A 131,174-nucleotide genomic window follows, 5' to 3' on the forward strand; every position below is an offset into this window, starting at 1 on the left:
TGAGTCTACTCTGTCCTCCCTCTGTTGGATGGTTCCTCAGCTAGAGGTGGAGATAGCAGATGGACAGTGGGTCATACTCTGAAGTGGCTTTGTCAGCCCAGTGCCAGAGTGCTATCCTGTCAGAAGCATGGCAAGGAAGGAGGAGATGGGGTCAGCTGATACATTCCTAGACTTTTAGATATCCAAAGGAAAGACCGCATCATTCCTAGGTATTTGGATGTAAATCTCTTTGGTAAATCCAACTTGTATTTCAAAACTATTCTCCCTTTAAAATGGGGTGGTGAGTTATGTTGTGAAGAGAGTAGTCATTCTTGTGAAGTTATCAGGGGTTACACAGGGGGAACGTGGGTATTAAGTGGGTCTGGCTCACACAATAGGACCCAGAAAGCAAAAACAATTCAGTAATGTTCTTCAACTTTGAAATAAGCTAAACTTCACCTTTCTCCATTGTTTCTAGTTCCCCAAATGGCCTTGTAAGAAAAGTGGGGTTCACAGTGTGGTGGAAAGATAGATGTTCAGAAGCTCAGAGAGATTGTGGGTCCTGGCAGGTCTCTGAAGCTGGCTCCAGAGCCTCCTCAGAAGTGAGTCAGGTGTCCCTCCAGCTTGAAGACAGCCTATCCTCTTGAGGACTCTGATGGAGAGGTTAAGGGACCTCAGGGACTCCAGACGCCAGTGAGGACAGGCAAAAGGAAGATTACTAGGAATACAGCAAGAGATGTCCCTGGAGACATTTTTGGTTTCTTGACCAAAATGAGATTAAGATCTTGAGGGGGTAGAAGCTTTGGTTTGAAACCAATTGTATATTGTGTAGGGCAGGAATGGGGGCACCCTAGAAGACAAGTTCTGGATCTAGGGTATCAGAAACACTTGGAGCTTTTGTAAAACATGAACTCCTGCTCCCATGCCCACTTCCACAGGAAGACAGAATAGACTCTCCAGAGGCAGGGAAAGGCTGCAGGATTTCAAAAGTGGAGGTCAAGACAGAGGACAGCGGTGGAAAAGAGCAGGCCCAGGCCTTAGTCCACAGAGGGAAGGGGTCTGTGTAAAGCTCTTTAAGAGCATAGGTAACTGATAAATCCCATGTCAGCCTGGTCCCAGACTTTAAGTCCTCGCCTATTCTAGGGGTCAGGAAATCCCGGTCCTGATGTCAGTGCTATCATGTAGTGGCTCTGTGACCTTGGTCAAATCACTTCACCTTTCTGAGTCTCAGTTGCTTCTACTGTAAAATCAAGGAATGGTTGCTAAGCTCTCTCTCCAGCTCTGAAATTATAGGTCTGTGGTTCTAAAGATTGTTATGGCTGGTTATTCCATTCAGAAGACCAGAGCCTGGGTGCTATTCCTTTGTTTGTGGACTGTTAGGATTCAGCTGACCTGGGGCCAGCTAGCCTTTCTGCCAGCTTCCAGGCCAGAACCACACCTGATCACTTAAGAGAGCTTCCCCAAAGTGGAACACTGCTTCTGTGTGAATAAAATTAATGAAATTAGAAAATATAAAAATGAGGGTTCCATGGCCCAATGAGTTTGAGTATCTGTGGCTTAAACACATTCAACATTTTCTTTTTTTCACAGAACTTCTCAGAACCTTCACACATCCGTATGCATTTTGAATCTCTCAGAGGGAGAATAAACAGAATTTCACAAAAAAATCGGATCATGGGATCCATTTTTCTAAGGAGCAGCCCATCAGATTAGTGTTTCATAGAACACCCACAAAAAGAAGTTTCCCTATACTGGCTCTCTCTTTCTCTAAAACTAGTAACAATTGCAAGTTAAGTGGCCCTTACTCACTTTTTCCCAAAGTCTTGACTTTCAAGGTGGGTAGGAGTGTTTCCATTCTTCTACTCTGGAATCCTGAAGGCAGATGATCTTTTGTCACAGTCTCCCTAGCGTAGCCTTGCAGGCAGTGCCAATGATTTTTGTTAATTGCTATTGAATTCCCATTGAATTGACACCCCTCACAGTTCCCCATATCAGTCCCCCATGCCTCCCTGCAGCAGATGCTCACAGATTGCCCCTTCACCTTGATAGAGAGGTGGAGAAAGACAAGTCAACATGGGCTTCGGGCTTCTCTGAGCCCAGAGCTTCCTCTCGGGGACCTGGTCTAAGGATCACTGTGGCTGGATTGACAGATAACAGCTGTTGACTCTGGTTTGGGGTTAATTTTCTATAAGATAAAGGAAAAAAGCTGCTGGAATCCCCCACCTAAGGAGTACATACTTCGTGGGATGGAAGGTAAGCTTGGGGATGTGGAATTGGCCATCTTATTTGGGCATTAAAGGCTGGGTTGCACTCCCTTGGACTCTGTTTTTACACCCCATTTTCCACACTCATGTCTTATCACTCTGCCCTCTTTATCCTTCATCCTTCTTTTGGGGTCTTTCCATCTCCTTCCTGCTCTTCTAAGCAGACAGGCTCTCCTTCCTCTTCCCCCATCCCAATCTCCCAGTCCCCTCTTCACACCCCCGCTGCCCTCCCAGCCTGGCAGCCTGCCCTGTAGGAATGTTAATTAGCATTCACGATTTAATTAATTCAGTAGCTAATTAATGATGGGGGGGTGGAGAGCTGGGGTGCAGAGGAGCGGGGGGGGAGGGGGGGGCGGGGCTGGAGGTGGCAAGGAGAAAGAGTGGAGGCTGCAGAAGGCATTGCAGATGGCTGTGTGGTGGCTGGCACCGTGCCCACCGCTATGGATGCAGACACGCGCACGCACACGTACACACACGCCAAAAAAAAGGAAAGGGTGATTGAGGAATAAAATCAAAAGCAGGGAGAGAAGGGCACAAGGGCCCTGGGAACTGGGGGTGGGGAAGGCTCTAGATCTATTTGAATCTGCTCCGGAAGTGGAAGAGGAGGAAAAAAAAGAAACCACTACAGGCAGCAGAGAGAAGAGAGCTCTCCGGATACCCCACTCCACCCCCACCCCACCCCAGCCACCCCTCCTCCTTGGCATGGGATTCATGGGCACCAGCTGAGGACAGGGTCCCCTCCCACTGCTTGCCATAAATATTGGCACTGAGGACCCAGACTTAGAAGGACAGGACATTCCCAAAGAAAATTGTGGGGGTTTTTTAAGTTGCTTTTTAAATATATATATATATATATATATATATATATATATATATATATATATATTTAAAACATTGCACCCATTTTGGTATGAGGGCGAAGGCGAGTGAAAGAAGGTGACCGAGCCAGGAGGAGAGAGCACAGATGGCTTGGTGGTGGTATGGTGTGGTGAGTTGTGGGAAGGAGGAGAGGGGGTCTGGCAGAGGTTGGGGGTGGGCAGAATGAGGACCCTGTTTTCTTTTTGGTTTGCTGTGGATGAAGGAGAGAGAGAGAAAGAGAGGGAAAGGGGGTGGGGAGAGAAGCGAGACAGATGGCAGAGTGGAGAGGCGGCAGCCAGTGCCGGCACTGCCCAGCCTGGGCGGACCCAGCTCCCCCCACCCCCCCCACCCCCGCCTGCCAGCTTTCCAAATGCCACCCTTCCCCCATCCTCCCCTCTCCCCATCCCCCTAGCTTGGCACTGATCTCCGAGAGAGAGGGAGGGAGGCTGGGCAAAGAGCATCTGTTCCTTCCATTCTCCCAGCTCTATCGGCTGCCAACCTAAGGCCATCGTCTGCCTCCATCATCCCTCCACCCGCCTGCCCGCCCGCTACCCACCCAATCCCAAACGGGTGCTGGATCAGGTGCCGAATCTGGCTGCCTCCTCGGGTAGACCCGTCACTATGCATTGCTGTGTGTCTGCCACCGCTGCCTGGCACTCATGGGGCCGTGTGTGTGTGTGTGTGTGTGTGTGTGTGCGTGTACATGTACGCATAAGCGCATGCTGTATGTGAGCCTCCTGGGCATGGGTGGGGGTTGGCACTGCGGTTGCCAATCTAGTGTCCAACCAGAAGGACAGAGGGATAGAGTGGAAGAAGGAGGGGAGAGGTTTGGGGCCTGGGAGGGCAGAACAGGGCGCATGAGTTGCTTCATGCTGCCTGCTTACAGGCATTGGCACTGCAGCTGCCACCCTTGTGCCCGCGGAGATGGGAGGAGGCGATTGGGGAGGGGGGGTGGCAGTAGGAGTCCTAGTGCTCTGACAGGAAGGATTGCTACCCGGGGGCCATTGGCATCACACCCGTCAGGCTGGTGCCCTGAGCTGGGGCAGTGGGAGCAGGGGCCCCAGGAGGCAGAGAGGAGGGACAGGGGTATGTTAATGATGTTCCTTGTCCCTCTGGAGCTTAGCTCTGAGAAACGGTTGGACTATGAGATAGTTAGCCTTCTTCCAGTCTGGGAAAGTAAAGTGGTGGAAAGACTGGCCAGGGAAGTGCCAAGAAATTGTCTAAGAGCCAGGAGAAGGGATTGTGCCACTGCTCCCTGGGGAGAGCTCCTCAGGGCTGTCAGTCTGGCCCTTTGTGAAAAGCAAGGGGTGCCGGTGTGAGGCATGGATGCTGGCACTCCCTAAAGAGCCTGGCACAGGATGTGGCATTGTGTGGAATGGAGGAGGGTGGTAGTGCCTCTTGCCAATCTGGTTGAGAAGATTTCTGTGCCAGGGGTGAGAAGGACAGTAAGGTGTGTGTGTGTGTGTGTGTGTGTGTGTGTGTGTGTGTATGAGAGTGAGTTGTTTGAGAGGATAGACTTTTTCTGCCAGGACCTCCTTCCTGTTCCCTCTTATACTGGAGAGTGGAACAACAGACGGAGAGAGGCGTGAGGACACAAAGGAGGAAGCGCGGCCATTGCCAAGACCCCAAGGAAGAAGGATGGAGAGCGCTGGCAGTCCTGTCTGGCCCCCGGCCAGTTTCCTGCTGAAGATGGCCAAATCCTCTTGCCTGGTCTGTGTATGTCACTGGGCCAGTGTGGTGGGGGTGGGGGTGGGGCTTGCTTGCTAAGCTGGGATCTGGAATGGGAAGGGCACTTTTCTATGGATCCCATTTGGACTTTCCACTCTAACAAGTGAGGTATCTGATTTTCTCCCTGGTGCCTTCCTCTCCTCCCTCCCTCTCCCCTCCACCCCTCTTTCATCTCTCTATCACCATCTGGGTCCTACTGCTTGGCACCCAACCAACTAGATGCTGCCACGCTTGGCAGTGCTGCACTGGCACGTGAACAGTGTCTCAGATCCTGGCACTGCGGCAAACCCAAAGCCGCCAAACATGCTCACGACCGCCACTTGGCGGCAGAGAGAGGGGGGGTGGTGCACATGGGCATGCCCGGCATCAGGCAGAGCTCTGTGCTGGGGAGTGGCATGAGAAGGGACCCCCAACAGCCTGCTGCATCGGTACTCTCCAGCCAACCCCAACTAGACACCCACCTCCCTCCTACCTCACTGTCCCCAAGAAAGGGATTTAGCTGCTACCATACTCAGTGCTTGAGCAGCTATCTCAAGGGAAGCTGGAACACAGAGGGACAAGGGCACAGGCAAGAAGCCAAGTCTGGGGCTCCAGGCCAGTGGTCTATAACACCTCCCTGGACAGTGAGGACAGAAAAAATACCAGCAGGGTGAATGAGAGCTGTAGAGAGGCCAGCCAGCTATGTTGTCACAAAACTGGTGTCAGAAGAGATTGGAAGAGAAATAGGAAGGAGGGACCCTCAGGCCTTGCTTTTGGGTATGGGGTGGTTTGTGCCTGTATGTATTTCATCTGCCTTGTGATTGGCTGAGCTATGGTTGAGATGAATCAGTTCTTTCTCCCTTGTTAAAAGGCCCATATTCAATAATAGTCCTAGAAAAATGAAGAGGTTGCTCTAGGCCTAGAGAGGTAGGCAGATACAAGAAAGATAAAGTCTTGTCCTTCCAGAAATACTATTTGGGGAGATTCAGTGTTTAGAAATTTCTCAGTGGTACCCCAGTTAGGTAGAATTTGGATAAATGTCCATGTCTTTGAAATCCATCCCTGGAAGGGAAACCACAGATCAGCAATGAGCCCTCATAAAGAGGAAGGCTTCTAGCAGGAGCGTCCCCAGCATCTGTGGTGACACAGACAACCCCTGTGACTCCAGAAACAATGCCTCAAAACTGGGCCTTGGGCCTTCATCTGGAAGAACTTCTAGTAGGTTGGGCTTTCCTTGCTTTCTAGGTAGCTAGAAGCTGTGGATTAGTAACTAGGAAGAGATTCAGGTAGATTTGGCTGGGTGATGTTGAGGGAGGCTGGATGGCTCTGATGGAAGATAGGACCTGCCCAGAGGAAAGCCGAGCCATTGCCATGCTGGACTGAGCTGCTTAGGGTTGGGGCAGTTCTGGTTTCAGCCTTTATGGAAGTGGATGCCAGCTTCAGAAGAAGGGAGATGATCCCCACAGCAGAGGAAAAAGCAGGGAGACACTCAGTGAGATGGGTGAGTGGACAATGTTTCTTTTCTTCTGTTCAAGAATAGCCAACTTAAGCAGAAGACACAGTCAGATTTCCCAGATGTTGGAGGTGGGAGTGACAGCAGGATAATCTGAGGTGATGCTAGGCCCTGGTGGTACCCCCTGGTGTAACAGGGTTGAGCCCTGGGTGCTGGAGAGTTAGGGGAAGGTCACAGATGTATAGGGGCTGAGTAGCCCAAATCGGGTTCTTCAACTCCAGAGAGCATGGAATCACTTCAGGAGTTTCTCATTCAGCTAATTGAAAGTGTGGTTCAGAAGTATGCATTTAAAAAAAAAAAGGAAGAAGAAGAAGAAGTGTGCATTTTTAGCCATCACTCAGGTGACTACAATGCAGGTAGACAGAACTTGGAGAAAATGTTCTAAGAGTCAGCTATAGGAGAGTTAACCTAGTCTAGATTTCTCAAGGCCTTTTCTATCTTCTTCCCCAACTACATGCATGTCTTTATGCTGCCATGCCTGTGATATGTGTGTTGTGGGACGTGTGTAAATGTGTTTTGAGTGGGAACAGCAGGAGGAATAGGACAGATTGTGAGGTCAAATCAGGCAGATTTATCTGGTTAGAACCATGCTTCTCATTGGCAGTAGTTATCACAGGAGAGTCCCTTGGGGAACACTTCTAAACTCTGATGGTTCGCTGCCCTATGTTTCTGAAACCACCCCTGAGACCCACTAGGTTAGGAGCATGGCCAGGAGATGGCTCTCTCTGGTCCAGTAAGATGTGTGTAAATTCTATGGCTCAGTACAGGATGAGTCCTAATTCTACTTCTTGGAAACAGGTCTGGGTCCTGGGTAGTAGAAGGAGAGGTCAGCAGAATACAGGGCATAGCCTACTGCAGATACCCAGCAAGATGCAAATGATGCTGCCGTTTGAGCACTTGGTGGGAATGAGCACAGTGTGTGCCGTTCAAATCCAGTTTAAAAGACATGGTACAATGTTGGATGTCGGGCCAGGATTGTCGACGTGGGGCATGGTAAGCTCCTACTAATTACCTGTTTCAGCCATTGTTTGTGTAAAAGCGTGTGTGGTGGTTGGGTAGGATTAAGAGTCAACCTCAGGGGGCTCCTGGCAGGCTCAGTGGTGGAGCATCCAACTTTTGAACTTGGGGTCATGAGTTTGAGCCCACGTTGAGTGTAGAGATTACTTAAAAAAAAAAAATGTCAGTCCCAGGTCACCTTCCCCCATCACCTTCCTTCTGGTTCACTTATAATCAGCCTGCTTCCCTGCTATATTCTAGCCAGACACCTCTCTATGGCTGAGAGCTGCAGGAAGCACCAGGCTCAAACTACTGACAGGAAATCATGGCCTTTACCCCTTGTTTATCCTTTGTATAGAAGGTCGTCTGGGTTGTCTGTATGATGGAGAATAACAGGGTCAGTCCTCACCCAATTTTATGTTCTCTCCATAAAGTGTAGTCTCGCCCTGGCAGCTTTCCCTAGGGATTGCTTCCCATCTCTCCCCAGACTTGGTAAGCCATGGTCTAGATCTTCTATGAATGTTCTCTGTCTGGCTTTTCTTTCCTCTGCCCTTTTCACAGTGTTTCCAAGCTATACTCCTACAGACTGGGTCTGTAGCCCTTCTTGTTGTGGCAAGGGACTTCTTGGCATTCGAGCGTTTCTTCCTTAGTCCTCCAGGACATCCTCAGGGCTTGCAAGTTTCTCACTAGGTGCTTCCAGCTGGTGGTTTGAGCTTCCCATAGCAACCTAGAGAGAAAACAGCTCTTCCTCGGTGCCTACCCATCCTATAACAGAGTCCCAGCCCAGTTTATTTGTGCTTCTTGAAGTTTTCCCTACAGTTTCCTTCTGGTTTTTATTTTTATTTTTTAGATTTTATTTACTCATGCGAGACACACACACACACACAGAGACAGAGAGAGAGAGAGAGAGAGAGAGAGAGGCAGAGACACAGGCAGAGGGAGGAGCAGGCTCCATGCAGGGAGCCCGATGTGGGACTAGATCCCGGGTCTCCAGGATCATGCCCTGTGCCAAAGGCAGGCACTAAACCACTGAGCCACCCAGGGATCCCCTGGTTTCTCTTTTACCTCTCCTGCTGATAGTGTCACAATGCAGAGGAATGTAAGGTCCTTCCCCCATGGATTACAACATTAGGTCACCCTTCCTGACTGTGGTTACATTTCCCCTGTTTATCAGTTCTCCCCTACTATTGTATGTGGAGAAAATGAGGATGTTCTGGAGGCTGGTGGTACTTATGGGAAGTGTAGGTGACGGGACTGGGGGCCTGTCCCTTGTGCTTCTGTGCAGACGGGACCCATCCTTGCTGGCATGTGTGTATCCCTATAGCTCACTCTGGGTGCTTCTGCTGCAGTTTCTGACACTGTGCATGCTTGTTTCATTGGTACAGTTATATTCACAGAACTCTGTGTTTAGGTGTGAGTTTCTGTACAGAGATGAATGATTGGATGAGGAAATGTGCCTTAACACAACCAAGCTGCTGGAGGTTTGGGGAATTGATGATCTGATCTATAAGCCCTATGACTGGCTTAGGGACAGATAGAAGGAATTAAGCAGATGGGTGCTATTGGGCCTGGAATAGTTGGCTTTCTTGGTTCTTGGACATGCTTCTGCAAATTACACTCCCGAGACTAGAGGGTTGAGAGAAAAAGGGTTTCTTTTGCTGGCCCTACTACAGACTCTACCCCATTCGGCTGCTGCAGCTTCAGATTTTCTCATATTCTTCCAGAAGACTGAGTTTTGTTCCTAGTTGAGAATGGGGTACCTGGAGCCATCCCCACACGGATTCTGGTTTGGAGCAAAAACAGCCAAACTCACCTCCACCTCCTGTCCCTTGGTACTGATCCTAGCAGTCAGTAGGCTAGACCAGAATTTGGGTGCCTTAGGGCATGTCAGAAACCCTAGGTCTTTACCCCAGGCTGTGGAAGACCAATCCTAGGGGCCATGGATACAAACTCACTTTAGGGTTGAGGTGGGGCCTGTACTACAAGATTGGTGTTGATGTGCCAGGCATTGAAGTTGGGTCTACTACTCCCCAGGGAAAGCAACACAGTTTATCCAGGGGGACCTGGTGTTCACCTCTAGTTAGCATTCTGCATAGAGGCTGATGACCTGGCCCTCCTTCCCACAGAACGTCCCACTGCACATCTCTGAAGTGGGAGCGTTGCTGCTGGGGACCTCTGGTCTGAAATGGGGTTAAGGAGGAAGACTTCCAGCCACTGGAAACATGGAATGGCAAACCTAACTTCACAATCAGCCAGACTCTTGTCTTTCAAATTACAGGGCTCCTATAATGACAGTGGCTTAGAGGCAGCCTGTCTCCATTACGCAGTGTCTCTAGACCAGGGTGTCCTGCTGTAGGGGAATATGCTGGAGGGCAAGAGGAGGAGGAGGGATTTCTAACTATATTAACTCCAGGTAAAAATGTTCACAGTTCAAACTAAAGCCAACCTGTCCTGGTTGTGAACTCCTAAAAATGCACACCACCACACCTCTAATCATCCCATACCAGGTGTATGCCACGGTTTTCTTTAAAATGTTTCCTCTTTTTCTCCTCTCTTCTTTTCTAATTTTGTTTTCAACTTTTATATACAAAGTCACATTCCCTGAAAGCAGAGTGAAACGCTTCTTTCCCCTGACACATGCTGCTAAGAAAAATAGTTTTATACACAGAATTTCAATAGGAAAAGGATAGGAAAGGAGGGACACAGGAGATGCTGAGAGGCGGGAAGGGGGCAGCCAGAGCAAGACCGTGGTAGGGCCTGCATTTATAACAGGGTCACTGGAATGATTAATCTCACCCCACCTCAGTTTGCTCGAGTTGGGACTTGTAATTTTAGAAATGGATTGGATTGGAAGTGAGAATCACAGGACATGTGGGCACTAGGGACTTGGCCCCCCCTCCCCTCCCAGCTATTCGGCACATAAGCCACTGCTTTGGTATGAACTTGTTCACAGGGCAGAGTGACAGGCCAGGAAGTAGAAATCCCAAGGCTGACTGAACTTGTGTGCGTAAATTAAATGGATGCTGGTAGTGCAAGAAGCCCAAAGGGAGAAAGTTTACAGGGAGAATACCTCGAGGGGAGGTCCTGGGCCAGGGCAGTAGCAGGAACTATCTGGAGGACTGGAAGCTTTTGCAGGCTTTTCTTTGCTGAAATAAAACACCTGCTTTTCCACCGTGTACCACTTTAGCTGGACTCGGGTTAGCAGTTAATGCCTGATGCTGGCAGAAACAATGAGGTTAGAGGTGGGGGGACTCTCTTTTAGCTCATCCTTCTTGTTGGTTTCCCTTGGTGATAGCACCCTGTCAGAGATTCACCTTGTGCTTTGTGCTTCCATCATTGCCTTGCCTGCCCACCCCCTCAGCTGTCCTCAGCTCCAGAGTTCTGTGGGCCTCCTGGAAAGCCTGACTCCTTTTGGCAGTCCCCACAGCAGCTGCTGCTGGCCAGTGGGAAGAAGGGTGAGGGCAGAGGATGAGGAGGAAGAACACAGGTGGGAACAAGGGTCCCGCAAAGGCAAGGATTTCAAGTGACAAAAAAAATGTGAAGGGGCCCCTAGACACAGAAATAGAAGTAGGGGTTTGTGAAAGAAGCAAATGAGAGGACACAGCGGCTAGCTGCACTAAAGGGAAGCATCGCCAAGGTCCAGAAACCACACTGTACTGTCCACCCCTTTCTTCCTGGGACCACCAACATATTGGACAACACTGACTTTTCTAACTAGCGGCTGGGAACAAAGGGGTGTTCTGGTAAGTACTCAACTCAGGGGGCAAAGGGAGGTCTCTCCCCAGTCCCCAGGCTCTTCTCCCCATTACTAGCCTCTGACACTGGGCATGGCCAGGGCCAGACATCATAGCTTTCTGTGTTGAGCATCACTGTACCCTTGCAAGGACTTAAAGCCATTTGGTCTTCCAAAGACTAGTGATTTAAAGAAACCCTTAATGCAGGGGTGGGAGGGGGGGGGACACAAACAGGAAAGCAAAAACAAAAACACTTGTTTGATGGGAGAGTTTGCAGTTTTTTTTTCTGTATTTTCCAAGTTTATGTTTTACTTTAGTTCATTCCTCTGTCTCCATCTCTCTCCCATGCACATGTGCGCACGTACTTTCTCTCTCTCTCTCTCTCTCTCTCTCGCTCGTTTTTTTTCTTCTTTTTCTTTTTCTTTTTTTTTTTTTTTTGGTTGTGTGTGTGTGTTTCAGTTTTTTTTTAAGAACTTTGGATTTGCCGCTGGTGGGCAGCGCCGGTCCCAGAGGCTGGACCCTCCACATGGCAGGGCTGGGACAAGGGGCAGGCCCACGGCTGCTGAGAGGATCTCTGTGTTTAAAGCCTTTGAGAATAAGTTACTGCAGTTCCCAGGGTGCAGGGTGGGGGTTGGCAGAGGGGTTCCTGGCGGCGGCTTCCCCTAGAGTCCAGGCCGCAGGGGCTCATCAGGCGAGGAGAGGGTTAGGAGGGAGGAGTGTGGGGAGAGTGGGCTGTGAGCACTTCTCCCACCTGCCAACCTCCAGTTTGGTTAGTTTTGTGGGCTCCCTGCCCATCCCAGGCTCCAACCTTGGAAGCCAACTGGGTATTTGGAAAGTTTGGGAGCTGTGTGGTGCTCTAGACAAGGGGGTAGGGAGAGAAGGAGGAATAGCAAAGTTTGTTTTCCTTCCCCCTTCTTTGTCTTGGGTTTTCTTTTTCCTTTCTTTGCTTTTCTTTCTTTCTTTCTTTCTTTCTTTCTTTCTTTCTTTCTTTCTTTCTTTCTTTTTCTTTTCTTTCTTTTTTTTTTTTTTTTTTGTGTTTCCTCAGTCAGTGGAACAGCATGGGATAACATATACTTATGTGTTTGCAGGGGTTGACCATGTCGGGGGGTGACTGGGAATCCAGTGGGGATAAGGTTGTAGGAAGATGGACTCGAGGATAGATCTCATGTGTGGTGGGCAGGGCAGAGATGAGTGGACCATCAACATGACAAGATGGGTGTGTGTCTGTAAAGACGTAGGGCAAGGAGCCGCAGAGAATCAGTGTGTGTCTAGGGGCTGGGGTGGCGGGGTAAGGAAGGTGCAGGGAGGAGGCAGGACTCTGCTGGAGGTGGGGTATGTGAAGCCCACTGAGGGTGGGAGTTGAAAGATTCCTGTGAGGTGGGCGGAGCCGAGGTTGGGGTGAGGGATCTGAGCTCCCACCAAACACCCCTTGGGGTAAGGGAGGGAGCCCTGAGGCCCTCCTCTCTCCCCCATCTTGGTTTATCTGTTTATAAAGCTAGAAGTGTAGAGGTAGTAGTAGTTTTTGGGTTGGAGTCCGTGTGAGGTAATCTTGCTTCCTCTTTGGCAAAAGCCACAGCAGCCGTGGCAGCAGTGGTGGCATTGGTGACGGTGATGGGTGGGCCCCCTGGGGGTGGGGCCGCCTTGCGCCTGTGAGCCGAGGAGCGCAGGTGAGAGGCCAGGGCTTCATGCCCACTCAGCAGCACCTCACATGCCAGGCAATGGTAGGTGCAGATGGGCACCCGCAGTGGAGGGGGCACAGAACCTCCAGAGCCCCGCCCAAAGAAGCAAAAGGATCTCTGGTGAGCAGTGGCTGGGGCCTCCCCATCAAATGCCATCTTGCACTGGCGGCACAAATAGCGGTGGGTCACATCCACGGTGGAGATGCCAGTACTGCCTGACAGCAGCTCGTCAGCCTCCCCGGGCTCCCCCTCCCCTGGAGCAGCCAGTTCAGGAGGCTTTGGAGGCGCTGTGGCTGTGGGCTCATGGGGCTGGGGGGGTGGCTGGAGGAGGGCGTTGGGGAGCAGTCCGATGAGGGTCTGAGGTATCACAGGGTTCATGGGAAATAGCCCCTTCTTCATGCCATAGAGCTGCTGGAAGTAGGCCCCCTGCACCTGGGGGCCAAAGACAGCTGGTGGTGTGGCTCCCCCTGCAGGGGGCAATGGGAAGGGCAGGAATTGGCCCCCCAAGAGGGCTGGGACGGTAGCCTTCAGTGCTTTGAGGTTCTTGAGGGCATCAGTGGAGGAGTTGGTGGGGGCTGCAACTGGCTTGCGCTCACCGGAGACCTTGTCCCCAGAGGGCTCAGTAGGGGGACCTGGGGCAGGATCAATGGTGCCTGCTGTGGAGGTGTTAGTTTGCTCGGGCACAGGTCTCTGAGGTAAGGGGCAGCCTGGGCCAGCAGTCTGGACCACTGTAGAAGCAGGCAGAACTGATGTGGTGAGGCCGAGGAGGCCAGAGGAGGCTGCAGGGCCTAGGAAGATGGAAGGAGTGATGAAGGATTAGCTACCTCCTGGCCTGTCATCATTCCTGCTATAGGCCACATCCAGCCACACCCTCACCCACTCCCACCACCTAGATGCCATGCACCCTTCCCTCCCTTCTCTCCCCAGAGACTGGAACTAAGGAAGGCCACAGGAGGCTGGAGGTGGGAAGAGTCAAGGAGGAAAAAGAGGGGCACATCATTAGAGATGCTCTCTGAAGCCCAACCCCTCCCAACTTCCCACTCACCTGAACTGAAAGGAGCTAAGCTGCCCAGCGGGGCCTGGGCCAGAGCTGGGCCAGACAAGAGGACCGGGGCCAGGCGAGGCAGGGCCGGGGCAGCCCCGAGGGGCATAGAGGCAGGTGTGGTGGCAGGTGGGGCCTTGGGAGCCGGGGGTGCCTCAGGTGCTGGGGCCAAGTCATAGCACTTGCTTTCACTCTTCAGCTGTGCTCGGACTGCCTCTTTGAGTTTGGCCAGGTGCTGGCGTGAAAAGAGGTGGCCTCGGCAGGAGACATAGAAATCATACTTGACATCACAGTAGGGACAGTCGGTGCGCTGGGCTCCCAAGGGGCCCTCACTGCCGCCCCCAGCCCCACCAACTGCTGCCCCCTGCAGTTTGGCCTTCTTTTCCTTGGCACGAGCATTCTGGAACCAGACTTGGATGACTCTCTTGGGCAGCCCAATCTCCTCCCCCAGCACCTCACATTCCTGCATCGTCGGGGTACGGTAGGCTTCATAGCAGGCTTTCATGATCTTCAACTGCAGGCTGCTCATCTGGGTCCGATAGCGCCGCTGCCCCATTCCGTCTGGAACCCCGGCCCCACTTCCCATTCCTCCACTGCTTCCTCCAGCCCCAGGGGACTCTGGTTCGGCCAGACTGGAAGCAGATGAATCGCTGAGATCTCCTGCAGATGGACTGCAAGCCTCGCTCTCTGGAGATGCTTTAGATGGTTCTTCTGCACCCTCTTCCTCACTGGGTGGAGGGGGAGGTGGGAGAGGTAGAGGTGGCTCTGGTGTTGGGGCAGTGGCCTCTTTCCCAGGTGGTAGAAAAGGCAGGGGACCAGCAGCAGGGGTGACAGGGGGGTAGGGAAAAGCAGGTGCTTCTCGCTTTGGGGCCTCCCTTCCAGTCCCATCATCTACCTTGCCCAACAAGAGGTTGAACTTGGGGAAGGCTGCAGGGGCAGATGTGATTGGGGGCTTGACTGCTGGATTGGGCACCACTGCCCCAGGGGTGCTTCGAAATTGGCCTTTCCTTTCCCGGGCCCTGGTGTTCTGGAACCAGACCTGCACCACTCGCTTTTTGAGGCCCACCTCCTCAGAGATGCAGTCGAGCATCTTGCGTGTCGGGTTGGAGTCTTGCATGTACCAACGGTACAGGATCTCCAGCTGCTCTGGCAAGATGGTGGTGCGCAAGCGCTTGTCCTTGGGGGGCTCCCCCTCCCCTCCACCCCCTGCTTCACTGCCTGTGGGGGACAGGCTGCCCTCCTCCTGCTTCCGTTTGAGTGGCGGCCCTGGCACTGGCAGAGTGCCTGCCACCAGGGGGCTTCGCTCTCCAAACACCAGCAAGGGCAGATCTAGGAGGTGAGGGGCAGTGCTGGGTTGCACAGATGGCAGGAAGTGTAGCCTCCGGTGACTGGCCAGGAGGTCTTGGTTAGGGAAAGACATGGCACACTGGTCACAAGTGTGGACTGGGGAAGGCGAGGGAGGGGCCCTCCCTTCAGGGTCTTTGCCTCCTGGCTTTGTTGCCTCTGCTTGGCTCAACTCTTCCCTGTCTGGGGGTCCTGGTGATGGACCCTCAGGCCCTGTCGGGGGTTCCAGGCTCTGTTCCTCCTCTGCATCCTCCTCCTCTACCTCTTCCTCCTCTTCCCCTCGCTCTGCCTCTTCCTCCTCCTCTTCAGGGGGCCGGTCATCATAGCATTTCTTGAGGTGCCGTACCAACTCGAAAACACAGGAGAATGTGGCATGGCAGCGCCTGCAGCCAGAGGCTCCCCCGTTGCCACCTGCGGTTGGCACAGGCCCACCCTCAATGGCATTTTTACGTGCTTTCTGGCGGGCATTCTGGAACCATACCACCACCACACGGCTGGCCAGGCCCAAGAGACTTGCGAGCCGCTCCACCTCTCCATCCTTGGGGTAGGCACTGGTCTCAAAGAAAGACTGCAGGGCTTGGGTCTGGAACTCTGTGAACTTGGTTCTGGAGAACCTGCGGCCTGCAGGCACTAGGGGAGGCAGATTCCCTCTGGAACTTTCTTCCTCCTCTGGGGGCCAGCGTCCTGCTCGGCTTCGCTCCTCAGAGGGACGGGTACTCCCGGTCTCAGGCTCTGGGACCAGGAAGGGAGGGCCCAGCTGGGGAGCTGGTGAATCCAGGGACCCATCAGGAGGTTTGGGGGGTTCTGCAGGGGGTGGGTATAGACTATCATAGCTCTTTCGAAACTGAGCAGCATAACGGCTCAGGGCCTCAAAGGGCAGAAATCGGCGGTGGACGTGCTCTTCATGTGTCTTGAGGATAAGCATATTGGAGAAGAGTTTCCCACAGGCCCCACAGGCCAGCTTGTCCCCACCCCCCAGGGCCTCTGGTGGGGGTGGGGTTGGAGGAGGGGGTACAGCCTGCTTTCCTTCGTTGTACTGGATCACCAGTTCAAAGCCAAAGTTTTCTAGAAGGGCTTTGGCAGCAGTGCGGGCTGCTTCGTTGGGCATTGAGTTGGGGGGGGAGGTGGGCCCTGTCTCATTCCCCTCCTCTGCCATGGGGGGCCGCTCCCATTCCTGCTCAGCCAGCTCAGTCTTGGGGGGTGGGGGAGGGGGAGGAGGCGTGGCAGCTGGCAGGGACAGCAGGGGTGCAGGCCCAGCCAGTGCCAGCTTAGGCCCCACCTTGAGGTCATGGAGGTAGAAGGGCAGGAGCAGCTGTTGCTGCTGGAGCTTAAGCAGTGATTCGGGCACCAGAGGGAAGGGGGGCAAGACTGGTGGGGTGAAGAGAGGGGCTGGGAATCGGTGCAGGTCCAAGGGGGGTGGAGGTGGTGACAGGAAGGGCAACCCAGATATGAAGCCACCAGGGTCAGGGCCCTTCTTCTCAGTGCCCACCTCCCCCTCAGTCTCGCCTTCTTTGGGCTCTTCTTGGCCACGCTCTGGCCCCTCGGCCTTGGTGTCAGTCTTGGTCCCCCGAGAGCGAGTCTGGTGCAGAACTGAACGCATGTGGATCTCCAGGGTGGAACTCTGGTTGTAGGACACTCGGCAGACCGTGCACTTAAAGGGCTTGTCTGTGGCAGCGGCGGCAGGAGGTGCAGCACCTGCCTCTCCTCGGGCAGGGCCGGATGGGTCAATGGCAGCCTTCTTCATCTTGTGCAGGTGGGAGACAGAGTTGTAATGGACCAGGAGGATATTCTTCTGCGTGAAGGACTCCTTACACACGGTGCATTTATAGGGCCGGGCAGGGTCAAGAAACTTGTCCAGGGCAAAGTTGGTGGTCTTCCGATAGGTCAGAGGGTGGCGAGAATCAGCTGGGGCTGGCTCCACAGGCCGGGGCTCTCCAACACCCCCCTCTTCCTCCTCAGCCACGGCAGGTGGAGGGGCCATTTCTTCTGCTGAGGCCTCAGGCCGAGGGGCTGGAGATGAGGCTGGAGATGGGGATTGATCAGGGCTTCCCAGGAGCTTATCTGTGGTCTCGGCTGACAGTGGGGGAGGCTCAGGAAGAGGATCAGGACTGGCTTCTGGGGTCAGGTGAGGGCCTTCTGAAGGAGAGACAAGGGTGCCCTGAGAAGGGAACTTTGAAGTCAGACCCCACCCACTCAATATCTAGGGCACTCAATCCTTGCCTCAGGTGTCTTCAGATCCTCCCACTCTGTGGAGCCCAAATGCCCTTTCCTGTCACTTGGCAGGTTTGCTGTCCCTCTTCTTACCTGTTCCCTGTTCTCTGCTGGACACAGGCTCTGGCTCAGGAGCAGGGGGCTCTGGGGCATCCCCCAGTGGGCACAGAGTGGGCCCAGGCAGCACTTTGGTCGTAAAGGTCATCTCTACCGTTGTGGCCTGTAAGGGAAGAAAGTCCTGTGACGTCCCTGCACTGCCCATGCCCAGCCCATTTCCAGGGCTCCAACCTCCTCCTGGACACCCCGTCCCCCAATTCTGCTTTTCTCGAGATGAGAGGGCCCCGGCTGTTGCTGAACAGCTCTTGTTAGGACCTTGTATAAATGCAGGAGATGCTCAGCTCCCTCTCTGGCAAGCAGAGGCAGCCAGGCAAGATCTGCTAAGGCTCCCCCCAACTCTAAAACCCCTTCAAACCTGGGAAGTGTGGTTTCCTCACCACTACCCTCCCTGTTTCCCCGCCCCCCCAAACACATACACACCTGGACACCTTCCCTCTTCTTCCCCTCCTACCTGGCCCAAACGTGCCTCCTGGCTGGGTCCTCAGCCAACCATTACTCACCACAAGCAGCAGCTTCTCCACACACTCAGGCACCACGTTGTGAAGGTGGCTAAGGTGGAAGTGCAGGGCAGGCCGGCCCACCAGCTGCTCCTGGCACAGCGGACACCTGTACTTGGGCTGCACTGCATGCTGGGAGAATGCATGAGCCCTCACCTGGTCGGGCTCTGGGCTCAGGAAGCTGCAGTATGGACAGCAGAACACCTGGGGGTACATGAGTGGTGGAGGAAGTGTCAGGGCGGGGGGGACCCACCATCACCCAGCCCTGTGTTCTTGAACATATCACCACCCCCCACTCCCAATTTAGGGGGAGTGAGCCTCAAATGAAGGCATCAAGGCATCAGCACGGATCTAGCCAAAGGCAAGAAGCTGGCTCCTTCCTCATTTCCCTTAGTTTGGGGGCAAAGACCAGGGCTATACTTCCCTGTGCCTTCCTTCCTTCTGTGTCAGCCCTCTCCCTCCATTCTGGCCTCTGGCTTTCCTGTCTCTGCCTGGCTCACTTCTCCAGCTAACAGTATGGCCCCGTACCTACCTCCCCCCATTGAGTTTTCTTACCCACCCCCACTCTGTGAAATGGCTCCCCCAGCCCTCTGCACATCTGGATCCAGAGGCTCCATCCCTGCCCATTCTGCCTCTCTGATGTCCCTAACCTGAGGGTCTCCTAAAGAGGGGCCCTCCCTACCTGTCTGCTCAGAAGCCAGCTCATTCTCCCAGAGGTTTAGCAGCTTCCACTTTCTTTTCCTTGTCCCCTTCTTAATTTAAACAAACACCACAGCTCCCCCAGCAGCCCAGGAAAATTCTGGCCTGGCTCTGCCCAAGCAATCCTGCCCATACCTCCAGAGACGTGGGGCCAAGGGAAGGCCCTGTCTTCCAGCCTGCAGCTGGGCTCCCTGGCTCCCTTCCTCTCCTGCATCTGGTGCCCCTGGTCCAGGCCCCGTGTATTGGGGAGAGAATGGCCAGAAAGGAAAGGCATCCAGATGCTTACTTTAATGCTCTTACCCCAGGAGCAGACATCTGGACTTGATCTGCAGGAGGGAGCAGGAGTGAAGAGGGCCTGGCCAGCACTACTGTCTGTGGGAATGCAGTAATAGTACACACCAAGGTCCCATTTGGAGAGCTGTGAGAGGCAGCAGGGTGCCTCCAGGCCCAGGCTGGGAGTTTACTCAGAATCAGCATTTTCAGGCCACAGAGCTAAACCATCCAGGAGGTGTCTGGACCAGGCAGAGGCCTGAGGCCGGGAGACTCAGAGAGCTACAGGGTTTGCTATCTGGGACAGTCATCTGGGCTGGGGCCTCTACCCTCAGGAAGGAGGAGCCTGATGCTTCCCTGCAAGAGATGAGAGATCTCCTTCTGTAGATGGCCATCCATGTCTAGTTGTCTTTCTGCTCCTGACAGGAACAGAGAGCTGGGCTAGCAGCTAGTCTTGTGGTTTGGGCTTTGTCTCTTCATTCCTTCATCTGTGTCTTTCCTCCTCCACCTGCTTTCAGCCTTTCCTACCTCCATATATCTTCCGTCTTGCCCTGTCCCTCGTCTGGCCCTCCCCTGTCTTCTCCCTCTGTGCTCCAGCCCTGGAGCCGGCTCCACATCCTGTGTGGTGCTGAACACATAACTGGCCCTAGGTGGCCTTTCTCAATGTGGTGTTCTGAGATAAGTCACAAGCCTGACAAAATTAGGTCTACCTTTAGTCCGAAATCTGTGTGCAAAGCTCTACCGATTAGAACTTTAGGCTTTAGAATGTGAACAGATCTCAGCAACACCAGACCCCACCACCACCCCAGCTTTCCCCAGTTATCCCAGTTCTGACCGTGGTCTGGCTGGCACTGTCTCCTGGCAGGCCAGGCTTGTTCTCTGCCTCTTCAGAAGCTGAAAGGAGAGAAGATTAAAGAGACTCTGACAGCCCTCCCTTGTACTTTGCAGACCCCTAGCCCTTAAGATGACCTGATTTGTAGCAGAGAGCTTCCAGGGTCGGGGTTGGGCTCTGAGGAAAGGGGAAAAGGCGGGAAAGGACAAAGCTGTACTCAGTACAGGGAGAGGAGGCCCAGCAGAGCTGACCCCAGGTTAGCAGGATGGCCAGATGTGAGCCTTCCGTGGCTTCCCCTCCTATCCCTCTGGTGAGCCCTTTCTTGCTGCAGTTTGGCTCCCTGCGCCCAGGAGGCCTTGCTGGCTGTCTGGATTATTGCTGCATCCCATGTGCATCTCAGAATGTATGAGGATGGGGCAGGGACAGGGAGCAAGGATGGAGAGAAAATGGACTAGAAGAGCAACTCACCCAATTGTTCTGTTTTGTTCTGAGCATCTTTTTCAGGGGTGGGCAGTTCAGCTAAGTGGGTGACAGGAACCTTCCCTGTTTAGGATGGAGGGAGAGTCAGCTTAAAAGAGTGAAGCATCAGGAAAGGGAGGACAGAGGGCAGAGGAAGCAGGACAAGAAGCCAGGAGGAGAAGATGGATGGATGAGCCAACAGGCTGGAGAGGACAAAAAGCTGCCAAAAATAAATAGAGGCTGATGGAGAAATGATAGGGCTTGAACTGGGCAGGCCAAAGAGGTCATCTTTGTGAGCCCAGCCCCCCATCATTTCAAGATGAGGAAACAAGTGTGGCTGTAGGGAGCAGAGACGGGGCCAACTCAGCTCCCCCTCTTGACTGGTCCTGGAAGCAGGGAGCCCAGAAACATAAAGGGAGGGGCACTGAAGAAGAAAGGTGAGGTGGAAGGGAAGCAGGTGTGGTGGGCAGGAGGTGGCAGGTCTAGCTGGAAGAGGAGATTACCACTCAAGTAAGAATTGACAGATGTGTAGGAATTTATTTTCGGTGGCAGCCTAATTAAAGTGTTAAAGTTCCTTAACTCCATTCAGCCCTGCGCCAGGATCATTAGCTATTGATCTGGGCCCCTCCGGCACTTAACTCCAGCCAGCATATTGGCAATTCAATTAGCACCAGTCAATGCTGCCTGTTCCTGGTTCCTGCTGCCCGCGCCCTCACCCTTGCCCACCGCCGGCCCCTACTAAGCCCGGATGCCCGTGCCCACCTCTGACAGCCCCTTCCAGGCTCTTCTCCTGCACCCTCTGGATCAATGGCGCCTGGCTGGCTGTTCCCGGTCTCTGCTGGTACGATGGTACAACCTCAGCTGCCTAAGGGGGACCCTAAGCCCAGCCTTTGGGCTGAAGACCTCCTAGGAGACAGGAAGAGGCTGGGGAGCTCGTCAAAGGCTTCCTCTCTTTACTGCCTTTGGGCCAGGCCCACAGCTTCCATCTCCTTCCCACACGCCCTGGCCCAGCAAGAAGTGGATTCCATTCTTCTGTTTTTCTATTTCTTCTCTTTCCTGACCCGCTCCTGCCATCCCTAACACCTAGTGTTGCTGGGACGGTGGTCACCATTCAGAATCACTGGGTGATTCCTCCTCACCTCCCTTCCTGTCCTCTGCTCGCCCCCCAGCAAAGCTCCTGCCCTTCTCTGCCTCCTCCCTCCAAAAGCCTCTTGCTTCCCCTTTCACTGGGCAGCCCTGCTGTTCCCCAAGTCCAGTTTTATCACCCTTCACAGCTGGCTCCTTTCCACTTGCACTCGACTGCCCACAGACCTGTTTCTCCTCACCGGTATCACCTTCTCACCAGCCCCAGCTCCCGCACCTGCTGCCCGCCCCTCGCCCCATCCCCTCTTCCTCACCGGGAGTCCGGAGCTGCCCATGGCTGAAGCTCAGGATGCTCTGCAGAGCCGAGAGCCCTTCCTCGGCTGCGGGGCCACTCTGCAGCAGCTGCAGACGCCGCTGGGCCTGGGCGTCGCGGTGGGCCGGTGCTCGCAGGTGCTGCAGCACAGCCAGGCGGGAGGGCGTCTCCCACGCACACAGCAGGCAGCGGAACAGCCCCAGCTGGGCCCCGGCCGCAGCCCCCTCCATCTCCAGCAGAAACTGGAAGTGTGGGAAGAGGCTGCTCAGGCCAGAAGGGACAGACCCCTCTAGATCTCAGGGGCCCCTTCTGCCCCCCCAAGGGAGCCTGACCAGCAGTACCCCCTCCCTACCCATCTCTTTTCCCTCCTCTGGCCACCTGAGTATTACTTTTTCTCTCCCATCTCCTTCTTTTCCTCCTACCAATTCTGGATTTGTCCCTAGTAGGTGAATGGAATCTGGTTCCATCCTCTTCAACACGTGACAAGGTGGCCTGAGCAGACACCACACTCCCCCGACACCATTCAGTCCCAAACACCAGAAAAGCTGAATAAAGTCCTGGATCCACTCTTGTCTGTCTCCAAAAAGTTGATTATCCTGGTACATATGTGCCATTTTATCCAGTCCTGCCACCCTGGGTCTCCCCATCGCTCTCCCACTCGCTGTCTCGGTCCATGCCCATGCCCTTCTCTTCTCTTTGCCCAGGGACCCTGTGCTGTGCCCCCTCAAGTGCTAGGCTCTCCCTGCCCCACTCTCACCTTATAGATCTGGCTATTTTCTTCGTGGGCTGCACCCCGGGCATGCAGCTGCATCTTCTCCTTGCTGTTGGACTCAAAGTCACAGATGTTGCAGCGCAGGTGCAGTGGGGGGACAGAGCCGTAAGGAGCCCCATCTCCCAGGGGCACCGGGGAGGGAGAGCCCATGGCCCCACCCCCCTCCCTCAGGTGGGCTGCCAGCTGGTACTTTTGAGCATGTTTGTCAGTCTTGAGGTGAAGCTGAAAGTTGGCCTTGAGCTGGGTGCCATAGCAGCAGAGCTTGCAACGATGGGTGTCACCAGCCACCTCCTTCCATTCGGCCTCCGGGAGGCTTCGGCCCATGCTGCAGTGGTAGAGCAGCAGCTCCAGGTTGTCTGTGCTGAAGGCCTGGCACACTAGGCAGCGGAACACCTTCAGGGATGGGCTGTCATCTGGAGGCGGTGAGGTGGGTAGGCTGTCGGACAAGGAGCCCAGGAGCTGACTCTGAGGCAGGTGGGTGTCCGGGGAGAGGCTGCCAGGGGCTGGGGGACAGAGACAGATTAGTGGCCCAAGGGAGGGAAGGGGCAGGGGGGCAAATGAGGATAGTACTGAGGGAGCTGGGGTTACCAAGCTGGCCCTTGGGAAGCAGCAGGGACTCCAGTTTGGCCAGGGGGCAGGGAGGAGGGGAAACAGGTACAGAGCCCAGGCTGCTTACCGGGTGGGGGAAACTTGCGAGCAGGTGCTCCGAGGTGGTGGAAGCCGTTGAGGAGCAGCTGGGCATCCAGGGGCTTGTCTGGCCTTAGCCCGGGGCCAGGCAAGGGAGCCTGAGGCTGCCCTAGGGCCTGCGGCCCAAAGTACTGGAAGAGTTCAGGGGGTGGGGTGGCGGCAGCTCCTGCTTGGGGAGGGGGGCCTGGCCCCACCAGCCCAGGTGGCAGGCCCAGCGGCAGCCCCTGGTGCAGCATGAGGACGTTCTGCATGTGCTTCTCAGAGGTCATGTGGATGCGCAGGTTGCGGGAGATGTTGGTCTCATAGCTGCACACCTTGCACTGCCAGGACGATTTGGTTTTAGGCTCCTTGTCCCCGGCAGAGGGTGGGAGTGGTGCCTCTGGGGGACTACCCTGGCCTCCTGGGCCCGCCTGGAAGCCCTGTAGGTTGGCCAGGTGCTTGTCTGACTGCATGTGGATGCTGAGGTTGCCCTTGGTGGTGGTGGAGTAGTTGCAAACGTCGCAGCGGTAGGGCTTATAACCGCAGTTGTAGCTCTCCCCCCGGGCCAGGCGTGGGTGGGCGCCCCCTGCACTGCAGTAGCTGCAGTGGCTGTTGCTCTCCGGGTGCTTTTCCCGCATGTGCACATCCAGGGTCTGCTGGTACTTGTAGTGCCAGTTGCACTTGGGACACTTGAGTGTCTTGCAGGAGTTGCGAGAGTGTAACAGAGACATGTGGCTGGACAGACTGAGGCTCTGGAAGGCTGCAGGGGCTGGGGTATAGTCTTCAGCTAGGCGGTAGGCCTGCGGTGGGTCGCTGGGGTCTTCCGGGGAGCCAACTGCAGCAGGGAGAGTGCTGCCCTCCTTGGAGGCAGGTGAGCTTTGGTTGAGTGGGGGACAGAGCCCTCCATCCTCTTCTTGCCCCTCGGGGAACCAATCTGGCCCTGCCTCACCTGCTGCCATTGGCGATTCTTTGGCTTCGGTTGGGCTGGGGTCCCAGGTGGTGGGGGTTGTGGGCGGGGAGGGTGGGCTAAGGGCCATGACTTCTTCCGTAGGCAGGACAAGAGTCTGGGCTTCTGACTCCAAGGGCCCATCCTCAGGCTGGGCTACATTTGCCTCTGTGTTCACTGTGTTGCCATTGTTGAGGGGGATTTCTAAAAGGGGCTGAGCAGGTGGTTTTGGTTCCAGAAAGCTTAAGAGGGCCAAGCAGCCCTCATCTCCTGCCTGGAGCACAGCTGGGTTATCGGGCAGGCCCAGGTGTTGAACAGGGGCTAGCTTCACCCCATGAGACTGTGTGTGACCCACAAAAGCCTGGGGCCTGCTGAAACCCAGGCGGCATAGGAGGCAGAGCCAGAAGAGTGCCCCGTGGTCTCCTCCCCTGCTCCCCATAGGGCCATCTTTGGGATCTCCGGGCGGGTTTGGAGCCAGCTGGTAACTCCAGAAGGCTCCATCCCTTCCCTCACAGGTGGCCGGAGATGGCGCTGAGGTATCATGGGACAGAATTTGGTCAGAAGTGCTAAAGCCTTGGATTGGGTCAAAGCCATGTTGGATGTGAAGGGCAGTGAGGAGTGCAGGGGGTGGGTGGGCAAGGACGGGCAAGCCGGGCTCTTCCTTGATTCCCACCTTGCCCCAGGGGAAGCCCTTTGGTAACAGCAGTTCACTGCCACCTGACAGGGACAGCTTGGCCACTAGGTAGGCCTCACCATCAGCTGTGAAGAACAAATGGTTGCTTAGGTCCACGGGAGGGAGCCCTCCTCCTTTTTCCTGCTCCTTGTCCTCTTGTACTCCTAGGTCCTTTGGTGAGAAGCCACCACAGCCAGGCTCTTCTCGGGGCTCCCCAATCTCCTTTGGTGGGACGAGGCCACAGCCTGACTCCAGGGCCTGTCCCCCTGGCTCTGAGGGCCTCATGCTCTCAGAGGTGGAGGGGGCAGCAGGGGGATCTTTGGTGACAGGATCAGCGGGGGTGCTGGGGAAGGTGTCCAGAGGCGGGGAGGGGGCATCGTGCCCAGGGGGAGTGGCAGTGCCAATGGTCGAGGATGAGTTAAGGGAAGCCATGGCAGACGGAGGAGTGCCGGGGGTTCATTTCAGCGTGACAGCCGGTACCCTGTGGGGGAAATGTGGAGAGAGAGGGGCTGTGAGGTTGCAGGAGAGACACCCAGCCAGGCAGTTGACTCTCCAGATACTCCGGCCCCACTCGTTTCTTCCCTGAGCACCAGACTCAGGTACCTGTTTGCCAACTTGAAGCTTCACTTTAGTGCTAACGGTCATCAAAATTAACACGTCCAAAATCAGAACTCTCAATTTCTCCCCTGAACTTGTTCCTCCCCTCTTTCCTATCTCAAAAACTGGTACCGCCATTAGGCTAAAAACCTAAGAGTTTCATCTTGCCCCCACCCATACGCAACTGGACAGCAATCTCTCAGATACCTGTCCTGTCCCTCCATGAGCCAGCATGGTCCAAGCCACTGACCTCCCCAAACCAGTGCGACAACTCTAGGTGACCTCTGCTTCCACCACTGCCCCTATAGCCCAGTCTCCTATTCAGCAGCCAGAATGAGCTTCCATTTAATTCTCAATTATGAGAAATGCCAGACCTATATAAAAGTAGACCAAATACTATAAGGAAACCCCTTTGTACCTATCGCTCAGCTTCAACAGCCACCACCACAGGCTGGCCTTGTTCCATCTATATCTTTACCCACTTCCCCTTTTCCTATATTGTTTTAAAGCACATTTCAGGGAGCACCCAGGTGGCTCAGTAGGTTAAGTGTCTGCCTTTGGTTCAGGTCATGATCCCAGGGTCCTCCTGGGATCCTCCTGCTCAGCCGGGAGCCTGGTCCTCCCTCTCCTGCTCTCTATAGCTATCTGTCTCTCACAAATAAATAAATACAATCTTTTAAAAAATAAACCATATTACAAGTATCATAAAGAAGCATCTTTTAAAATATAAATTGCACTACATTCTGCTTAGAACCCATGCATGGTTTCTCACTGCACTGTGAATAAGATCCAAACTCATCCCTAATCTACAAAAGGATCTAACCCATCTGTCACCTGCCTACTTCTGACACAGCTTAATACCCTCCACCCTGCCTGGCTGGCTCCCTCCAGCCCATGGCTGTCTTTCTGTTCCTCAAACACACCAAGTTCATTCCCACCTTAGGGCCTTGTCTAAGCTGAACAGCTTACTCTATCTAACAGTAAGCCTCTTCCCTAAACCTCTGCATAGTGGCTCCTTCTCATTCAGGTCTCTGCTTAAATATCACCTCTCCCACAGGCCTTCCCTTCCTACTGAGGCTGACTTGCCCTGGGGGTTGTTACTTTCTTCAGAGATTTAGCACTACACGAGGTATTTCCTCATTTACTTATTTCTCCCTTCTAGAGGGTAAGTTCCAGGGGAGCAGGAACTTTGCTTTATTACCCTATCATTAGCACCAAGAAAGATGCCTGCCACATAGTCAATACATTATCTGTTGAATGAACTCTAGGAAAGACCCTCAGATTTTCCACTCGCTGAAGGAGTAATCAAGGTCTTCTAGCCAGAGAGGCAACAGTGAATTTCCACTGGTCTGCAGGCACTGTGCTGCTCTCACAGTGCCCTCCAGATCATCCATCTCTGGTCACAGCATGTGGAATAGGTGGGGGCTTCCCTGGCCAGCTGGAAGACAACAGCTTCTATGTGATTAGTCTCCTTCTCCCCAAAGAGATAAAAAAGAAAAAAAAAAAAGTAATAGTAATAATATTATTAAAAGCTAGTCAGATACATATACCATGGTCCTGGCACAGTGCTAAATGTTTTCATTAATAATCTCATTTAACCTAACAACAACCTTATTTTACAGACGAGGCAGCCAAAGATAGGTTGAGTGAGCTGCTGACAGGTCCAAGGAGGTGAAACTGCAGAAAGATTGGTGGGACATAGGGACCTGGGCTCCTCCATCTACTTGGGTCGTCTTTCAGACCCAGTACAGACCAAATGAGCCACCAAAGGTCTAACAGTAAGGATTCCCCTGCTCCCTCTAGCTGACTAGAAGCACCGGGCCTCCCCCCGCTGCTCCCAACCTTTTTACCTTGATTATTGCACCTCCCCGCCCTGCCCTCACCCAACTCACCAATTTCCCAGACTTCACCATCCCATACTTCTCCCAATGTCCCAAGTGGCCTGCATCCTCCCCAGTTCTTAATATCAGCCAATCTGTCATGTTTAAACCTTCAGCCCTCAGCCCAGTGCTTCCGGGAAGGGATAGGGCCACCTCTAACCCTCACTTTCAGATTCTTCCGTTAGGAATGGGTCTTCAGTCTGGCCCCACCTAGTGCCCACTTCCCCCCCTCCTCCTGGGGGGGCTAGCCAGGCGTGAAGTTGGAGCCATTAAGGAGCTCCTCGAGGGGCTGGATCAGCATGCTAATGAAATGCAAATCAGCACCTGGGCGAGAGGTGGGGGTCTGGGGTGGGGGGCGGTGGGAGAGGTAGTTGGAGAATCAAGAGGGAAGTAAAGGAATTATGATGGAGGGATTATCCTAGATAACCAGAAAGCAGAAGCCGGACACTGTCTGAGGATGGTGTGCCTCCTACGAATCCCTGGGGGTAGGGAACAGGCGCGCTGGCGCACGAGGGTCTGACAGTCCACTGTTATCTCCACGGCGAGGGCCCGCCATCCTTTCACTGCCCTACCTGGTGGGAAGAACTGAGGCTGGGCCAGAGGGGCTTCTCCCGGCCATGTAGGGCTGACCTAGGTGGTGCTCTGTTCCCGAGGCCACTGCGCCCACATCACATCAATCAACTACTTCCTCCTGGCTCCTGACTCACAACTCCAGATCAAACTTAACAGGAGGTGCTAGGAAGACCTAAGCCCCAAATCCTCTCTCGAAAGCTTTTACTTCCCAGGCCTGGAAAAAGCCCCTGCTGATTGCTAGCTGGAAACCAAAGGAGTTCAGCTTTGGGCTAGCTTGTGGGTGAGACCCAGACAGCCGAGGGGAGGTTGGCAGCTGTTTAAAATTGCAAATCTCCTCCCCACCTCCCCCTCCTCCTCTACAGGAAAGAATTTCAATTGCAAATTTGTCTCTGCCTCAGTGCACCCCCTCCCTACTCACTGCCCCCACTCCACGCTTCTCCCCTCCTATTTATTACAAACCTTTAACCACAGCAATTAGTTTTTCACCTCCCCCCCTCATTCTTTTCTTCCTTCCTTCTCTGGGTCGGTGTCCCTCTCCTTGCCCTTCCTATCTGGAACTGTTTGCAGCTCTTGCTGGAGATGATGCAGAACCAGATGACAGACCAAAAAGTCACCCTCCACCTACCATCCCGAGGCTAAGAGTCCTGTTCACCCTGATGCGACTGCCATTCCTCCTGTACGTCCAGGCTTTCCGTAAGGGCGTCTCCTCTCCCTTGGGGCACATCCTAGATGTGGGGAAGGGGACAAGGCGACCCTCAAGGGCCCTGGCATTCCGCCTCTGGGGAAGAGAGGGAGGGGGGGACGAGTGGGGGACAGTCACAGGAAAGGTGGCAGCAAGAGCTGGGGCCCAGGAGGAGAGGGGTTAGGGGAGACAGCAGGCAGTGGCGCTGGTGTGATTAGAGCGGAGATTGATGTGAAGGGGCGCCACAGACGGCAGAGAGAGTCAATAAAACGAGAGGATCACATTAGAGGCGACAGAGAGAGCTTTAAATTACAAGGCTGCTGCCACCGAGGGGGATGGGAGGAGGCAGGCCTGGAGCCAAGGGAGGGTGGAGAGTTCTGAGGGTGTAGTCATCCCCGGAGATGAATTTTCCAGCTCCAAAATGGCCCTCAGTCTCCAGAGCTCCCCTGCTGCCCCTTCATTCCCTTTTCCTCCCTAATGCTTCCTTTCCTCACAGGGGGAGGAGAGGAAGGGGAAGAGAAAGGGGAGAGAAAGCAAAGGATAAATAGAAGAGTTGCTTTTTTTTTTTTTTTTTTTTTTTCCTATTGCCCTCTTCCTCCTTCCAGGGCCGTGTGCCTCGTTACTGCTCAGGATGAGAAGGGAAGGCTGAAGTGCTACTTTCAAAGCTCAGCCAGGGAGGAGTTGCCCCACAAACGTCATCACTGAACGGCAAATATTCTTCCACGGGAGGGGGGCAGAAAGACTCCGTAAATAGCCGGCCAAGAACTCCTTCCGGATGTGCGCTCTCGTTTGGGTGAGGGGAGCAAACACACCGACAGTACTTAGAGCAGGAAGAGGCCAGGGAGCCAGGAGGCTCCAAGACAAGACAGCGGGACCGAGAGCCACCGAGAAAGATGTTCTGGGATGGACCAAAGGGCTTGGATGTGAAGTTATGCACATCGGGAAAGGTGGGCTCTGAGACCCCGCAAGACCGAGAACACAGTGAGACCTGGGACCAGAGAAGTACAGGAGCCAAAGGAGCAAGGGCAAAGAAAGGACCAGAGGAAAGAGGCCCGAGGGAGGAGAGACTCTGCCCCTCACCGGGTAGGAATTAGGGCATGGGTTCAGGTTGGCCTGTGGGAGCCCGGGCAGACCAGGACCACTCTTGGGCAGCGCCCCCTCCCGGCCCCAGCCCGCGGCGAGAGGAGAAACACTACTGCTCCCCAGTGGTCACAGGAGGAACACCATCGAGGAGAAGAAAGGCCGGGCGCGGGTAGGGGTGGGATGACAGGCCGCCTTTCTCTTCCCGGGCTCCCTTCCTCGTACCAAAAAGCAAAACCCCACTCCCTTCTTTTCTCCAAACCTAAGGACGAGGCAAAGACTTTCCCAGGAAAGTCGGCCAGAGGGCATCAGCACAATCGCCTAAAACTTACATGCAATGATTTCCACATCAGAGCCCTCCAAACACTGTTGCCCTAAACTTTTCCAAATGTTGTATCTAACCTCTTTCCCTTATTAAAGTCAAATTTTAGGGTCTTTCCTCTCCCTGAAACTCCTGCTTACAACACTGCTGCTCTCTTCCACACTCTGCCCTGGCCTCTCTCCCCTTTTTGTCTCAATCTGTTGCCTTCAAGAGGCCATGGAAGAGAGGGTCTTGAAGAGGAAAAGGAAAGATAGAGTGAGTGCCCTGCCCTGGCCGTGGGGGGGGGGGGGGGTGGGGGGGAAGGGGGGGCTGTTTGGTATAAACAGCAAATAAACTCTAACTTGATGAACTTGATTTTTTCAGGCAGTGGAAGAACATGGGCTTTGGGTTCATGCAGACCCAGGTTCGGTGCTGGTTCCCCCACTCCCCAGCTGTGCAACCTCAGTAAGTTACCTGCCGGTTTCCTCATCTGGAAAAATGGGGAGAATGATCCCTTCCTTCCTGTGGCCAGGGATGGTCAGCCAGGTTAGTTCTTTCCCTGATCTCTTGGCTAGCTCCACCCAGAACGGAGCAAGGTATTTGCAGAATATGAACCCTTCTTGATCAGGGTTCATCCTAATTTCTGCCTTTTCAAAAATTGAGGGCAGAGTCTTTTGTGGACAGGATTTAAAACTAAGTCTGCCCAGCAGCAGAGTTCATTTCTCACTCAGCCCTCTGGATTGCTAGGCCTAGAGACACCCCACCATCCCAGAGCAGAGAATGGAAGACTTGCCTAGGCCCCCACATGGCCTGGCTACAGAAGCAGCTAATGCTTGGATCAAAACGATATGGCCTCTCCCTGCATTTAAAAGTATCGTTTTCTCGTTCTCTAAGTCTTAACCTTCTTGTTTAAAAAGAAAACAAGGTACATCTGGGTGGCTTAGTGGTTGAGCGTCTACCTTCAGCACAGGGCATGATCCTGGGTCTGGGGATCAAGTCCTGCATCAGGCTCCCTGTGAGGAGCCTGCTTCTCCCTCTGTCTATGTCTCTGCGTCTCTCATGAATAAATTAATAAAATCTTAAAAAAAAATTCTAAAAAAAAAAAGAAAACAAAGTACTCCTATTCCTCCATTTTATTTATTTTCAAATAAATATTTTAAAAATAATAAAAAATATTTTTCATATTTCAAGTTTTTATGTAAATTCTAGGGAGTAACATATAGTGTAATATCAGTTTTAGGAATACCTATTCCTGGGATCCCTGGGTGGCTCAGTGGTTTAGCACCTACCTCTGGCCCAAGGTATGATCCTGCGGTCCCAGAATCAAGTCCCACATCAGGCTCCCTGCATGGAGCCTGCTTCTCCCTCTGCCTCTCTCTCTCTCTTTCTCTGTGTCTCTCATGAATAAATAAATAAAATCTAAAAAAAAAGGGGGGGGGAATACCTATTTCTCTATTTTAATCCTACCTACCTCACCTAGACTTCTCCATCTCTCCCTACCCCAAATCTTTGGGAGTGTTAACTCTGCTGCAATACACATTTTGTCCAAAAGACAGGGAATGGGACACTCGGGCAGGAGAAGGAGTGTCACAGGGGGTGAAGAGACAGCTAAGGCAGAGAGGAGCAGGGAGGAAGAGAGAAGGTAAGGGGGGGAAGAGGTAGGTAGTTGGGGGAAGGGGCTGGATCTTGATCCACACATGTGATTACTGAATCTCACTGAAGCCTCCAGCTTTGACATCAGATTGGGCAGGTGGCTTGTGCCCACTGGGAGGGATGGAGCCACAGGGGACTGTGTCTTACACCCTGCAAGATGCTTAAGGTGGGCATAAGGGAACTGACTGAGGTGTGACAAGAAAGGAGAAGATGGGGGTAGGCTGGGAGCAGACAGGGGTCAAAGGGAAATGGTGGACTAAACCCACAGCTAGCTAGTTGAACACCCATCCACATTTGCATGGCTTGTTGAGTGGACTGCAGGCTGCCTGCTGCTAGAGGGGTGGATGTCCCAGAGAGGAGTGAACCTTCTTGCCCATGCGTCTCCCTTAATGACACCTCAGGTGTTAGAACAGCAGTGTGGAGCTGTGGGATACTGTAGGTATACCTGGGAGACTCAGACTCAGACAAACCCACAAAGCCAGCTCTAAACCCTTCTATATGAGGGGCAGGGAGTGGTGCCCTTCAGTTCAGATACAAGATCCTATCAGATCCTGGCAGGGGGTAACTCTGGAGAAGACTGCTGATCTCCCTGCACTTGGAAGGAATCACAACAATTATTTCCAATTATTTGGAAGAATACCACTGTAAGTGACTGTGTATATAAAAAAAAACCCTTCTGATTCTCTGAATCTACACGAACCCTTGTGATGGTAATGACTTCATTTAAATGGTGTTACAAGAGCTAATAATAATATCTTTAAATGTTTACCATGTGCCAGCACTGCATCACCTAATTCTCCAATCTGATGAAACAGATACAGCCATTCATTCCCATTTGACAAACATGGAAACGGACTTGGATGGGGTAAGGAATTTTTCAGGTCTCAAACTTGGAAAGAAATAGAGTCCAGAGCAGACTCAGCCAGCCTGACCCCAGCACTCCACTTTTGGGTTCTTGGGTTAATTTGTAAGCTTCTGAACTCTGGTTGCGCATTTTGAACGAGGTCTTTGAGTTTTTTGTGTGTTACTCTGCCCTTATGTATGTCTTGCCTTGAGCATTAGATTTGAGCTGTCAGGCTCCTTTCAGCTTGAAGGTATTGGTCAGATGGCTGCTCTCAGTTTTTTTAGTAGAAGATGAGCCAGAACAAGACCACTGCTTTGTACAACTCCAGGGGGCGCTGTTCTCACTGCAGTCAATGAGGGGTCCTGGCCACTGCTTTTGTGTTTGTGTTGGGGGGGTTAGACATATGAAAAAGTTGAGTTGGGGATATCTGTATTCATTTGTGATAATGTCTTTTAAAGCTGGAAGTCTATACATATGCATTCATAATAACATATGAACTTCAAGACAAGCAGTATGGTATTATTTAAGAATGTGGCCTTTAGGGGATCCCTGGGTGGCTCAGCTGTTTAGCCCCTGCCTCCAGCCCAGGTCTTGATCCTGGAGTCCTGGGATCGAGTCCAGCATCAGGCTCCTTGCATGGAGCCTGCTTCTCCCTCTGCCTGTGTCTCTGCCTCTCTCTATGTATCTTATGAATAAATAAAACCTTAAAAAAAAAATGCGGCCTTTAGAGTCAGACAGACTTGGCATCAAATTTTAGTTCTCAGGACACCTGGGTGGCTCAGTGGTTGAGCCTCTGCCTTTGGCTCAGGTAGTGATCCTGGGGTCCTGGGATCAGGTTCCACATCAACCTGCTTCTCCTTCTACCTATGTCTCTGCCTTTCTGTGTATCTCTCATGAATAAATAAAATCTTAAAAAAAATTTTTTTAGTTCGTTCTAGTCTGTATTATGTAAATGACTCTGGGTGAGTTGCTTAAAAACTGTTTCTTCATATACAGAATGAGGAATAGTTCCTCATGGAGTTGTGTTCATTGAGATGATCATTATCCAGACCAGCACTTTTTGTGATCAATAAGTGGAAACGATAATTATTCATTCACGTGCCTTATTTCCTGAGTTGGGGGTGTATCTGACTGTGTGTGTGTGTGTGTGTGTGTGTGAGAGAGAGAGAGAGAGAGAGAGAGAGAGAGAGAGAGGGCCTGGTTTTAGTGCTGCCTGTCCCAGCACCTCTTCGGGGTTAGTGAAGGTGCTGGCTCTCAAGCCTCCGGCTGGGTCTCTAAGACGCCCCGGGTCTGCCCTCGGGGGCCCCGAGTGTCCGGTGCGGGTGTGTTGCCGCGTGCCTGTTTGTGCTCGGCGGCCCGGCTGGCGCGGGCGTGTTTGGGGTGGTGGTAATTACTGGGATGGCCCAGTCCTAATGAGTGTGATCCCGTTACACTCTCGCCGCCTCTAATGGAGCTAACCTCATTTCACAGCCATTAGAGATGGAGATGAGGCCCCGCCCACTGGCCCCGCCAGCTGCAGCTCCAGCAGCCCCGCCACGTTCTCTCCCTGCTGCTCGCCATTTCCGTGCCACCTCTCCTTCTCCCGCCCGGTCTTCTGCTCTTCCTTCCAGGCTTCCCTGCCCTGTTCCCCATTGTTCTTCCCCTTCCGTCTCCCCGCTCCCCTCGCCTCCCCCCTGCTCCTGGCGCGACCCGGTCGCTCGGCCTCCGCATCTTCACTTCCCCGTGCTCTCCTCCGCAACGCCCCCGCCCTTCCCCGCCGCTGGCCCTCCCCTCCCCCACGTTGCCCCGTCTGGCCAAAGGACAAATCTCAAGGGGAAACCAGCAAAGACAAACAAGGAGCAGTGACTTCATTATCGTCGTTAATTTGCCACTTCGGTTCCTCCCACAAGGGTCAAAGCCAGCACGGCTTGAACTCAGGACTGCCGCGGAGGCTGAGCCGGAGCTGCCTTTTCCGCTCGAAGCCTGTCCCCAGCCACCCTCCCTCCCTCCGCCTCCCCCCTCCCTCCCGCCCCCCTCCCCGCAGCCTCCGTTTCCCGGCAGGGGGTCGGGCTCCGGTTCCGCTCCTCCATTTCTCTCCGCGGCCGCACAGCCTACCGCCCTCCTTCCTTTTTCATTTAAATTGTGGCCTTCACTCCGGCTCCAAGTCACATGGTTTCTACCTCGGACTCCCTTTCTCAGTCCTACTCCGCCGGTCGCTTCCCCCATCCACCCTGCCGGTACCCCTTCCTTCCTTGGCCTCCCCCGGTCTTCTCTCCTCCTAGCCTCAAGTGCACTCCTTTCCCCGAAGCACCAGGACTTATCTTCTGGGTTTTGGAAATCGGGTAGCCAGAAGCAGCTGGAGATGAGAGAAGGCATTCAGACCCACATAGGCCAGTGGCCCATAACTTGGAAAGAAAGGGCTGAACAGAAAGAAAGACAGCTGCCATGGGGGCGACAGGCCCATGAGTCAGAGGAAGCAGCAGAATCTAGACTCAGACATCCCAGACCTGAGACACATGGGGGCCCAGACAAACAATCTCCAAGACCAGAGAAAAAGGAGGACAGAGCCAAAGGGCCTCGGGCTTGAGATGGAGGAGGGGGGCTGGTCACCGACAAAGCCAGGACTGAAAGATTTGAGGATGGAAATGGCACGTATCCCCTCAGTTCCTCAGGGAAACACAGTCTAACCCTCCTGTCCCACCCTCTGCCTTCCTTCACTGAGAAGCCAAATGACTGGCAATTGACTCTTAACCTTTCCTCCGATTCCAGCCCCACAGGGAGAGGCCCAGGGTAGCTGGCTGTGACTGGAGGAGGCACTAGGGAAATGTCCACATATGAAGTAAAAATTTCTGGCCCACACCCATCCTGCCCCCGCTGGCTGCACGTCAATGTGCTACACGGACGAGCCACCGCATACATTTACCTCTCAGAAGACAGCTCTTGCTACTAGGTCCTCCTAATTGCACAGGCCCCTGTGCCAGCATCATTCTGGTGGATGGCCCTGCTGCGATTCAGAGGCTCGAACCCTAGCTTTAGTGTAATCCCTATTCCTGCCCAAACCCAGATGCAACTCCTGTTCTCTCACTTAACTTTGAAAGAAAATTTTTGAGGGATACCCAGCTGTCTTGAGAGGAATTAGAAAAAGATGTCTCCCTCCAGGTATATGCAGCCTGCACTTTAGTGGTGTAGCTTTGTGACAGAACACGTGGATCTTAGCCCAGTCACCCCTTAAACTGGGCACCCTGAACTACCATCCAGAGGCTCTGGTCTCTGGACTAGCTCCTACATGGTGGGGAGGGGGTGGCTACTGGGAGCCAATGCCATTACCTCAGGTGCTGGAAGGCCCTCTAAATCTTTCACACACACCCTCCCCCAAGAGCCTGGGGTGGAGGAGGGGTGGGCAGGCAGTCCCCTGGGGCTTTCCCCAGAGAGGCAAGGGGCTCTGGGAAAGTGAGTGGTGGGATGACTGAGAAGCCAGAGAAGAAAGATGGAAAAATCAATGAAATGAGTTTCTAACGGTGAGGTAAAGGACCGCCGTGTCGACAGCCTGTCGCCTGCTGCAAAATATGAGCTGCCCAAGTCCATGGTGGTGGCTAACCGTGCATCCAGCTGCCACTGCCCTCCCTTCAGGGTACCCCCCTCCCTCCCAGCCCCTTCTCTAGTTGCCCTGGCCTTTCTTATAACAGCCAGACTTTCCCTTGGGGCTCCCAGCTTGCTTGCTCCCTCCCAGGTCTTCTCTCCTAGAGTCCTCAACCCATCTAGGGGCTTTCTGACTCTTCACCATAGAAACAGGACAGGTTACAATCCCTGAATAGTGCATTTTTCCCTAAGACCTCTGTGTATCAAGACCTCTCTCTCTGCAGACTTCACTCAGGGTTGTAGGGAGCTCTGCATATCTTGCCCTACCTCCCTACCTCATCCCTTTCTAGATACCTCTGGACTCCTTCAGCAATGGGCAGTCAGGCATCAGGGCCATCCCTCATAGGGTTCCTTACATCCTGCCCTGCTGGCCCACTTGGCTGATACTGACTTCCTTGTTCCTTGTTATTGCCTGGATTACAGGGTGTATAGGATGGGCCTGGTATTGATTTATGAATTCTTTATTTGTGACTTGGGGGGCAGGGCAGGAGTATGGCTGATTCAGTTGTGGTTTCATGATTGGGAAGGGGGTAGGGTGGAGATGCTACTGCTAAATCAAATCTGCCAACTCCGTCTTTGGAAACAACTCCCAACCTTTTCTGGAAACCACCTCCTTTCTCTACCCTCCTCCGCATCTTTCTTTCTCTTGGGCTCCTAAGACTGTTCATTCATGTTTTCTTCCCATTCTCTCTCCAAAGACTCCTCAGATCAGCCCCTAAAGTTAGCCCTCCAAGTGTGGCAGCCCTTCCTTGACTGAAACCAAGTGTGCCCCTAACTGGTCTGTCCTCCCTCCACCACCTCAGTGCTCACTGTGGCTCAGTGAGCTCCCTTCCAGCCCTTTCCTTCAGTTGCTGCCTTCTCAGCCTGACCATTTATGCAGACTTAGGGGTCTGAGGCTTGGGGTGAGAGGAAGGTGGGCAACTCTTTTCCCTAGCTTCTCCCTATTAATTCAACATTCAATCAACAGATATTTATTAAGCATCTTCTATATGGCAGACGCTGGGCGGGGTGCTGGACGGGGTGCCTGCTCCTAGGGCCATCATGACTAACCCTGGTTCTCTCACCTAACAGCTTCCTCCCATGACTCAGTCCTGCAATCTCATCACCCTCGGCAGCCAAATTCCACTGTGCCCTCTGGCATTTCAGAACCCTGCTCTTTTCTCTATTCCTGCATCAGGTTACTCTCGCTCACCCCTGGATCTCCTCTCATGCCCACTTCCAGCTTTGGTCTCCATTCCTAAACCCAGAGCTAGGTTCATCTTACATTTTCAACGACGCTCCTCCCTGCTCACAAAGCCCTTTTCCTTTCACAGTTCCTAACTGCCATTTCCAGTTTTCTTCCTTCTTTGCCTGCCTTTTGGTCTTACCACCCGGTCCTCAATGCCCTATCTCCCAAGGTCTCTTCCTCTGACTCCTGCAGGCTCTAGTGAATGTCAGGCACTCATATACAAGATCTCGCTCTGAGCTAACAGCTCTAGGGAGAGAAGAGCAAGCTACCGACCCAGACCCAGGAATCCTACAGATCAGACCCAGGCCCTGGCCTTGTACAGGTACAGCTCCCAGCAGAGCAGCAAGATGTTCCTCTATGGGTCTCAAGGTAACACCAGCTGCTCTGACATCATAGATGGAGGAACCCTGTCAAGTTGCCATAGCAACCCCTGCAATTTATGACATCAGAGGCTTGAGGTCTTTGGTTCTCAGGGGGCCAAAAAAATTCAAGTTCCTGTCAGCTAAAGTAAATGGGAATTCTACTTTTTCATCTCTTTGCTTGTGTCCCCCTGGCTTGGGAATGAAAAGCAAAGGCCTTTGGTGGGGTTGAGTGAGGGATGCGGCCAACGGAAGGAATGTGTGTGAGGTTCTTTCCCTCTCTCTTCACTAGTATCTCTGTGCGCTCTGCCTCTCCTTCTCTGCCTCTCCTTTGGCATCCCTCTCTTGCGGGCCTTCACCCAGTGGTATTCCTGCTCTGCCTTTTTCTGAATTGCCCCTCCTGCGGCGCTCTCTTTGCACCGGTCACGCTGTGTCCCTCACGCTGTGTCCCTCTCAGCACCAGAGGCATTTGTTTCCTTTGATACCTCATCCTCTCCTTTCTTCCCCCTCCCAAGCTCTGTGCGGCTCTGATCTGCTTCAGCACTCCTCCATTTGCCTTCCATTTACCTTCTTTGTACCATACTCTTTTCCCACCTCATCTTATTCTTCAATTCCTCCCTTCCCCCACTTTACCATTGTATTCACTGCATATTGCCTTTTCTGTTGACCTCCTCTTTAGGAATGAATACTCTATCATTTCTGTCCATAACTCGTGTTTTATTTCATTCTCCCAATTTTCATTAATCACCCCTCGGTTCCTTCCCTGCCCCCATTCCACATGGATTTTCTTCCCTTCCTTTTGCACATTCCTCAAATCCTTTCTGAACACTGTTAACCTCGGAAATCTTCCATCTTATGCCCATATCTATCTCCATCTCCTGCGCTTCCAAGCTCAGAGGGTGGGAAGACAATGATGGGCTTAAAACAAGGTAAACTCTCCAGGCTCTTTAATCCACCTTTCCCATTTTTTAGGCTGAATAACCCTGGCCTCTTGCATAAGATAGCTTCTGTCATATGATGAAAACAGCCTCCTAAAGGATCATGCTGAATTCAAATATGATAATAACAGGGGCCCAGGAAGATGATCTAGAAAGTGAAGAAAAAGCCACTGATATCTAGAATGAACTGAAGGATGAGAGGCAACCAAGCAGGGTGGAGCTCAGAGTCCTAGAGAATGTCCCCTTACAAAATCAAAGTTGACAGTTAATGGACATAATGGCCCTGACTGATGAAGGGGTTATATGCCCCTGGAAGCCCATTAAATTGATTTCTTGGCCTATTTATGTGCCTGCACAAACCATACTCCCCACCTCTCCCAGCGCCCTTGCTCTCTGGTACCTTCTGCTGCAGAGGTTAAAATGCTGGGTGAGAGGATAAAGGGATAAAAGGAAATTAGGGTGACCAAGGAAAAAAGGTAGGCAAAGGGCAGGTTATGGGAACAACGGTAAAGAATAGGCAAGGGAGATCACGGGAGACAAATGCAAAAACGGGGTGAAACAACATGGGGAAATGAAAAAATATACAATGGCAAAATGAGGGAAAGGAGGAAATCAAGTCAGCAAGGAAGGCGTTGGTGGTGGAAAGCTCCTGGAAAGGCAGATGATACACAGGAGACCAGAGGTCCTGATTGGGGAGACAGGCACATGGCAAAGGAGATAGTCAACAATGCTAGAAGTTCCAAATCTTCCCAGGTGGAGATAGAAGAGGATGCTGTCGTAGCTGTGCTGAAAGGGTACCTGAGTCCTTCGGGGAGACACATTTGTCCCATCCCTCAGACTCTTTCCAGGCCCCTGACTGGTGACTACTACAATCATGACTGATAAGCATGAAAAAAGTAGCCTGAAAAGGCCAGAGATATCATAAGGACTCTGAAGGAGAGGGCACGGAGTCCTAGACGGGCAGACCAGTCAGGCAGCCAAGGCGTGACACATAGTGACAGGGACACACAGGGAGAGGATCACTCGGATAGAAAGAGTCACATGCAGAGACAGTGACACACAGACCTAGAGATGGATGGATGGAGAGAATGAAGGAGGGGGAAGAATGGCAAAATCAAGAGGCTGGGACACATGGACAGAGATCAGTGAGGCTACAGGCACCTCGAGGCCACTCATGGTCCAGTGCTCAAAAATGACAGGGCCACTCTGAGAGGGTGCCAGACAAGAGCAGAGCAGATGGAGAGTTGAGGGGCCAGGAGAGACACACTTCACCTTGAGTGGAGCAGTGGCCTCCCCTTACTTACTCGCACCTTTCCAAAAAAAAAAAAAAAAAAAAAAAAAAAAAAAAAGCTCAACTTCAGGCAAAAACGAAGATCGAAGATTGAGTATCCACGTCTCCTCCCACCCACCCGGGACCGCAGCATGCTAGCCCGTACATCAGCCCGCCCGCCTACCGCGGTTTCCGATCCCGCAGCCGGCGGGGGGCAGCCGAGACCCAGGCCCCTCCGGGCTGACAGCTCCGAGCCCGCACTCACCCGGCCTCCCCTTCCCTCCGGGACCCCCGCTCCCCGCACGGCTCGGCGCGGTCAGTCTAGGCTCTCGTTACCCTCCGTCCGTCCGGCTGGCTCTAGGTCCAGCCTCGATGCCTTTCCCTTCGCCGTCTCTCCCTCCACCCCTGCATCTCCCTCTCCCCCAACCATCCCCACTCGCACGCCCCCTCCCCCCCCCCCGCCCCTCCTTCTCCTCAAGCTCTTGGTCTGTCCGTCCGTCCGTCCGTCCGTGTCCCCTCCCCCAACCCCTTCCCGTCCCTCTCCGTGCCCTCCAGCGGCAGTCTCCGAGCGCCTCCTCTCTCCTCCGTCTCCAGCTTCCAAAGAGCAAGGAAAGGAAGAAGAGAGAGAGGGAGAGGAGAAAAAAAAAACCAACCCAGCAGCATCGGAAATCGATGCACTTACACCTCAGCTGGAAGCAGGGACGGGAGTCGAACCGCGGCCGCCGAGCAGCGCGAGGCGGGGAGGGGAGGGGGCGGCTCTTGGAAGGGACTTCTCCGATGTGTTGATTCCTTTTTTTTTCCCCTCCTCCTCCCTCCCTCCAGCGCTCACTCCGGGGCGTCAGGGACGGAGATGGAAAAAATAAATAAATAAATTCACGGCGGTGAGGGAAGTGAAGGAAAATAATCAATGCTATTTGGCTGCGGCTGAAGTGTTTTCCCGGCTTCGTGAGGGGGTTTCCATTGATTCACCCTGGGCACTCGCTCGCTCCCTGCCTCCTCCTCCTCGCCCTCCTCCTCCTCCTCCTCTTCGCCCTCCTCCTCCTCCTCCTCCTCCTCGCCCTCACTCCTCCGCCTCATTCACTGGCTGGAGCGGAGGCGTCCCACACAATGGAATAATCAATACCCAGGCGCCCGGGGCGGCCCCACTGAGCAGGTGCAGCGTCCCGCCCGCCGCGGTGAGTGCCGGGAGTTGTAGTCGGTCGGTCCCTGCTCCCACCCGCCTGCCAGCAAGCGCCGCGTGCGCGCGCGCCGGACCCAAGGCCCCAGGGCTGGCGGCCCAGCGGGCAGGGCCGCCTCGCTCAGTTGCGGTGCCGGGTCCAAGCCAGTGCTTGCAAAGGTGGCAAGCGCCCTTAAACTCTTTCCTGTGTTCTCTTCCTCTCCCTCCTGCCTACGGAAACCGTACATGTATGTGTCTTGTTGTTTTAAGTCGGCTCTAGAATAAGCCTGGGCTTCTACCAGCTTCCTAGAGCTGCCCCAGGCCTATCTTTCCCCCTCACACTCCCTCCTCCTTGCCTTATCAGTCCCCGTCCTTTCCAATTGGGTACTAGAACCTCTTGACAGCAGTTATTTTTAAGTCTCTGGGAGCTTCTGTCTCCTCCACTCAGAGTTGGGCTAGGAAAGGGAGATTTGGGCTCCTGGTCCTCATCTTTAGGTTATAAGCTCTCTTACATTCTAATAATAAGTGTAAAGATTTATTGAGTCCACAGAACAGTTCCAAGCACTTTTATGTACATTAACTTACTTAATCCTCACAACTAGTCCCATTTTACAATTGAGGAAACCAGGCCACAAACAAGTTAAATGGCCCAAGGTCACATGGCTAATAAATGACTAGGCCAGGTCTCAAACCTTGCTGCTCTGACTCCAGAACTCACAAGAGTTGCTACAGCCTACTTCTCTTAAAAAACAAAAAGAAAAGGAATGAAAGAAAGTAGAGAAGGGAAAAGAAAACAAACAAAAACAAACCTTGGAGTTCACAGGAAAGAGAAAGAAGAAAGAAACTACCAAATTGAATTTTTATGATGTGACCATTTATCCTTGAATCCTCACCTGTAACTGTGGCAGTCCACATTTTACCAGGAGATATGAGAGGTTTAGGGAAGTGGAGTTGCCTGCCTAAGACCAAACACCTAGAAATCAAAGCTGGAAGTTAACCCCAGGTCTGTCTGGTTCCTGGGTCTGCTCTTCCTTTCAGTTAAGCTGCTGCCTCTGCCCCACTGCATGGGACCTTATAACTCAGGGAAGAGGACCTTATAATTGAGAGGAAGAGGTCTTTTTCTCCAGTGAAGAAAATTGAAAATTGAAAGATGGATGAAAAGTAAGCCAGTGACTGGAGCTAGGGGCTGGAGGGCCGCCCCTCCCTGATTACTGGTGCCTGTTATGGGGTGGAGGAGGGATGCATCCAAGATATCCCAAGTTAAAGATGCCACATCTGTAAATCAGTGTCCTTCACAGTTCTTCCCACAGATCATGTTTCCAGAAACATACTGAGAAAATGACAGATGTTGAGAACCTGGCACTTCTCACCCATCATAGGAGTTGAAAAGAGCCACTGTTCCTCAGCAACCTACCTCACCCACAGGGGCAGACACACAGTCTCCAGGTAACCACAGTCCTCCAGAGTGAGTAAGGAGAAGGAGCTCCTCTGTTTTGTCTCCCAAAGCAGTCAAAGGGCCACTCTCACATCTTGCTGTATTTTAAGCAAACATGAGTGTTTCTCCTACTCCAGACAAAGCCTGGTCAGGGGCCACTGGCAAATCAGTGACAGATTCCTCAGTTTGGCACAATAAGCCCTTTCCAGCTGGCTCTTCAACTGTTTTCTAGCTTCAGCTCCTCCTTACACACTGGCCAAGTGCTCCTATCCAAAATACCATTCCTCATCTGATAGAAAGTTTTCCACCCTTACCCTAAACACTCAGGCCAGGATGTATTATTCCCTCTAAAACTCCAGAATGGTGGGACGCCTGGTGGCTCAGTGGTTGGGCATCTGCCTTCCACCCAGGTATGATCCTGGGATCCGGGATGGCGCCTGCTTCTCTGTCTGCCTGTGTTTCTCCCCCCATCCCCGTAATGAATAAATAAACAAATCTTTTTTAAAAATTAAGAAAATAAAACCCCAGCATAGTTAAACTGGTCTTAATTATCCCCTTTTTCAGCCCATTGCCACTAGCCTGTATTTTCAGGCCGCCATAATACCAGTCAATAAAAGATCTCTTGGACAGCATCTAAATGAGTGGTTTGGATTTCAGGCTCATTTGCGTAGGGAGTGAGGGGGCTGGAGACGGGACTAGGGCTCAGCTTCTTCCATCTGCACTGCCCCTGCTCAACTTTAGGTGGAATCCCTCGGGCACTAACAGCAGCTTTCCTTGTCACCATAGCGACGGGTGGGTCGAGAAAGCAAAATCTCCCTTCGGAACTACATCTCCCATCATGCACCCGGGCCCCGGGTGCCGGGCTCAGCCGGAGGTCTGAAACCCCAGCCCACCCCCGGGAACCGGGAGGGGTCGGACATGAGGAGCAGAGCGCAGGGGTACTTCTGCGCTCCTGGCCCACCGCGGAGGTCGCAGACCCACTATCATTTAGCAGGCCTCTCGCGCTTGTGCTTAGCACCGCCACATCAGGCCTAATATGGCCGCTCGTGCCGAGGAGCGGCGTGGTGCGCAGAGAGCCGGGCCGAGGTCAGAGGCCAGGGACTGCTCCCGGCATTCCTCGTGGGCGTGGCGTAGGCTCCCCTCGCCCATCTCCACGTCTCGCGAAAAGGAGACCCTCGGGCTTTGAGGTGAGACCCGAGGCTCCGCGGGCCTGGCCCGGTGCTGTGGCGAAGGGCGGTGTCGCTGCCGGAAGTGAGCCACAGGCCACGGGGGTAGCAAGGTACAGAGGGCGAGTATTTTGAAAGGAGGACACCCACTGGTTTTCTGGGGAGGCTTTTGGATTGAGGACATCAAAGTTGTAAGGGATTACCTGGAGATCTGTGACTTGCAGAACGTTAAGGCATCAGAGACCAACGGGGCCATCCATCACAGAGGCAGGTAGAGAGAGCTGTAGCCCCAACACAGAGCTCTGTGACAATGTGTGCCTCATAAATTCTTTGGGGGGGCGGCGGTTTGCTGCACTGTCACCCTGCAAGGCTGAGCACCCGTCGGAGCTCAGCAAATGTTTGTTGATTTACTGATTGTAGGTAGCATGGCCCAGGCCTTGATTGAAGTGGAGCGAAAATTCGTTCCTGGGCCTGACACAGAGGATCGGCTGCAGGAGTTGGGGGGCACCCTGGAGCACCGCGTCACCTTCCGCGACAGCTACTATGACACCCCTGAACTGAGCCTCATGCGGGCTGACTACTGGCTGCGACAGCGCGAGGGTAGTGGATGGGAGCTCAAATGTCCTGGCAGGCCAGGTGTCTCGGGACCCCACACTGAGTATATGGAACTCATAGTTGAGTCTGACATTGTGGCCCAGCTCTGTGAGGTACTAGGCACTGAGGTCCTGGGGGCTGGAGGTGTGGCTGCTGTCCTGGGCCCACTGAAGCTGCAGGAAGTAGCTAGTTTTGTGACTAAGCGTGGTGCTTGGAAGCTGGTGCTATCTGGAGCTGAGGAAGAGGAGCCTCCACTCAGGGTGGACCTGGATACAGCCGACTTTGGCTACACAGTAGGTGAGATAGAGGCCCTGGTGCACAAGGAGGCTGAGATCCCAGCTGCCCTAGAGAAGATCCACAGCCTCAGCAGCATGCTTGGTGAGGGAGACAAACGCTTCTGTGCCTTCTTTCCTTCCGTATCCCTCTTCTGGATGTACCCCCTGAACACCAGTTAGAGGGGAGGGCCTTGGGGTTATTTCTGTAATGGGGATTGTCTGGGCAATGTTTTGGAGGTCCTAGTTTGCTTTTACAGAAGCTGTCTAACCTGTATCAGATCCTTTCTTGTCCCTCATTTCCCCTAGTCCTTGCCTCATTTAGTTCTCACATCTCCAGCCACTCCCAAGTTTGTGTCCATTCTCTGCTTGACTCTCCATCCCCCACACCCTGTCCTCTCATTTTTACAACTACCTAGATCCTCATTTAATGTGTCCTGTTGGCTTTAAATAAAAGGCAAGAACACTGCATTTATGTGACAGACCATAGCACAAGTCATGGCAGATTTTTCTGTAGACAGTTCATCCACAGAAGGATGGGGTTGCACATCCCATGAGGCCTTAAAGTCCTGGAATGTTGCTCTCACTTTCTCAGCAGACATACACTGAGCTGAGTTTTCTGCTATATGCCCAGTGTGCTTCCAGGCTCTAATGATAAGACACTGACTGATCATGGCTCATGTGGTACACATAGAGGCTAGAATTCTGTGTGATTCCCACGCCATGGCTATAGCTGCTTCTTCTTTCTATAGCCTTGTTTCTGTATGCATCTCTGCATGTGCTTCATTACCAACCTTAAGAGCTTTGGCCTGTCTTCATGGCACCTGAACTCTTCACCATTTCTCCTTGCTGGAGCAGAGGCTAATGCTTGGCTTCCCAGCCCAGCCCCTGCCTGAAGTGGCCCTTGTAGGCCCCACTTGCACAGGCCAATCAGGGTGTGCACTGATGGGTTACAGAAACTGGTTGGATGGCATTCAGAATCTCAGTGCTGCCTTGGAAACAACTTTGGGGTCTGGCTATGTGGGCAGGGAGCAGAGTCAAAGCATTTAAGGCTCTATCTGGTTCTCTCCTCATTCTCCTTTTGCCTGCAGGTGTGCCAGTACAGGAGAAAGCACCTGCCAAGCTGATTGTGTACCTACAGCACTTCCGGCCTCAGGACTATCAGCACCTGCTAGAAGTACTCAGCCCCAGCAAGAAGCCACAGGGGACTAAAGCTCCTGACAGCAGCCTGGGCTAGGGTGTCACTTCCTCAGCAGGGAAGAGAACTCTGGGTTTAATAGGGTTCTTTTCTGGGCTCACTGTGCCTCCTTCCCTGGCCTTCTTCCCCAGTGGCTCCTCTCTCTGCAGCTCTGCCTGTTTTCACTTTACTCTCAGTTATCCTTCCTTGAGCCCTCCCTGGCTGCCTCCTCTCCCTCATCCGTCAGACACAATCTGTGGGCCGCCCCTCTCCCCTGGCCGCTAAGCAGCCTCCATTGATTTCCGCTCGTGTTTATAGGATTTCCACTTAGCCGTGATCAGTAGTTAAGCACAGGAAAATCCCTTGCCACCCCACCTCCCTTGGTCGATGCCATTGATTCTGCCAGCAGCTCCTAAACCGCCTTACAGCTGAGTTAGAGATGAGGGGAGGCAGCAGGGATTTCCCTGCCTTGGGGTGTGGGGAGTAGCAGCAGGTTGGGGAAGTGGGTGGGAATCCCTGTTAGAAATCTGTAAGTTCTGGTTTTACTTTGCTACTGTGCCCTACTCTGGTCCAAATGGTAGAGTGCCTCCTTTAGAGGTTTAGAGGCAAATTTGCTCCCCAACCTGGAGAGGGTAGAAATGACCCTCCTTTGTTGAAATAGGATCAAGGGAAAACACAGACTTCCAAGATAAAGAGACTCTTCCCTTGCTATGATTCATAAACATTTTCTATCTCAAATATACCCAAATATGGCTTTCCCCCTCAGGCTTTATTGGGCTTTCATTATTCGTGAGAGGTCCGGGGGGCCACCCCCCATGGATTTTGCAGAGGCAAGTGCAGGACCAGAGCGCCATCTGCTGGCAGCCTTCAGGTACAGGCTCCGAGTGGCTGGGACCTTGGAGAGTTTGGGACACAGGAGGATTTCAGACTGAGTGGAGGCTGAGTTATTGCCATGTTTCTGAGTTATTGCCATGTTTCCATGGGCAAGTTGTTCACCTCAAAGATCTCCTGCACCGACTGGCCAAAGTGGTTGTAGGTAAGGCGCAACTTTAGCCTCAAGGGAGCCTAGGAATATGAGGGGAGACCAGGGTTAGCACCTGTGATTTCTCCTATCCCTGGCCCTTATCACCAGGCGGTGGGGTGTGGGTGGGCGCTCCTAAGCTCACCTTGTTAGGATTGAGGATTCTGAGCAGCTGGGTCACTGGAAGGCCACTGTGAGCTGGAACTGTGTCCCCACTAGGAGCCTGTAGCTGCAGCTGGAAACTCTGAACACAGGAGGTTGGGCAGAACACAGTAAGGCAGCTAGCTGGGCTCAGGCAACCCCTCCACACCCAACAGTTTCAAACCTTCTTCCCATAACTCCCCAAGTGCTTGTCTCATTTTCCCCCCCACCCACTTCCTCTGCTTGGCCTTTTCTCCTGGAGTGCCCAGGCCACTTTGAATCCTGGTCTTCTACAAACCTTGGGCACAGCAGCTTGGCAGATGAAGTGGATGACATCAGCCTCTGAGGTGTTGATAGCAGTGATGGTGATTAAGAGCAAAGCAGGAGTTCCAGGGGGTCGAACAAAAGACAGATTCAGCTGTAGTCCTTCACGTTCAAACACTCTGAGATTTGGGATGGAAGCTGGAGTATGGGAGAGAGAAGCAGGTCAGCGTATGGGCAAAACTAACAAGCTTATTCATTCATTCAATAGAAATTAAGTGAGCATCCACTGGGTGCAGGGCAGTCCTTTAGATGCTAGTGACAAAGTGGACAAGAAGATGAAGTCCCTGTTTGGAGCTGAGAGTCTAGTGGGCAGAGAAAAACAGTAAAACAATAAACAAGAAAACCACAAGAATCACAGATTAATTGGTGCCATGAAGAAAATATACCATGTCAGAATAACTGGGAGTAATAACTTAAACAAGAGTGGCAGGAGCAGGCAATTGACATTTTAGCTGAGGCCTGGAGAATGAGAATGAGCCAGTCATTTAATGTGCTAGGCAAAAACATTCTGTGTAGAAGGAGCACAAATTGCAAAGGGCTTTGGTGAGAGGGCCCGAGGAGCTGAGAAGGGCCAGTGGAGCAGGAAAGCATAAAAGATGGGTTGGGATTAGGCACCTGGGCCCCACAGGACAGGGTAAGAAGTTTAGAACAAAGGGAAGGCACTGAGGGCTATCCAGGAGGGAACTGGCACAAGTTAATGAACCCTCTTACCTATCAAGATGGAGATGTGATGGGGGGTTCACAGCACAGAAGAGGGCATGGGGACCTCGGTCCTTGGTAAAGAAGGAGGAACAGCACATTTCCACCCCTCCTTTTCTTAAGGTGTCTTCATCTGCCCTTTGCTGAGGCTTACCTGGGGGTGGAGATGCAGAGGGCAGGTCACAGGGCAGGTCGAGGAGGTGTACCAGAACATCTCCTGGGGAGGGTTCCAGAGGAGGTGGGGGCTGGGCAGCCCCAGAGGTGCCATCCAGGAGATCTAGCAGATCCAAGAGCTCAGAGGCCTGGGGGAAAGGGCAGAAGGAGCAGGGCTAGGTGTGAAAGCCGAACAAGTCCTCTTCCCCCTGGGGCTTCTGACCTTCTCACCTGTGGCTCTGTGGGAACAAGACTGGCTTCTGAAAGTTGAGCTTCTTTGCTTTCCTTTATCTCCTCATCCTGAGTGCCACCTCGCTCCACAAGAGGCATCTTTTCTAGGATGGCAGCCCTGAGAGGATGGAATACAGGTGTGTCCGTCTGGGCAGACCCTGGGCTTTTCATAAGCAGCATATGGGAGGAAGGGTAAGACCGTGCCCACCCGGGCACATGGTGGGTTGGAGTGCCTTTCTGATTTCCTAAGATGGCACACTGTTGTTGCTGGTTTTCAGATGAGCAAGGAGGGTTGGAAGCCACTTGGCTTCAATGAACTATGGGTGGGAGGCCCTGACTGTAGAGGAGGAAGGACATGGGTGAGGATGAGACCCTTCCCACAAAGGGGCACTGGGGAGAGGTCATCTGGCAAGAGGGCAGCGGTTTGGGTCCTATGTTGCAGCACAGTAATGGTCACACCTCATGTGGTCGTACTTCCGGAAGAGCGTGTTATACTCCACGGCCCGCTGCTGCAGCTCCATGTCCAGGCAACTCCCATAGATGGACACCACCTGGCGGATGCGGCTGAGCCACAGGGTGATGTGTGAGTGGGAATGGCAGCCTGCCCTGCCCTTCCATCCCAGGATGTGGCACGGAAGGGAAAAGCCCCGCAGAGTGGGGGGCTACCTGCAATACTCAAAAGGCTCGGAAGGAAGAACCTAAGGGTTGGGGGAATTGGGGGTGTGTGCATAGACAAGGAGGGGCATCTGTCACTAGAAGCACCAAGACGATGGTCTGTGGAGGGGCTAGGACCATTTCTTACTTGTTGTCCCCACGGAGCCGGGTGCTGAGCTTCATGAGGGCAGTCAGGGCATATCCTCGGGTGGCTGGCAGGGACATATGGGACTGTAGCACCTTTTCCAACAGGTCCAGCACATCCTCTTCCTCCACCTTCGGTGAGGGACACAGGCAATAACCCTGGGGCATCCTGCCTTTCCTGCCAAGTCCCTCCACAGTGTGCATCCAATGTAGGCCTCACCTGAAGGGGCTCAGTCTCCTCACAGCTCCCCTCCAGCAGGAGGTCCCCGTATTCTCCAATGCACCAGGCTGCCACTTGCACCAGTGGTTGCTGTGCGTGGTAAGAAAAGATGCTAGGCGAGGTCCTGGGTCCCCTCCCCACTTCCGAGCCCGGGAACCTCCTTTTATGCAGTGCAGAGATTGTGGGGTTTGGAGAGCTGGGGAAAGGGAAGGGTCTTGCATAGGAAGTTTATAAAGAGTTTGTGTCCTCCCCCCTCCCCTTTCCTGGCTCTTGGATGTCTTCTGCCCTCTGGTGGCCAAGTATCAGAACTACATAGGCTCACCAAAAGGGGCTAAAGGAGAACGAAGCTAGAGGGTCTCTCTTGAGGAAGAGGGGAGGGAGGGGGTATGTGGTTTCTGCCCACCAGACTTAATACAGAAAATGGACTGTAGATAGATAGTGGCTGGCTCTTCTTAATCTACTCAGCACCCAAGGTAATAAAACCTGATACATGCAGAAAGAGCACTATCTCATTTGACCTCAAAAGACAGCTCTGAGAGGTAGGCAGGGTTGAGAGTTGAGTACACTCAGTGCAGAGACTTCAATTAGTCATCTGTGGTTACACAGCCAGTAGGTACTAGAGCCAGGACAGAAGTCCAGGTGTTCTAAATAAAAACAGGGCTAGATAGATAGATAGATAAATAACAGGGCTCTATCCTTGAGTGTCTCTAGTAAGTAGGTAGCTGTGATCCCCAGAGAAAAACAGCTGGGCATCGGGTATAGGGAGTAGGTGGCCCAGGAAGGGCAGGTGGCCCTGGTTCTGGTGGTGGGAACAGTACTTGGGAGATGTCCTCTGCCAGGGCACTGTAGAGGCGGCGCACAGAGTAGGCATGTAGCTCCTGGGCACCCCCAATCAGCTGTGTCAGGTTGGCCACCGCATCATCCCGTACATGGGTGCCTGCCTGGAAGGGGTGAATGTGGCCATGTCAGGGTGGTAAACCCTGTCCACTCCCTCCCAGTTCTCTTAGATCAGTCCCTGCCTCACCGTTGTCAGCACACGCAGGATGGTGTCTATGTGCCACCGCTTGGTTGGGGCAAACCTAGGGGACATATGCCTCTTCAGCCCTGGTGCTGACCCTCCCCAGACTCTATTGTCTTTGCCTCCTGGGCACCTGTCACCTCACCTCTCTGCTGCCAGCAGGATGCCTGAGGCGCAATCGGCCCGTAGATCAGGGGAGCAGGATTCCAGAAAGCTCTGTAGCTCTTGTGTCATGGCTCGCACATTGGAGCTATTCACCAGAGCCAGACTCAGCTCCAGGGCCCTCCTGGCAGGAGAAAGAGGTCTGTCTATCCCGGGTTGCCAGGTCACCCTGAGATATGCCTCAGGCCCTTCCTGTCCCCTTAATCCCTCTCCTTCAGCTGCTCTGAGCTGGCCTAGGTCTTAGCTACCAGATACGCGGCCCTCTGTCCTGCTCACCGGCTAAGGGAGGCATCGACTTCCCGTAGACATTCCACCACAGTGGGCCGGTGCCGCTGCACCGCGCTGTGATCAGACTGCACCATACGCAGCAATGACGTCAGGGCAACATACCTGGCCAGAGTGGGAGAGGACCTAGATCACACCATGGTCTTCTGCCCCCTCCCTGCCCCATCCTGCTCCGAGTACTGGGATAACAGGCAGGTAAATCAGGAGACTCTGGAAGAAGGAGGCTCAAGGGCCAGGGGCTCAGTGGCACAGCCCAGCCAGACCCCTGGACTATTACCTAATGTTCTTGTCACTGTTGAGCAGAAAGCGGCCAAGGATGTTGACAGCCAGAACCTATGGAAGGCAAAGGTTGAGGAAAGTCAGGGAAGGAGCAACCTGTTCTTTAAGGAGTGCTGACGGCAGGGCACAGGATGATGGGTGGGGAGGAAAGACCAGTGAATAGAACCTGTCTGCCTGGCTGGGGTTGGGAGAGACATATGGGATGATACCCGCAAGCCGGTGGCAGAACGGATGTCCATGATGGTCAGCACCGTCTCAAATAGGACTGCATTGCCCGCATTTCGGCTGGTGTCTGTGTTAGTGGCCACCTGAGTGGATGGGAGAGAAAATGCAACTAGAAGGGGCTCTGTCCTTGCCTCAGGTCTCTGGAAGGTATCCACCTCGTCACCCCTTCATCATCTGACAAAGTTCTCCAAGCCCCCATGATGTGCCAGGGGCTGCCACACTTGGTGATCACAGTCTAGAGGGTAGCAGGGAGGTGATTATATGGCCACCATGGGGTGGGTGGTCATGAGAGGGGTACCCAGGGCTGGTAGGATCTCAGAGCAACACACCTAACCAGTGCCACTCTCCAGCGCCCCACCTGAGCCAGCAAGTCATTCATGGTATCACTGCTTTCTTCATGGTTCCGGCCCAGAATCCGAAGCAGACGAAGTATCTGGACCTGAGATGGGTTAAAGATTGACAGGTAGAGGGGTTCAAAGATTGTAAGGAGTAGGGTTGAAGAGAAAAATCCAGGGTTGAAGAAAATATTATGAGGGGTCTGGCTGGTTTCCTCGAGCTTCCCTGCCCCTCTCCCTCTCCTGCACAGGTCCCTTGGGTCCTAGGAGAGCCAAGGCATGTGAGGCCAGGGGATTTAGAGACAGGCTTTTTTGTTGTTGTTACCAAACTGGATTTCTGACCTTTAGGCATCACACCTTCCCGCATCAGTCTTGAGACGATCTGCGTGATCCTGTGCCTGCCACCCTTCTGCCTAAGACACTCACTGATCCCAAGTGTTCTCTGGGAGGTGGTCACTAGCCACGGACTTACTGCTAAGCTCTTTGCTCCAGGGATACAGCAGTAAAGGGTTAGCCCACCTGCAGGAAGGGGTCGCTGACTCCAGATATGCTGTGCTCTGTGGAATATCCTGTTGTCACCAGAGTCCGGAGAATCTGCACCAGCTGGGGCACCACCTGGGGGAGAGGGGCACAGCCTTACCGGGCATACTTCCTCATCCTCTCAACCTTCAGCCCCATTCCAACCCCAGTCCCCTCTTTTCCTGGCCCAGGGCCAGCCCCTTTCACCAGTCCACCTTTTGAAAGTGCTTGAGGGCTGCAGGGCTTCGTTCACAGAGCTCCGTGATCAGCGTGATGGTGCCCAGCAGGATGCCTGGTGTGGGGCCGGGGGTGGGGAAGTGAATGATGGGATAGGGGCACAGGAGAATCTACTGCGTGTGTGTGTTCTGGACATGCTACCCTCCTCTTATGGGCTGCTGTGCCCTTCCCATTTTTCACTTCTGTCCATAGCCAGGTGAGGCAGGGGACAGGCAGCGGACAGGCAGCCCTGTGGCCTTACCATGGTGGCGTTCGTGAAGCAGTTGGGCACAGGGTGGGAGGAAGATGTTGGAGAGCTCGGGGACCTTCCGGATCATGTGCACGGCAGTCAGAACAGCCTGTAGAGACCAGGGGAGGGGGCTCAGAAAGGGGCAGGGGTCTGCAAGGATGGACCTCCCACATTTATTTATTTTTTAAAGATTTTATATATTCATAGAGACACAGAGAGAGAGAGAGAGGGAGAGAGGCAGAGGCACAGGCAGAGGGAGAAGCAGGCTCCATGCAGAGAGCCCAACGTGGGACTCGATCCAGGGTCTCCAGGATCAAGCCCTGGGCTGCAGGCGGCGCTAAACCGCTGCGCCACCGGGGTGCCCGGACCTCCCACCTTTAACACATGGCAAACAGGACAGTTTGCAGTGGGAAAGTGCCTAGAGTCCTGCCATCTCACCTTCTTGCGCACATAGGAGCCAGGCTGCAGGAGCAGTTTTTCCACTTCAGTGGCCAGGTCCCGGCACATCTCAGCAGAGCCCACAGTGCTCAGAGTACACAGGGCCAGGCCTTGCACCACCTGAATCCCCTGGTTGAGGTCACTGCAGAGTTGGGAGGGTGGTCAGGCAGGCTCTGAGAAATCCATCCTTCCCAGTACCTATATCAGGCAGCCCCTGGGATTTCCCAGCTCCCGACTCTCCCACCTCCCTGATTCCAAGTGCTTCCCAGAACCCTCTCACTTCTTGATGCTGTTGGTAATGAGCAGATGGGCATCCTGCCTCTCATCCAGTAGAAGCATGGCCCCCAGGTAGCCCACCCTCTTGTCTGTGAATCTGGGGGAGGCGATCAGTTTCAGGCACTCCATCTACAGGGAACGGGGCAGACCAGGAAGGGCAGGGGTGAAACTGGAGGCACTAACATCCCTTTTCTATCTTTACCACCGGATTAATTTGTAGTAGCACCGTTTCCCATCATCCTCCCTTCAATACAGGAAAGGCTTCGTACATTCAAAGCTAGTGGGTAGTCAGTTTCAAGGAACCAGGAGTCAAGGAAGATGGGAAAGAAAAAGAGGCGGCTTGAATGGGGCTGGCCAGAAAATGGAGGGTTCAGTCAGCTTCTGACCAATAGGGGTTGTATTGGAGAAGGAGGTCGGCGGTGTAGGCTGTGAAGGAGGGCTCAGAAACCTTGTAAGATAAAAAAAATCCGGGCGCAAGTAGGTGAGGGTGCTCAAGATCCTGCCCCATTAGCCTTCCTCCTCACACTCAGAAGGGAGGCGTCCCTGCCCAGTACCTGTCCAAAGTGGGCGGGGTAGCCCAGCATGTGGACGTAGAGCAGTTTGGCCAGCTGGCGGTGCCTGTGCAGAGGGTCCCCATCGCGGAAGGAGGCGCGGATGTGGGCGCACTCCTTTTGAATCACCTCCCGCTCCTGGGCTTGGGTCTTGGCCCCACGGATCTCCTCGATTAGATCTTGAAGCTTCCGCGAAGGCACCACCATCCTGAAGGGGCAGAGCCCGGAAATGGGAGAGGGCTTTAACCCTCTCGGGCCGGGAGTGCCTGGCCTTCCGGCCCTGGCTCGCTCTGTGCCAAGATCCTGAAGGATCGGGTCCCGCAGCTACCCTGAAACAGCCTGCATTTACCTCTTCCCACTTGGGCTTCCGAGTTCCGCCCCCTGCCGCCCGCGGGAGGAGATCCCCACTACGCATGCGTCCCCGCCCTCCCTGCTCCTGCGGAGCCTGCGCCAGAGCCCCGCCCACTCCCCCGCCCCCGGGTCCTTCGGCCGCACCTGGTTCCCATCCCTAGCTCGGCCGTTCCTTTCCTTCCAGGCTCCTGCGCTACCGCTTCCGCGGGATTCCCCCCCAAGGTCACGCCTCAGGCGGCCTCAGCTTCACACCCGGACGCCAGCCCTAACGACAGCCTCACCTGGCCGGTCTCCACTCCGCTCCTCTCCCCCCGGGGCTTCCTGGTGCGCGGCCGCGCGGGGGTTGGTACTTGGTCCGGCCCTTCCCTCTCTCCGCCCCGCCCGCCCGTCACGGGACCCCGCCCCCCTGGGCCGGCCCGCAGAGCGGCCTAGAATCCTCTGACCTCAGTCTTCAGGCTTCGGAGTTGAGGGCAAAGAGCTCTTCTGGCGGCAAGACTGCATAGCAGGCCTGGGGTTCCCCAAGAGGCCTCTTTGTACATTCTCACCACCCAGAGGCCCTCAGAGAGTTTGGATTTGAAGCCATCGCACCCCAAAGGAGATGACAATCCCCCCCCTTTTTTGAACTTTTTTATTAATATATTTTTTTTTGTTAAATTTCTTTGTATTTTTTTTTCCTGCAAGACTTGGTGTTGGCGGCACTGTTGTAGTTTAACTTCAATCCCAAATTCCATGAAATAGAAATCAGAAGTAAAGGTTTAGAGGGAAGGAAGGGAGGCAGGCCAAGGAGTAAACAGAGTTTGACTAGAAAAAAAGAAGAGGGTATATGTGGTGGGCATTCCCAGGCAAGGCCATTCCTTGAGGGAGGGGGTTGGCAGGCAGCTCGCATCTGCCTCATGCAGGGGAGGGAGGAAAGATCCCCTGGGGACCCTACAGAGGGGTCCCCCTCTTCCTAGGGCTTCCTGCCCCCAAGGGAAAGCTATTAACAGGGATCAGCCACAACCTCAAACAGGGCTCTCCACCCACCTCTCACCCTGGTTTGACTCCCACCTCTGCCCTGCCTGGAAAGTGTGTGAGAGATTGGCTTCCTTTGATCCCTCTTTCTGTTGTTTTCCCATTTCACAAGATTCTGATGTGAGGGGGAAGGGATATAACCCACTTAGAAACTACTAAACTCGTCACAGCTTCTGCTGCTCTGTGAGTTCCTGTTATCTAGGCTGGTTGTGTTCCCTGGAAATGCCTCCCCCCCACCCCCACGCCACAACTGCCAGAGCTGGGGAGTGGGGTCCTAGCTCAAGTGCCTTTAACCCTCTGCAGTAGAAATGTCTTCTTCAGGCCCCTTAGAAATCTAATCAAAGGCCACAAGTGAGTCCAGACCAATCAAATAAACTATTAGGGGGACAGAGGAGGGTGGGAGAGGTCAATGGGTAGACGTGACAGCATTGGACATTTTCTTTCCTTTACACATTGCTCTTGACAAGGCATGCCACCCCAGAGGGTCGGACGAGGGGCTGGCCGTTGAGGAAAGGAAGAGGGAGATCCTAGGGAGTCATTCTACTTTTCATCTCCCTTATCTCCTTCAGGGAAGGATGGAGTTAGGCAAGAACCTAGCTCAATGCTTGGAGCTGAGATAGGCTCCTCCAAGGTCAGAGATGGAGGCCGCTCCTCCTCTGCCTCTTTCACTAGGGCCACACAGGGACACCAGGCCCCTTGGGTCAGGGAGCCACAGCAGCTCAGCCAGTGCCTTGCCCAGTATACAGTCATCCCTTCTCTGTTTTCTTCTTCCTTTCTACTCAGCTTCCAGAAGACTCCTCAGGACCCCAAACACCCCACCCTCATCAAAGTTCAGGTCTAAAGAAAAGGCGGGGAAGACATGGGGCAATGGTCTGACTTAGATTTGTGTGTCTCAGAGAAGAGAGCAACTCTGAGCAAGAAAAGCCCTTCATATGTAAACAATCTAGAGAGAGAGGTGGGGGTGGGGTGGGGTGGGAAGGGAGTGAGGAAGACAGAGACAGATCCAGAGTAAATGAGAGAGTCTGAAAGGAGAGCTGGAAAGAAAAAGCAAAAGACAAAATCAAAGGGGGACAAGGAAGAAAGGGAAGGGAGAAGAGAAAGAAAGGAGAAAAAACAACCAGGAGGAGGAAAGGAGAAAAAGGCAGGTCAAAGAAGTGAAGAGGCAGCAACCAAAGCCAGAACTTGGCTGGGCAGGAGCCTCAGGTGAGGAGCTGGGAGAACAGGAACGCCAGGCTGAGGTCCAGGAGGGCCACGGCTCCCACCACCAGCGGGTTGGCAGCTCCCTAGAGAGATAGGGAGAAAGGCGGTCTCAGCCCCTGACAACTATGTCCAGCGACAGATCCCACCTTCTGCCTTGGCAGAAGCGGCAAACTGAGGGTAAGGTCAGAGCCAGGGGCATCTCCAACCTTTGTTCTGGATCGCAAAAACACCTGTCTCCTCCCAGGCAGGGCCCCTCCTTCCCTCTGGCTCACTCAGTCAGGAACAGCCCTTCAACCCCTCCCCCCCCCCCCAACTCCCATCTCACTGGCAAGTCACGTGGCCCAGGCAGAAGGTGCCTGGCCTTAGTAGCAGACGTTGGCAGCAGCCCTCTTACTGCGGTAAAGCAGAGAGGGATGAAGGGGTGAGGATGTGGTTGCTAGGAAACCGGAGGAGACCTGACGTCCAATCAGAGTAGAGGGTTCTGGGAAACTCCACCCCTCCCAGTTTTCTGCCTCCTTTCCCATTTCCCTTCTTCCCAGGAGAGGGAGGGAGAGCCAGGGTAGGGAGGGAACAAGCTTTTCCTTTTTTATTTCTGGGCACCAAAGAGAGAAAGTGTGGAGGTGGGGGTGGGGGTGGAGTAGGAAGCCAGGAGCTGGAAATGATATGGAAAGAGAACAGAGAAAGATGTTTTGGCTCTACCGTTCCTTACTGGTAACCTTGGGCAAATTACTATAAGTGCTCTGGGCCTCAGTTCCCCCATCTGTCAAATGAAGGAGCTGGAGATGGTTTATAAGGCTGCTTGCAGCTCACAAGTTCCCTCTTTTTTTTTTTTTTTTTTTTAAGGTGGGATATAGTCCAAGAACGGGCAGGCAGAAAGGAAGCTGAGTCCAAATCAGAGCCCCTGAAGGAATCAGAGAGAGGTCTGGACAGGATGAGAGGCAAGGCTTTGAGGTGGAAAGGGGCCACAACGCGGGGACGGAGGGCAGCTCACCGGCTGGGCAGGCCTCTCAGTTGCAGCAGGCTCCTCAACCTCTTCCGTCAGGCACCTGGCCTCAGGACCCCTCAGGGATGGGCCCTTCAGGACCGGTGTGGCCATGGGCTCAAGCTCCGAGCCCCCTGGGGCTCTCAGCTGGGGCAAGGGCTCTTCGTCCTCCCCTTCCTCCTCTCGAAGACTTCCAGAGCTGTCGCTGCAGCCTCCGAGGAGTGGGGAACCGTCTCTGGGCCCTGGCCCCTGCATCCCAGCCTCGTCCTCAGCCTCATAGCCAGCTAGTTCCTCTGCCTGTTCACTGGGCCCCCCCCACTCCTCAGGCCAAGCTTTGGGGCTGGAGAAGGGACCCCGGTCCCCTCCAGGAGGCAGTGGGCTCCGGCGGGCAGGGGGTCGCCAGGGTTGGCGGGAGGAGGCAGGACTGCTGGGCAGTTCAGGGGAGCCCTCTGAGGGGGTCAGTCCATTCTCGTATACCCCAGGGCTGTCCTCATCCAAGGGCTCTGTGTCAGAACCTTCTGAGTCCTGCCTGGGTCTGCGGCCTGTGGCAGGGATAGCTAAGAATCAGAGGGGCCTAACTGGCCTGGGGCAGCAAAAACTAGAGCTTTATCCTGTCTGGGCACCTCCCAGGATGTTGCCACCCTAGCCTCTTGGAACCAGACCGCAGACCCCTAGTCCTTATTACCCTGTTTTATAAATTCCCAGTTCCACTCCCCAAACAACTGGGTGTGGCTCCCACCCTCATCCCCTTAGAGCTTCATACCTTGGCTTTTCCCACCCCAGTCCTCTGCAGGGACTTCCTTCCCTTTCCCCACACTTGAGCCCCTCCAGCTCCCCGGGCTGCCCACGCCTCACCTGGGGCCTCTAACATGGGTTGCAGGTCCTGGGCTATCAGTTTGGCCATTCGAGCTGCCTCCACAGCCTTCTCAGCGACACTGCTGGCTGCCACTGCCTTTAGGAGGGCATCTGCCGCCCTGTCGGGTTCCAGGGACAGGGACTTAGCAGGTCTGCTCAGATGCTCCCGCCCCCTGGCCTGTGTCCCCATTACATCATGGTCTCTGGATCTGAGTTCACCTCTGGAGTCCTCAGTCTTGCTCACACACTGCCAGCTGCCCCCCTCCCTGGCCAGCCAGGGCAGCTGGCCTCTGGTTCCCACTCCTAGACCTAGAGTCTGTGCCTGCTCTCATCACACTCTCCTGTTCCTCTCACACCTGCCACCATCATGTCCTATAGTAACACTTCCCTTCTTCCAGCTACACCACCAGCCGCCTTCAACCCTGTTATACCAGTCCCATCCTGCTCCCTTCCCAGGGACATCTGAGACCTTATGCTCTTAGTACACCTCGGATATTGCACCTTTAGTACAACCACAGATGGTTGCACATGCTTAGTTCATCCCAGCAGCTTCCCCCTCCCTGCCCCTTGTTCTGGGCCACCTGCTCCCCATGGCTAGAGCCTTCACCTCCTTTTCCCTTAGCACTGCTAACCCTCCTAACGTAACCCTTCCTCTCACCTGCAGATTTCCTTTTTTTTTTTTTAAGATTTTATTTATTTATTCATGAGAGAGAGAGAGAGAGAGAGGCAGAGACCCAGGCAGAGGAAGAAGCAGGCTCCATGCAGGGAGCCTGACTGACGTAGGGCGTGATCCTGATCCCTGGGACACCAGGATCATGCCCTGGGCCAAAGGCAGGCGCCAAACCACTGAGCCACCCAGGGATCCCCCTCTGCAGATTTCCTAATGTGGCAATTTCACAGGCTGCTTTTCTTTAGCTGCTTCTATTACCATACTGTGCTCATCCCTAGGTCACTGCCCCTGCCTCCCTGATCCATCGTATCCTTTCTGAGCTCTGGAATTGGGGTAAGCATAGGTCCCCACCTTTTGCTCTTCCTACTCCCTCTCCCAGCCACCATGCATTTCTCACCATCGCGATTATACCTTCTGAATAAGCTCTTAGTTATCTTCCCTGCCACGTGTCCCTCCCCTTGTGCCCTGCTTCCTGGGTATGGGCAGCCTTTCCCCATGGTGGTTTCCCAGTTCTCCCTTTGGTGTCAGATGCTTCCTCAGTTTCCCTTCCTTTCCACCCTCTGCTGTTAACTGCAGATGCCCCGTGATCATTCAATGAGTTCTGTAATCCTGACTGAAGGTGGGGTACAAAGGGGCAGAAGTAGAGGTAATCAGACATACTTAAATAGATCAAGCCTCTGCTGCTGGCCCCGGGTTTGTTTTATCTGGCTTGGGAAGGCAGTCTGGGTACCAGGGTAGGAAGAAGGGTGGTGGGGTTCACTGTAGTCTTAAGCCTACCCCCTTTCTATGTCCCTCAGGAGATATGGCCAGCTTCTTCCCCTCAAACCTGCTGGGTCAAGGACTTTTAGAACCTGTTTGGAGGGACCTCAGATAACCCTGTTCTTCTCTCTTTTGGCTGTCAGATTCTATATGACTAACCCTGCCCTGAAACTAAGCTGGTCTCAGGGTTTAGGGCAGGGGAGGATGATCACAGTCTCGGGTTGCATGGAGTTCTGTCGGCAGGCCGAAAAGCTTTAACACTGACAAGGGGCTGTGTTTTTGTTTGGAGGGTGTAGATGAGCAAGTCCTATTCAGTAGATCCAGTCATCAGGCCAGGCACAGGCTACCTGGCAGAGGCACCTGCTGCTGAGGCTCTGCTGTTTCCATGGCAGCTGGCAACCAATCAGATTTGCCAGGCCTGTTGCTGGGGAGACCAACCAGCCTCCTCCCACTGACAGATCTTTCAGCTACAGAGATCAGTTTTTCCTGTCCATGCCTGTTTCTCATCTAGGCTAAAGTGCTCCCTGGTGCCCTGCTCTCCCCCTTCCCTGGCTTAAGGCCCTGGACTCTAACGGCCTAGACATTGAGATGTAGCTACAGATAGACATCTCTGGGTCAGGCATCTACTTTGGGTATGACCTGTTTCTACATACACATCTTGGGCACCCCTTATACACACTCACTGGAGCATATTTGGACATATCTTGGCCTCTGATCCTTTGAAACAGGCTCAAATTTAAACAAATCCTTCAACCATACCCTCCCCTTTAAAGAATATCCAATACATAAAAATTCACACTTCTGAGTTGTATAAATCAGAGGTCTGTGAACCTCATTACAAATGGCTTCCTTTAGGTCTGTGCTATCTAATCCAGTACTTAGAATGTGACTAGTCTGATTTGAAATGATGCGCTATAAACATAAATATATACTAGATTTCAAGACACTTAGTAAAAAAAAAAAAAGGGAATGTAAAGTCCCTCATTAGTAATTTTATGTTGATTATAGGTTGAAATGATCACATTTTGGATATATCGGTTTAAATAAAAATATACTATTTATGGGGCACCTGGCTAGCTCACTCAGTGGAGCATATGACTCTTGATCTCGGGGTTGCTTGAGTTCAAGCCCCATGTTAGGCCTAGAACTTACTTTTAAAAAATGTAATAATATCATTTATCTGTTACTTTTTATTTTTTTCACAGGGCTACTAGAAGATTTAAAAATCAAATATTTGGCTTACATTATCTTCCTACTGCACAGTGCTGCTTTAGATAATAAGATAACGCATGGATCATAAGATAATCATGTAATCTGATTTAGGGAGAGAAAATTTCATTTATAGGCAAGCCTCTTCCCCTCAAATCTTTATCAGTTGGGTAAAGGGAGGCAGAGGAGGCAAAGCTGAGAGGAACTATCTTTCATGTGGCTAGGTCAGCTGTACAAACTAGATCTCCCCAAAGCCCACGGCTGAAATAACATCAGTCTGTGGGCAGGCCGGGATGTGGCTAGGAATGCACATTCCCTGTCCCTCTGCCCAGGGCTGCTGCTTCCAGCTGCAGGAGGAACACTGAGGACATGTCTGAGTTCCAAGAGGTTTCTGAGCATGCATAAGCCAGCACTCCTTGCTACTCCCACACACAACAATGACACACATCCCCACAAAAGACACTAAGACACACTTATAGTCTAACACGGCTTCCCTCAAATACCCAGCCACCCACAGTTACACCCACATCCACCTGTGGCCTCAGATATAAACACTCCAAATACCCAGGGCTACAACTGCTTGGCCCTAGGCCTGCTCTTCCCCCACCTGGCCCTAGGCCTTGGGTCCTGGCCCTCCTTTCAAAGGGCATTACCTCCCCGCCCCCGCCCCCCCCCAACTGTCCCCAGGGTACCTTCTCCACTTAGCCCAGCTCTGGCCTCTGCAGCGGATGCCCACCTGGCAGCGGCGATCTCCTGGCGCTGGCGGGCAGCGCTCACGGCTCGACGGGCGCCTTCGACAGCCCTGTCCACCTTCTCCTTGACTTTGCCCCGGCGAAGGGCCAGAGGCAGGAGGCTGCGCACGCGGCCCCCGTGCACCAGCCGGTTGCGCTTGTACTTGCCCTCCTCGCGGGAGCCGTCCGGGCGGGTGGTGCGTCCGTAGCCGTGCCGCCGGTTGCCCAGCCACTCGCCCTCATAGCGCAGCCCGTTGGAGCGCTGGCTCACGCCGAAGCCGCTGCGCCGGTCGGCGCGCCATTCGCCCGCATACACCTCGGTGGCAGAGCCCTCGATGAGGGCGGGCGGAGCCGGGGCCGGGGGCCCGCTGGCCTCGGAGCCCGGGGGTCCTGTGCTGCCCACCTCGCTGCTCACCTCGCTGCGCAGGGAGCCCCGCTTGCTGCCCAAGGAGCTGCGGCGCCCGCCCGCCCGGAGCCCGCTGAGCAGCAGCGAGCGGCGGAAAAACCCGCCGGCCGCGGGGGTGCGCTTTCGGGAGGACGCGCCGTCGGCGTCCCCCGGCCCGGCCAGCACGAAGCCGCCCCGGGAGCCCGAGGCCGGGCTGCCTCCCTCGTCGCCCGGCAGGGGCAGGGGCGGGGGCGGTGTCGGGGGGTCGCTGTGGCCTGAGTCCAGGGAGGTGCGGCGGGGCGAGCGCAGCAGCGCCGCCTGATGGTAGGGCACACTCTGGCGCACCCCGTAGCCGTGGCGCTTCCCGGCCTGCCACTGGCCCTGGTAGGTGCCTGCGGGCGGGGTAGGACGGGGAGAAAGGGTCAGGAGCCGCTGCTTCCTGCACCCCAGGCCCCCAGCGCCCCTGGAGGCCTACGTGTCGGGAGGGAGAGGTGGGGACAGTCCGCGTGGAGATCGAGGACAAGCACGAGGAGCTGGGACGGGCCAGGCTGGGTCAGAAGGTGTGCAAGAGCAGAGTGAAGACGGACAGCAGGAGATCTTTGGATTTGGGGCGTGCAGGTAGATAAGGGCAAGGGGGAGGGACAGGCAGGCTGGGGGTGTGTGGAGGGCAGATAGTCCAGAGGGTGTGCGGGACAGGCTCGACGGGGTGTTTAAGATAGTCATGTGACAAGCAGACAGGACTGTGAGAGGACAGGCAGACCGGAGGTGTTAGGGACAGGCGGGTGGAGGGAGAGGGCAGGTGCGGGACCGGCAGGTGGGGGTGGGCGAGGGTCAGGCAGACAGGGAGGGGGTGAGGGCAAGCAGACTGCAGCCCCGGGAGAGGGAGAAGCAGGCAAGGGCCAGACAGCTGAGGAAGGCGTGTGCGGAGCGAGGAGAGGGCGTCACGATGCGCGCGGGGGTGGGGGGCGCATATGGCTGGGAGGGCGGGCGGGAGAACGCCGGGGCAGGAGGCAGATGGTGGGGAAGGCGTGCGCGGGACAGGCGGACGGGGAGGCGCACGCGGACGAGCAGACAGACAGTAGTGGGCCGGGCCCCGCACCTCCGTCGGAGTAGGTCTCGGTGCCGTAGCCGTCCTGGAAGCCGTCCTTCCAGAGCCCGGCGTAGCGCAGGCCCGACACGCTCTCCCACACGCCGCTGCGCCCCTTCAGCCCGCCCAGCCACTCGCCGCGGTACGTCCAGCGGCTCTTGCGCTCCACGCCCAGCCCTTCGCGCTTGCCCTGCTGCCAGTGGCCCTGGTAGCTGTGTCCGCCGGGCCCCGTGAAGACGCCCAGTGACTCGAAGCCGTGCGCCCAGCAGCCGCTGTACTCGCCCTGGGCGCCGGGCCCGGTGCACACGCCGTAGCCATGTGCCCGCCCCGCCTCCCAGCCCCCCACGTAGCAGCCCCCGTCGTCAAAGTCGAACTTGCCCCCGGGGGACATGCATGTAGTTGGCGCGGCCTCAGCCCCCCGGCGGCTCAGCGCATCCTGGGGCTGGAGAGCCGGCTGGGGGCCTGCAAGCCGGGCGAGGCCTGGGGGCGGGGGCAGTTAGACCGGGGCCGGGCGGGGGGGCCCCAGCGCGGGCAGGCAGGGCCGGACCCTCATCCTGAGTGGCTGCGGAGAAAGAGGGGGGAAGTGGCGAGCGAGGCCCCTCCTCTTTGCCCGCCGCTCCCTGGCCCAGTGGCTCTGGGGCATCAGCACCGCCCCCCAACCCCCCACCCTTTGACAGCGTCTTCCAGCAGCTCCTAAGCTTTGGAGGCATGGGGGCTCCCCCACCCGTCCCTCCCTGTAGAGGGCCCCTCCCAGGACCTGGGGCCCCAACCCCCAGCGGTAGTCCCCCTTCTCCAGCCTAGAACCCCAAAAAGTCGAGCGCAGATGGCAGTAGCTGGCGAGGTGGGGTGGTGGTGGTGGTGGTCCCTAAGAGGGGGCTGGGCAGAGTCGTAGGCCACCCGCTCCTCTGGCTGCTGTCAGAAGCCTTCTGCCCCTGTTCCGTGGCTTCCCAGGCAAGGGACGGGGGTTGAAAATGTAGGGGAGGTTCGGAGCAAGGTGGGCAGTGGGTTTGGTGGGGGAAAGGATGGCGATGGAGGAGGCTCCGCAGGGAAAAGGCGAGGGTGGGGATGGGCAGACAGGCGGAAGGGAGGGGGCAGGTTACTCACCATGTGGGCTGGGGCTCAGGCTGCCTCCCAGGCACAGCATCCATGGCAGGATACCTCCACTCCCACCTCGTCCCGACAAGCCAAAGCCCCCTCCCCTTCCGGAGAGACTGCTCCTACCCAGAGAGCGAAGGTGGGGGAGCCGCAAGAGAGAGTCCCCTCTCTCCCCAGCTGGAGGAGCAGGCAGTGGGGGTGAGGGGCGAGGTAGTGGGGAGGGAATGAGAATAGTGGAGGGGGAAAAATCTGCCTTGGATGGAGATAGGGAAGAGGAGCTGGGAACTGGATGGGGAGAGGGGGCTATCAAAAGGGGGTGTTTTTTATTATTTTTTTCCTTCTTATGGTTGGGAGAGAAAAAAAAATCAAAATTCCGATTCCATCCCAGCACAAATCAATGTTTGCTCCATCCCAGCATCACGGGGGAGGCTGGGCCAGGCAGATTTAAAGGGGCAGGGAGAAGAGAGAAGAGGAGAGGGTGGGGAGAGGAGGAGAGGAAAAAGACACAGTGGCGATGTTAGCAGTTGGGGGGGGGGTGCCCAGGCTGGAAAAGATGGGTTCCCGCTAAACCTAAGGAGAGGGAGGAGGCAGGTAGAGAGGAGAATGAGAGGCGCAGAGACCCCCAGGGTGGAAAGAAACTCTGGGATGCCAGCAGGGAGTGGGGTGAGACCGAGGGTGGGGGGGGGAGAGGGGAGGGGAGCAGAGCCAGAGGGAGGAGACTGAGCTGAAGATGGGGAGGCTGGGGGAGGCCGAAGCCAGGCGGGGGAGGAGAGATGCAGGCGAGACCGGGAGAGGGCGAGAGGAATACAAAGAAAGAGGTGCAGGGGTGAGAGTTAAGGAGGGGGAGATGCTGCTGGAGGAGGGAGGGGGAAAGACCCATTCTGGGGCTGCTGAGGGTTGGCAAGCTGGAGAGAAGCTGGGGAGGAGGAGGAAGAGGGGGAAAGAAATAGGGAGAGTGAGAATGAATAAGGGTTGTAAGGGAGAGAGAAAGCTAAGCTCTGCACAGAGAAGGGCTGGCATGGGCATAGAAATCCAAGCAGGAAGAGCCAAAGCAGAGGCAGGAGGGCCGGAAGTGGTGTTTGCAGGGTTCCAGGGAGAAGGATGGACCTGCCAGCTGCTTGGATTAAAGCCAGGAAACCTTTGGGCATGGATGCCTGTGTCCACCAAGTCCACTGTCCTCCCTGGGTAACTGCTGCAGAGGGACCAGGAGGTTCCCTTACTTGCACTTTCTGAGGAAGCTTGAAATGGGGATCTGCAGGAAGCCTAGACCTCACTACCTTCCACCGCCCAGCAACTATTTCTCCCTGGGTTGTCCCTCGAAGGGAAAGGGGTGGCAAGAGGGGTGTATTGTTTTTCAAGGGGGAAGGGGGGGGTCATGTTTGGTAGCGACATGAAGACTTTGGGGCTTCGGAGCATTTGCAAACCTAGAAACTAAGACACAGAGACATATTAGGGGGCCTCTATTGTACCAAGGCCCCTCCAGCCCACCACCCTTCCAGCCATTCCCAAGAGGGGCAGCACACCCTGGGCCTCATTGTTTACAGACAGAAGCAGGCACATACTGTCTTCCCTGCCTCTCAGCTTATGGGTGAGATGCTGCATCCATCCCGCTCCTCGGCATTCAGGAGGGAAGACACCGTCCAAGTACACATGCTGCGATCAGTAGTCAGATGTACTCAATTGCTTTCATTTTCCTACAAAGTCTGATTCCCTCCATCATTGTACAAAGAGAACTGAGGCCCAGAGAGGAAAGCCACTCACTAGAGTCACACAGCAGAGATGGCAAAGCTAGGATTAGAACACTAGATGTTAGACCTCTGAGCCCTGTAACTCCTCCCAGGATTCCATACACTTGGGAACCTCCCTCAGACTCTGGAACTCTATTTTGAGTATATTAGCAAAATAAAGAGAGTGAGGTTTGGAATAAACAGCAACGTCCCTTGAAATTTATTTTCCTAAAGGTGGATCAAAATTAGAGAAATGTATGTTAAGTCTCTGGGGCAGGGACCACATCTTCAAAGTGCTTTGCACAGAACAAGGCAGCTGTGGGTCTACTTGGGCTAAGACTGAGGGTGGGGAAGTCCTCCCTCCTTTCGTCCCTCCCTCCCTTTAGCAAACATTTACATACTTTACTGTGTACCAGGCACACTGCAGGCGCTGGAGATACAGTCTCACCCTCATGGAGCTTCCTAGTGAAACAGACATGACTATCAGGCAACTCTAGCGTAGTTAGTCTGAGGGTAGAAATAGGGAGTAGGGATGAAAACTAACTTAGGCTGGCTCCCTAGGGAAAGAGACATTTGAGATGAATCCAGAAGGGATTCTGGAGCAGGCCGAGCTCCATCACATTGCTCCTGCTGAGATATTCAGGCCTGCGTTTTCTGTGGGGGGGTGGGGGGAGTGGTGGGTGGGGGAGTGGGGGAATGGTGTGGGGGGTGGGGGGTGGACAATAAAAGAAAAGCAATCTATAGGCTAGGTGAGACCTGTGCCCTATCTTTAGGGAGAAAGGATGGGAGGGGTAGGTGGAAGGTAGGGATGACTCTGTACTGAATTCTGGGCTGCAAACCCATGCGTAGAGCTGAAGAAATCACTAACAGAACTCCCCTGGAACTTGGGCGCACGGTCCCTGCCACCCCACTGGATGAGGCAGTCTTCCTTCCAGTCCCAATCTGGTCTGTCCCTATAGGTCCTGTCATCCCTTCTTTTAAGGCAGAGACACTTTTTTTTTTTTTTTTTTGAGAGTGCACTGGTTTTGCCACAATTTACCATTATGCTGGGGTCATAGAAAAGGGAATCCAGAAGGAGTAGAGCATCTCTGTGCTTAGAACCAGAAGCTGTGTGTGGCACTGCGCCTGTGTTACTGCCTCAGTGCTCCAATGAAACTAAGCAGCCCAGGCTGGAGGCTGAGAACTGGGCTTTCAGAAATGGACAGACCTATGTCTGAATCCCGACCATACTGCTTATTAGCTAGAGGAACCCCTAACTTTCCTGAGCTGCAGTATGCAGAGCTCTAAGAGGGAAACACGCTAATCAGCTCTAGAGCTTGTTGTGAGGACTGAAATAATCATGTATGAATAGCGTTGGGATTATATATAAAGGAAGACCCACAGGGCATAGTGCCTAATGCATAGTAAATACCCAGTAAGTGGTGGCTTGAAAAATAGGTTGGCATTATAGGTGCCTATAGGTTTTATAGGTGAGGAGTCTGGGACCCAGATGTTAATTTACTCAATGTTGCATAGCTAACATATGGGAGTCCTTGGAGTTGAGTATAGCTCAAACTCCCAAGTTGGTATATACTCCAACAAAGGCAATTTGGGTGCCTGTTTATAAAAGTAAAACGTGCTTATTGTAAAACTAAGAAAATAAAGGACAATATCAAGAATAGAAATCACCCCTAGTCTCAGTGTATAAGAAACATGTTAGTGTATTTTTATATTGTCTTCCTTGTATGCCTTCCTTGTATTAAATACTGCACATGCAATTTTGTTTCCTACTTATTTGCTTTGCATTACAGCCTAAGCATTTTTCCATGGATTAAAGCATCCTGGAATTTTTAATGGCTGCATAATATTCCACTGTTTGGATGCAGTGTGTTCTGTTTAACCATCCCAGGATAGCACTTTTTATGCCATTTGTGCAGGTTTGTGATAAAAAATTAATATCTTTAAAAAAAATTAATATCTTTGATACAAATCTTTGTATCTCTGATGCTTTTTTTTTTAAGATTTTATTTATTCATGAGAGACCCACAGAGAGAGGCAGAGACATAGGCAGAGAGAGAAGCTGGCTCCTTGCAGGGAGCCTGATGTGGGACTCCATCCCAGGAACCTGGGATCACGACCTGAGCCAAAGGTGGACGCTCAACCACTGAGCCACCCAGGTATTCCCCTGATTTTAAAAATGTTTATCATGGGAAATTTCAAATGTATACCAAAGTAGACCAAACACCCCAAAAACCAAAATAAAGGACTCTGATGTACTCATCATTTAGCCTCAGCAATTATCATGCTTGGCTCATCTTGTTTTTTCCTTTCCCATATATTTCAAATTCTGAGTATCATGTTATTTGAGTATTGATTTTTGGAAGTCAGATTCCTAACAGTAGACTCACTGGGCCAGAGAGTAGAAATACTTTGTAAGATTTTGGATTTCTTTTGCTTGAATCACTTGCATAAGGGTTGTACAAATTTGTACTCTCATCAATTGTGCACGAGAGTGCTGGTCTTATTGCACCCTGACCTGCACTGACCTTTAGTTACACACACACACACACACACACACACACAACACACACCTGTTAACACACCTTTTGCCAACATGACAGGTGCTTTCTTTATATACATTTGTTTGATCGGTTGCTGGACTTATACAAAGGAGGCACCTGGGGACTGCAGTGGGCTAAACCCTCCTGAGGGACCCCCAGGAAACATGCTGGTGCTTCCTGGGGACCCTAGCCACAAACTGTGGGGTGCGGGATTCATTTTTCCTGTTATTCTGCAACCAGGCAGGGTGGAGCTGGGGAAGAGTGCCCGCCTCATCCATGGGCAGCCACCAGGGGTCAGGATGGGGCCAGAGATCCTGATGGTGGGAGCTAGGGTACGAATGGCCTGCAGCCAGACCCTGCATTTCCTCTGCTGGCCACTGCTGGCTTCACACACAGCTCCCCTCTGCTCCTCAGATTGTGATTCCAGAATGTTCTGGATGGTTGTCCCCTCCTGCTTCTTGCAACTCCCAGGTTTGGCTTGCTGAAAAGGGAAAGAGATGTTTGAGAACACAGTTCTGCTTCTTTCTCTACACTCTCTGTGGGACCGAGGCCACTATGGAGCAGGGATTTTTAACCTGGGGTCCATGAACCAAGGGACCCCCCCAAAAATGGGCAAGTGGGGCATGGGTATCTGTTCCCTACCCCTCCCTTGGGGAGAGGACAGTATTTTTTTGTGTGTGTGAGATTCTGAAAGGGGGATTCACATGCCTCCAAGTCCAGCATTTTGTAGTACCCTCTCATCCCTCCTCAGCCCATTTCATTTGGTTTCTGTGGGTATTGTGGGGGAGCAGCTTAGTGTGGTAAACATAGATGGTCCTGGGGGTTGTGCTAAGGAGCTGGACCCTCTGTATCATCCCCTGGAGCTGGGAGAAAGAGCTTGAGTTTTCCCTAGAGTGGTCTGGGATCAGGGAGGGAGGCTGGGCAGCCCTCTAACCACCTGAGCAGTCAGCAGGGCTGCACTAGATTTGGATGCACACCGAGATACCCTGCCTCACACTGAGGTCTGCATGTTTGTGTGCTTTAAATGACTGGCATGGGAGCAGAGAATCAGGGGAAGGCAGGCTGGTCCCAGACCAGCAGGCTTGAAACCCATACCTCTGAGCCATGGGTAGTGGCAGGGGGAGGACACACAAGAGCTAGAGGAAACCAATTGTTTTCTGCCAGTGTGCCGCTCTGAGTCTTCCCTCACCACCACTTGCACTAAGCCATAGCCCCTGTGCATGTGCATCTGAGAGGTGAGGATTTTGGGATTTTGAAGCTGGGGGCTTGGAGAGGCGAAGAGTCAAGGCCACAGTCATCAGATAGGAAGGAAATATCAAGAGCATTCCTAAATCCCACATTAGTATTCCCTTTATCTCATGATAATGGTTTCTCCATTTGTACATGAAGATAGGGGTTTGGCAGCCAGGCGAAGGGAAGAAGGCAGCAGGGTTGAACCATAATGTTCCCACTTAGGTCTGCATGGGACGTTCTGCTTCAGGCTTCCTGGTTCCTGGTGTTCGCTCTGGACTCGTTAGTTAACTCATCTTGTTTTTTGGATCAGATTTTCACCCCCTGAAGCTTCAACTGCTTCTTCGCAAAGAACTTCCTTATTAAATGGGAGGTGAGCACCTGGTAAAGGCACATTTGCACCTAGTTGACTCTCTCTGGTGAAAATAGAAAAATCAAAAAAATATTTTAGAAGTGACATCTTTGAAGAAAACTGGGAACGACTGTTCAAAATGCTGTGTGCTGAGAAGCAGCATGGGCGGATTTCCACACCTGTGAAATTCCTTTGCAGGTAAAGTGCTTCCTCCATCTGGCCCATGGAGCCTGCAGGGGCCCCACCCTTTCCTCCCTTGCCCTTGTGCTAGTCCTTCCTGGGCCTGGCAGCCACAGACCCAGTTCTGCTGGTTAGGCTCCAGGGCCTCCTGGGCAAGGCTGCTCTTGGGTGACCATAGAGATCAGAATGTGCTCTGGCACAAGTGTTAGGTGGAAAAACAAGGGCTTTCACACCATGAGGTCACCTCCACCCCACCCTAAAGAATCTCTGCTTATACAAGCACACTTACCTGTCCGGTCTGTTCTTTGCTTCATAGCTTTCCAGTGAGCCTGGAATAGGCAGCAAGCTGCAGCCTGGTCATCATGTGAGACATGGAGAAGGTGAAGTTGACTTCACCCTTTAGCGAGGACTGAGCAGCCCCGTGCAGTGGTGCGGGCCACTCTCCAAGCAGAACATGGGACTCTATGCCTAGGGCAGCTCTGGGGTTTCTTACATTGTGTTATTTGTGGTTCTGCTGCTCCCCCATTCCCCGACCCCTTGGCCTAGAGGGCAGGGATCCCAATTTGGTGCTAAGCAAAGCCTGAGGAACAATAAGAAACCAAAGGTGGTCACCTGACCTCTGGGGCTGCTAGCCCTTCCAAGATTATACTGGGCTACTGGGTTTTCTGGACTCGTTCTGAAACTCAAAGCTCAAGTTATTCCAGCCAAATTGGTGCCCTGGTGAGGAGGAGGCAACCAGGGAGAGGGGAGAGAGGTGTGGGGGCGCAGCAAAACTGTGTCGAATGGGGACTGTTCCTTATGCTAGGCTCCACCGGTGTGGGAATCTGCTGCAGAAAGAAGAGAGAGGGATGCCTGGGTGGCTCAGTAGTTGAGTGTCTGTCTTGGGCTCAGGGCGTGATCTGGATCTGGTGATCGATCTGCGAGGAGCCTGCTTCTCCCTCTGCCTATGTCTCTGCCTCTCTCTGTGTCTGTCATGAATAAATAAATTTTTAAAAATCTTGAAAAAAATACAAAGAAAGAAAGAAAAAAGAGAGAGTATTGGTGGGAGTGAGACAAAGAAAGAAGCCCAGTGCACTAGAGGAGTGAGCTTCTGGTCACTGTGGTAGCTCCAACTGGGCTGGACCCTCCTCTCTTTGGAATGCACTCATGCTAGTAAAACCCATTATCAGTTGGGTTTGGGATCTGGCCAGTTTAGGATGGGAAGGGCAGAAGGCCTGGGGCCCCTGGGGCAGGGGTGTGGGGTGCTGATGATGGTGGGGGTGGGGTATTGTGAAGTCACTTGACATTCAACTATCCAATAACTCTTCATGATAGACACGACTTAGATATTAGGTCTGAGTTTGTCCACAGGCTCCACACAGGTGGTTAGGGCCCTTGAAAAGGCTCCAGGGGGCTCTTCTCAGCAGCACAGGAGTCTGCACTGGCTCTGGAGTCTGTAGTGTGTGTCGTCTTTGGACAAGATATGGGACCAGTCTGAGACCCAGATTTCTTCTTATCTGTTCTGTTGGGCATAGTCATGCCTAACAAGTGTGAAGAGAATTAAGCTGCATAGCCAAGGAAGAGCCTGGCAGAGTGGGTGACACTTGTCTGGTCCAGCAGTCCTTGTTTCTGGCCTCCCCTTCTTCCCTGCCTCTAGCTCCTGCTAGTTAGAGGCCACGCAGCTCTTGGTCACAATTTCTGGGCTAGGGGCTTTGTCCCTAGCCCCTGTGGTCTCTCAGAGTCTTTGGCTGGTTGTGTCTAGCGCACAGGGCTCTGTCTGGAGCTCTAGAGCAGGAGGCTGGACACAGAGCCACAGACCCTTGGGAATCCTCAGGGCTGGGATCTCCAAGCTCTGGAGAAGGGACCTGTTCCTGCCTCTCTGCAGGGTAGAAACTGGCTCAAGTATTCTGGTGCGACTCAGCCACTCAATGTCCCTTGCTTCAAGGTTTCATTCTTTCTGGATCCAGGACTCTTCAGGGACTTCCTTCTCCATTACCTACAAGGAAAGGTGACAAGGACCGGCTGTGAGTCCCTTACACTTTGGCCTTGCTCCAACATGTAGCACCTGAGCCTGAGGTAAGAAGGGAGAAGGTAAAGACTCCTTGGTTCCCTGCACGATTCTGCCCACCCTGGGCCTGAATATCTTCACTTGTGTGCAGATTGAGACTAGGCTGTCGGGCCTGACCCAGATAGAATCCTGTGATTTTCAGCTGCAGGGGAGACCTTTGTCTGGCAGGGCATATGTCCCACGGGTGAGAGAAAAGCCCTCCATGAGAGGATGAACCAGAAGGGGGTAACGAGAGAGATTTGTACCCACAGCAGACACAGTTCTCGAGGTACAATTAATAAAAGATTCAAGCTTCAAGTTCTTATCAGAGACTCTCCCGTGGTGCTCCTCATTACATTTTACACATGGTAGTTGCTGAATGAATGACAGCGTTACAAGCCCAGCCAGGAGAGAGGGGAAAACACTGGGAGAAAGCACCTATGGAAGAAACAGGTCTGGGCTGCCGGGCAGGTGGGAAGCATTCAAACATAAGGCAACTGTGCGGTTCAGGGCCCTGTGTATTCCAGCCATGGCACAGAGTCAGCATCTTAGTCTTTATGGGTCAGATGTCACATATTCCGGGATTACCTGTTTGTTACATGGCATGACTACTAATTTATGTTTAGGGTGTAGCCAACTCTGACGTACAGCTTTTCTTCTATTATTTTTGGCACCCAGCCAGTTGAGCACCAGCCTGTGTTTGTGGGGGTTGCCTTTTTTTTTTTTTTTGAGAGAGAGTGAGAGAGCGAGCAGAGCTAGAGGGCAGGGAGAGTAGGAGAGAATCTTAAGCAGGCTCGATGCCCAACAAGGAGCCCAATGTGGGCCTTAATCAACTGAGTCCCCAGGTGCTCCCTTTTGCTCTCTAATTTTTTATTCCTATTTTAGAAACATTGTTCTAAGAATGGAGGGATCATCCTGACCCCCTACAGTGTCTTCTCCACACTGTGGTCACAGGCAACCTTTTTCAGTGAATATCAGATGCATCACTACTCAGCTCCAAACCTCCACTCAGAGCAACAGCTGAAATCCTCATCATGGACTGGAAGCCTGGCCCTCCTTGACTTAATTTCTATCCTTCTTGTCAGTCTGTTCACTGTAGCTACAGAGTGGCTACTGGTAGCCACTGGTTTCCTTGCTGTTTCCTGAACTACACCAAACACCCTGTCTCCTGACTCTACCTTAATTTTCACTGCTCTCCAGAACATTCTGTACTCTCCACATTTCCTCCAGGCCTCTGCTCACTTTTTGCCTTGTCATCTTTTGCCCCACCTGGCCCAGTATGAAACAAGCACTCCATCCCACATTTCCTGCCTCACTCACCTTGCTGTATTTTTTTTTTTTTTTTTCAGAGCACTTCTCGGGCCCTGCCCTTCGTGTTTCTTTGATTGCCTGTCTCCCTCCACAGGAATGTAAGCTCCTTAAAGGAATAGAGTTTTAGTTTAATTAACTAATTTTTATTAGTTTTTAAAAGTATTATATTTATTTGAAAGAGAGAGAGGGAGAAAGCATGAGCAGGGGAAAGGTGGGGTAGAGAGAGAAGTAGGCTCCCCGATGAGTAGGGAACCCTATGTGGGGTTCTATCCCAGGACTGTGGGATCATGATCTGAGCTGAAGGCAGATGCTTAACTGACTGAGCCACCCAGGCACCCTTAATTTGATTCTTTTAAAATTTTTATTTTTAAGAAATCTCTACACCCAACATGTGGCCTAAACTTACAACCCAAGATCAAGAGTTGTATGCTCTACTGACTGAGCCAGCCAGGTGCCCAAAGGAATAGATATATATTTTTTTTTTACAGATTTTATTTATTTATTCATGGTAGAGAGAGAGAGAGAGAGAGGCAGAGAGAGAAGCAGGCTCCATGCACGGAGCCCGACACGAGACTCGGTCCTGGGACTCCAGGATCACGCCCTGGGCCGAAGGCAGGCGCTTAAACTGATGAGCCACCCAGGCTGCCCGGAACAGGTATCTTTAAACTCACTGCACTCCCTAGCACCTACAGAAGTACCTGGCACATAAGAGGATCTGAATAAACAGTTGCTGGATTTCTAAGTCATGAAGACCTTGAAAACACCCCTAGCCCTGTGCACCTGCTATGACAGCTCTTGCAGGGTGTCCCTGGCTGTCATGCTGTAGTCAGCCCTCTGCAGGGCCTGAGAGGTGGCCAATAGTAATCTGCCCATGCTTGCCTACCCACAAGGGTGTTATTGGACAAGGAGCCATTGCTGGATGCTCAGTAAGCTGAACACTGACAGCGGTTTTGTGGCAGAGAGAAAGTTTTACTGCAGGGCACCAAGCAAGGAGTCAGGAGATAATTTCTCAAATCCACCTTCTTGAGGATAAGGGGAGCTGAGTATTTATGGGATTTTTTCCAAGACAGGGGTGATATGGGGGAGTGGAGCTCTTGAATGGATGTAGGTGATTGGAAGTTGGGAAAAGTGAGGTGCAAGGGAAGGTTATTGCTGATTCTGTGAAGGTGCCACCCAGTGACATAGTTGTACTTCTATCATGTGTATACAAGATGGCGCCAGCATGGCAAACAGGGGAGATCTTAGGGTATCATCACAGTGGTTCCCTTGACCCCTGGTCCCTTCTGTACAACTGCAAGAATTCTTCTCAGTTCCAATCTCAGCTCAGTCAATTTCTGCAAAGCAGGCTCATAAATCAATCAGGTCAACCAGAATTTCCTTAGAGTAGAATGGCCAAACATTTGTTAACTTGATGTGTCTGTTTCAAAGGAAGAGTTCATCAGGAGGCCATCTGCAGAAGCAAGGGACCCTTGGCCAGTTGCCCAGATGTGTTGTTGTCAGGGGAAGGGCTGGGGGCACAGCACGGGGTGGGTTATTGGAGGAGGGCAGGTGGCCACTCCATGGGTCCCATGTGTTTGCAGAGGTAACCAACAGTCCTGACATGGGCATCACTGTCTCTATTTTTATCTCCTGCGTGGGTAAGAGGCCCAGGTACCACATCAACTCCTCTCCTCAATCTTCCTGCCCTTCATACTCTCCCAAGATGGAGCTACCTCACTCCTACCTCTGCCACCCCCAGAAGATGCTTCTGGAAGGTTTGGCAGTTCTTCCTGGTCCTGTATTCATCAGCCTTTTCTCAAGCTTCCTCCTCTCTCAGCGGCTCACCATGCCCATCTTCCCAAACCTCTTTTCCCTTCAGTTTCAAAACATACCTACTTTGCCTCCTGCTTCTCTGGCTCCTTTTTTGGCTTTCTTCTCTTCTTCCCCCCCACCAAAACACAATGATTTCTGTGTCATTCTGGGCCTAGCCAAGAAAATGATTCTATGGAAGGCACTCCAAACAGGGGGTATGTACAGAGAATTGATAGTCCAGTGTTGGAGGATTGGGAGAGCAAACAGGCATTGTGGTGATTAGAGGTGGTAACTGCCAGAAGCATTATTAACCCTGAGCTGGAGGAACAGAGAGAAGAGGTAGTGTTGCCAGAACCTCTGGGCTGAGTGGAGCAGCCTCCTGGCTACTTCTCAGACCACAGAATGAGGATGCACTGTGACAGTTGTGTGGACCCCTGGGGGCAAGCACTCGTGGCTCTGCTAGTGTCTCCAAGGAGGTGTTCTTCAGCTGCTGCTAAAGCCGAAATCAGGAGGCCGCAGCAAGATGAGCTACAGCTCCTAGGCCAAGTCTGGCTGCCACCTATTTCTCTATGACCTAAGAATTTTGTTTTTACACTTTTATTTATTAAAAACATATTTTTAAAGTAAGCTCTACACCCAAAATCGGGCTTGAACTCAAGACCGAGAGATCAAAAGTTGCATGCTTTGCCAAGTGAGCCAGCCAGACGCACTCTGTCATCAATCCCCTCCCCCACCTTTTTTACATTTTTAAATAGTTGAAAAAAGAAAAAAAATAACTCATTGCACATGAACTTTATAAAAAATTGAAACTTCAGTGTCCATAATTAAAGTTTTTATTGGAGGGGTGTCTGGGTGGCTCAGTGGTTAAGCATCTGCCTTTGGCTCAGGTCACGGAGTCCCGGGATCAAGTCCTGCATCAGGCTTCCTGTAGGGAGCCTGCTTCTCCCTCTGCCTGTGTCTCTCTCCTCTCTCTGTGTCTCTCATGAATAAATAAATAAAATCTTAAAAAAGAATAAAGACTCTTTTGGAACACAGTCATGCTTGTTCACTTATGTATTGTCTGTGGCCCAAATCCATAGCTGCCATGCAGGACTCTTCAGCCTTGAATTTCTATCTGCTGAGCAGCTCCAATTACAAGCTTCCCTTTCTCTCAAAACCACCATATCCAAAAGGAAGAATTCATATTTCCTCTCAAATTCCTTCCTTTTCCTCAGCTACCCATTTCTGTTGGTGACATCATCCTTCTCCCAGGGTGGTGTTTACATAGGCTGGAACCCAGGCCCGGCCTCATGCTTAGATCCTCTGTCCCCTGCTTCCCACATCAAAGCAATTAGAAAGACCGAGTCTTTATAAGGCTTTGCAATCATTTTTGCTCCTTTCCCTTCTCAGAACCATCACCTGGGCTTGAGTCACCTCTTGCCTGGACTACAAATATGACCGAATAATGGGCATTACACCACATGAGTCTCATTCCAGTTCATCCCACACATCATCACCAGATTCATTTTTTGAATCATCTTGTTCAAAGGTCCTCCTTGGCCAGGCATTTTAAGCCTTCCATAGTCCAAATGACTAAAATTTGGTTTCCCAACTTTGTTTTCTATTTCTTCTTTTCCTATACCTTGATATACACTCTTTTCCCCTAGGCTCAGTGCACTTTACACTCTCCCCTCTGCTGGAATGGCTTTGGTACTTGTGAGAATTAGGTTCAGCTACAAGTGATCAAAAACCCAGAGTAAGAGGCCTTTTGAGTTGGTATCAGATCCCCTTGGACTTGTTTATCATTTCCCATAGCTTCTGGACATGCAGAGGGCCTGGGGCAGGCTTTAGCTGAACTAGTAAAGAAGGACAAAAGCCCAGTCCGTCATCTCAAATTAGGACAAACTCTGAGGTGTAATTTGTGTATCAGAGCTCCCTTTCAGGATCAGCTTGAGGCTGGCACTTTGCTGAAAGGACACCCTTGTCTTCCTTTCCATCTCTGCTTTGCTTCCCCAAATCCCTTACTTATTCCTCCTGGAGGCATTTAATGGTTTGCTTGGGGGACGCCTGGGTGGCTCAGTGGTTGAGCGTCTGCCTTCGGCTCAGGGCATGATCCTGGGGTCCTGGGATCGAGTCCCGCATTGGGCTCCCTGTGGGGAGCCTGCTTCTGTCTCTGCCTGTGTCTCTGTCTCTCATGAATAAATAAATAAAATCTAAAAAAAAAAAAAATAGTTCACTTGAAGTGAAGCCTGGTCTCAGGATCTGTGGCAGGCAGCCCAACCTAAGACATAAATATAACAGTGGCTTAAACGAGATCACAGTGGGTCTCACATGGTCTTTATTTTTATTTTAATATTATTATTACTATTTTTAATGGAAGAGAAGTTTTTAAAATAAGATTTTATTTATATATTTTGAGAGGGAGAGAGAGCAAGGGGAGGGGTAGAGGTAGAGGGAGAGAGAGAATCTCCAGCAGACTCCTTGCTGAACACAGAACCCATTGATGGGCTTGATCCCACAACCCTGAAATCATGACCTGAGCTGAAATCAAGAGTCAGATGCTTAACGGACTGAGCCATCCAGGCGCCTCTATTTTATTATTATTATTATTATTATTTTTGAAAGAGAGAGAGAGAGAGCGCTTACATGTGTGCCAGTGGTGGGGGCAGGAGAGAAAGAATCTCAAGTAGTCTCCATATTCAGTGCAGAGACCCAGGCAGGGCTCCATCTCATGACCCTGAGATCACAACCTGAGCTGAAATCAAAAGTCAGATGCTTAGCTGACTCAGCTACCCAGGCACCCCTTGTATGATCTTTTTTTTTTTTTTAAGATTTTATTTATTTATTCATGAGAGACAGAGAGAGAGAGAGACAGAGGCAGAGACCCAGGCAGAGGGAGAAGCAGGCTCCATGCAGGGAGCTGGATGCGGGACTCGATCCTGGTCCTTGTGATCACCATGTGAGCTCAACCGCTGAGCCACCCAGGCATCCCACCTCTTGTATGATCTTGATGATCTTCATGGACTCAGACTGTTTCAACATAATAGTGCAATATTCTCATTGTGTAGCGTTCCCTTAGGTCAAAGATAGCTGCTTCAGCTTATATCATTAAGTTCACATTGTAGCCAGCAGGAGGGAGAGAAAGAAAGGGAGGGGGTGCTCCCCGAATTGAAGAATACTTCCTGAAGGTTGAATGCCTCATGTCCGCTATATCCTTTTATCCAGAACTTGGTCAAGAGGCCATGCCTGGCTGAGAGGGAGGCTGGGAAATGTAATCCTTATTCTGAGTGTACAATGGCACAGCTGAAATGTTGGGGGCATGATTACTGAGGGAACAGATATTGGGGGACAGCAAATCATCTTAGTTGTTCTCTCCTTATCTCTGCCTGTTCAGTTTCTTTAAAACCCAGTACAAATGCCACTTTCTCCATGGATCTTTCTGTTAAGAAACAAAATTCATGGGCAGCCCGGGTGGCTCAGCGGTTTATTATTTATTTATTTAAATAAATTTTATTTATTTATACGAGAGAGACAACAGAGAGAGGGGCAGACACACAGGCAGAGGGAGAAACAGGCTCCACGCAGGGAGCCCGACATGGGACTCGATCCCAGGTCTCCAGGATCAGGCCCTGGGCTGAAGGCGGCGCTATACCGCTGAGCCACCAGGGCTGCCTGGCTCAGTGGTTTAGTGCCGCCTTCAGCTCAGGGCCTGATCCTGGAGAACCTGGATCGAGTCTCACGTCGGGCTCCCTGCATGGAGCCTGCTTCTCCCTCTGCTTGGGTCTCTGCCCCGCCCCCCCCCCCCCCCCCCCGTGTGTGTCTCTCATGGATAAATAAATAAAATCTTAAAAAAAAAAAAAAAGAAAAGAAAATTCAACTGACTAAACTTGAAGATCGAATTGGCTTATTGAAGGATTCCTGAATCAGGCAGCATCTCATCTAGCAAGTGGAGGGGAGCTCCACTGAATGAAACAAATGAAGGGGTTTCTCTTTTTTTAATTTTTAAAAAGATTTTTATTTATTTGAGAGAGAGAGAAAGGGCACGCGAACAGAGGTGGAGGGAGTAGAGGGGGAAACAGAGGGACTAGCAGATTCCTTGCTAAGCAGAGAGTCTGACAATGAGGAGCTGGATCCCAGGACTCCCAAGATCATGACCTGAGCCCAAGGCAGACACTTAACCCACTGAACCACCCAGGCGCCCCAGAAACCTTAGTTTCAGTTGTGAACTGCCTATTATACCACATTCTTTAAATTTGCAAGTGTATAAGTACATTTCATAATTTTAGAAGCACATGTCTTTTTAAATTTTCTAATATAGCACCAACACATCTGAATATCTTTTAGTTTCTCTGTAAGAAGAACCCAAAAGTAGATAAATGTATATTCAGCAATTAATGATTTATTATTTCATCTTAGTGGGAGATGTACATATTCAATGAAGTTAATTTACCACCTAACTTTAGGTTTTAGGTTAGCAAAGGTTTTAGTTTCCTAAAAAGATTTGAGGAAACTACTTAAGTAGACATAAATATTGCTGCAAAATTCACTTATAAACTTTTATGTTAGCTTACATCTATTTAATTCAATTGTTTTTAAGAATTGCTTAGACTGGGATGCTTGAGTGGTTCAGTGGTTGAGCATCTGCCATTGGCTCAGGACATGATCCCAGGGTCCTGGGATCGAATCCCACGTCGGGCTCCTCATGGGGAGCCTGCCTCTTCCTCTGCCTGTGTCTCTGCCTGTTTCTGTGTGTCTCTCATGAATAAATTCTTTAAAAAAAGAATTGCTTAGACTACCTACAAAAACTATTAAATATTAGACAAAATCAGTCATCCTAAGCTATTTATTTTTTGTCAGCAGATCTTATAAGAGATAAAATGAACTTACTTGGCTAGTAAACCCAGGTAGAATAAAAGTTTTATATTTAATGTTAACTCTAAAGACATTCCTGTGTCAATTAAACCAATGAACTTAAACTTTCAGTTACCGAAGATTATCCTGGATCATGTGACCTTGAAAAACATTTGGATTTATTTCTATTTTTCTGAGAATTTGAGAACCCTCAAATCTTACAAGTGCTCACCTTCAAACCAACTAGAGCTCTCTTACAAATTAATTTAGTAATGCCATCGGGGATAGAATAAGATCTCATATGTAAAATGTATACATATAAAGACATACACACAAGGTGCCTGGGTGACTCAGTGGTCACCCCGAGCATCTGCCTTTGGCTCAGGTTGTGATCCTGGGGTCCTGTGATTGAGGCCTGCATTGTGCTCCCTGCTTGAAGCCTGCTTCTTCCTCTGCTTGTGTCTCTACCTTTCTCCCTGTATCTCCCATGGACAATTAATCTTAAGGAGGCTGTGCTAGCATTTGGACACTATAGCCCATTTAGAAGTTTCTATTTTGAAAAGTGCTCTTTCCGCCTTTTCTCCTTCAGTCTCTGGTAATTGTGAGCTGTGTTTACATTTCACAGACATAATTAAATGTATAACTTTAATGGACGCAGAAAGAAGAGCTCTTTCAAAAATGACTTTGGTTTCCTAAGACCAAGAATTTCCAAGTCTTTTGCAATAATCGAGAGAATTTTGGGATTTGTAAATAGGTGCATTTTGAATTGCCTCTAGAACTGATTTTTGTTTTACAAAATATTTGTAAGATTAGGATAGTTATTCTCAATTCCTCAAAGATTTGGGTTGTGGGACATCTGGGTGGCTCAGTGGTTGAGCGTCTGCCTTTGGCTTGGGGCGTGATCCCGGGGCCCAAGATCGAGTCCCACATCGGGCTCCTTGCATGGAGCCTGCTTCTCTTGTCTCTGTCTCTCTTTCTGCCTCTCTCTGTGTCTCTCATGAATAAGTAAAGTCTAAAAAAAGAAAAAAAATGGGGTTGTAATTCAAATGCTATCATATGTCGATCCTCTCCTCTCCCCTCCACCAATCCAACTACATTACCTTCAATTTGCTTTCTTTCTCTCTGGGTACATCATTTTCATTCTAAATGTTTCTGGCAATCTTGAATAAACCTGCTTGGATCCTGAAAGAGGGTGCAAAGAATATTAGCCAAAAGAAAGAACCAACAACCTACATATCCCAAGCAGGCAGGAAGCCAAACCCAGTGACGCAAATAGGAAGGCAATAAATTTTGTTGGTAGAGAAAGGATCAATAAATAGTGGATTTGGATTTGCAAAGGATTTCCACTCTGGACTGGGCACTACAGACAGAAATTCTGAAGAGCTGATTCTGGTAAGAATTTTTACCTTTTGCTGGCTTTTGCCAGTTTTCCAGGGACCCCCTCTACAGGCTCTGGTATCTACCAGCATTTCCCCTTGGCTGTTTAAAGGAATAATGTAGCAGTTTACCGGGAAATCCCTCAATTTGGATGACTCTGGAAGGGGCCCATGTGGGAATCTTCCCTTGAAGATAGATATAGGGGTGACTGTAGGGCCATTAACTTGGCAGATCTTTCTTCCTTCCTCCCTCCCTTCCTTCCTTCCTTCCTTCCTCCCTCTTTCTCTTTCTCTCCCTCTTTCTCTTTCTTTCTCTTTCTTTTCTCTTTTTCTTTTCTTTTCTTTCCCTTCCCTTCCCTTCCCTTCCCTTCCCTTCCCTTCCCTTCCCTTCCCTTCCCTTCCCTTCTCTTCTCTTCTCTTCTCTTCTTTCTTTTTTATGGTTGTGCCTGAATGGAAAAACAATTCAGACAAGGATGAGTAGAATGACTCCTCCACTGAGGGACGATGACAACAGTGGGAGTTTTGTCAGTCTTTAGAGTCTTTTGCCTTATGTACCTCTTATATCTTTAATTTTTCTTTAGCCTTGTGCAATGGATCTTTCAATGAAACTATTTTGTTATTTTTGACCTTTTGGAGGCTTCTGCTTACCAATTTCAAGAGGCATTCTCTTTAATTTGGGAACCTTTGCTTTCAAATGCACGTCTTAAATGATGTTGTCTAATTGAAACGGTCCCCATAATGGCCATGATAATTCCACGTTGTTTTAATTCTATTTATTTATTTATTTATTCATTCATTCATTCATTCATTTTTAAAGATTCTATTTATTTATTCATGAGACACACACACACACACACACACACACAGAGGCAGAGACACAGTTCCATCTTGCTCAACATCTGCAACTTCCAGGATGATCATTCTTAGCCATAAAATATGCAGGTGTGCCAGCAAGGACCTTGCCGGGGAGGTTGGTTCTACAGTGTGCCTCACTGCTCTCACGGAAGCTTTGTTGGGATTGGCAGGAGACTTAGTGTCCCTTTAACGTCTTCCATGACCAGCTTATCCTAATAGGAAAGTCTGAGTTAGGTGATGAGTGCTCTAACAGCTCTTAATTACTCAATCCAGGCCCACCACTTTTTGTGGCTTTTAGCCTCCGAGATCCCCACTAGCAGTAGCCTTTATTTGCACAAAGCAAGACAAAAAATATGCAGACAAATCTTAACTCAGCTGCCATAACCAAAGCATGTCATTGAGGACTGGCCAAGAGAAGACTGGGGGCACTACCAGAGCATAGACTCCATTATTGTGACTACAGACTGGAAACGGGGAAAGGGCTAACCCAGCAAACCTCAGTAAGTGAGGGCTCTGGGCTGGAACAGGGACAGGATTCTAAAGTGGAATTATGGACTGGCATTCTGTTGGAGCCTCCTGTCAGTCTACACTGACCTGTTCACCAAGGGCTGGGAAGCCAATGAGAGCAGTAGCTCAAACACAGAGGAGCTGCAACCCAGGGGACTTACCAATGGCCCTCAGGATGAGAAAGACAATGAACTAGAGAGGGTTCCTGGGGTGCCACGCCTGTGTTTCTCATTGTCCTCAAATGCTGTCACAAGTTTGCTTCAGACTCCACTGCTGCCACCAATCTGTTAAAATACAAAATTCACAGCTGAGTAAATTTGAAGACCTAATTCGTCTCATTAAATGGCTCATGAAAAAAATAAAATAAAAAAAAATAAATGGCTCATGAATCAGGTAGTATCCCATCTAGCAAGTAGAAGGGGCTCTTAGGACACAGCGGCAGGTTTTTAGGGAATGAGAGTGGGGCCAGAATGTTATTAATAAATGAAAAAGATTGTTTCAGGCCAGGTAGCTTTCCCTTAGGGGGAAAGGTGATAGGTCTTATCAAGCAGGTTACCTCAATCTGGGGGCGGATGGAGAGAACCCAACCCATGTGGCAGATTCATTGATGCTGATCAGAAAATGCCTGACTGATCAGTTAAGACTATATTTCTGGGGGAGGTTGAAACTACAAGCAGGTCAGGTATTAAGCCCTGGTTTGGGCTTAAGTGATGCCTTTTGGGGGCCTGTGGTTTTCTTTTTAATAGTTCCTTAGATTTTTCTGCCTTGCATCCTAGTTATTTACATATGCATTTACCAGAACACTGTATGTATCTTTAAGGTAGCAGGCAAATCTCAATGAAGTTCTGGTTTGAACCTCATAATCCTCCAATTCCTATATTCTGAAGAGTGTGGATTTGGAGTCAGACCAATCTAGCTCAAAGGCAGGCTTATCTTTAAACTAGTTATGCAGTATTCATTTGTTTCTTCTACAGAGATTTATTGGTGCTCTACCAGGCATTGTTATGGGTGCTGTAGGCATGGCAGAGAATAATACAAATAAGGGCCCCACAGCAGGACATGTTGCACAGCCAGACTGCCTGGGCTTGTATTCCAGCTTCACTGCTTACAAGCTGTGTGACCCTGGCCAGGTTACTACTCTGCCTCTCTGTTCCTGAGTTTCATTCTTTCAAACGTGGAGATGCTCATAGTGCAACTTTTTAGGATTGTGGTGAGGATTCCATGAGTTTATATTCGTAAAGTGCTTAGAACTGTGCCTGACACAAAATAGGAGCTACATGGGTATTAAGTATCATTATTATTAGCTTGCAGAGCTTCTATCCTGTAAGGCAGTGAAAAGTGCTATGAAGGAAATAAAAGATTGGTGAGGATGTGGGGAAAAAGGAATCCTCATGTACTGTTGGTGGAAATGAAAATTGGTGCAACCACTGTGAAAAAGTGTGGAATTTCCTTAAAAAATTAAAGATAGGCCTACCCTATGATCAATAATTGCACTACTGGGTATTTACCCAAAGAAGATAAAAACACTAATTTGAAAAGATACATGAACCCTATGTTTATAGTAGCATTATTTACAATAGTCAGGATATGGAAGCAGCCTAAGTGTCCATTGATAGAATAATGGATAAAGAAGAAGAGGTATGTATATCTGTAATGGAATATTAGCCATCAAAAAGTATGAAATCTTGTCATTTGCAACAACATGGATGGAGCTAGAGAGTATAATGCTAAGTGAAAAAAGCCAGTCAGAAAAAGACAAATATCATATGATTTCACTTATGCGGAATTTAAGAAACAAAACAAGTGAACAACCAAAGGGAAAAAAGAGACAAAGAAAAAACAGACCCTTAAGTACAGAGAACAAACTGGTGGTTGCCAAAGGAGAAGTGGGTGGGAGGTGAAATAGGTAAAGGGGATTAAGATTATACTCACTCATCATGAGGAACACTGGGTGATATATGGAGTTGTTGAGTCATTACATTGTACACCTGAAACTAATATAACATTGTTAATTATACCTCCAAAAAAAAAAAAAAAAAAAGAATGAAAGGAGGAGAAGAGAATGGGTAAAAAACGTGCTTCTGGAGGCTCTACCTTGTACCAGATGCTTTGGGAAAGTCTCTATGAGGAAGTAACAGGGGTCATTAAATGTAGGTGGAAGAGTTTTCAAGGAACAGCTAGTGCAAAAGCTATGAAGATAGGCCTAACTGGCAGGTTTGGGCCGAAAGAAGCCTGTGGGCCAGAGCATGCAGGCCAAGGGGAGAGCATATGAAGTAGTCTGGGAGACACTTGGGAGCCAGATCCTGCAGGGCTTTGCAAGTTGGGGAAATAATTTAAGTTTTGATTCTAAGTGCAATGGGAAGACATTGGAGGGCTTTAAGCAGAGGAGATTTCTTTTTATTTTTTTAAAGATTTTATTTATTTACTTGAGAGAAAGAGAGAAAGCACTAGCAGGGGGAGAGGCAGAGAGACAAACAGAATCCCCACTGAGTGTAGAGCCTGACTAGGGCTCGATCCCAGGACCCTGAGATCATGACTTGAGCTGAAGTCAGAGGCTTAACTGACTGAGCCACCCAGCCACCCCAAGAACATATATTTTTAAGATTTTATTTATTTGAGAGAGAGAAAGAGCATGTGAGCATAAGCAGCGGGGAGGGGCAGAAGGAGAGGGAGAAGCAGATTCCCTGCTGAGCCGCTAGGACTTGATCCCGGATGCAGGGATCAGGACCTGAGCCCAAGCCCCCCAGGTACCTCCTGAGGAGATTTCTTTTTAAAAAGATTATTCTAGCTGCAGGATAGAGGGAAAATGGTTTATGAGGATTTAGGAGTGCAGTGAAGGAGGTCAGTTAGAAGGCTCCAGAGAGGACAGTTGAGATGGAAGGGAGGGGGGGAGACAGTTGGACACATGTTATGGAGGCAAAATCAACAGGATTTGCTGATAGATTGAATATGGGAGGTAAAGTGAAGAGAAAACTCCAGGGTAACTCTCAAAATTTTGGTTGGAACACCTTCCTGGGATGGGGAGATGTGAAAAGACAGGTGTTAGGGTGGACAGGAATCAAGAGTTCTACTTTGGCTATTTTCAATGGAGCAAATCACTTATGCTGTCTGTTCTTTTGTGATCTAGAGTATGAAAAGGATATTGATGTTTTTTTTTTTTTAATTTTTATTTATTTATGATAGTCACACACAGAGAGAGAGAGAGAGAGAGGCAGAGACATACGCAGAGGGAGAAGCAGGCTCCATGCACCGGGAGCCCGATGTGGGATTCGATCCCGGGTCTCCAGGATCGCGCCCTGGGCCAAAGGCAGGCGCCAAACCGCTGCGCCACCCAGGGATCCCAGGATATTGATGTTAAGAGAACAGATACCTGTGTTGAATTCCCAACTTTGCCTGTGTGACCTCGTGTAAATTCCTTTATTTCTCTGTGCTTCAGTTTTATCACCTGTAAAATACGGATAATCATAGCGCTTACCTCAAATGGTAGTTGTATGAGGATTAAAAGAATTATTATTATTAAAGATTTTATTTATTTATTCATGACACACACACACACACGGAGACAGAGAGAGAGAGAGGCAGAGACACAAGCAGAGGGAGAAGCAGGCTCCATGCAGGGAGCCTGACGTGGGACTTGATCCTGGGTCTCCAGGATCATGCCCTGGGCTGAAGGTGGTGCTAAACCGCTGAGCCACCTGGGCTGCCCAGAATTAAAAGAATTAATGTTTACAAAATGATTAGAATAGTTTTTGGCACATAGTAAAAGTAATAACACTGTTATGGAAATATAAAAACAAATAGGGAAGAATTGAGCCTTATATGAGATAAGCGGCTCTCTTCCATAAGATAACCTTTAACCATGTGGAAGGAAGGAAGACAGACAGATGGACCTGATCCTCTGAAGTATGATATATAGATTTGACCAGTTCAACATAATAAAATTTTCATTTTAAATGAGAAACAAGGGAAAACTTCCACAACTCATTTCATGAAGTTAGTACGACCTTGATACTAAAACCAGAAATAAGTATTAAAAAAAGGAAAAAGAAAGTTACAACCCATATCCCTGAATATAGACACAAAAATCTTTAGCCAATGTTACCAAATAGAATTCAACAATATATAAAAATCATTATATATCGTGACCAACCAAGGGTGCAAAGCTCAGGAAATATTAAACAATCAATCCATGTAATTTACCATATTAACAATCTAGGGAGATTCCTCTACATTTTCTTCTAAAATTTTTATAGTTTTATGTTTTATATTTGAATCTGTGCTCCATTTTGAGTTAACTGTTGTGTATACGCAAGGTTTAGGGGGAGGCTGACTTACTAGATGGACCTGGAGCTGAGAACCCAGGAGGGATGGGGAGCTTGGAGGGGGAGCAGAGTCTGGAACAGTCTCTGTATGTTGTATTGTGAAATGAACACCTCATGATTCCTAGAATAATTTATAACTCAGTAACAGTTTGTTGAGTCAATATTGAGGATTAATAAGGAGACTATAGGCTCAGGAAAGAGGAGGATGGGGATAAAGCCTCCTGAAGGCCTTTGGTATGTAGGAGGACACCCTTAATCATCCCATTAATGACCTGTAATCTCCAGGAGCCTGATCCATATTCACCTGGGGAGAGCTTGGGGGTGACTAGGGATTGACAGACCTTCCATTTGGGTAGAGTCTCCTAGAGGAGGAAGTTGGAGCCTCTTGTCTGTAGGGGATGGCAGGAAGGGGATGGCAGGAAGGGGTGGGTTTGTGAGAAGCCTGTTCTCTGAGTTACTTCCCTTGGACAGAGACTATCTGGGGGGGGTCTCTGCGGGGAGCTCTGTCAAGGGGTCTGCTGTCTTGCCAGATTACTGCTCTGCCCTTCAGGTTGCACTGTAGGTTTCTCGGATTTGAGAGTCTGAGGGTAAGAAGGCTGGTTGGGAGTGGCTTCAGGAAGTTTCAGGCACATACAGGCTGGGAAATAGTTAAAACCTGAGTGAAAATAGAAACCTCCCAAAATGGGCCTCAGGGAATCTAGGGTGATGGCACCAGATTCCCATCTCTGATCTTCTGTAGGGCGAGATACTGTATCTTCCTGTCATTACCTCCAGTCCAGCTGGTGAGTCTGGGACTGGGCCTTCTCTGTGCTCCAGCATGGGGTGTCCAGAAGTATTGAGGCAGGGCATATAATGAAGGGGAAAGAAGGGAGAAAGGTGGTTACCACCTGGTCAGTGCCTGGGATGTTCCTTGAGATCAAAACTCAGCCAAAATCAAGTCAGAGGCTTAACTGACAGAGCCACCCAGGAGCCTCAGACTTTTTTTTTAATTCCACATAGAAGTGATACCATTTAGTATTTGTCTTACTGTCTGGCTTATTTCACTTAGTGTAATATCCTGAAGATTCATCCATGTTGTTGCAAATGACATTTCCTTCATTTTTAAGGCTGAAATACTGTGTGCATATTGTACTATTCATTCAGTGAGGGACACTGTGGTTGTTGCCATACCTTCACTATAGTGAATAATATACTGAAAGGGACATAGAAGTATAGGTATCGCTTCAAGGTAATAATTTTATTTCCTTTGGATATTTATCCAGAATCATATGGTAGTTCTATTTTTAACTTCTCGAGGAAACTGCATATTGTTTTTCATTGTGGCTGGGATCAGTTTACATTCCTGTGTAAACATCATTTTAAATGAAAAATAAAATTAGCAAGAAGAGATTTAAAAAAATCTCTTTAATGTCTGGCAATCTCTTGCTTGAGTCTACATTTAATCTGTTACAATATGCTCTTTTGATGGAAGTATATAAAGAATATCTGGCTTTGCAGATACACAGTTGGAAGAGGGAGGATCTTAGCTTTTTCAGATAATCATTAACATCTTTCTTTGGTACCACACCTAAATTTGATAAATGGTATTTCTTAAAGATTAGTTGCACTGTGGAATCTGAAACTATATCAAGGAATTTTTGATACAATGTTACATTAAAATCCCTTTGGTATCTTGCACTTTGGATCTTTTCTTAAAAAGAAAAGACGTGATTTTGTAACATCATGCATTGGTATCTGGAAAATTCTGGTTCACTGAGATATGCAGGTCCTCCAGATGTTGACATATTCTGTGGTACAATATCAAAAATCACATTTATTAACATCAACACTGATCTCATTGGGAAAAAGAGAGTCAGGCAGTTGTCAAACTCGGGATGGCAGATAGAAATTTTCTACAATTCTAACTTTTGCTGGAAAGTTCAAATTTTATCAATGGCAGCAAATGTTGGCAATTATTTCCCTTGAAGTGATAGTCTGCCTTGTTCATTTTTGAGAAAATATCTGCCAAATCCTGGAATCTGAATAATCATAGTTTGGCTGTCAGTCATTCTTTTCAGTAAAAATAGAATTACACGAAAAAGGCAGATGGTTCAGTTCACATCTTGAACGATAGCACAAGGGCTTGTTCTTGAGATAACCATCATTCTTCAGTATGAGGCAGAAACGTTTTCTGTACACTTCTCATTTCTTTCCCAAGAATGTTAAAAAGATGTGTTTTCAAGGATCAAGATCTAAGATGATGATCTTAAGTGCAACTGGCTTTCCTCGGACTTGAAGTATGTGGCAGTAAGGAGCGCAGTGGCTACCTGGACAGCTGGCTGCTGCTGCCTTATTTCGATGAGTGCCAGTACCTGTGTCCATCACTGCTCTGAGTCAGCAGCAGAAATGCCAAAACTGTTCTTTTGGGAGCAACCATGAGATTCAAGAGTTAGTCAGCACTGAACATTTTACCACCACTTGTGTTCGTGGCCAAATATTCACATAAAAGATCTCTTGGGACTAGTCTGTGCCTACATGGGATAAATAACAAGACAACATGTTGGTCCATCCATTTGTCAGGTAAAAGTACCATTCTTCAGGCAAGAGAGGAACTCTGTCTTCAGGTTTGTGACTAAATCTTTGATTTTGGGAGTGAGCAATTGTACTGTTGCAAAGTGAGCGCGCCCAGAATATCTTCCATGGAGCCCTTCCAGCAGACACTCGGTGTGTCAGTGCACACTGCTGGATCATCTCTCAGCTACAGTGTGCCCTTCTCCAGCTAACACAATGTGATAACTTACCCTGCAATATCCTTCAGTGACTTTCATTTCCACTCTGAAAAGCTCTTGGAAATTTTTTTTTTTTTTTTTTTTTTTTTTGCTTTTAAAGAGCTCATCCCATCTACATTTGAAATAGGCAGTGCTGGGGCAGCCCCGGTGGCGCAGCGGTTTGGCGCCGCCTGCTGCCTGGGGTGTGATCCTGGAGACCCAGGATCCAGTCCCGCGTGGGGCTCTCTGCCTAGAGCCTGCTTCTCCCTCTGCCTGTGTCTGTCATGAATAAATAAAATCTTTAAAAAAAAAAAGAAAAAAGGCAATTCCTTTTTCTGTCAACTGAGTGACTGGTCTCAAAATGATGCTGCATCTTACCTAGCCCTATAACACTATTTAAAATAGTGTCCGCTGCATCACATGTCCTAAGATAAACTAATATCCGCAGAGTGGAGGGAAATCTGGAATTTATCATATTCTTGTTGTTTACTTAGTTTTTCACAATTTCTTTGGAGTATGTCCTTTCCTTCCTCTAGTCAGAGAACTCTTGGATAGTCCACTTTCATCCTTTCCAGTATTTTTATTTATTTTTTTAAATTTTCTTTTTTTAAAAATTTTATTTATTTATTCATGAGAAACACACAGAGAAAGAGAGGGAGAGGCAGAGACAGGCAGAGGGAGAAGCAGGTTCCATGAAGGAAGCCCGACGTGAGACTCGAGTGGGGGTCTCCAGGATCAGGCCCTGGGCTGAAGGTGGCAATAAACCGCTGAGCCACCCGGGCTGCCCTTTCCAGTATTTTTAGATGTAGATGATGCAGCTGTGGGTTGACAAAGCAAGTCTTTTAATCTATCTTTCTTAAGCCAATGATGAATCCTTGAAGAGGACAAATATAATGTAAATGAATGATTTTATGTGTTAGAATAAAATACTACTACATTTTAAAATAACAATTTCGGATAAAACTCAAAATTTAGAAAGGTTTTTAAAAAATATTTTATTTATTTATTTGAGAGTAGGAGAGACAGCATGCAGGCGAGAGGGCAGGGGCAGAGGGAGAGAATCTCAAGCCTGACACAAGGTTCAGGCTTATGACCCTGAGATCATGACCTGAGCTGAAGCCAAGAGTTGGATGCTTAACCGATCGAGCCACCCAGGAGCTCCTGAAAAATATCCTGGAAAATATTTTAAAATATTATTTCAAAACAAGGTAAAGTGTACTTGTTCCTTGTGTTTTCACACAAGTACAAGAAAATCCCAGAACTTTAAAATAACAATTTATTGGACAATAACAATGAAATTGTAGAATGTATAACTGGAGACAACTAGGAAGTCTGAAAACAAACTAAGTTCATCTCTTGAAAGTGTACATATTTATACCCTAAATCTACTTCTTTAGAAAATTTTATTTATTTATTTATTTATTTATTTATTTATTTTTAAAGATTTTATTTATTTATTTATTCATGAAAGACACAGAGAAAGAGAGAGAGGCAGAGACACAGGCAGAGGGAGAAGCAGGCTCCATGCAGGGAGCCTGATGTGGGACTTGATCCTCGGACTCCAGGATCACGCTCTGGGCCAAAGGCAGGCACTAAACCACTGAGCCACCCAGGGATTCCCAAGAAAATTTTAGAAAACATAAGAAGTATACACACATTCCATTAGCTGTCAGAGCAATGACATCATCACCCACATGTAGTCTCTGGAAAACTCCCCTGTACTCTTTGTGAGACTGAGGGTGCAAACGGCAAGTAATATCTTATTATTATTATGAAAATAATTTTGACCTCATAGACCCCCTAAAAGGATCCCTCAGGGGCTTTTCTAACCCTACTTTGCGAATTGCTGAACGAGGAGATAATGTTTATCCTGTGGAGTATTGTACAACTTTTAAAAATAAGGAGGTAGATCTATTTGTACTACCATGTAACCAGTTGCAGAACAGTGGAACAGCATTTACAATGTGATACACACTAACACACAAATCTACATATTCTATATGTATGCAAATAGCGGAAAAGTTTTAGAAGAATACACTGTTAATTGTGATTACTTTTGGGAAGTATAGGAATTTGGTGGCTTAATAATGGAGGACTTTTCCTTTATCCATATATTTAAAAAAAATGGATGCATAAGGATGCAAGGATACTGTACTTACGTGTTACAGGCATCATATATATATATATTTATATTTTATAAATAATAGTTGTTCTTCATTTTTCTCCTGGGTGAGGTGTTAAATTTATATTTTGATATTTTTTTCAATTAATAAGCTGACAAAAAGAATAAAGAGTAAAGAAGCTGATGGCTGTCACTATTCTTTGGATAACAGTTACCACCACTGTAAAAGGGCATGGTTGCTAGATAAAACACAGGGTGCCCAGGTAAGTTTGAATTTCAAATAAACCAAGAATAGCTTTTTTAGTATAAGCATGTCCCATGCAATTTTGGGGATGTCCTTATACTACAACATTGCTTTTTGTTTATCTGAAATTCAAATTTAACTGGGCATTCTGGTTTGTTTGTTTTTTATTTGTTAAATCTGTCAATCTCATAAAAGGTACATAAAGGAGAACCCTTCAGTGCCAAGATGTGCAGTAGAACCCCGATCCATCGGCAGCTTGCTGATGCTCATTTGAGTGTGCTGTGTGACACCTCTGTGAGCCAGAGCTCACGGGAGGATAAGCTACGAAGCTCTGAGAGGAGGGTGTTGGCGGCAATCATATTGGCAAGCTGGTTTTCTCCTGACAAATGCTTTTGTAGCTTGTCAAGGTTTTGAGATGCTGTGGTGAAAGGGATGCACAGGGAATGAATTGGAGGGAGGTTATAGTTGCGATGGGAAGTTTTGTTTTTGAACACATATATGTCTTCCTAGAATTGTAGCCTTCGGAGTTTGGTTAGCATAACTCTCCTGCAGCCACCATGGCCCTGCCAGTGGTTCCTGTGCTTCTGAGCTCTAGCCTGCCCCTGTCTTTTTACATTACCCCATGACTACCAAAGGCTATGGATACTAAGGGGTTTCCTTGAGGTCATTGCCAGAACTTTCTTCTCTATCATCTCTTTTCTTCCTCCTCAAGGAAACACACATATAACTACTTTCCCCATTGTTTTCTCCACTTTTGTCTTATGAAATTCCACTGTGGGCAATATTTTCTTCTCCTTTTTTTTTCCTTCCTTCTTGCAGATTTTTGCCCCTAGAGAAATAGCTCTTGCTTTTCCCATCTCCCTAGTCTGTGAATCAACCAATCTTCCAAACAACCAATCAGCCAATTACGAAACCAGCCAACTAACCTGTCTTAGTCTGCTTAGGCCACCATAGTGAAAAATGACAAAGACTGGATGGCTTAAACAACAAATACCTATTTCTCACAGTTCTGGAGGCTGGGATCAAGGCACCGGCAGACTCGGTGTCTGTTGAAGACCTGCTTCTCAGTTCATAAATGTCTTCTTGCCGTGTTTTCACCTGGTGGAGGGAATAAGGGACCTCTCAAGAGTTCCTTTGATAAGGGTACTAATCCCATTTATGAGGGCTCGACCCTCATGTCCCAATCACCTCCCAAAGACCCCACCTCCTAATACTATCACATGGGCTTCTACGTGAATTTTGGAGGGACACAAACATTCAGTCTAATTCCAGCACCATCCTAGAGGCCAAGATTAGAGGATACTTCAAATCAGTGTAGAAAACAAAGCAAAGTAATGCATGCTTTATATAGACCTCAACTCTGTCTCTACAGCATAAAATGCTGTAGGAATTCTGCTTTGAATCATTTATGCCTGGGAGAGGCTGGGGAAGGGTCACTCCCAGAGAAGAAAGGGATTGGAAGCACGTCAGGATTCAAGACTATCAATTTCTGTAGAGAAATTGTGTTTTTATAAAAGATCACACTTACTGGTGTTTGCCCTTTTACTTTTTTTTTTTAAAATCAACCCTATTGAAGTATGCTGCAGAGACAGTGAAATGTACACACCTTAATTGCACAGTTCCTGGAGCTTTGACAAACACATATATCTGTGCATCCACAGATGCACCGTTCCAATCAAGATACAGAAAATTTCCATCACCCTAGAATGTTCCCTCATGCCCCTCTACTCAGACAGCCACAGATTTCTATCACTATATATTAGTTTTAGTCTGGCTAAATATATTAGTATTCTAAAACATTACATAAATTGTACTTTTCTTTTGGCTTTCTTAGGTAGTCTTTTTTCATGCAGAAGTAAAAGAAGTATTGTAGTGTTGTTGTTTTTAAAGATTTATTTATTTATGATAGAGAGAGAGAGAGAGAGAGAGAGGCAGAGACACAGGCAGAGGGAGAAGCAGGGTCCATGCCGGGAGCCTGACGTGGGACTCGATCCTGGGACTCCAGGATCGCGCCCTGGGCCAAAGGCAGGCGCCAAACCGCTGAACCACCCAGGGATCCCCTAGTGTTGTTGTTTTTAAGATTTTATTTACTTATTCATGACACACACACACACACAGGTAGAGACACAGGCAGAGGGAGAAGAAGGCTCCATGCAGGGAGCCAGATGTGGGACTTGATCCTGGGACTCCAGGATCATGCCCTTAACTGAAGGCAGAGGCTTAACCGCTAAACCACCCAGGCATCCCTGTTTTGTTTTGTTTTGAGAGAGAAGGAGGGAGAGAGACAGAGAGAGTGCAAGTGGCAGGCAGAGGGATAGAGAATATCTTAAGCAGGCTCTACACCCAGTGCTGAGCCAGACATGGGGCTCAATCTCAGGACCCTGAGATCACGATCCCAAGATCATTGACCCTGAGATCACGACCCCACCTGAAATCAAGGGTTGGATGCTTAAGTGACTGGGCCACTCAGGCGCCCCAAGAATTATTGCAGTTTTTAATGGTTTCATTTTTTTAAACATTTAAATTTTTGATTCGTCTGAAATTTATTTTGGTGTATGGTTTGAAAGGCACAGATCTAATTTAGTTTCTTTTCCCCCAGAGAGCTAGCCAGTTGTCTCAACATCATTTATTGATAAATCTTTTTTCTCACTGATTCAAAATGCCACCTTTATCACATGTGAAGTTCTCAAGTGTGTTTGTATTTATTTCTTTTGTGTGTGTGTGTGGTTTTTTTTGTGGGTTTTTTTTTTTTTTTTGTATTTATTTCTGAACCTTCCCTTCTGCTCCTTTGGTTTATCTGTTCGTGAATCAATGCAACAGTGTTTTTTTTTTTTAAAGATTTTATTTATTTATGCATGAGACACACAGAGAGAGGCAGAGACATAGGCAGAGGGAGAAACAGGCTCCTTGCAGGGAGCCGGACGTGGGACTCCATCCCTGGACCCAGGATCATGCCCTAAGCTGAAGGCAAAATGCTCAACCACTGAGGCACCCAGGGGTCCCTGCAACACTGTTTTAACTGGGGCTAACTTATTTTTGAAAATCTTATAGTTCAGCATTCTCTGCTCTGACTCTTCAATGAGCTATTTTTCTCCAAGAGTCCTGTACTAGTTATCTATTGCTGCATAACAAATCACCCTAACACTTAAGAGCTTGGAAATGTATTATCTCATAGTTTCCAAGAGTCAGGAATGAGAACAATGCAGTTGGTGGTTCTGGCTCAGGAGGTCTCATGAGGCTGAAGTGAAACTCTCAGCTGGCTCTGTAGTCTTCTCCAGACTTGACTGGGGCCAAGAGGTTTGCTTCTGAGCTTGCTCACATGGTGGTTGGCAGGGCTCAGTTCCTTGCCACATGAGTCAGTCCTACCATAGGAGTGCTCACAACATGGCAGAGGGGAACGATCCAAGGGAGAAGGAGAGAATCAGAGAGAGTCCAAGACAGAACACTCAATTTTATGTATCCTTATCTCAGAAGCCACCTACTGTGACTTTTCTGGTAACCCCACTCTGCTGCAGGAGGGGATCCCACAAGGCTGGGAATGCCAGCCTACAAGGATCATGGGGACCTTCTTAGAGGCCGGTTGCTACTCTTCCAGTTTTGACTTTTCCTCCTCATCACTTTCTCAGGCCTATCTCATCCATTTATGAGGCTGCTTCCACCCAAACCAATAGTTTGCAAAGTTTTCTTCTGATCTCTGGCTTGCCATCCTGAGTGCCAGGATGACTCATCTGACTGCCTCCTCTGAAATATCCACAGGCATCTCTATGTGACTTTTTCTGAGTTCTCCTTGGAGGTCTTCCTAAGCCTCAAATCTGCTTCTATTTTAAAATGTAGCACTCTCAAATTGAAATTTTTAAAAAGATTTTATTTATTTATTCATGAGAGACACAGAGAGGAGAGAAGAGAGAGGCAGAAACACAGTCAGAGGGAGAAGCAGGCTCCATGCAGGGAGCCCGACGTGGGACTCGATCCTGGGACTCCAGGATCATACCCTGAGCCGAAGGCAGGCACCAAACCATTGAGCCACCCGGGCTGCCCCTCAAATTGAATTTAAATTAAAAAAATTACCATCGATGGCACAGAATAATTATTAAAGAAAAAAAAAGAATCAGAGCAAAAAAAAATTTTTTTTAAATGTAGCACTCTGCACTACATTTATTTGATTTCTCCATTAGACTTTAATCTTATTAAGGGTGGGAACTGTGCCTTCCTTATTTTGGTGTTCACAGCACTTAACACAGCACCTGGGAGGAAGGAGGCTCTCATTCAGATATTTGGACCCAGGTGATAGCCTGGGTGGTGGGTAGCCGCGCAGACGCAGAAGGATACCTGGGACTGTCCAGTCATGAGAGCTGTGTAGTGCCAGGGGCCTGATCCCTGGATCCAGCGGGGAGGGCCTGTTTCATTGGCTTTGGGACTGAGGTCTGTAGTCTCTTTTTGGTGCCTGTAGAAATATCTTGGTGGCTTTATACACAGCTCCCCAGCCAGCTAAGCCCATAGGCCCCATAGGGTGCCATCTGGAGCCCACTTTGACCCAGGAGTCTGTTTTTGTTGTGTGAGTTTCTAGGAACAGCTGGTCTGACAGGACGGGGCTCTGGCAAGTGGTACATTCAGCATTCTCTAGACTATTACTCAGACAAGAAGTCCTGTTCTTTCCCCCAGGCGACTCCCATCCCCCAGCTTCCTCCCCAGCTGTGGGGGAGGCCATTTGTCACCACCACCTTTCATAATTCTAGGACTATAAATTCCATGAATCTTTGAGTTTTTCAGATAGAATCACAGGGCCTGAAACCCAGCCTGTTGCCTACCCACATCCTCGCACTCAGCTGCCAGACTCCACAGCGGGAGGGCTCCTGACCTGGGCTCAGGACAAGAGCATAGCCAGGTCAGGCGGAGGCAACGTCAGTGTGGCCTGAGGTAAGGCTGTCCCGGTTGGGGGTTGGGGGTTGGGGTCCGTGACACTGGACCCACCCACTTTTGCTCTTTTGTATTTTTTTATGCTGCTGCTGCTTTCTGCCTGGCTCTATGTGCAGCTGTCTTTATTTCTCCTTCGATTCTCATAACAAAGATCTTGGAAGGGGGTGCTATCAGAACCCTTAGGGCTCCCCAACTCAGCCCCTCATCTTACCAAGGTGCAGTTGGAGCCAGAGTCACACGCCTTCTGTGGATAGCTCCCTAGTCTCTCTCTTCCCTGACTTTAATGTTTCTAACTGTTGCATATTTCTCCCCTAACCTCTGTTTTCTTGACTTTTCCCTTTTCTCTTTGATGAAGGCCATCCACCTCCAAGATGGGACTAGTTTGAGGGCATGTCCACTTGGCTTCCCCACCTCCATTTCTGGGTGTCTGAACTGCTCAGCCTGGTAAGGGGAATCAGAGTGGGCAGTGCCAGGCTCAGAGGCCCCTCTCAGCTCCCGGGACCCCCAGTCGACTCTGGCCTCGCTGGCCCAGCTGACTACTCCAGAGAAAAGCAGAAGTGAGAACAAGGGCTGAGTGAGTGAGAGCCTGGGCCCTTGGAAGCTGCTCAGTCTCAGGCCCTGGGAAAGAGGGGCCTTGAATGGGAAGGGGAAGCAAGGGAGACAGATAAGGCTTGATTAGTCTCTCTGCACTCTACCTGCATTTAGGCCAGAGCTGCTTTTCCCTACAAGTAGGACATATTTCCTGCAAACCATCTTACGGCAAGTTTGGAAAGGAGCAGGGCTTGGTAAGAACTGTTGCAGACCACAGAGGGGACAGCCACAGACTAGCTGAGATGGGAGAGATGCCATAACTTGGTTCTTCCAGCAGGGGGCGGCCCATCCTGTCAAAAGGCGATTCCTCTTTTTCCACTGGCCCTCCCAGCCAAGGAGACAGACCAATTCCCTGACACTGAATGGGGTTAATCTGTGCTCACAACCCGGGGGAGAGAAGTCCCCCAGGGGTCATAAGTGTTTAGAATCTGGTATCCCGTTTAGGAAAGGTGTTATTCGGTTCTTTCAGGAGCCGAAATCCCTCATCCTTTCAAATCCAAAGGCTGTGAATATGACCTTGCAGAAAGGAGAGAGAGCATGAGAGAGAGTGAGCAGAGTGACGGCAGCTAGGACAAAAAGGTGAGGGGGTCTAGGATCTGTAAAGGGTAACTTTGGAAAAATGGTATCAGGAGAGACATAAATTTGAAACCAAGGCTGTCTCTTTTAAAGCGGAGCATTTGGTTACCTTCATCATGACATAGATACAGCCTGATATTTAATCTGAAATTTCTCCATAATTTCTGAGCAGCACCCATTTTCTGATCATTATAGATACCGACCCCTAAGTTGAGGGAACTGGGTTATGTAAGGGTTGGTTGCTAAGGAACAAGGGAGATGCAGTAGGTATGACAAGGGTTGCTTAGTAACAAGGAGTCCCTTGGTGTCGGAGTGGCCAAAGCAGGTCTGGAACTGATGGGGGTCTGCAGACAGTCAGCCCTCACCAGAGCCTCTTGAAAGTGAAGGTCTGCTGGCCCCTCCGTCCAGAGCTACCAGAGCCTGCATCTCTTTCAGCTTTCTGGCACTCTCCTGCTTTAAAAGTGCATCCCAAGTCCCTGGGTGTCCTTGACAACTCCTTGCTCCAACCATTCCTCCTCACCTGCCTCCGCAGGAAAAAGATCAGACTCCTAGATCCAGGACCCTGCAGGGCTCCTGAGTAAGCAAATGGGAATCTCACACTGGGGGAGGCAGGAGTCTCTGGGCTCACAGTGATGTGGAGCTGGGAAATTTGGGGTCTAGGCAAAAGAGGGTCCCCTACACAAGCATCTCTGATGTATTTCCAGTTCAGAGGAAAGTGTCTACATCTCTGAGTCTCTCCACGTCGGGTCCTCACATCGCTTTAACACCTGCGCACACCTACAGCAGCTCCTTCCTTCCAGAGGGTGTTGGGACAGTCTGCACCCTGCAGCCTGGTGTGGGGCTGCATTGGCTGGCTCGGCCTCCTCCCAGCCTCTACTCAGTCAGCTTCACTTCAGCAGCCTGGTGAGGACTGTATGCAGGCATTTAGAACCCGGGACTGCTCTCTCTGATGCGTTCCAAGCTCTCAGTGCTTGCACACGGACTGAATGGGAAAACAATCTTGTCTACTGAATGTTAGGTCTCAAATTCCCATTTGCCAGTTTTATAAATAGAGTTTTCCTAGCATTTTCCTGACCTGAGGCTCACGTGTTTGAAAATCACCCTGCCTGGCTCTGCTCTCTCTGGCTCTCTGCTGCTGGCCTTGGCTGTCTGGAGGAGCTGAGGGTAGATGGCCATCATTACTACGGCATCGGTGACAGGTGAAGTTGGTTTTTTTCCTCCAGGGCCAAGTTCAGCAGGAAGCAGAAAAAGGCACTGGCCAGCATGTTCCAAGCAGTGGCCTATGTCAGCAGGGGCCTGTTTCGTTCCTATGCTGGGCTCTCTGTGCGCATGAACAGCACTGGGATAGACCAAAAGGGGGTCCTGGCCAATCGGGTAGCTGTGGTCACCGGGGCCACTGATGGGTAAGTGCCCTGATTGCCCTATGGGTCTTGACCCCTCCCAAGGACTCTCGCTTCCACAGAGAGACCTTGGGGTTGCAGATCGGGACACAGCCTTGTTGGTTTCCAGGGCTGGGTTGAGCGACAATGGTGGCAGCGGGCTGAGGCTGTCCTGTTCCCTCCATCCCTGCCGCAGGATCGGCTTCGCTATCGCCCGGCGCCTGGCCCGGGACGGGGCGCACGTGGTGGTCAGCAGCCGGAAGCAGCACAACGTGGACCGGGCGGTGGCAGCGCTGCAGGGCGAGGGGCTGAGCGTGACCGGCACCGTGTGCCACGTGGGGAAGGCCGAGGACCGGGAGCGGCTGGTGGCCACGGTGAGGGGCAGGGTGGAAGGACACAGGGAGGAGAATGCACAGAGCCCTTCCCATGCTGCTCAGCCCTAGGTGGGGCCGGGACCGGGGGCTGCGGGAGGCCCTACAACGAGTCTTGAAACCAGAATTGTTCACCATCTACTTGGGCGGACCTCATCGTGCACATGGCTTTCTGGAGAGGGGCTTGTCCATGAGAGGACCCTTGCCCCCTTCCCACACCCTGGAGAACTGTGGTTGAGGACGAATCTAGAGGGATTCCCCATCCCAAGCCCATGGAGGGATTCCTGGAGGAGACAGACCCTCCCCTGATGCCCTCAGTGAGGCAGAACCTGTGCTTGGGCCTGTCGGGGCACCTGCCATCACCACAGCTTGGTTCTCACACCAGCTGGTCCGGACAGGATCTAATTAGCAAGTTTTGCCTCAGTGCCCTGTGCACCAGGCTGTGGTGCTGGAGGGTGAGGCCTTCTCAGGCCTTCTCCACACTTACACCCCTGTGTGTCACCCCTCCCCCCAGGTCCTGGAGCACTATGGGGGACTGGACTTTTTGGTGTGCAATGCAGCCGTCAACCCCCTGGTGAGAAGCACCCTGCAGGCCAGTGAGGAGGTGTGGGACAAGGTGAGAGGCTGCTGAGGAGAGCTGGCTCAGGGGTCTAACATGCTCTCCCACTGAGACTCGACTCTCCTTTCCTGAAGTGACTGTAAAAACAGGCACTGATCACTTGTCCCCTGGAATGTGCCACGATGCCACTTTTCAATTTGTGTGCTTTCAAAGTGGGTTCCTACATTCTTTCTGCTTTTATTTTTCTTCCTATCTGTATTTATTCATTCAGCAAATATTTATTGGGGGTTTGCTATATGCCAGGCTCTGGGGATATAGCTGTGGGAGTAAGTCTCTGCTCTTAGTAAGAGAAAAAAATAGTCAGGTCTCTACTCTTTGTCCACAGTAGATGTATTTTATATCCTTTGGTGATTTTGCTCCTCTTTGGGGATGTGTACCTGCCACTGAGATTCTTCACCCTTCCTGGATGAGAGTTCCTCATTGTCCCTCAGAGGAACCTGCTATACCTGGCAGGCCCAGGCCCAGCCATCAGCTTTCCATGAGCTCAGACATTCCAACCCACTGCATTCCAACTAATGATCCTGCCTCCTGGTCCACAGGGTCCAGAAGAGACTTGATAAAATGTCTTGAGGTCCACCTTGGCCTTCATTATTCTATGACTCCTATTCTACTCACTCCTGTGTTTGGTTCCTGAGTCCTCCTGACAGGATGGCCTGCAGTGAAATCCTCATCTTCCCGCCGTTGTTAGCATTCCCCTCCATCCCAGGCACTGGCCAGAACATTTCCTTCTGCCTTCCTTGGGTCTCTGTGCTCTATAGACATCGTTCTCAGGCCGCTCCCTCCTGTCTGTCTGCCTTGGCTGGATGCCCTTCCCTCCATCCTCACAGATGGCCTGAAACCTGAGCTCCCTGCAGCCACTGCTAGCAGCCTCCCCAAGCTCCTCAGCTTCCTTAATGCCTCCGAAGGATCATTCATGATTAGGTAGCTGGGATTTCATTGCTGACAGTGTCCTAACCCTCCTGAGTCATTTTCCCTTTTAGTGTCTTAGTTCATGGGATCATGAATCTCTTTTTCTCAGAACCCATTTGAAATCTTCCCTCCTGAAGCTGAGTGTGCTAGCCCACAGCCCGGCCTTACTTTCTCTGCTGCCACCCTATTCTCCAAGGCCTTATTGGTCTATGGGCAGTCCACACCACTGGGTAGGAGTCGTCCCCAAACACATCTGTCACCACCTCAGAGGGGAAATGGTCACAAAACCAGTTTGAAATTTACCTGAAGCTCTGCTTTATCTGAATGCAGTTTTTAGGAGGTGTCCTGGGGGGGTTCCTTCTTGCGCACTTTGTCACTGGGCCAGTTTGAGCACCTCCCCTGGGCAGACTCCCATTTTCTCCAGCTGGTTGTGAAGTTTCCCATCTCCTCTTCCACCGTTTCTCCATCCTTCTCCTGCCTGAGGACTCTCCAGCATCCAATCTTCTCAGGCCCACAATCTCTACTCAGGACTTCATGGCACTGGGAGCTACTCTACCTGCTTCTCTAATAGGGCAGTTCTTTTAAGAAGAGGAGAAACTCGCACCTTTTCCTTGGCTCCTGTTTGGCTGCTGAGTCTAGGAGAGGCCTTGTCTGAGCCCATCATCTAGCCTGACACACGTGGAACCTAGAGCAGACATTGGTGGGATGGTGGGGCTTTGTTTTGAGCAGAAAATGGGCAGGAAGTCCTGTAGTCTAACCATCAATTCCTTCTTATTGGGGACCTCATGCTAGGCCCCCCTTTGGGCATCTGAACCACTTCTTACAATCCTCGGGGTCATCCCCAACACTGGCAACCCATCAACACATGGGCCTCAGCAGCTCTCCATTGAAGCCTTTCCCCTGTCCTCATCCAAAGGAATGGTTGGGTGTGGGATGAAGATGTGGGGAAATGCTGTAGATGTGCAGCCTCACTCCCTAGAGACACAGGACACATTGATCTTACACAAGATGCTGCCCCACAGGTGGGATCCTGGTACCACTCTAGCCCCAGCTGGCACTGTGTCCTAGCCCCCGGCTCAGTCTCTACATCTCTCCCAGCCAGTTCCCTCTTACCTTTCCTCTGTCCCAGTCCCACCAGACTGAGTCCCTGGACAGAGGATCAGGGACCCTCATGCCTGAGGCCAGATCCAGGTTTTAGTTGCAGGTGGGCCCAGCGTGGGCACTGAGCTCCCAGAATGGCCCTTCTCTGTTGTGTCTCCCTTTTAATGATGGCCCCAGGAAAGCTTAGAGCCAAGTAGGTGATAAAAATAGGCATGCACATAGGCCTTCACAGCTGGCATTTTTGTGGACGAATAGGAGAGTGATGCTTAGTCCTTACCTCATGCTGTGAACCATGGGCATCAACCTTGCTCTGGCTTTTGCTTATCTTCCTACACTGTTTCTTCACATGTTATACCTATTTGATTTGTTTTATGCTGTTGCCCTGTGAGGATGCCTTCAATTCTACTGGGACAAGACAAGGACACAAATGAGTAAAAACACAGACAGACAAAGACAGCTCTTCCAGAAATCTCCTTTCCCTCTATCTGTTCTACTTTCAATCTTTTTCCAGGGGCCTCTGCTTATGACTTCTCTCTGCACAACCAGCTCATAATCTAGCTTCTTTAAAAGGCCTGAGCATGGGGCACCTGGGTGGCTCAGTGGTTGAGTGTCTGCCTTCGCCTCAGGGCATGATCCTGGGGTCCCGGCATCGAGTCCTGCATCGGGCTCCCTGTATGGAGCCTGCTTCTCCCTCTGCCTGTGTCTCTGCCTCTCTCTGTGTGTCTCTCATGAATAAATAAATAAATAAATAATAAAAAGAAAAAGACAAAAAAAGTCCTGAACACTTCCCTCCTTCATCCTAGTCCTGACCAGTTCACGTTTTCAGGGCTCTGTTCACGGGCCTGCCACTTAGCCTGCCTGCCTGTTAACATTAGCAAGTGGGAAACCACTCTTGTCCTGATCAGAAGGGAAATGAACCTCAGATCTGCACCTTCCTGGGTTTGCCACACAAATGACTGGGCTCCAAGTGTCTTCTGAGAACGGACCCTGGGCCGAGGGCTGACTGTGTCTCTCTGCCCTCCATTCTGGCCTCTGCTCTGATTTCAGATCCTGGATGTGAATGTGAAGTCGCCAGCCCTGCTGCTGAGCCAGCTGCTGCCCCACATGGAGAACAGGGGGTAGGTTGCCCGGTGGCAGGGGGAGTGGGAACTGGTGGGGAATCAGTGCAAAAATGGAGTCTGGAGAACATAGGGGCCCAGCTGGGAAGGGGAACCAAAGAGGTGTCCTTGGAGTCTCCACATCCCTCTCCCTCTGCCCTGCTTCATCTTTTGCACAGCTACAGCTTCTAATTCTAGTGGCTATAGGATGAGGGTGCTGTTCCTGGGGCTCAGGCATGGTGTCATTGGCCTTGACATCACTGGGTTTGGGAAAGGGCTGTGCTTTAGCTCCTTTGCCTCGTAGGCAGGTCATTCCCACCCTCCTCTACTCTGCTTCTCGAACTGCTGGCCAGTGTCTTTTCACCAATTTATGATCTGTGACAGGGTCTGCCCCTTTGCTCCCCGTGGGGAGAAGCCCATCCTGGGCCCCTCCTTGCTCCCTGCTTTTTTTTTTTTTTTAAGATTCTATTTATTTATCCATGAGAGACACATACAGAGAGAGAGAGAGAGAGAGAGAGAGAGTGGGAGAGACACAGGCAGAGGGAGAAGCAGGCTCCATGCAGGGAGCCCGACGTGGGACTCGATCCTGGGTCTCCAGGATCACACCCTGGGCTGAAGGTGGCACCAAACCGCTGAGCCACCCAGGCTGCCCTGCTCCCTGCTTCTCAGACTCCAGAGAGACTGCCTGGATTCCAGATGATGCATGTTCGGCTGCACCCCATACATAGTCTCAGGGGTCTTGTGGCAGGGATGCAGGCTGCTGTCTCCCTTAGGACATAGCTGCTCCTCAGATTCCTCTGTGTAGATGTACCCTTTAGAAGCTGGCCCGGGACTGTGTAGAATAGAAGGAAAAGTTACTGACTCTCATTTCTTGTGTCCTCCTGCCTCATCTGCTTCTCAGAGGTGGTCCATTGATAGGTATTCACTTTTAGCACTGGGGGCCTCCTCACCACGCTCACTCTTCCCCTTCCACAAGCAGCTGGCTTTCTGCTCCTCACTTCCCCAGGGAAAGGCAGAAGAGTATAATGGCTTGGAGCATGGACACTGGGCCAGAGAGGTGAGGTTAGAGTCCTGGCTCTGCCATTTATGGCTCTGCTGCTAAGCCCTGCTGAGCCTTTGTTTGCTCAGCTCTGAAATGGGGATAATAACAGGAACTATATTGCTGTTCCGAGGATGGCATTATTCAATGACTATAATCATTAAAATGGTATTATTCAAATTTTTATGTCTTTTAAAAATCATAATAGCACCTCAATCCATGGTAAGTTATTGGTTTCCTGTCTCCTCTTGTGTCTGTCTCCTCTCAGGATGGGGGCAGTCATCCTGGTCTCCTCCATTGCAGCATATATACCACATGTGGTGAGTGCTTGCTCAGGGTGCACCTGGTTAGATTAGGGGAAGGAGTCCTCAGAATGCCACAGGGATAATGCCTGGGACAGACCCCCACTTCACTCCTGCTGCCGTAAGCTGAGTTGATGCCCATGTGCCTGCTGCACAGGCAGCTTCTGTTCTCAGACTAGGCTGGGGAGGGTTTTCTGAGCTCTGTGCTTGGGCCAGGGGTGGGATCATCTGTAGGTGAGAAATCCAACAGATACTTTCCTCTGCTTCCCTGTGTCTTTTCTTTCTTTCTTTCTTTCTTTCTTTCTTTCTTTCTTTCTTTCTTTCTTTCTTTCTTTCTTTCAGATTTATGTATTTATTTGAGAGACAGTGTATGTGTGGGGAGGGGCAGATGGAAAGGGAAGGATTCCCAAGCAGACTCCCTGCTGAGTGCCAAGCCCAATGGGGGCTCAATGATGAGGCTCAATCTCATGACCCTGAGATGGTGACCTGCCCTGAAATCAAGAGTCAGATGCTTAACTGACTGAGCCACTCAGGCACCCCTTTTTTCTCACATCTTTTTTTTTTTTTTAAGATTTATTTATTTATTTGAGAGATAGACAGAGAGAATGAGCAGATGGAGACAGAGACAAGCAGACTCCCTGCTGAGCAGGGAGCCCAACGTGGGGCTCAATCTCACAACCCTGAGATCATGATGCTTAACCAACTGAGCCACTCAGGCACCCCTACTTCCCCATACTCTAATCATTGTCTTGATTCCCTTCCCAGGAGCTGGGTCCCTACAATGTCAGTAAGACGGCCCTGCTGGGTCTCACCAGGACGCTGTCATTGGAGCTGGCCCCCAAGGGCATCCGGGTGAACTGCCTGGTTCCAGGAATAATCAAGACTAACTTCAGCAAAGTGGTGAGGACCGGGGTGTGTCCCCCATTTCCCAGCTGGGCTCAGTAGAAACCTCTCCACTGACTAAGGGATAAAGGAATGACTGAAGCCTCAGGTTAGTGTCCCTAACGGCTGAGGTCCTCATTGTCCTTTGAAGTCAGCCATGACTCAGCCTATCACCCTCGAGAAAGGCAAATCTGCTAGGGGTGCTGTGCCCTGGGATCACCTGTGGCCCTGCCCATCTCCTTGTTTTAGCAGCACTGATTGTTTCTGTCTTCCCTTTGTCCAGTTACACATGAATGAAGTTTTCTGGAACAACTTCAAGGAGAAGTACCACCTGCAAAGGTTTGGAGCCTTGGTAATCTGAGTACACCTGGAGAGGGGTGGCCCATCTGTCTCACAAGCCGGCCCCTCCCTATTTGTACTGACCATTCCTTTTAATATATATATATATATATATATATATATATATATATATATATTCTTAAAGATTTTATTTATTCATTTACAAGAGACAAAGAAAGAGAGGCAGAGACACAGCTAGAGGGAGGAGAAGCAGGATCCATGCAAGGAGCCCCATGTGGGACTTGATCCTGGGAATCTGGGATCACACCCTGAGCCAAAGGCAGACACTCAACCACTGAACCACCCAGACACCCCCTGGCCATTCCTGTAGCTGAAGTCTGGGTTCCACAGAGCCCTGCGGGGTGCAAGCAGTCCAGCTGAGTCTGCCCTGCTCCTCCTTGGAACCCAATCCCATCAGAGCAGCAGAACCAGAGTCTGAGGTCACTGACATGTGTTCTGTCCTCCTTCTATGCAGGTTAGGGCAGCCTGAGGACTGTGCGGGACTTGTGTCTTTCCTGTGCTCTCCAGATGCCTGCTACATCAACGGAGAAAACATCGTGGTGGCTGGCTTCTCCCCTCAGCTCTGATGGGGCTAAGGGGGCCCTGAGCTGTGGGTCTGGGCTCAGGAGCCTGGGGATGGGTGGGCTGGGAAATCATTAAGGTCAGGTGATTACGTCTGAAGCTCTACCAGATGAGCAATCTGGGGGGCTCATCCATGCCAGCTTTGAGGCAGGACCCCCAGAGTTCTCATTTGCTTGACTACTGCTGTACTTCTGATACAGCTGCTGTGATCTAACCAACATGTGGGTTCTTATTGTGGGGCTGTGGAGCCGAAGGAATTCATGGGGCTGACACTTTGGAGCACTTTGGAACATAAGGGGAAGGAGCAGACACTCAGGATGTTACCTCTTTCTCTCTGCCACTTGGACTTTGAACATTCCTTTCCTAAAATCAACTCTAATTTCTCCTCAAGCCTGGAACTCCTGGGAAGGGTAGAGCTAAGGGGAATGAGGCTGAACACGGGCCTCTCTTGTCTTCTGCCCTCTGCTGCCCTGAGCCCACTCACAGAGCCCAGGTAGTGACCAATGAGTGTTCATAGCAGGCTCTGCCCCGTTTTCTGAGCTGGCTGGGGGAGGCTGAGCAAGTGGGGCGTGGAGGGAGGATTCTGGGATTCCCCCTGGGGTCCTGTAGGCTAGTGATTCTCACTGTTTTCTGGGCCACACAGGCCTTTGAGAACCTAAAGAAAGAAGTCTCACCAAATCTTGCATACCATTCCAGGTTGCGACCTTATAATTTATACAAAAGAGAGAAGTCAGTGTGAACCTTCTTAAGACTGTCTCCCCTTGGTAAAGTCCCTTTCTATTCCTGAGGGATGCTCGTGGCACCCTCCTTCTGTGTGTGCCCGTCCAAGGCGCAACAGACTCAGGGAGGAGTAGTGGCGTGAGAACACCTGTCTTCCTCTCATGCCATCCGTAAGTCTTGTCCTGAATTGGTCCCAAGGGAAAACCTGAGACAAGGCTTCCAACTGAATGCTGGCTTTCACCTCACTGAAGTCCCTCACTGGTGTCCCCTCTCTGGACCTCTTGAGCATGGGTCTTTCTCTTGAAACTAATTCAATTATGAAAACATTTATTGGTCCCTGCTGCAAACCATGCATTGGGCCAGGCACCTTGGAGAACACAAATATAAAAAAAGAACCAACCTCTCTTAAGTTCCTTCATTGTGGTGGGAGAACAAGAGTTTAAAACACTCATCAATAAATAAGGCAGAAATGGGGTGGCTGGGTGGCTCAGTTGATTGAGCACCTGACTCTTGATTTCAGCTCAGGTCATGGTCTTGGGGTCGTGAGATCAAGCCCCACGTATGGGTCCATGCTCAGCTCAGAATCTGCTTGTCCTTCTCCCTCTGCTCCTCCCCCTACTCTCTGTCTCTCAGTCTCTCTCAAATAAATAAGTAAATAAATACAATCTTTAAAAATAAATAAGTAAATAATGCAGACTGTATTCATTCATTCAATAAATGTAGTGAGTACATTTATGTCAGGCACTGTTCTAGGAACTCAGAGAGCAACCATGAACAAAACAAAGATTATTTCCCTGCAGAGTTTACACTCTTGTGGGGGAGATGTACAACAAACAACAAACATGTTAAAAAATAAATTATACAGTGTGCTAGTAGGCACACAGGTACAGGAAAAAAGAAAGAGTAGGTTAGGAGTATAGGAGTACAATTTTAGACCCAATTCTAGGGTGTGGGCTCTTTCCCCACACCATGCAGTTCTCTAATACCAGCTTAATTCTGATACCACCTACCTGGAGATAGGGTGAGACCTCACAGGTTAAGGGCTCAGTTCTACAAGACCAGTCCCTGCGTGGTCTGGAACCAGCCCTACTCCACTTGCCAGTCGCAAGTTCTTGTTATCACTGGTACTCTGACCATAGATCGGAGATTCCAACAACCTCTTCTTGAGTTCGATTAGTTTGCTGGAGTGGCTCACAGAGCTCAGAGAAACAGTCTTCTTACTAGATTATCAGTTTATTATAAAAGGTAATAACTCAGGAACAGCCAGATGGAAAAGTTACATTAGGCAAGATATGGGGAAAGGACATGGAGCTTCCATGCCTGCTCCGCATGTGACACTCTTCCCAAGTCTCCACGTGGTCACCAACCCAGAAGCTCTCTGAATCCTGTCCTTTAGGGTTTTATGGAGGCTTCATTACATAGGCAGGACTGATGAAATCACAAGCATTGGCAATTGATTCAACCTCCAGCCCCTCTCCCCTCCCCAGAGACCAAGGGTAGAACTGAAAGTTTCAACCCTCCAGTCCTATGATTGGTTTCTCTGGCAACCAGCCCATCCTTTGGTGTTTTCCAAAAGTTACCTCATTAACATAGACTAAAGTGTAGCTGCAAGGGGTTTGTTGTGAATATCAGGACATAAGGTATCAAGACACCTTTATGGGGCACCTGGGTGGCTCGTTGGTTAAGCGCCTGTCCTTGGCTCAAGTCATGATGCTAGGGGTCCTGGATCAAGTCCCAGGTCAGGCTTCCTGCTCAGTGGGGAGTCTGCTTCTCTTTCTCCCTCTGCCCCTTCCCCTCATTTGTGCTCTCTCTCAAATAAATAAATAAAATGTTTTAAAAATTCTCTTAGGAAATTCCAATGGCAGAAATGGGGACATTGGGATCTTTCTAGGGTTGGGACTTGTCTGGACCACAGGTGCAGGGCTAGGATGCCACCAGAAGTGGCCTGGCTGAGGGGTCTGGGGTGAAGAATCAGAATACAACAGTAAACCAAGGGCATAAAGCTCAGGCTGAAGGCTTCAGCCTTGGGGAGTAGTTGGGACAGATGGGGGAGAGCAGAACAGGATTCTACAGGTAAGAAGACCAAGCCCAGGGAGGTGACATGCTGGGGGCTCCCACAGCCCTAGAATAGTCAAGGCTGTAGGCAGAACCCTGTTATGATATCTCCAACCCCATGACCTCCTCCTACATTCTGCAGGGGCAAAGCGTAGGGAAAGACAGGGAAGTGGCCAGGCAAGCAGGAACAGTGCTCCTTAGGCCCACAAGGAGGACACCCAGAGTCGTGCAGAGGACAACAGGGCCCCAGAGTGGAGAGAGCAGCCTGAGAGTGGGGCAGGGGCTGTGGAGCCCTCCCCCTCCCAGGATGAGAGCCCTTGGGGAAGGGTGAGGGCATGGTACTGGGAAGGAAGGCCCTGGTTCTGGACCCAGTGCTGGAGGCAGGGAGATGCGGCCAAAGGAGACGAGAACTTTGCATGCAATGGAGTGATGATGCTGAATGGGGTTTAGTGTCTCAGCAATACATGCTGTGTTTGTGGGAATGGGCATGTGTCCCTGGTGTAGTGGAACTGACCTCAGGAAGGAGGAGGGGCTGGAAGAGAGAGCAAGTGAACATGGTGGGTTTGGAGAGATAGTTTGCACTCCATGTGTGGCCCTTGGCCCTTCCTCTGTGGAGAAGTGTCCAGAAAAGCCCACCCTGGGCCCATGTTGCCCAGGGCAAGCCCAGAACAGGAAGGATGCAAGGACAGAAAGAAGGACAGGCCTGTGTATTCTCCCTCCAGCCTCACAAGTGTACGAGGACTCCAGACCAGGTTGGGCTGATGCATGAAAAATGAAACCCCCCACGACTATCACCACCAAATTTGGCACATCAGAGTGTTTCTGTTGGTTTGGGGACTGGGGAGGAGGGGGAGGAGGAAATGGAGCCAGGTTAGTTGGGGGAGGCAGTGAGTGGGACCACTCAGCTACTAGCTCTGCCAGCTGTGGGAGGGAGATCCTCAGGATCATTTGGAATATCTGACTCTCCACCTGGGAATATTTTGTCTCTATTTATATATTTCAAGTTAAGCCCTTTATCTCTGATTCCTAAAGAAAGACCTGGAAGAAAGTATCAGGGCAATAGGGAATTCTAGGGTATCCAAGGATGGCTGTAGGTAAGGGCTATGATATACCCAGGTGCTGGCAATCCAGTGTGAGGGTTCTCTGTCTTAGGAGTCCTCAGGGCACCCAATCTTGTTTGGATGTTATGGCTCCATGGGAATTAAAAGTGGCACAAGCCACAATCCCTGGCCCAGTTTTTTCTTATTTATTTTCCAGACCACTCTGGAAGGGGGTCCCTTGCCTTACTGAGCATCTCTGGCTGTGTCTGCCCAGGCCTCACTGTGGGGCTGGGCTCGTGGGTGGGAGGGCAGCTTGAGTAGCAGTGCCATCAGAGGATCCTGGTGCTGCATTGGGAAAAAAGGGGTGGTCCCAAGGTGGCCAGTGACAGTGTAGCAGGGTGGAGGTTTTGTGGAGGCTGGGTGTTGTGGAGTGAACTGAGGACAAACATGGATGGATGCCCAGGGCTATGCTTGGCATAGCTGACTTCACCAGTGAAGATCTCGCACCAGATTTTACTAAGAAGATGAACAGTCCTTCCATCTAAAGCAAATGGTTCTCTTGGCAATTAGCGGGGTAAACATTTAGCCGCATACCAGAATAGGATGGAATGAAGGAAGAGAGTGATCAGGTGCCCGCGGGCATCCTCACACATGCGGTTAGGACACTGTGTGGGGGACTGAAGTTGCTGTGCAGGTCTGGGCTGTTGCGTGTGCCCTGGGTGACTGGACTCAAGTTGAGAGTTTTTGTCCCTTTCGCTCTTGAAGGCCAAAAGATGCTGCTCTCCACGCAGGAAGGGTCCTCATGAATCCCATGAGGTAAGATGCCTTCCTTTGTTGATCATTCTAATGGGGACTTTTGACGTTTCCTAATTGCTGCCTGCTCCAGAGAGGTTAATTTGTGTAGATGTGTGCAGCTTGTGTAGATATGCATAGGAAGGCAATGCTGAGATTTGAATCCAAGTCTGTCAGCCACTTTCCGTGACAAAGTGATGGCCAGGGCTCTGTCAACCTGATTATACTTGGCATGTCTGTCTTCGTTTGGTTTCTCTTATAAGTAGAGCCTAAGACAAGAGCTTTCAGACAGGAGATCTGAGGGAGCAGGAGCGAGGGGGTGAGCAGGAAAGGAAGGGTTAGTTAGGGAGAGTACCACTGCATGCCGCGGCTCTCCCTATCTCCCAAGGAGAGCATAGAGTGCCTCTCGGGTGGCGTGTCCACCATAAAGATGGCAGGTGGGGGATTTATCCATTATCCATTTATCTCATCTCCCAGCCACCAAGGGCTGCCCCTGGGGATTATTAACTGCCCACACTTCCAGTCAAAGATGAAGATGCTATCTATCCAAAGTGCAGTGAGTTAGACCCACCAGAAACAGCCCACCCCAGCCACATCAGAAGTCAAGTCAGATGATGGCAAGAGGGTGTGAGTCAGGGCACCCAAAATATCCAATACAAGGTCTCCAGGAAGTAACCATCCAAGGTCTCCAATTTTTTTAAGGGACAAAGCTCTCAATCCATTGCTCCTGTGAGGCCCCAGGAAGAAACACAATCTCTCCTCTTCCCCAAATAACAATTAATGTACTTCTCCCAAGGGACAGCCTTCAGAAATTTTCACTGGAGATTTTCAAGTTGCCAGATCTCAAATATCCAGTTACTGGTTTGAGTGGTTCACATGGCTGTCCTGCAGGGTTCCCGGAAGATTGAAGAGATAGGAAGGCAGGAAAGGAAGATCAGAGAAGAAACTCTTAATAAACTAATCACATACCTAAAAAGCTGCAGCCTCTCAACAACTGAATGTTCTACTTGTTAAAAAAATGAAAATTTACAAATTTATGGGCAGCCCTGGTGGCGCAGCAGTTTAGCGCCGCCTGCAGCCCGGGGTGTCATCCTGGAGACCCGAGATCGAGTCCCACGTCCAGCTCCCTGCATGGAGCCTGCTTCTCCCTCTGCCTCTCTCTCTCTCTCTCTCTCTGTGTCTCTATGAATAAATAAACAAAATCTTAAAAAAAAGGTGTTTGATGGGACAGTGAGTCCTCCACCTTTATTAAAAAAAAAAAAAAGAAAATTTAAAACGCAACACTCTATGCCATTAAATTTATATATTAACTATAAAATCCCCTTTACTTCTCCCTAAAAATAAGAATGATTTTAGAATGTGAGGTCCTGGGAGAGAAGGAATCCAGGGCCTCCTTTTGCCCCATTTCTGGTGACCCGGCTTCTGGAGATAATTGACAAAAGATGCAGGTTGGTAAGGATGGGATCTCGGTGACCTGAAGCATCGCAGGTGTGGGAATGAGACAGGGCTTTGGAGTTTAATGAATGGATACCTCAGCAGCCAGCCCAACTGGAACATCCGGGATTTGGGGTCTTGAATGTCCTGGGTCAGATTTTACCAAGAAGATGACTCTTCCATCCAAAGCAAAGGGCTCCCTTGGCCAATTAAACAGCTTACAGACAGCACAGCCCACATCTGGAGAGTTTCTTTCAATGGGCAGAAAGAGTGAGTATGGGATGCCAAGCAAAAGAAACCATCACCCCTGCCACCCAACTTTGAAACAGACCCAGGAACCCACATCAGATGGAGCCATTTCCAGAATTCTCTTCTACCTCCTTTCTTCTCTTCCCTGTCTTCCTGAAGTTTATTAACTAACTCCATGCCACATCTTTCAGAGAGGTTCAGTGCCCTTCCTGTCTTGCTTCATTTGCTAGGGTAAAGAACTGATGCAGGTGTGGGGAGGTGTAGCCCTCTGAGTGTCCATAAGATCTAAGCCCACTTGCTTGTCAGGGAGGCTGTGTTTTTCCTGCCAGATTTGTCTCTAGTGCACCCGGTCTCTTGCCTTTACCAGAAGAGATTGAATCTGGCATACCACCTGTCATGGGAGCAGTTGTGCTCAGAATCAAGGAAAGGATCATACAAAAGATCTGTTTTACTCCCACCTTCTCTCTCCTCTGCCATTTTACAGATGAAGACACCAAAGGCCATGGAGGGGAAGGGGCTTTACTGTGAGGTGGGTCCAGAAACTAGGTCTCCTGACCCTCAGTCTGGGCTTGTCATGAGAAAGTCCTGTGCCAGGTTCACTTGGCCTATTACCTGTCATATTGATGATCCCCAAAGAAGTGTTCTTTTCCAGGGCAGGAGTTTCTGGGTTTGAACAGGGAGTTCTGTGGATTGAAACTTATGTACCCCCAAAATTCATATATTGAAACCCTAATCCCTAATACAATGGCCTTTGGAGATAGGGCCTTTGCAATTTGAATTAGATGAGGTCATGAGAGTGGAACCTTCACGATGGAATGAGTGCTCTTATAAAAGAGACATGAGAGCTCTCTCTCTCCACCATATGAGGATACAGCAGGAAAATGGCCATCTGCAAACCAGGAAAAGTGCTCTCACCACGTGACAAGGCTGTCCCCATGGTCTAAGATACTGAGCCTCCAGAACTTTGAGACATAAATGTCTATTTTTTTAAAGATTTTATTTATTTATTCATGAGAACACACAGAGAGGATTGAAAGAGAGAGAGGCAGAGACACAGGCAGAGGGAGAAGCAGGTTCCATGCAGGGAGCCCGACGTGGGACTCCATCCCAGGTCTCCAGGATCACGACCTGGGCTGAAGGCGGCGCTAAACTGCTGAGCCACCCGGGCTGCCCATAAATGTCTATTGTTAAGCTACCCAGTCTATGGTATTTTGTTATAGCAGCCCAAGCAGGCTACATCTGTGGAACTGACACTAACCTCTGTCCGTGTGACTTTGCTATGGTGTTGATGGGTTGGAGAGCCTGGCCATCTATGCCAGCCACCAGTGGCACCATCCTCAGGGACAAGCTCAGGTTTTAGAATATATTCTATTAAAGCTTTCTGGTATCCCACAAAAAGTTGCTGAAGCGATCCTTACTTAGCATTGAATCTATATTAAGAAAAAAAAAAGCTCAATTTCTACACTACCCAGGCAGTAGAGCAAAGACAACTAATTGAATGAATATCTGTACTCTCCAGTTTGAAAGGTGCTGAGAAAGAGAGGAGCAGCCCCTGGCTGCCTGGAGCTGTCCTGGCATGATCAGCTCGCCCTTGGTGCTGATGGCCTGACCTCACAGCTAGGCGAGGGTGTTCGGTTAAACATAAACAAGGGAGAGATACTGACATCAGACAAGCCCACTCTGTTCACTTGATGGGTAAAGACAAAAGCAAGATCACTCTGTGATCATGTCTGAACACAGACAAATTATTATTCAAACCACAAAAATCTGAATATCCATCTTCTATCCTGAATAACGAGTTTCAGCACTTTGTCAACAGCCCCCATAACTTTGCCCTTTTCTTCTCTCATTCTACACACTTATGATTAAGATTCCAGTCATGGAATTACCCCAGTATCCAATCCAGAGCAAAGCCTTGCTTCCTTGAATCCTCCTCAAAATTGCCCGACACAGCCCGATCAGATAAGTCCTTTCTAATATTCTGTTCCTGAGATGTCCTACACTTCCCCATGGGGTGTGATCCTCCCTCTTTTGCTTAGAGTCAGTAAACCCAATTTTATTTGACTGCAGTCTTGCCCCTGGTGGCCTTCGGTGGGAGGGTACTGGCAGTCTATGCATTTATTTATTTTTTTCAAATATTTAAAATGAACACAAAAACAAACCGGAGTACTTCAAAAGGGTGAACTAAGTAGAAGTTAAGTCTCCTTTCTACACTTGAACCCTAGAATCTGCTTCCCTTCCTTGAGAGGCCGTTACTCTTGTCAAAGACAGTCTGTGTTTGTACAAGCAGATACATATATTTATTATTTTCAGTGCTAATCGCATTTATGATTACTACCACTGTTTGTCTTTCCTATTTTCCACCTGTCCACCCAATATTTATTGCATCTGGAACTCCCAGCAATGCTATGAACTTTCTCAGTGGAATTATAAAGGTGACTCAGAATACCCCGTGGACCATTTACCAATAAGTCAAAGCAGGGGAAGAAAGGGCTCCATGGCTAGTGGCTTTTTATGAAGCAACTCCAACTTTATTGACAGAGGGGTTTATTGGTTGCTTTTGATTCTCCCTTCACTTCCAGCATAGATGGAAATATCACTGTTGATGCAGAAGCTATAGTTTTTATAATGATGAGGGGATGGAGTAAGGGGTAAAGAATAAATCCTTTGGTAGAGATCGCTTTCTACCAGTTTCAGGATGAGGGCTAAATTCCTTTGTGTGAGGTACAGCTCCTCAGATCCTGACCTCTGCCTCCCTTGTCACTCTGTTTCTTAAACCACCACTTGTCCTCAGGAGCTTTACTCTTACTGGTTGAAGGACCCCAGGCCCCCCACTGTGGGCTGCAGGTCACAGCTCTTCCCATGGCACTTACTGCAGGGCATGGGGATCATCGTCAGAACATTCTGTTTTCTCCTTCAGCCCAGAGAGTCTTGCATATCTGAAGCCCCAGCCTCTAGCAGGAAGCTGGCCACATAGAAACTTCTCAATGAAGGTTTGCTGAATAACTGAATGAATGGTAATGAATGAATTCCTCTTCTGGAGGCTCAGTCTGGCGTGTCTAGCCCTTCCTGCTTCTGGGACCCCTTTCTAAAATCCCAAATTTCTGGAAGTGGCCGAGGCAAACCATATAAGGATAAGATTCCTTCCAGAGTGTGGCCATATCCCCTCAACCCACCTCAGATGTCAGCCACAGTGAAGGTGGACAGTTCCTACAGAGCTCAAACTCACCCCTGACACACCACGAATCATCTGCTTTCTGCCCAGGCATGTGTCCAGGGAGTCCCCAGTGCGGGGTGATTGCCAGGGGCAGGGAGCTGCTGCAAGACCGATGGGGAGCCCTGTCCAAGGAGGGACAGGAGGGGATCCTATTTCCTCAGTGAGTTTGTGTGGAGTCAATCCCCATGGCCCACAGCAGAGACTGCCCTGCATCTCTTTCTCTCCTCGCCTTCTTACTTCTGTGCTCCGTGATTACATCACAAAGGATTTACCGGTCTTGAGCTCTGCTTTTGCAGGAATTCACGCGAAGACAGTCACACAGTAGAATAAGTGGCAAAACTGGTACTTGAACTGACATGTGCCCAGGAGAACCCCAGGATCACTGCGTGGGGGAGGGGAAGAAGAGGTAAAGTGGGTTGCTGTTGCCCCCTGCAGGCGGCTCTGTAGGTGTGGTGGTGGATACCAGGCTGTGTTCTCAGGCTGCCGGGAAGGAGGCAGTGACATTGGCTAGGTGTGGTGACATCACACCTAGCTCGGGTGTAGCAGGATTTTTTTTTTTTTTTAAGATTTTATTTATTTATTCATGACAGACAGAGACATAGGCAGAGACACAGGCAGAGGGAGAAGCAGACTCCCTGTGGGGATCCCGATGTGGGACTTATCTGGAGACTCTGGGACCACGACTTGAGCCAAAGGCAGACACTCAACCACTGAGCCACCCAGGCATCCCTGGTGTAGCAGAATTTTATGAGAAATCACATTCCTTGGCTCTGGAAATAGAAGTTAAAACAAAACAAACCCTTTATTGTCTAAAGGAGTCAGCAAGTGCAAAGAAATGCTTGGGAAGAAAGAAGATCCACATGGCTTCTCTCTTTTCTTCTCCAAGAGTAAAGTCTAAACTCTACTCTTGTGCCACTTGTCCTTTGAACTGTTGCCTGAAATTCCACTTAGGAGCTCATTCCTTACAATTTAACTTCTGATCTCCCTGAGAGAATACACTTTCATCTGTCATTACTCACATTCAAGTGTGAACGGGTTTCTGATCCCTCTGTGAAAGCAAGTATTGATGGGGCAAGGGAAGGGGTCACTGGGTGCCTGAGGTAGGTGGGGAAGTGGTTCCTGCCTGGGAGGCAGAGGTAGTAAAGGCCACCTCTCCTAACCCAGCCCAACCTGATTCCAAGTGTGCAGGTGCTAGTTTAGAAAGAGACTAGGAGTTTCAAAGAACCCTAGTGTCCTCCCTGCTGTCTTGTGCGCTTGAACTGTGTAAAAGCTGAGATGCATGGTATGAAAAGCAAGAGAGAAAGACACCCGCGCAGGGCAGAAATGTCTCCCAAGGACTGTAGTGAGCCAGTAGAGCTCTGTTGGTCTCGTTATGGAAGGTGCTGTGATAACTCACACGTATCTTGGGGCAGGAGAGGCACTGTTTTTATCTGTATCAGCTCATAGCTTAGCAGGGAGGAGTGGGCCCAGGGTCCTGTCAGCCAGGAGAGAGACACTTCGAGGAGGAGCAGGGTGGGCAGGGGCACTGCTGTGCAGCACTACCGGGTCCCCATCTCAACCATGCTTTCCTGACTGCAGTTTTTATGAGTGCAGCCAGGGATCTGGAGTCGACATCCTCCGTGGCTGGAGAGTATGCAGAGATGGTGGCCCCCTGTTAGAAAGTTGGGCTTCCCAAGGCTGCTGAAATGGCTTAGGAACCTTGTTTCAGGGAGGGGCATCTCTCCTGATCTCCCAGGAAGAGCTGATTTCCCAGGAGGGTTTCTGGGAGTTAATTTCCAAGGCCAACATCCTTCCTCCACAGATTCTTTTTATTGCCATGGAGACAGGCTGCTGCTCAGTCCAGTGAGGAGTCTGAGCTGCAGATACCATGACAACCTGTGGGGGTTGGAAGCACAGCTCCAAAGTACCTCAGAGACCAGAGCAAGGACAGAGGTCCAGGGACATTATGATTGTCACAGGCTCAGCTGATGAAAGGGGGACAAGTTGATTTTTGACTGCCTTCCCTTCAGTGAGCAGTGAGGGAGGGATGGACATGATGGGCGGGCCTGGGGCTGGCAGGATTGAGGTCTTGGGCTGCCAAAGACAGTCAGCTTCATTCTTTTTCTGATTGCATGTTTTGCTTGTTCCGACCAGGCCAGCAGATACGTGCCTGGAGTCATGACAAAGCCAGAGCAGGGCAAATCTGTCTAGCCCTGGGTGGGGCTGGGGAGGACAAAGTAGCACATTTCGAGGAGGTGACCCACAGCTCAAGCAGTGCTTTTTTTGAAAATCACGCCACTCTTCCCAGGATGGTGGAGGCAAAGGATTTGCTGCCAAGTTGAAGTGAAGCAAATCCTGATTCCCAGGTTGGAACAGCCTGCGTAACCAGTGGGTGAGGTTTGTTTGTGGTATGAGGCCAGAGGCCTGCCACACCCTCCCAGCCTGTCTCCAGGGTTTTCCTGACTCCTGCTGGAGCCTGCCTGACATAGGCAGATCCAGTGACCTCTGTGTTCAGGGCATAGCTGCTTACCTAGCAGAGCGGGGTCAGGAGGCTTGTTCATCTCCTCCTTCCTCCGGGGCTCTTGCTCCATTCCATCGGTCCCCTAGCCCTGGGCTCCCTGACTCCTAGGCCAGTGCTCTTACTCCCACAATTCCATGGTTGGGGTAGTCAGAGAAGCAGCCCTCACCTGGAGGACGGGGAGGACCAGAGTGGTACTGAGGTCTGCCTGTTCCCGGATGGGTTTAGGGAAGTCACAGACACCACCTAAGGCTTCTGGGGGTGTCCTCATGCAGGCCACAGCTTAGAGGACGGCAGGTGATCTGTAAGTGCATCCCCTAGGGCTAAACTGATGACCAAATTTTGATATAGATTCAAGTTACATGACTTCAGTTCTGGAAGGTCAACCTCCGTGCTCTGAGAACGTGTATAAAATGGGGATAAATTTGCAAGGCTGTTAGGAGAATCAAATGAATTAACACCTGCCTGGGCCTGATTTATGGTAGATATTAGGTGTTATTATGATGTCTTATTCCCTAGTCCTCATACAGAGTATGGGAACACAGCTTACTGTTGAATTATTCCCTGTAGATGCCCCCACCCCTGCCCCCACCCCTGAGAGCATCTGCTCGTCCCAGCAACTCCCCCGCTGAGAAGCAGCCTCTGCCCCTCTTCCACCATGTACACTGATTATCTAGGGAGTGGCAATCCCACCCCAGAGCTCTTCATCCTCATCTCCCGGGGATCCCCAGCTGGTAGGGTTTGCACTGCAACCCACCTGGATAAGAGAGCATCATGTTCAGACAACTCTTAAAGTTGATGAATTTCTCAGCTCAACTTTCTTGTGGGATCCTCTAACTTCCATCTACCAGACACGGACATAAGCTTCCAACTGCCCACAATAGGCCCTTCATGTTCTCCTGTAACCAAAGGTCAATTCGGCATTCAGAGCTCTGGCCTGAGGGCTGCTGGCCTTGCCTCCTCCGACATCACCTCACCTAACATGAGAAATGCCTCCATTCCCTCCAGTGCTAGGCCAACCCAATTAGCCCACCTCCATTAACAGCGAGCGGTTCTTCTGAACCAGCCCACAGAGAATGTCTGTATCACCCACAGTTTGTCTTCAGAAGCTCCTCCACTTGGGGTCATCACTGTTTGGTCCATCCCATCACTATAATCATGTGATATTTTTCTCCCTTCCCCAGGTCAAAATATGCTCTTAGGAAGTTTTGCAAACTCATTCGTTCTGATGTGTAAGTGACTTTTAGGACTTAGACACCAAGGATTGAATAGACTTCCAGGTGGCCATCCTTAGTGCTGTGGACTAACTGCATGCACATAAACACATGATAGTGTGCTACAGTGGATGCTATCAGTTGTCACCATCACCACTGTCATTGGTAACATTTATAAGCACCTACTATGTGCCAGGTGAGATATTTGGCTGTTGTATAGTGGTCAACGTCTTTCCTGAATCCCTACCTCATTCATTATGCCAAAATTCCAGAAGGACCAAGGATTTGCATGGAATGCAATATAACTTATGTTGAGATTTGTGGGTAGGGGTACACTTTATAACCCCACGTTATAATACCAAAAGATAAGAAACCACCTAAATGCCCACCAACAGAGGATGAGTAAATACAGGAGAGTATATCCATTTATAGAATACTCTGGGTCTGTTAGGAAGGCATAGGCCTATAACTACTGATAATGGAACAATCTCCAAGAAATAAGTTAAACAGGGAGAGAAAAGCAAGGTGTAGAACAGCATGCAGAGTTTGCTACTGCGTGTGTAGTGAAAGCAAATCTATAGAGATGTATATGCACGTGGCCACGAGTAAGTTAGTTACCCTCTTTCACTCTCCTCTTCTGTAGGATGGGATGTAATGGTACTTACTCCCTGGGCTGTGGTGAGAACTAAGGGAGATAAGTGCCTGTGAAATTCTTAGCACAGTGCCTGGCACAGAGCCTGGCACAGAGCGCCTCACATCAGTCGTGAGGCGCTTTACACAATCATCTCTAGTTATCACTCCGGGTTCAGTGTATTCAACTAAGTTAGGTGCTGTGCATCGGGCACCCAGTAACATCCAGAGATACAAACACAGTGGGAGAGTCAGGCGGTGGGTAACCGACTGTAACAACCAGGAAACGAAGTGCTATAGGACTTCAGAGGAGCACATGTCTCACTTTGCCAGGGGGATATAGGTTAGGGATCCAGGAAGTGTTCACTCAAGACTAGCATCTGACTTCTGATTTCACAGGATGGGGAGGAGCAGCTGCAGCAGAGGGATGTCACACAAAGGGTGGGGGCCCTCTGTCCCTGCCATTGGAGGGAGTGTGTGGAGGGAGGGGCAGACCTCTCAGTGTGGGGACAGAGGCAAAGGCATCAGGTCCTTTCAACAGCAGCGCCTTGCTCCCCTTTACCCTGTGGCTACTTCCTCGGGACCCTAACCTGTTTTGAGTTGCTGCATTGGCGTCGGGGAAGAAGTACGGGGTGGGGCATAGTGCAGACGTGCTTCACACGTTGTAGCCACAGCCCCCAGGCCACGTTAGCTGGGGAAGTAGCCAGTGACCTGTGTCCTTTAGGGCAGGAGTGTTTCTATCCCATGTGCTTCTAATACCGCAGCCGGTTACCCCGAGACACTTCTCTCCCCCCTGACAGAATCACACAGGGGCTATACATGGCTCTTCTATTTTCTCTGTCAATTATGTGTCTATCCATAAAATCTAGATATGTCTCTCCCTCTCTATTTAAGAAGGAAAGGATCATGCTTCTGGAAGGACGAGGAGCCAGAACAACTGATGGGCTCTGGTGGTCACCCTCCAAGCAGAAGAGAGACACCTGACCCGCCAGTGTCTTGTCAGATGATGGATGAGCCACGTCTGCGGAAGACAGCTGAGTGTGTGGCACCCCCCACCCCCGCTGTCTCCAGGGCAACAAAGCCTCTAGATGACCCCCCCCCCAACAATAATGAGATGGAAATGAAGAGCACTGCAGTATAATGAGCACGATAAAAATAGAGACATTGCTAAGTAATGGGCCAGCCATGGTTGAGGAGCAGCAGGAGGAAGACAGGGCCCCTCCTGTGTGGTCTCCTAGCTAGACTGCTGTGTTGCTGAGACTCAACCAGGCTCTGCAGTGGCAAGGATGTCAGAGAGGGATTCCAAAGTGGGCCTAGGTGAAGAGCCCGAGCAGACTCTGTCCTGGTTGCTGTGGGGGAGGGATGATGTGGGGCCAGCCCACCTGCTGATGGTGGGAGGGAGGTTGCTGCCATCTGCACGAACCCCTAGCCTGCCTGTGAGTACCAGCAAATGGTCTAAGAGTTAACGTGCCAGATTTTTTTCCCCCTAAAATGTTGCGCCTCTTGTCTGTAGTGTATAGTGGAAGAAGCCTTTTAATTTTACCTTTGTTTTTTCTTTCTTTGTTCAGTTAAAGGCTTGGGGAATATGCCAGGAAAGGTAGTTGCTCCCGGGGAAAGAAGGATTCACGTGCTACAGAGACAGCTGTCTCTGAAGCCTTCTGGTGCCAAGACCCTCTGCAGTCTTTCTTTTTTTATTATTTCTTAAAACATTTTCAATTAAAATTATTTTTTGAATAAATAATACCTGTATATAGTACAAAATTCAAAAGGAACAAAAAGGTTTATGGTAAAACTAGATATTCCTTCTTCTTGCTCTCCACCCCTGGTCACCGTTTCATTCCTAGAAGCAGCCCCTGCTGGCGGTTTCTTGTGCAGCTTTCCAGAGATGCTAAGCACACATAAGGGCATGTGTCCCCCTCCTCAACACACTTTTTTTTTTTTAAATCTAAGTGCTAACATACCCTATCAGCCAGAGCCTTGATTAAAAAAAAAGATGGCCCACATAGAGTCAAGCCTAATGAATGGTGGTCTGCAATAGTGTGGGCAGGACATAGGAAAAGCACAAAGGAGAGTGCGATGCCCAGGACCAACAACAGTGTGGTGAGATGGCCCAGTGACTCCTGTGAGCAGCACAGCCAGCAGGGCGTCCCAGGGAGGAGGCCAGGGGCATAATTACCCACGCCCCTTCTCCTCTCTCCCTCTGTCCTCTAGCTGCAATACTGAGAATCCAAAATGAGCCAGAGAACAAGACAGTCTATGGACATAGTTTACAGAGGTCACTTGGGCAGGAGAGATGGAGTGAGTGAGGAGGGCAAGCGGTGGCATGGCACCCACACATGCATTCAGCACCTAGATCCACATTTCATTGTTTCCCACTTAACCTATAGCCTCACTCTTCTGCTGGCCTAGAGCACTCTGTAGGATTCTTGCTGTGAAATGCTATATCACATAGATAGTATATATAATATACATACGTGAATGTAATATATACAAATATAAACATATATGTTCTTATATATATATATAAAATGAATAAAAGTCCATGGGTGGACTTTTTGTTTTATTTTTAATTTTTAAAGATTTACTTACTAATTTTTTTTCTTTAAAGATTTTACTTGGGGGATCCTTGGGTGGCTCAGAGGTTTAGTACCTGCCTTTGGCCCAGAGCATGATCCTGGAGTCCTGGGACCAAGTCCTGCATCGGGCTCCTTGCATGGAGCCTGCTTCTCCCTCTGCCTGTGTCTCTGCCTCTCTCTCGTGTGTGTCTCTCATGAATGAATAAATAAAATCCTTAAAAAATAAAGATTTTACTTATTTATTTGAAAAGAGAGAGAAGGCACAAGCAGAGGGAGCAGCCGGCAAAGGGAGAGGGAGAAGCAAACCCCCTGTTGAGCAGGGAGCCTGATGCGGGACATGATCCCAGGATCATGACCTGAGCTGAAGGCAGATGCTTAGCTGACTGAACCACCCAGGCACCCCTATTTACTTATTTTAGAGAGAGAAAGAGTGTGCACTTGCACCAGTGTGGGGGGGGGGGGTGAAGGGAGAGAGAGAGAAGCAGACTCCCTGCTGAGCATGGAGCCCATCACAGGGCTTAATCTCACGATCTCACAACCCTGAGATCATGACCTGATCCGAAATCAAAAGTCATATGCTTAACCAACTGAGCCACCCAGGCACCCCACACCCATGGACTTTTATGATTGTTTCCAATCTTCTGCTATTACAAACAATGCTGTGAGGCATATCCTTCTACTTAGTCATTTCACAAGGCAAGGATATACACAGAATAAATTTCCGGGAAAGAGATTGCTGGGTCAAAGAGTGTATGCTTTTAAAATTTTAATAGACACTGCCACATGCCCCTGCATTGAGTTGGTACAAATTTATACGTACATCAGCAATAGATAAGATTTCTGTGTGGTGTTTAAACATCTGGGTTACAAAGATGTGAATAAACTTCTTAGAGCAGAGCATCTCTCTAGCGGTGTCTGTCACCTTCACAAAATATAAATCCCTCTTATGGGGGGGAAATTATTTTCATAAATACACATTTCCTCCTTGTTTTCTGTCATTTCTTTCAGAATTATTCAGCAGGGATATAATTGAATGGAGTTCTGCTCATTCTTTGGGAGTAGTCTTGTGTCACTTTAGGTTACAAATAACAGCCTTGACTTAGAAGTTAAAAGTTTCCAGTTTACCTTCCTAGACATGAACAAATCAACTATAGTATTTTTTTTAAAGACATCTTAAAGACAGGTAAGGAAACTATATATGTGTTGGGCATCAGGGGACTCAAAAAAAATCACCATTAATCCCACTATGTGTGACAGTGTTGCTGGAGCATACAAGAAAAGTTCCTGCTCTCTAAAAAGACAGTGTGGAATCCTCAGAAGCGTGAAATGCCAGATGTCTGCAATATACCCCAAAACACCTTAGGAAAAAAAGATGGAGCAAATATACAAACATTAACAATCATTAAATCTAGATGATAGACAGCTTCCCATATGCTTAGAAACTCTCACAATAAAAATCTTTTTTAAAGGATTTTATTTATTTATTTGAGAGAGAGAGAGAGAGAGAGAGAGCACAAGCAAGGGGAGAGGCAGATGGAGACCCACTGAGCAGGCTGCCCCACACGGGACTTGATCCCAGGCCCCTGGGATCATGACCTGAGTTGAAGGTAGAGGCTTAACTGACTGAGCTACCCAGGCTCCCCTTATAATAAAAAATCTTAAGGAAGAGTCCAACCAAGATAATAATCACCATTTCACCCTTTATCCAAAGGTAAGACTTCTTGTCCTTCCCCTTTGCGTCTTCCCTCTCCTCCTCCGGCTTCTGTGCCTCTGACTGCTGCCCCCACCTCACCCCAGCCCTCTTCCAGTGGTCCACAGCACACAGACAATCAGAGCCTCTTCACTCCCCACAAGGTCCTTTTGGGGAAGGGCATAAAATGGCTCCAGTCTGGCTTTCCCTCTGCTGATGGGCAAACACTTGTTCCATGGAAAACTCTCAACTCTCCTACCAACCCTGGAAATGTAGGTTCCCTGTTCTGTTCCACACACAGCTCCAGTCTCCTCAGGCCTGAGTTAGGCAGGCATCAAGGACTGCCTCCCACCCTCAACTGCAGAGAAGGCACACCAAGCTCACTAGGGTGCTGTGGTAGCCCCCTCTTAATATTTGTGGTTTACGTTGGAAAGTAGCTTCCTGTCCTCTCCCTAGAGACGGAGGATTGAGAAAGTATCAGGGTTCTCCAAAGAAATCTTATAAACCCTCCAATATATATCTTGGATAAGACAATTTCCTCTGCCATGATACTTACTACCCCCCCACCATCATATTGAACATATCTTAGTATTACTAAACTTTTACTTTCTATCATATGCATTTAGAGTTTTGTCCATATTTACATAGTAGGGTTTATGACATTAAATTCCATTTGTTTGTAACTGTGCTAGCGAATGTTATTTAATCTATTGCTATGGTGGCTTAAAACAACAAACACTTCTTATCTCAAACAGCTTCTTAGAGTCAGGAATCTAGGACTGGCTCAGGATCTCCTGTGAGGTGGCAATCAAGATGTTGGCCGGGACTGCAGTCATCTAAAGGCTTGACTGGGGCTGGGGGCTCCACTTTCAGGAGGGCTCACTTACCTGGCTGAGCCTCAGTTTCTCTCAGGTTGTTATCTGGAGACCTCCATTTCTCAACAAGTTGTCTTCCCCATAGGGCTGTTTGAAATCTGGCAGCTGGTTTTCCCCTGAGTGAGTGATTTGAGGGAGCAAGAAAGAAACCATGATATCTCTTATGACCTAGCCTTGGAAGTGACATGCTATGCTCCTGCCACATGCTATTGGTCACATGGATCAACCATGTTACACATGGAAGGAGACAAGGGTGTGAATACCAGGAGGCAGGGACAACCGGGTCTATCTTGGAGGCTGGCCACTTTACCTATTGACGTCATCCTACGTGTCCTCAGGAGTGTCAGTGTAAGCTGTGACATGTAGACCCATTCTCCATAGAGTCATATTCCATGCTGGGGAATTCCTCCAAGGTTTTTTTTTTTTTTAAGATTTTATTTATTTATTTATGAGAGACACACACAGAGAGAGAGATAAGAGACAGACAGACAGACAGATAGACAGAGGTAGAGACACAGGCAGAGGGAGAAGCAGGCTCCATGCAGGGAGCCCTATGTGGGACTTGATCCTGGGACTCCAGAATCATACCCTGGGCTGAAGACAGGCACTAAACCACTGAGCCACCTAGGGATCCCCCGTCCAAGGTTTTGAGTGTGGCCCTTGATCACCAGGTGCCAATACCTAGTAAAGTCTGTGTCTCTCAGAGGTCATAGTGATAACAGCACCATTGCTCTCTTTGTGGTGAGTCTGTGCCAGAGGATACATTTTCCAGACAGAACCTGTTCTGTGCTTCTAGTCTCCTGTGCAGTACACAGTGCTCTGTTGTGCCCTTACAATTGAATCTCTTACAAAAGGAGGCACTGGGGAGCCCAGCATGCAGACATAACTGAATTCCAGCAAGGATTAGACTCAAATCAGGGTGCTCCTACCTGCTCCCTCCCAACCCCAAAGCACAGGGATGAGGAGCTCTATCTGCAGAGCTCAGCATGAGAACTGGGGACAAGACGAGGGTGGAGGAGCTTTCCTCTAGTTGGTAAAGTCTATCGTCCTGTCACAGGAGAATTGAATCCTGGGACACCTAGGTGGTTCAGTGGTTGGGCGTCTGCCTTTGGCTCAGGGCGTGATCCCATGGTCCTGGGGTCGAGTCCCACATCAGGCTCCCTGCTTCTCCCTCTGCCTGTGTCTCTGCCTCTCTCTGTGTGTCTCTCATGAATAAGTAAATAAAATCTTAAAAAAAAAAATAGAAGTGAATCCTGGCACAGGAAGGCTTCGGGGGATGAGAAGAAGGCACCAAAAGTGAAGGTACAGAGGACACCTCTTCCTACAGAGGACCTTCAAGGAATCTGAATTCAGTGGTCCGGCCATATCAGGGTCCCGATCTCCTAGGAGCAGAAAGGGCTGAAAGGACAATTTCTTTTTTTTTTTTTTTTAAGATTTATTTTTAAGTAATCTCAACATCCAACATGGGGCTTGAACCCACAACCCAGAGATCAAAAGTCACATGCTCTACTGACTGGACCAGCAGGCACCTCAAGGAAAATCACTTTTTGAGTCAAGGGAGAAACTCTCTACCTGGCACTTAGATGAACTTAAAACAAATAAATTCCGCTTGGGTTTGCACATCGGTTTCTTATAATTTTGGTTTGTGCAAAGTAGCTTGGTGGGGGGGGGTGTTTAAAAATGGGACCTGAGAACTAGTGACTGGGATGGTACCTCCTGCAGAGAGGGGCAATACTGCACAATGGCAGGCTTCATTACCAGTAGTAAGAGCAGCTCTCTGCCAAAGCCTCCCTGTGTCCAGGCTCTGGAATCGAATTTAGCTGGGCCCCAAGCTCAGAGAGATGGTATTGCTGTTCTTATTCTGTGGGTAAAGAAACAGGCCTGCAGACGATAAATAACTCCTTAAGTTTTTCTCAAAAGTCCAGAGGGGTCCATACCCAGACAGAACCCCCATCCTGTAGGCCTGCTAAATTATCTTCTATGCTGCTGGAGATGGACTTTCACCAGTGCTGTGGCCACTTCCTTACAGACCATTGTCAATTGTCCCTTCTCGGCAACGCCTTTCAAGTCACACTCTCTGGTCAGAAAAGAAAGCACGTGATCTGAACGGATTCACCCACTTTGTGGGACATTCTCATTTCCTGTCCTGACCTCCACTGAGAGTGGGGTTCATTACCATTAACCTGTGACTGCAGGTCTGGCCACCCTCTAGTTTCCAGAACGTCCATTTCCCCGGTGGTCACGGGGGGAGGCCCAAAGCAGAAAGGAGATGTGCCTTCTCAAACGGCATTTAACTGAATTAAAAAAAAAATGATTTGAAGTACCTCATTTTTAAGGTTTTTTTTCTTAAGATTTTATTTATTCGAGACAGAGATTGAGAGAGAAAGAGAGAGAGAGAGAGAGAGAGGGCGCACAAGCAGAGGGAGAGGGAGAAGCAGACGCCCCGCTGAGCAGGGATGAGCAGGGAGCCGATGTGGGCCTCACCCCCTCAATCCCAGGACCCCGGGATCCCAACCTCAGCAATGCTTAACCGACTGGGCCACCCATGCGCCCTTTTTTCTTTCCTCCTTCCTTCTTTCTTTCTTTCTGGACACTTCATTTTTTAAAAAGTGAGTTTAGTTTGTATGATTTTTTTTTTTTGCCATTCTGTTGTATTAGGACGTATTTCTTTTTTGCCAAGGTTTTCTTCCCCATTTTTTCTCTCTTTTCTTGACTTTTGTTGGATCAATGAAGATTCCTTGATTCCTTCATTGGTTAGAAGTAGTACATTGTATTTCTACATCATTTTTGTGGCTAGGTGGAATTTTTTGTTTAATATGCATAGCTAACCATATTTTTCTATAAAAGTTAAAAGTTCATTATGATCCTTCTCCTCTAAAGACATGGAATAAGGCATTCTATATCTATTATTCTATTATCCCTCTGCTATTTTTTTCTCCTACCTCCCATATTGTAGTTGTCTAGTATTTTAATTCCTTAATGCTTTTAACCTCTCAATAGTTATGATTTACCATCCACCAAGGATTAGATTTGCCAACATGTTTTATCACTCTTGGCTTACTACTGCTTCTCATAGCCCATTCTTCCTTTCCAGTTTTCTCTTTTGCTGAAGTAATACTTCTGAAGTGCTTTCAAGTTGTTCTTTTTCTTTGATGTTCTGTGATAAAACTTGGATGTCTCCAGCCATAGTGAGGATTGTCTTTAATTATGTTGCTTGATATTTGGTGTATCCCTTTCATTCTGGAAACCCTCGGTCATTATTTCTCAACAGGGCAATGTCATAGAAGTGTTGGGAGGTGGGGACAACATGACATAGGATGGTCAAGGAGAAGTCTCTGAGGATGTCGAGGTTGAGATCTAAACAATGAGAAAGAATCTCAAGTTAAGAGCTCGGTGGGGTTTGGGAATTGAAGGAAGGCCTCTGAGTCTGGGGCATGGGGAATGAGGGTTGTGGCCGGAGATTAGATTATATCAGAGAGGGAGGCAGGACCCAGCTGCAAAAGGGTTCCTGAGCTCTTTGTGAGAGTTTGAGTAGAGAGATGGAGTTGGGTGTGAGCTTTTGTGGCAGAGACACTAGCTGTTCACCACAATCCACTGATTCTTTCTTTCCTAGCCTCCAAGTGGTATTATCTATCTTACAGTTAGATGTGACCAGACAGCTGCCTTCTAAACAATGGAATGAGAGCAGAAGCGATGTACGCTACTCTCAGTCCTGGCCTATGAAACACTTCCACAAATTCTCCTCTGTGCTCTTTTTGGTCTCTTGGGATGGAAGCAGCCATAACACTGATGAAAGCTACATGTTGAGGATGGCAGAGTTGCCACCAGTCACCTGAGTGACTTTTTGGGGCAGAGTTCCCATCCCCATTCTTGACCCAACCATCCAACCCAGAATGGCCCTGCACTGCTCCATGTGAAAGAAATCAACAGCTTGTTCTCCAAACCATGGAATACGTGTTACTGCAGCAGAGCCTAATGATGGTCATCCAGAGGACCTTGGCAAAGAAACCTGAAGTCCCGTGGATCACAAGAGGAAAAGCCTGAATGTGCAGGGTAGTATTAGATTTTACAGATTAATATTGTCTGAGACAGAATGTCTTGCTGAGGAGGTGCTGCTGCTCTTTAACACATAAGCAATCATGAGCCAGAGAAATGAGCTGTTCTTCCCCAAAACACTTGATGATGAAGACCAGATCATAAACCAGAACTCCCAGTTTCTAGTCCAGGATCTGTTCTTGAGACAGTAGGAAGGAAGATGGAGAAAATTGGAGGAGAGAGGTGAGTCTGCACTTGAATTCATTGGCTACCTGAGGGCTATGCTCTTCACTGGTGCTTTAGGATATCTCAGCAAGAGATCACTTTAATTCACTGCCTCTTGAATTCTTTAGACAAGTCTGCTCTCCCTTCCCGTGGCTGAGGACACTTACATCTTGCAATGATGCTTTGGGCTCTCTATCAGTTTAGGTGCTCAGCAGGAAATGGATAACAGCTCAAACTGGGTAATTATAAATAGTCCTCTTATTAAACTTCTCTTGAAGGTACGGTCAGATTTGGAAGCCAAGTAGGATGGTGCAGTGTTCTGGGGCCTGTGATGGCGGAAATCACTGTCACCCCTAAGTCTGAAGAGGGAGGCATATTGATTTCCTATTGGTGCTATAACAAATTACCACAAATCTAGTAGTGGAAAGCAGCACAAATTTATTCTCTTACAGTTCTAAGGGGTCAGAAGTCTAAAATGGGTCTCACTGAACCAAACTCTAGTGCCATGTTTCTTTCTAGAGACCTTAAGGAAGAATAAGAAGAATAGTTTCCTTGCCTTTTGTGGTAGCTGCTTCTAGAAGCCACCTGTACTCTTTGGTTCATATCCCCCTTCCATCTTCAAAGCCAACGATGGCTAGTCAAGTCTTTCTAATGGTTCCATTTTTCCACTTCTGACTCTTCTGATTCCCTCCTCCACATTTAAAGGAGCCTTGTGATTACATTGGGCCAAACTGGATAATTCAGGATAATCTCCTTATTTGAAAGTCAGGTGAATGGAGATTTTAATTTCATTTGCAACCTTAATTCTCACCTTGTCATACAATCTAACATATTCACAGGTTCTGGGAATTAGGATGGGGACATCCTTGGGAGTTGTCATTCTGCCTACCATTAAGGAACAAGGACATGAAACAGTGACTGGAATCCAGAGGAGGTAGCAGTGTGAGGTCATGGGACAGGAGTATGACCTTTGGTAGAGAACTGAGTCCCCAAAATTGGGAGTGGCAGATATCATCTGGCCAGTTTTCTATCTGGCCACAGTGGGTTAGAAGCAAAGAAAAGATTTATTGCACTGGTTAGGTAATCAATCCTGATTAGCATGAGGAAC

General features: G+C 50.3%; 5 protein-coding genes and 4 long non-coding RNA genes across 36 annotated transcripts; 5 read left to right on the forward strand and 4 right to left on the reverse strand.

Annotated features, from left to right (window-relative positions):
* Positions 1-2,731: 2,731 nt before the first annotated feature.
* LOC144320321 (uncharacterized) lies at positions 2,732-33,177 on the forward strand. Of its 4 annotated transcripts, none has more exons than XR_013385845.1 (5): positions 2,732-3,238; positions 4,662-4,817; positions 28,272-28,397; positions 28,992-30,043; positions 30,152-33,177. It is a non-coding gene; the product is annotated as an uncharacterized LOC144320321 (long non-coding RNA). The 4 variants fall into 4 exon arrangements; XR_013385846.1 differs by having other exon boundaries at positions 2,733-3,238; positions 4,662-4,811; positions 28,272-28,380; XR_013385844.1 differs by having other exon boundaries at positions 2,734-3,238; positions 28,272-28,380.
* Positions 11,306-44,326, reverse strand: ZFHX2 (zinc finger homeobox 2). Of its 6 annotated transcripts, XM_077908668.1 has the most exons (11): positions 40,360-40,700; positions 23,046-25,135; positions 22,560-22,872; positions 22,355-22,418; positions 21,599-21,839; positions 20,211-20,285; positions 19,746-19,804; positions 17,945-18,145; positions 17,421-17,547; positions 13,776-17,252; positions 11,306-13,518 (listed from the first exon to the last, which is right to left on the reverse strand). In XM_077908668.1, the coding sequence occupies exons 2-11, from the start codon at positions 25,084-25,086 to the stop codon at positions 12,539-12,541; spliced, it is 7,578 nt and encodes a 2,525-aa protein (XP_077764794.1). In that variant the 5' UTR covers positions 25,087-25,135; positions 40,360-40,700; the 3' UTR covers positions 11,306-12,538. The 6 variants fall into 6 exon arrangements, with proteins under 6 accessions (XP_077764794.1, XP_077764792.1, XP_077764790.1 ...); XM_077908666.1 differs by lacking the exon at positions 40,360-40,700 and adding an exon at positions 43,638-44,326 and having other exon boundaries at positions 22,355-22,872; XM_077908664.1 differs by lacking the exon at positions 40,360-40,700 and adding an exon at positions 42,248-43,166 and having other exon boundaries at positions 22,355-22,872.
* On the forward strand, positions 40,945-42,904 carry LOC144320322 (uncharacterized). Its single transcript, XR_013385848.1, has 3 exons — positions 40,945-41,081; positions 41,872-41,994; positions 42,132-42,904. It is a non-coding gene; the product is annotated as an uncharacterized LOC144320322 (long non-coding RNA).
* THTPA (thiamine triphosphatase) lies at positions 43,071-48,086 on the forward strand. 5 transcript variants are annotated; one of them, XM_077908682.1, is made up of 3 exons: positions 43,071-43,206; positions 43,855-44,406; positions 45,392-48,086. In XM_077908682.1, exons 2-3 carry the CDS (start codon positions 43,860-43,862, stop codon positions 45,535-45,537), a joined length of 693 nt encoding a protein of 230 aa, XP_077764808.1. In that variant the 5' UTR covers positions 43,071-43,206; positions 43,855-43,859; the 3' UTR covers positions 45,538-48,086. The 5 variants fall into 5 exon arrangements, with proteins under 5 accessions (XP_077764808.1, XP_077764811.1, XP_077764807.1 ...); XM_077908685.1 differs by having other exon boundaries at positions 43,098-43,455; positions 43,855-44,325; XM_077908681.1 differs by having other exon boundaries at positions 43,099-43,547.
* On the reverse strand, positions 46,228-54,251 carry AP1G2 (adaptor related protein complex 1 subunit gamma 2). 8 transcript variants are annotated; one of them, XM_077908671.1, is made up of 22 exons: positions 54,114-54,251; positions 53,622-53,826; positions 53,072-53,196; positions 52,792-52,933; positions 52,366-52,462; positions 52,103-52,179; positions 51,888-51,983; positions 51,392-51,472; positions 51,018-51,116; positions 50,807-50,862; positions 50,521-50,634; positions 50,228-50,368; positions 50,089-50,143; positions 49,883-50,005; positions 49,065-49,154; positions 48,849-48,976; positions 48,521-48,610; positions 48,047-48,164; positions 47,817-47,964; positions 46,938-47,101; positions 46,644-46,742; positions 46,228-46,542 (listed from the first exon to the last, which is right to left on the reverse strand). In XM_077908671.1, exons 1-22 carry the CDS (start codon positions 54,122-54,124, stop codon positions 46,441-46,443), a joined length of 2,361 nt encoding a protein of 786 aa, XP_077764797.1. In that variant the 5' UTR covers positions 54,125-54,251; the 3' UTR covers positions 46,228-46,440. The 8 variants fall into 8 exon arrangements, with proteins under 8 accessions (XP_077764797.1, XP_077764796.1, XP_077764798.1 ...); XM_077908670.1 differs by having other exon boundaries at positions 48,506-48,610; XM_077908672.1 differs by lacking the exon at positions 48,521-48,610.
* A 329-nt stretch (positions 54,252-54,580) lies between these two features.
* JPH4 (junctophilin 4) lies at positions 54,581-64,930 on the reverse strand. Of its 2 annotated transcripts, XM_077908678.1 has the most exons (6): positions 63,963-64,633; positions 62,871-63,420; positions 61,392-62,163; positions 58,018-58,136; positions 57,172-57,704; positions 54,581-56,263 (listed from the first exon to the last, which is right to left on the reverse strand). In XM_077908678.1, the coding sequence occupies exons 2-6, from the start codon at positions 63,247-63,249 to the stop codon at positions 56,180-56,182; spliced, it is 1,887 nt and encodes a 628-aa protein (XP_077764804.1). In that variant the 5' UTR covers positions 63,250-63,420; positions 63,963-64,633; the 3' UTR covers positions 54,581-56,179. The 2 variants fall into 2 exon arrangements, 1 of the variants encoding a protein (XP_077764804.1); XR_013385843.1 differs by lacking the exon at positions 54,581-56,263 and having other exon boundaries at positions 57,567-57,704; positions 61,348-62,163; positions 63,963-64,930.
* Positions 64,931-69,552: 4,622 nt separating this feature from the next.
* On the reverse strand, positions 69,553-70,580 carry LOC144320324 (uncharacterized). The gene is made up of 2 exons (XR_013385852.1): positions 70,272-70,580; positions 69,553-69,866 (listed from the first exon to the last, which is right to left on the reverse strand). It is a non-coding gene; the product is annotated as an uncharacterized LOC144320324 (long non-coding RNA).
* A 753-nt stretch (positions 70,581-71,333) lies between these two features.
* DHRS2 (dehydrogenase/reductase 2) lies at positions 71,334-108,233 on the forward strand. Of its 8 annotated transcripts, none has more exons than XM_077908687.1 (10): positions 73,838-73,974; positions 96,876-97,030; positions 99,421-99,600; positions 99,773-99,950; positions 100,462-100,563; positions 103,624-103,694; positions 104,981-105,032; positions 105,780-105,914; positions 106,180-106,235; positions 106,711-108,233. In XM_077908687.1, exons 3-10 carry the CDS (start codon positions 99,461-99,463, stop codon positions 106,820-106,822), a joined length of 846 nt encoding a protein of 281 aa, XP_077764813.1. In that variant the 5' UTR covers positions 73,838-73,974; positions 96,876-97,030; positions 99,421-99,460; the 3' UTR covers positions 106,823-108,233. The 8 variants fall into 8 exon arrangements, 7 of the variants coding, with proteins under 7 accessions (XP_077764815.1, XP_077764813.1, XP_077764814.1 ...); XM_077908688.1 differs by having other exon boundaries at positions 73,849-73,974; positions 96,884-97,030; XR_013385851.1 differs by lacking the exon at positions 73,838-73,974 and adding an exon at positions 81,255-81,332 and having other exon boundaries at positions 105,780-106,005; positions 106,711-106,774.
* An 8,351-nt stretch (positions 108,234-116,584) lies between these two features.
* Positions 116,585-122,345, forward strand: LOC144320014 (uncharacterized). Its single transcript, XR_013385610.1, has 3 exons — positions 116,585-116,730; positions 121,560-121,703; positions 122,234-122,345. It is a non-coding gene; the product is annotated as an uncharacterized LOC144320014 (long non-coding RNA).
* The last annotated feature ends 8,829 nt before the right edge of the window (positions 122,346-131,174 follow it).

This window comes from Canis aureus, chromosome 9, assembly GCF_053574225.1.
Source record: "Canis aureus isolate CA01 chromosome 9, VMU_Caureus_v.1.0, whole genome shotgun sequence".
Classification (NCBI taxonomy): Eukaryota; Metazoa; Chordata; class Mammalia; order Carnivora; family Canidae; genus Canis; species Canis aureus.

What these genes read in the sequence shown, in the direction of transcription:
- ZFHX2 (XM_077908666.1), bottom strand. Translation starts at nt 25,086, where the DNA reads ATGGCTTCCCTTAACTCATCCTCGACCATTGGCACTGCCACTCCCCCT. An exon ending in TCGCAAGTTTCCCCCACCCG is followed by an intron (nt 22,873 to 23,045) that starts GTAAGCAGCCTG and finishes TCTGTCCCCCAG; the next exon opens with CCCCTGGCAGCCTCTCCCCG. An exon ending in AAAATAGCCAGATCTATAAG is followed by an intron (nt 21,840 to 22,354) that starts GTGAGAGTGGGG and finishes CCACACTTCCAG; the next exon opens with TTTCTGCTGGAGATGGAGGG.
- AP1G2 (XM_077908670.1), bottom strand. An exon ending in TGAATGACTTGCTGGCTCAG is followed by an intron (nt 51,117 to 51,391) that starts GTGGGGCGCTGG and finishes CCATCCACTCAG; the next exon opens with GTGGCCACTAACACAGACAC. An exon ending in CTCTGCATCTCCACCCCCAG is followed by an intron (nt 47,102 to 47,816) that starts GTAAGCCTCAGC and finishes CCCATACTCCAG; the next exon opens with CTTCCATCCCAAATCTCAGA.
- JPH4 (XM_077908678.1), bottom strand. Translation starts at nt 63,249, where the DNA reads ATGTCCCCCGGGGGCAAGTTCGACTTTGACGACGGGGGCTGCTACGTG. An exon ending in CAGGAGATCGCCGCTGCCAG is followed by an intron (nt 58,137 to 61,391) that starts GTGGGCATCCGC and finishes GGAACCCGACAG; the next exon opens with GGCGGCAGATGCCCTCCTAA. An exon ending in CTGAGAGGCCTGCCCAGCCG is followed by an intron (nt 56,264 to 57,171) that starts GTGAGCTGCCCT and finishes CTATCTCTCTAG; the next exon opens with GGAGCTGCCAACCCGCTGGT.
- DHRS2 (XM_077908689.1), top strand. Translation starts at nt 99,461, where the DNA reads ATGTTCCAAGCAGTGGCCTATGTCAGCAGGGGCCTGTTTCGTTCCTAT. An exon ending in AGACTAACTTCAGCAAAGTG is followed by an intron (nt 105,915 to 106,179) that starts GTGAGGACCGGG and finishes CCCTTTGTCCAG; the next exon opens with TTACACATGAATGAAGTTTT. An exon ending in GAGAAGTACCACCTGCAAAG is followed by an intron (nt 106,236 to 106,710) that starts GTTTGGAGCCTT and finishes CCTTCTATGCAG; the next exon opens with GTTAGGGCAGCCTGAGGACT.
- THTPA (XM_077908682.1), top strand. Translation starts at nt 43,860, where the DNA reads ATGGCCCAGGCCTTGATTGAAGTGGAGCGAAAATTCGTTCCTGGGCCT. An exon ending in CAGCCTCAGCAGCATGCTTG is followed by an intron (nt 44,407 to 45,391) that starts GTGAGGGAGACA and finishes TTTTGCCTGCAG; the next exon opens with GTGTGCCAGTACAGGAGAAA.